Source organism: Rhyacophila brunnea, unplaced genomic scaffold (assembly GCF_057557595.1).
Source record: "Rhyacophila brunnea isolate RB1 unplaced genomic scaffold, BYU_Rbru_1.0 scaffold_19, whole genome shotgun sequence".
Classification (NCBI taxonomy): domain Eukaryota; kingdom Metazoa; phylum Arthropoda; class Insecta; order Trichoptera; family Rhyacophilidae; genus Rhyacophila; species Rhyacophila brunnea.
Window position 1 is genome coordinate 10803245 of NW_028232848.1, and position 127118 is coordinate 10930362.

At 34.6% G+C, this 127118-nt stretch overlaps 3 protein-coding genes across 3 annotated transcripts; 1 reads left to right on the forward strand and 2 right to left on the reverse strand.

Annotated features, from left to right (window-relative positions):
• Positions 1-18691: 18691 nt before the first annotated feature.
• Positions 18692-47174, reverse strand: LOC147072747 (uncharacterized). Its single transcript, XM_085946234.1, has 14 exons — positions 46948-47174; positions 44939-45067; positions 43021-43232; positions 41426-41608; positions 39100-39288; positions 38720-38921; positions 37291-37425; positions 29933-30055; positions 28003-28155; positions 26880-27091; positions 26044-26226; positions 22677-22865; positions 21558-21816; positions 18692-20275 (listed from the first exon to the last, which is right to left on the reverse strand). Exons 1-14 carry the CDS (start codon positions 47060-47062, stop codon positions 20136-20138), a joined length of 2424 nt encoding a protein of 807 aa, XP_085802360.1. The 5' UTR covers positions 47063-47174; the 3' UTR covers positions 18692-20135.
• A 6047-nt stretch (positions 47175-53221) lies between these two features.
• On the forward strand, positions 53222-75788 carry LOC147072748 (arrestin domain-containing protein 17-like). Its single transcript, XM_085946222.1, has 7 exons — positions 53222-53386; positions 55950-56093; positions 57558-57766; positions 60091-60273; positions 61853-62035; positions 65388-65553; positions 66907-75788. The coding sequence occupies exons 1-7, from the start codon at positions 53275-53277 to the stop codon at positions 67038-67040; spliced, it is 1131 nt and encodes a 376-aa protein (XP_085802348.1). The 5' UTR covers positions 53222-53274; the 3' UTR covers positions 67041-75788.
• A 752-nt stretch (positions 75789-76540) lies between these two features.
• On the reverse strand, positions 76541-91551 carry LOC147072749 (arrestin domain-containing protein 17). Its single transcript, XM_085946221.1, has 7 exons — positions 91323-91551; positions 90235-90390; positions 88839-89050; positions 86515-86697; positions 84809-84997; positions 81423-81705; positions 76541-79169 (listed from the first exon to the last, which is right to left on the reverse strand). The coding sequence occupies exons 1-7, from the start codon at positions 91435-91437 to the stop codon at positions 79030-79032; spliced, it is 1278 nt and encodes a 425-aa protein (XP_085802347.1). The 5' UTR covers positions 91438-91551; the 3' UTR covers positions 76541-79029.
• Between the last annotated feature and the right edge of the window lie 35567 nt (positions 91552-127118).

The window sequence follows — 127118 nt, forward strand, 5'->3', positions numbered from 1 at the left end:
CTAGAATTGTCGGACTTGAGCGATAATAAAAAGCATTTCTAATCTACGCATGCGTTTTACTATTTATTATACATGTTTTCCTGATATCGTCGCCTTGGAAGTGAATAGAGCTTCACGGATGTCATTTGTGTATTAGATTGTTTAGCAAATTTGATGGAAATACATGTTCCTGTAAAAAAATCAGTTATTTTTCTTCACCATAATAATAATTATAACCAATAAGTGTTTCAAAAATTGTTTGGTCAAATAAAAACGTTTTTGAATTTTGTGTGGATTACCTCTATTCACTTCCAAGGTGAAGATATTCACCAAGATTTATTTTCAACACGTCTAGTATTCTCAATACTTTCTATAACCTGATTCCTAAACCTAAACAATTTTCACAAACATGTGTTTGGATCCAGCGTGTCTATTCCTTAGACTATGTACGCAAGACGCTTCCCGCTGCTATCTAAGGAAGGTTTGTATCGAATTGTTGTAATTGTTACAATTAACAGCACTTTTCTTGGCAAAGCTAAACTTTCGAGCGAGATGACTGTTTAGACCAAGGGTTCCCAACCTCGGAACGCGACGGGTTTTCTGTGGGGTCGCCAGCTTATAAAGCTAAAAAAAATTCACTATAATGCAATTTTTATTTTGGGCAGAGAGGTGGTGGCGTTCTCATTGCTGTACGCTCCGACCGAGCAGACAGTATATCTGTTGTTGACTGTCACTTTGCTGCAGCTATTGACGTCGTTATTATTCGATTACGTTGAAATGGGTCATTTTTCACTGTTGCGTGTATTTTCCACCGCGATCGTCTCGCGATGCATATAATTCGTTCTTTTCATACTTTGAAAACTTGCCAGTTGATAATAATTGTATAACCATCATTGGTGATTTCAATTTGTATTCATCTCATTTTTTATCATGTATGAATCTCAAGCAGTTTTCAGAGATAAGAAATTGAGATACCCGGGGTTCCAGCGGCTAGCTCAGGTGTCCATCGAACCCCGGATTCCCAAAAATAGATAAAAAAAGGATTTATATATGTTGGTAAAATTAAATAAAACACTAAGTCTTTCTCGTGCGGTCTTAGTGTTATATATTTTAATATTTGGTTGGACAACGTTACTTTATAGTCCATTACATATTTTGTTTTTACAATTAGTTACGCAGGTCCGTACACGGTTTACAAAGGACGCTTACTAACTTTCTTTTTCAAATTCCCCGTACCCACGCCGTCCAGCAAAAAGGACTCTCGTGATTGGCCAAATTTTCTCGCGTGATGCTTTTGATTTGACGAATCACGAGGACCACGTGGACCACGAGGCGCGTGGAGATTTTAACGTTGCTGGCAAGCACGGCAAAATTTATTATATATGAATACTTATATTTAGTCTTAAAATTATCTCTCTCATCCATCATCACTTAAACTTTTTAAATCAAATTAAATTTATCTTAATTACACCTCCGCCCAGTATGTGATTTTCACACATCGAACGAAGGCCTTTACTTATGAATAAAAAAAAATTATCTAGTTGAGCAAGGAATCAGATTAGATGTTTTATGAAGCCGTTTCTAGAGGTCAGGGTTACGTTTCGACTTATGACTACTAAATGATTATTTTACACCGGGAGAAGCCCGCCTGTAACAGGGGTGTATCAAAATGTGAAATCGCGAATTTTAGACTTAGTTATGGCGGATTCAGATTGTTGTGTACCGGTACATGCCTGTGCCGACCCACTCATACCTGAAGATGCATAATATCACCCTGCACTCTCAATAGATTTGCCATTAAATTCTTTACGGTACACAAATAGTCGTATTCAACATCATAATGTTGGAAATGGAGACAGTGAATGTACTGAATCGAAGTTTATTAATAATAATTTGTGGAACTTCTTCAAGGGCGACCTATTGCATATGTATTACGAATTTCAGAATATTGATTGGGAAATTTTATATTCGATTAGTGGCGTCAATGCTGCAGTGAAGGTATTTTACCAATGTATAATGTATTTGACAAGTCATTCTTTATAAAAAAATCATCGGGCTCTTCGCGTCGCTACCCAAAATGATTTAATTTTGATTTAATTAAAAACATACGATTAAAGCACTTGCATCACAAAAAATGGAAGAAAGCGAAGTGTCTTAGCGATTATATTTTATTTTCTTATATCATATCACGTGTATTATATCAAATCTTGTGACATTGTCAATGTTATCAATGGAATCCAGTTTTTACTCTTGGCAGACGATTTAAAATTATATGTGTCAATTCACAGTGAATTAGATTGTCACATATTACAAAATAACTAGTAGAACTTTTTTATATTATAATAAGTGAAGGTAATTCCATAAACAACGTTTTTTGTGTAATTGAATTTGATCAAATTATATACCTACAATATATTATAATATACTATTATACTATCATAAAAATGTCAATACGATATAATAAAATATTGTACTTATTTAAAAAAATTAATAATTATTTGAATAAGTATATATATAATAATATTATAGTAAGTAGAATATATTATATTCTTATAATATGTAAATGAATTTTTGTCTAGCGATTTTTTTCATCTGGCAATTTCATCATACTTGCAACTTATTATGGTAACTTACTGCCATCTGGTTGGAATCGACCAAAGTTTTTAGTAACAGATTTTTAGAAATTCATGGTAGATGCCTTTAAATATAAATAGATGGCGTGAAAGTCACATTATATGTGTAATTTAGGCCAAAGACATCGCCTTAAGGGTAATTTTAGTTACAGTTTTTCCATATTATAATATGTACTTATATATCTTTTCTTTAATATTTTTTTGACTGTTGTGTAATCTGTTTAATTTGTAATAAAAGGTATGTCCGCATATTTTTATTTGTTTTCTGACCGTTTGATTTTGGTGCACCGCTTTTTTTTCTTATGATCAAAAGTACACCGTGACTTCGAATAGGTTAAGAACCACTGCTCTAGACCAAGCGGGTAGCACAGCCGATATTATTTGAGTAATGATTTAGAATGCTAGGCGCACATGTCCAGCATGGTTGCTGTTAGTCACTTCCAATCCGCCAGTCGCTGATGACACGCTCAACGGTTACCACCACTATGCCTGCAATTTAATAAAAGAAACATTTTAGTTCAATAGTTTTTCAATCCTTGCCGATGAAACTTTTGACATTTAGACAACGCAACAATTTTCTTTGCGTATTAGATACATAGACGATGAAAATAACAACAAAATTTGTGAAAAATTCATTAAATTTGTTCCTGTAACAAGCACCGCAGGAGAAAGCTTATCTGACAAAATATTGGAAAGTTTCCATAATTATGGAATCGATTTGTCATATTTACATGGATAAGGTTACGACGGTGCCACACCAATGAGCGGGAAGTTTAATGGTGTCCGATCTCATAAATATCCGCTATATATCCACAAGTTTTATATGTTCATTGTGCATCACACAGTTTGAAATTGGCAATTGCGATGAAGCGTGTGCAAAAGCCAATAACTTTAATGTTGAAATAAAAAAGCCGCGAACTACATCGAAACAAACATTGAGGTGTAATGTTCCAGCTGATTCAGTAGAAGAGTATTTCAGAAGAACTGTCTTTGTTCCATTTATAGCTCAATGAACGTTTCATGCGACATCGCGAAGTACTGAAGCAGTTTATAACTATTCTACCAAACGGAAAAGATGCTCCAACAGAAAGTGCATTCCTGCATTGCAAGAATTTCGTGATTTGCCAGTTTATAACCGTGATATGCCTTCTACAAATCTTGGCAGTTTAAATACCGAATTGAAATTATGGTATAAAAAGTTCGATAAATCAAATGCAGAAATGTTGTTGATGCCATATCAAAATGCGACAAAACGATTTACCCCAACATCTTTTAAAATACTTCCCGTCACAACATGCGTCAGTGAAAGATCATTTTTAACATTATGCCTTTTAAAAACAAACATATAGGTAAGGTGTACATGGTGACATACATAAGGTGACATACCATGACGTAGTCAAGATTAAATTGACTGGCCTTTACTATACACAGAGAGAAACACATTGACTGCTGACTAGATAATTACTTTTTAATTACCACATGTAAATAACATGCCAATTATATCGAATGGCCACCTTAATCGTTACGCGCTGGGCGCGTCTTTAGCGTATGAAACTATATATAACCTTTCTACTTGCCCCCCCAAAAATAAATCCTGGGTGTGCCACTGTACCTACTATACCATTGACAGTTCGAAGGGATTCAAATGATGTCGGCCCACGAACATTTACCAGCAATAACTGCGAGTAGAGGCATTCGTCATTCTTCGGATGAACTATGTAAATGCGACCAAGAGCATCAGTAGAATGCACATCCGGATGATCAGGAACCGCATCGCCTTGCTTCAGACGTTGAAATTTCTTCGATGAAGAGTTCCAAGTGTAATAACGTTGATACCGGGCTTTCTCCGTCGAGGAGAATGGTGAAGGCCGTATCACTAGCAGGCCAGAAGCGTGGTGGAATGAGAGAAACTCACAATATGTATGCTGTTGAGGCTGGTGTTTATTATATTGTCGCAGTTAGGTACAGAGTATTGTCGTTGGCGGTTGTAAACGCGGTTTTTGCTGGCTATTGGCTTCACTGCTTTTCTCGGCTGAAGGCTGAAGATGCTTATGCTTGGGATCCGAGGCAAGAGAGTAAGGGCTTGCGGCTTGCCGATGCCGTCTTTTGGCTGGGCTGGAGATGCTTGTCGCTCGGCGTCCGACTTTGAGGCGAGAGATGCTTGCTGGGCTGGAGAATCTGGAGATGCTGTTCGTTCAGCGTCCGATGCAAGAGAGTCAGGCCTTGCGGCTTGCCGATGCCATCTTTTGGCTGGGCTGGAGGTGCTTGTCGCTCGGCGTCCGACTCCGAGGCGAGAGATGCTTGCTGGGCTGGAGAATCTGGAGATGCTGTTCGTTCGGCGTCCGATGCAAGAGAGAGCTTATCGCGCGCGTTCAACCGTCAGATTCGGCGTCATCGCGCTCTCGGTCGCGAACCTCCCTGTTGTACCGACATATTGACCAGTGGCGGCGCGGCGCTATCGGTAGACTGCGTCTGTTTTGGCGGGAGCGCGGACGAATTTGAATTTTGGATTTCGAGGCGGGCTCCGCTCGGCCGAGGGTTACGAGAACCGCGAAGCGTGGACGTAGGCTGTGGTGTTTTAGGAAAGATGATGGTTCGGTCCGCCCTTTGAGGTGGTCTCCTGTGGGAGACCTTCATCTGGTATCAACGCGGCATCTCAGAGTAGAGCAACGTTCGTGCAAACGGATCGCTTTGGCGAATCGAAAAGAAACTGGTCAATGTTGTCACTGGAGGTGTTTCAGCACGTTGAGTAACATTCGATGCGTTGAAATAAACTCGTTGACCATTCTACAGATGCACCGCCAAATGTACAGCAGTGGGATGACGTTCGTGAATGGGGAATGAGAAAATACGCCAAATCGCTTCATTGCAGCTCACATATCGACCAACTTGATAGTGCGTAATTTCATCGTTGGTGTTAGGAATTTGAACGACAAAAACCACCATATCGCTGCCTTTGGTGACATATTTGTAGATGTATTTGATGGACTTCACTGAATTGTAAAACTCCGCAATGCGCCTTGAATGTTTTGGAAAGAAGTGGTGAATACGGAACAATCCAAGCGTTGTCGACCATGATATCGTTTCCCTTCACTTTCGTTGTGATAGTTCTACCGTTATCATCGGGTGATCGTCGCCGATACAGTGGATAACCATCGTTGTCAGTAATGGTCTCCGCCGTCAAATTTCGTGGATAAAGCTTGGGACACTTGCCGTCGACCATGCACGGTGATTAGGGGTTGATGGCACCACACGGTCCGTGAATCATGTAAGTAATTACAACATCATGCAGGTCTGGATCGGTTTCGGGATCAGGAATCTCGGCACATATGATGTCATCTATTTGGTCTGGTCGAATTCTTTCCACTAACCAAACAAGAATGTGTGCATGCGGCAAGCCTCGTTTTTGCCATTCAATCGAATACATCCAGCATCGAGTATCTCCAGAGACGCGATGTTTAACAATGTAGTTCATCAGCGACAGGATTTTTTGTTTGAAGACACGTGCGGCGATGTCGTGCCGATCACTTGATGTTTGTCCGGGGAGTAGCATTTGAACAATTTCTATCCATTTCGGATTGCACGTAAAGGTGATAAATAGATCTGGACGACCGTAATGACGAACATATTATGTCGTTGGATCTTGCGCATATTCATGTATATGACGCGGGCTGCCAATGTACATCGCCAGGGGCCCGATGTTAGAACTTGCGAGTGCCAGCTGCCCGGTCGACATGACGTCATATGACGTCATTGTGACGTACTACCGGAGTGATAATAGCGCTCGAGAATATAACGCTACTCCGACAGCGGCGCTATTCATTGTCACCATACACATATAGGTGTTTCATCGTAATAATATCTACGGTGGGCACTGCGGGCGGGCGGCATGTTTCGAGCGTGTATTGGCTGACGTCACAATTACGTCATGTCGTCTGGTGCCACACGAGTCGATAGTTAGGAAATCGCGGTGCAGTAGAATAGTCAATCGACCAACATTAGCTGCATCTCCTTCGGTGCTCATTGCATCGCGTAAATGAATATACTGCTCCGAACGCAGTTTATTATTAGCTGTATACGGATATATTTTAGTTGTAGGTATATGGATAATTTTTTTTTGTGATTTTCTTACTTTTCCAATGCGCGAGGACACTTCTTGAGGCCGAGACGAACAAAAAAAAATTCATCGAAATCAGTGAATCGGTTCTCGAGATCTCAAAAAAGCCGTTCCATACAAAATGTATGAGAAAATGAATTTTCTTCATAATTTATATTTTCTGTGATTTATCCAATGTTTTAATAGTTATTCTGCTATTCGGGGCGGAGACAAATCCAACAAATCAAAGATCATAAAAATCGGTCCAGCCGTTCTTGAGTTATAAATGGTGTAACTAACCCGACTTTGTTTTATATATATATACTAGCTGACCCGGCGAACTTCGTACCGCCTCAGAATCAATAATCTTGTGTTAACTTATTAGCTGAATTAAAATACTAAAAATGAATTAAGTTCAATAAATGTGCAAAAATTAAATCAAAATGAAATAGATTACATAGTTTTGGTTGGTTCAGATTTCGAAGCATGATAACAACCAAGTTAATCTTCAGTTGTAAATTGTGCGGTGGCAAGCCAGGCAGATCCAATAAGTTTAAAAATTCAGTTGGATAGTTGGTTGCTCTTCTTCGTTTATTATACGGTCGATAGATTTGAAGGAATGCATTGGACCAACGATTTGATTTTGAATTGTGGAGTTTAAGTGATCCACATCTTTGTTCTTTGCCGCAAAAATTGCTCGTTCACTCAACCAATTGTGATTTTTGTGGTTAGCAATGACGTTCGGGAACACTATGTTGATGAAGTCGTCCTTCGCTGAGACGAAATTTCAAAAATTCGGCGGAAACGAAATCAATCCGTTCGATTCGTCGACAGGAACACGGCAGTTACCGATAGTCAGCAATTGCTTAGAGAAATCGTCGGCAGATGGATCGCTTAGCAATGCAACTCGCATGTTCGTCGTCAGCCAAAGTTTCTTCACATAGCGCCACAGAGTCTATGATTTGAGGCAAGCGTTCATTTCATCGGCAGCGGTCGATCTTGGAATGACTGGTAGTGTTTGGCAGAAATTGCCAGATAGTAGAATCATTGCGCCACCAAAATATCTTGAGTAATTGCGCAGATCTTTCATAGTTCGATTGAGTGCTGCCAATGCGCATTTGTGCGCCATTGTGCATTCATCCCAGGTGATGATTTTACTTGCTAGGTACCAAAACTTTGGCCATTGCTGAGTGTTTCGCAATACTGCTTGTCACTGCATTTGAAGGTTTAACGGCAATTTCAACGCTGAATGAGCCGTTCGGCATCCTTCTAACAACGTGGCCGCTATCCCAGAAGAAGCAACTGCTACAGAAATTTCGGATCTCGCACGAACAGTGGCCAAAATCAATGTCATGAGAAATGTCTTCCCAGTTCCACCAGGCGTATCGAGGAAAAATAAACCACCATTTCCATCATCAATTGCCTTCATTAACGTATCGTACACTTCTTTCTGTTTGGGGTTCAACATTGGTACATTCGATCGGACCGATAGGTTCAATGCATCTTGATCATATTCACGTTCACGTTCCAATTCTCGATTAAAAGCGTCATTCATTCCACGATCAGGCGTTGGTATTCCTAACTTGACTAACAAACTGCCGCACATGAGATAACACATGTCTTCGATCAAAACCATAGCCTGGTTATGTATTATCGGGATTCTCTGAACTGACACGAATTCGATGTAAAATGTCTTCTGACATGTCATCCTTGTACTTGTTCCACAGCTCAGGTGGATTTGATGGGAAGCATGTCGAAATAATGATAGCAAATAATGTGGGTATCTGACTTGGAGATGCAGAAACAAATGCTTTAGCGATTGTCATGTCCCAATGAGTATCATTTTCAAGCAAATTGAGCTTTTGACATGCAGCACGAAATGTTGGGCACACTACACCATTGACAGTTCGAAGTGATTCAAATGATGTCGGCCCACGAACATTTACCAGCAACAACCGCAAGTAGAATCATTCGCCATTCTTCGGATGAACTGTGTAAATGCGACCAAGAGCATCAGTAGAATGCACATCCGGATAATCAGGAACCGCATCGCCTTGCTTCCGACGTTGAAATTTCTTCGATGAAGCGTTCCAAGTGTAATAACGTGGCATCTTAGAGTAGAACAACGTTCGTGCAAACGGATCGTTTTGGCAAATCGAAAAGAAACTGGTCAATGTTGGCGCTGGAGATATTTCAGCACGTTGAGCAACATTCGATGCGTTGAAATAAACTCGTTGACCATTCTCCAGATGCACCGCCAAATATACAGCAGTGGGATGACGTTCATGAATGGGGAATGAGAGAATACGCCAAATTGCTTCATTGCAGCTCACATATCGACCAACTTGATAGTGCGTGATTTCATCGTTGGTATTGGGAGTTTGAACGCCAAAAACTACAATATCGCTGCCTTTGATGACATATTTGCAGACGTATTTGATGGACTTCACTGAATTGCAAAACTCCACGTTGCAATGCGCCTTGAATATTTTGGAAAGAAGTGGCGAATACGGAACAATCCAAGTGTTGTCGACCACGATATCGTTTCACTTCATTTTCGTTGTGATAGTTCTACCGTTATCATTGGGTGATCGACGCCGATACAGTGGATAACCATCATTGGCAGTGATAGTCTCCGCTGTTAAACTTCATGGATAACGCTTGGAACACTTGCCGTCGACCATGCACGGTGATTGGGGGTTGATGGCGCCACACTGTCCATGAATCATGTAAGTAATTACAACATCATGCAGGTCTGGATCGGTTTCGGGATCAGGAATCTCAGCACATATGATGTCATCTTTTTGGTCTGGTCGAATTATTTCGACTCACCAAATAAGAATGTGTGTATGCGGCAAGCTTCGTTTTTGTCATTCAATCGAATACATCCAGCATCGAGTATCCCCAAAGACGCGATGATTAACAATGTAGTTCATCAGCGACAGGATTTTTTGTTTAAACACACGTGCGGTGATGTCGTGCCGATCACTTGATGTTTGTCCGGGGAGTAGCAGTTGAACAATTTCTATTCATTTCGGATTTCATGTAAAGGTGATGAATAGATCTGGACGACCGTAATGACGAACATATGTCATTGCATCTTGCGCATATTCATGCATATGACGTGGGCTGCCAATGTACATCGCCGATAGAATAGTCAATCGACCAACATTAGCTGCATCTCCTACGGTGCTGATTGCATCACGTAAATGAATATACTCTTCCGATCGCAGTTTGGCTTGGTTCAACCGAATGAAAGTGATGCGCTCCGTCTCGATTTTAAGCAATCGACGAAATCGCAGCAAATAGTTGTCAGCATTTTGACGAATCATCAAATGATAAACACTGGAATATTAATCACATAATTCAAAATTACATAATGAAGCAGTTATCGATGCACACACAATCACAAATTTGATAACCTCACAAAGTGAACATCTTCGAAGGCAACTTACCGTTTGAAATTCACGATCGAAATAGCTATTTGCGCACCTAGCTGGTAATCGGCTCGATTATTCACGTAGATCGATTGTCGAATGAAGTTCGAATGATGGTTTTTGAAATTGGTAGGTAAATAATGAGCAATACCAGCAATGAGATCATGTAATTTTATCCTTGGCTTTATTTTTGGACGCTGTCGAAGAAGTAAAAAGATTCAGGCAGGACAACTTCCTCCAAAATTCGCCGGAGTATACAACAAAGTCTTTCGGGATTATCTGAGGTTGAACTGAATCAACTGTCAAAGGAGAGATAATGCACACAACGCCTTTCATTTGTTTGTTTGTTTGTTTCTTGTTTATTCTTTCTGTCATGTATCGTTGTATATGGATTTAAATTTTTTGTGATTTTATTTTATTTTCGATTGCGCGTTCATTGTTCAAAATGTCAAAATGTATGAGAAAATTAATTTTCTTCATATTTTTTTCCCGTAATTTTTTCCGATGTTTTAATAGTTATTCTGCTATTCGGGGATGAGACAAATCCAACAATGCAAAGATCGTAAAAATCGGTCCAGCCGTTCTCGAGTTATAAATGGTGTAACTAACCCGACTTTCTTTTATATATATAGATTTATTAGCAAGTTCAAGTAAGTTACATCATAAAAAATATTTCAGAAATCCACGACGTCGGTTAGTAATTCAAATAATAGGTATCTACTTTGATTAAATAAACAAAAACCTATTGCCAAAGTAGCTTGATTTAGAAGAACGCTGATGAGTGGTTATTAAAAAGGCCAATAATTAAAATTTGTCGCAATTAGTATGTCACCTTGTAGCATAGAGGTAATGCACGGACGGGGCGTAAACCCAGGAGATGTAGGGTTCGATTCCCTGCCGGGGTGGCTTACTTTTTTCAAAAAGATTTTTTCTATTGGTTATAATAAATTTACTCGGAAAGTGTTTTTCAAAATTATGTATGTTTATTAACAATTTATTTACTGATTGGTTTCTGACTATTTTAATTAACAATAGGTATTCGTGATCAGGCTGTTAAGATAAATGAAATATAAGATTTAAAAACTAATGAATGAATATATTTTTTTTTGCTGCGTTAAGGGCCCCCGAAATATTATTTCTTCTATTTTTACCGGTCCGCAGGCGTATAAAGGTTGGGGTTGGACACCACTCATTATCTCATTAAGCAATGCATTTTAATGTTTTGATAGTTTTCTTTATTGTATAAAATACACAACAATATTTTGTTTTCCAATTACCACAAATGTTTTAGGCGATGAAGAAATAGAAAAATAAATTTGAAAAATACATTGTAATGGTGAATTAATATTATCAAAATATCATGTAAGGCAACTCTAAAAGCATATTGTATAATATATGATTTTATTTCAACACTTTTTTTAATTATTGACATTTTATTTATTTTTCAAGTATTTCAAATTCAGGTGTATTATGACATTAATCCTTATAGATACAGTAGAACCTCAATTACCTAAATATCATTATGATTATTAGCTTCATATGGATGTCAGTAGCCGCGCATATATAAAAATGATTTGGGGGGAATAATTTAATTAAATTTTTTAAAGCAGCGTTAACAAAATCAAACAGGTGCCATCGAGTTCCACATTTACCCAGCCATTTACGTATAGCTCCATGTCACTTCAATCGCCCCCACACATAATACCAAACGCACATGATTGACAACTAATTTTTCCAGACTTATACTCAAAGTTTTTGTTTTTATTCCTACATCATGTATGTAGTTGTCCCCCATAGTCACCTGGGAATTGGACTGACTAATTGCAACTCTCGCATTTTTATGCCCAGATTACTAGATATAAATATACTTATTTATATTCTTTCTCAATTAAATTAATAATAATAATATAATTTTTCATATTCACAAATGATTCAAAATTATTGTGTAATTTTGATGACATCCATTTGATGTGTGGTGCAGCCTGGAAAAAAAATCCAAAGCGCTCTGGTCCTAAACACCAATGGATTTATCATTATCTGGGATACTTTCGTCTCCAATTATTACATAATATTATGCGTGTAATATAGAGGTTCTAGTGTATATAAACATTTAAGTAGGTAAATATTAACAATTATCACAGTTACATACAGAGTCTATTGTATCAAATAAGGAATTTTAATTGTTGTCATGTTTTAAGGCAATCAAAGATACAAACAGACACAGGCCAAACATTGAATAGGTAGTCGCTGTAAATTATAATTACCGCAGTAGGTAGAATATAAATATTTGGCTCATGTATATATCTATAACCTAAGATAGTTATTTCTATATTACATGGGAGTCATTGGAATCGATTGATTATTATAATAGTGCCTGTACACATGCATGGATTTACTTGCAGAAATAGTGTGTATTTAAACTACCGCGATAATAACTGTTTACACGTTAAAGTTCTGACTGTGTCGCCAATCTCATTCTTCAAGAGTAAACGAGACACGATGTTGTCATTTTATAGTTGACAGGTTGTGAAAATCGGTTGATCTCAAAATGAGTCTGCATGTAGTTGGTTTTTTTTCCGGCAGGTTCGCCACTATCGTTCTACTGCGCAGGCGTAGATATTGAACAATCCCAACTGTCGTGTGAAAATTCAGAAGCTTCTGAACTTTTTTGATTCATGCATGCAATCTTGCAATTTGCGCGATAATACGTGTTTACACATGCATTTTATTGTTATGGCCGCGATAATACGTACTGTCAGCAGTAAATCTATGCACGTGTAAACGGGGTGTTAAGGCGTAATACATATGAAAATCGTAACAATTAATTCATCGAATATTCCATGAAATCTTAATTTGGTTAAAATTGTGGAGAAAAAGATTTCAAAACATTTAAAACTACAGTAAACTCCTGATTATCCGTGTGTGGATTATCCGGTTTGCGGATTATCCGTGCATGAATTTATTTTTAAAAAGTCACTCGCTTTCGTAAACATAAACCAGGAAAATTCAAACTGATATTAGAAAGATTCCTGCAAACAAACCAAAATCACAGATTTTCTTAATAAATAATGAGTATTAAACATGTTAAAATAACTGTCTGCTTTAGAAATGTATAATGTCGTATTTTAAAAAGATAAAACTGTAGTTCGAATTATCTGTTTTTTTCGTTTATCCGTGCCGCCTCTCCCATACATGTCCGAAAATTTGTACGTATGCAGTTCGCCGTATCACACTTTACCATGAAATGTTGTATTGGAAATATATGGTCGTATATTAAAACACGGTTCTTGTCGGTTTACAGGAAGCCAGCGGAAAACAACTTTTGAAAATATCCGATATACTGGATTATTTGTTAGGTTAGGGTTAGGTCAAGTTAGGGTAGGTTAGGTTAGGTGAGGTTTTAATTCTTGAATTCATGAATTTTGCCAAAATCGGCTATGAAAATTGAATTAAGGTTCATATCGAATCTAATAAAATTGGAGACCGTATAGTGTAGTCATTTCTTTCCGATAGAAAGCTCACGGCGAACTGTGCCTTGGTGAAATGTCCCCATCATTAGCCCGGATAATCAGGAGTCTACTATAAAACAAAATAATGTGAATTTATTTATATAAAGATAAAAAAAATGAGGTTTTTATTTCACTTGTACATAAATCCTTAGTACTACATAGTAAATAAAATTATTGAGGTAGATAATCTTTCTTATAAAATATCCCAAATACCTTTTATGAATAAAAATACAGGTCACATTTTTAAAATAATTGCCAAATTTGTATTTCTTATATTAATAAAGCCACTTATAGTGAGTGTATACCGATAGACATGAAAGGCAAATATGAATATATTACTATCATATAAAGACACAGTATGTTACACAGCGTTACCAACTTTTGCCAGATCTAACAGTTTTACCTTAATAATAAGTCAACTCATGTATATGTATATAGTAATTGTGTATAATATGTACAATAATATGTCGACAAGATGGCAAGCGACCTGATGGTATCACGATCATTCCATCTAGGGCAGGGTTGGCGAACCTTTTTTTGCGTGCCAAAATTTCCAAAATATTATTTTTTGTCTATCTGACGTGCCAAACAGTTTTTCATAGAGAAATTATAATTGAATTCTTGAGTATTACTACATGATTAGGTTGGTTTTTTACGCAAAAATGCTCCGATTGAATGAGGCATTCTCTAGCTACAATTGTCTCAAGCATTGTAATATGATTGTAAATCGATCAAAATCAGAGTTCAGCGGCGTAGCTTCCCCCGCCACCTGATGGGGTCAGTGCGATAATATTATGTGTGACACATAAAACCTAAGGATCGCCCTATGCAATTTAAATTAAACATGTTTTTGAAGAGTGTCTGTCTGCTATTTTTTATACAATGCTATCTGTCATTTATGCGTAAATTTTGTCGTTTCCGTTTGCTCTTTGTAATCGATTGGTAAATTGTATCGGTAAAAATATTATTAAAAACCGAAGAAAATACGCATGGCTATGTCGTCATTATTTGTTCATATTATATAATAGTACTTAAATATTTATTTGTTAAACTCTTTTGTAAAAAAATATTTTTGAAATTAAAGTTTTTTTGTATTTAACATAAAACATTCGCGTGCCATGCAAAATCATCTCATGCTATAGGTACGCCATCACTGACCTAAGGAATAAAAATGTATGGTTTGTGATACCACTGTGGTGGATACACTCGTCAGGTTCAGCAGATCTTTTGGAAGTCTAACAAAACAAAAAAACACGACTGTCTGTCACCTAATTGTGTTGTATGTCCCCTGGGTCTCGAGACATTTGAACCTTCTGCTTTGAAGAATCTGGCTGAGATACGTCGACTGATAAGACAGGTGAGTGCCGTTCAACTGCGTACCTGAGACAGAAAATAAGCATACAAATCCAAAGAGGTAATGCAGTCGCTGTTTTAGGTACTCTTGAGGTATCCAGGGGACTGGAGGAGGTATTTTATATACTTGAGAAAACCTAGTATATCAATAGTTTTATAATTAATTGTCATTTTATATATATAATATATGTACTTATAACGTTTAATTTTACAACTTTTGTCACTTATTTTGTTTTACTCTTTTATCATTATTATTGTTTCTCTATATAATTTTATAATTCTCAATGTAATATAATATTATGTAACTGTTAACAATAAAAAAAAATGTATATATAAATAATCTCATAAATTGGTAAATATAATATCGGATTGCATACTATAAGTACTATTATATACATAGTACATATTATTATGTCTACACTACACAAAGAGATTAGGAATAATTTATTGAATTGCTGAGGATTGAATAAATGCTTAGAGCTTGTCCAGATGACGTTCTAAATTCTATTACTGAGTGCTTGTTCTCAAATGATTCATTATGATATTGATCCAATATCTGGTTTTTTAATAATTTTAATGACTTTCGGCTAATTTTATTTTGCCATTTAATGTTTCTAATTATTTATTATGGTTGCAAAAAGAAAATATTCTATTTGCAGTTCTAATGAATTGTGCTTGACTCTTTTTCACTAATTGGTTATCATAACCGACTTTAAAACCAATAGTCTTATTTACAATATAATAAACATAAAGAAAATAAACTATTAATACTATAAAATAATTATAATAATGTATATAAATTCATTTTCAACTAGCGCTTCTAATTGAATACAATAAATTAGCATACATATTTATATTACATCATTAATAGCACATTTATTATGTATTGTTTTAAGCCCTTTTAATGCTGGGAGGTATTAGAATGGCGGTACCCAGTGGGATGCAAATTTCTATGGAAAAAAAACATCTTTTTTGGAAATATATTAACCCAATGCTTACGGGCCGCACAAAATTGTGTTTTTGCTAATTGCTTTTCAAATGCAAAATAACACGTTAATTACAAAATTAATTAAAAGGGCCCGTAAGCATTGGGTTACAAGTATAGCATTTCGGGTAAGTATTTCACCATGATTCTAAGAGATGGCAGTGTGTATACAATATATTAAATTAAGTAGGTATTTAAAACAATCAACTAGGGCTGGTATAACAGTGGCAAATGGTGGAGGTAGACTGTTAAGATTCGACAATGTATAGTGTGTACTATTTTTGTCGGATCTTAACAGCCTACCTCCGCTTTTCGCCACTGTATAATGAGTGTACTTATAATATAAGTTCAGCGTGTATATACAATTTAAGTTTGAGATACAAAAGTATTTTATTAAAATCTATGGGCAGTGTTGGGCGCACAGAATTGTAGAGTGCATACACACGCTTTTGGCATACATCTGATTATGACATTTTAGATCCAATGGTAACATAATAAAATGAAGTAAGTCCCATTTTTACTCCAAGATAGCGTAATATGGAGCATAAAAGATCTTTTATAGCATTTGGTTGTTAGTTATTTACTCAGCATATCGCCAATTTTACACCGATATCAGTTTGGTCTATCAAGGGTAGATGGGCTAAACACATATCGGTCTAATTCTAAAATATGACAGAAAAAAAAATTACGATAAAACTAAACATTAAAGCTTGAAAATTATAAATATTTCTCACAAATATTGAGTCGTGAACATATCAATATTTGGAGATGGACACATTAAATATTACTTCAGAACAGTTTCGAGTTTTTACAAATTTTACCATGTACTTAATAATTATTTACTTATCTAGAATATTTCTGTAGTCTGACTAGTCATTTCATGACCGTCATACTTCATTCCTGTCTTTACTGGGACAGTGTATCTCGTTATTACTTTTTATTAAATACCATCACTTGGGTCGTGTCCGGAAACTTGTACGTATGCAGTTCACCGTGAAATGTTGTATCGGAAATATATGGCCGTATATTAAAAACCCTCCAACCTCTTTGGGTCGTATAGTACTAACATAAAATTCATGTCTAAATAAAACACGGTTCTTGTCGGTTTACACTTTAGAGGAAGCCAGCAGCAAACAAATTTTAGAAATGGCCGACATACTGGATTATTTGTTAGGTTAGGTTAGGTTTTCATTCTTGAATTTTGCCAAAATCAGCTATGAAAATTGAATTAATGTTCATATTGAATTTAATAAAATTGGAGACCGTATAGTATATGGTCATCTCTTTCCGATAGAAAGCTCACAGCCAACTGTGCCACGGTGAAATGTTTTACGTACAATTTACATGTAACCCACATGAGTACCTAATTTCCTTGTTGCGAGGACACTCCTCGTCCCACCATAAAATTAAAACATAATATAATCTTAGGCACAACTTACAAGTCACAGAGTATGTTGAAGGCACCATATTGTGATGGCCACATAGTTTACTTAGAGAGCAGATAATATGGCAAAAGAAGAAGGAATCTATAAAACATCAGTAAAATCGACAATGATATTAAAAAATATACCAACAAATAATAGTTTTTTAAATGCAACATCATATTATTAATAGTTGCATATTATTAATCCACATAATTTAATGGCCGTCAGGATCGATTTAGTCTGCTTAGAGCAGTGATTTCTAATCTTTTATTTTGGTTAGAGGAGTCCTTGAAATTCATAGTAAAATCTGCCCTGCATGACTTTTTTCGACACAACAGGCCACGAAGGTACCAATTAGCCCAGTTGCACATTGAATATCATCTCGACTGGGATAATAGTCATAAATCAAAACTGAGCGCAACATGCAACTTTCTTATATGCGTATAGGCAAGGCCGTACTAAAACTGTGACGTCACACGGCAAGCCAAAATGAATGCCGAAGTGCGACATTTCGGGATTATACCTGCGTTCCATGTCGGGTGAAAATAGTTGCATGTGTCTCCAGATGTTTTTTTCAACCTTAAAGTTTTATTCCAGCAGTGTGCGAAGGTCCATAAGATAACGTGTGTTTTGTGAATAACGATGATGTCACATCGACGTATTCGACACATTGCAGATGAGACGAGTTTAGATGTGAGAGCCGGCTTACAGTGGTGAAACATATTATAAAAACACTAAGGCTTACAAAAATCACATAATTACATTGATTTACCATATTATAGGATAGGCCTATTAGCTAAATTCACATAGATTTGATGCATATACAATCTGATTATTCCTAAAGCATTCGGAGCCATTTATTGGTTGGCATATTACTATTAAATTGTATTTAGCCAAAGTGGTTTTTAGCCAATGAGATTATATATCAAGTATGCCCAAATTGAAGGTGGGCAATAAGAATTATCGTTTGTAAGAACGTCTATGAGCGTAGCGAAAAAATCAAACCTCATTGATATATTATGATCTCACCAGGATCGAACATGGAACCCCTAGTGTAAGATGCCACTGCCGTAAATATTGGACTACTCGACACAATATATTAATTTCAACAAACACCAGTGCACAGTAAGCAGGAATGCGAGCAACACTCATTACTACCAACTTAATTCCAATCCAATTCCATTTGACCAAAAAGCCACCCATGTCACTCTCTCGGCTTCACAATTATAAATACGCAAATATCTAACTGAGCATAATTTTCAATTTTTTTTTTATTCAATTAATGGATATCGAATTCGTTTATACATGTATGTGTTTTCAAATTACGTATGTACAAAAAAATGTTTGAACAACGTGCTATTTTTGGCTTTTTTTATTTAATTCTCAGGGACCCAAAATAGGAGTTTGCGTAACCTAGTTCAGGATTGCAGGCTTAGAAGGAGAAAACATCCTGTTCAATATAAGATTATGTGGATTAATATTAGTGATTAATTTTTCGGGTTCCTCCTTCTTTCCTTGACGTTTCAGGTTTGTTGCAGAGGCAATAATTATTCTCAAGAGATGATTTATTGAAGTGTACTGTAAGGCATAGCCCCCACCAAGAGGGCCCGGGCTCAGCAAGGGCCCGGCGTGGCGAGTCGACCAGATAAGTAATATAAATACACATCACAAATTCTCTTTAATAGTAAAAAAAAGTCACCTGCGGCGCTAGTTTCCTTAAATAATGTTATTATTTAAAATTATGTGTTCATCGATACACAAATAAAAATTGTATCGTACGAACAATATCGACAACTCCATAATTCAAATGGATGTATTAAAATATAAAAATATACACATTAATTTTACCGCGTACACCATTTGGAAAACGCTACTGTGGAGCGTCACACTGCCTTTATCCTTAGTGATAGTTCGGGGGGGGGGGGGGGGGGGGGCGCTTCATGATGTGGGGGCCATGCTGTAAGGTGTATGAATGCGAACACCACTTTAAGTGTGTCAAGAAGGGAATTGTTTAGCTGAGAGCAAACATTACTCAGAGAAAAAAGGGTGTGCTTCTGTACTGTCAGTTGCGATGACCAGATATAGGTACCGGATCGGATATTAGTTTTTGCTAAAACTGCCAGAAGCCATGACATTTTTTAAGTTGCCCATCATTTCTATTAATATTGTCAGCCTATCATGAATTTCGATAGCCTCTTTCACTTAGTGGGAAAAATATCCTTTATTCCGGCCCAGTGTTTTAGTCTCAAAGCCAAATTTGTGGCCCATGTCCATCGAGTGTTTGCAATCGCTGACATTTTGTAATGTTTTGATCAATATGGCCTCTTGTGTTTATTCACATCCTTTTTTGCCGTTAGTCAAGTTTTGCTAACATACTTTTTTGGACATCTGCAACAGTTTATCTCGCCAAAATAAAAGGCTGCGAGGGTTTTATGGGTCTTAAAATATTGCACATAATCGTTGGTGTTGAAAACACCGTTTCGATCTCGTGTTTCCTTAGTATCTTGGCAATGGCATCAGTAATGGTTCAGTGTTCCCATTCATACACTGAGTATATTTCAATACAATATCTCTTGAGAATGGGTTCTGCAGTAATTCTGAAACATTGAGGAACGAAGGAGAACGGAAGAAAGTCTCAAATACTATAAACTTTGTTTTTTTTTTCGTTTATAAAATGTCTTTTCATCAAGAATCGACAATTGTTATCATTAAACCTAGATTATTTTTGCGGTTTAGTGAATCCATATGTGGGATAACGTGGTGCAAAATCTTTTCTTCCGTAAATCTTCATGTTTTTGTCGTCTTCAGGCCCGAAAATCGATTTGGCAGTGAACTGGCATTCTTGGTATGTCGGTTGAACTGTTGACAAAAACATACATACATCACTTTTGAGATATAGTAACGTAAACGTGGAAGTCTGTGAAGTCCCTGATTTTAACGTTATTTAGATCAGCTCTTGTCAAACAACTGAACACAGAATGTCTGGGACTCATGGCTAAAATTAAATGCCACGGCATCTTACCAAGAATCAGAGCAACCATATGGCAGTGGCGAAGGGTAGAGGTGGGCTGTTAAGATCCGCCATAAATAGTGCACATTAAACTTTGTCAGTCATACGTATTCGTTTTTATTGAAATAAGACTATAATATGCTTACAGATGGTACATATTGAACTAAAATCAATTAAACCGTGCAAAAATCATGCCATAATAGATAATAGTAAAAAAAACTCATCTATTTATAAAATATCTAATATTATGTAATTAAATCACACATAACTTTGGATATTTTATGGATAGAATAATATTTTTTTATCTACATTTATAGTTTGAATTCTAATGGATTCAAGCTCTGTACTATTCCATTTAAGTCGTTTCTCGCGACCCGGGTTTCGCCTTTCAGCATCTTCAGGCGTCGTGTACACTCACCAAAGGCAAACACACACTGACAACGAACACTCTTAACTCTACCTTATATAGTAAATCAATACAATAGAGTAGGTAAAAACTCCATTACCTACTTATCTAGTCAGAGGTTACAAAAAAAGAAAAAATACAACAAACAAATTATGAATAGTTGAATTGTCAGTAAAAACCTAATTAGTAAATCTATAAAATATTCAAACTTATGTATGATTTAATTGCATAATTTTAGATATTTTATAGAGATGAGTATTTTTTTACTATTGTCTATTATGGCTTGGTTTCGCAGGGTTTAATCGAATTTTAAAAACTAACCAACACCATCTGTAAATTGTAGTCTTAGTTCAACGAAAACAAATACGTATGACTGACAATCTTTAGTGTGCATTATTTATGCCGGATCACCCTTCGCCACTGCTGTAGTGTTATCTGTTATCAGTCGATAAACAGTTACATAAATGGTGTGAACTGATTCATGACATTCTATGCATCTCAGCCTAAAAGAACAAACTGTTACTACATTTATTTCTATGAAATGATAGAAGTACTTAAATAATATGATGGGTAAAAACTTCACTGTAAATTTCCTCTGTTTGATGTATTTAGACTTGTGGCAGTTTATCTACAGGTGTGAATTGTCTAATATGGTAAATTTTTCATTAACCAATAGGTACCTACAGAAACTTTTTATTTACTTATCTAAATTCTATGGTTCTTACCGACAGAGCCGTACGGGGGCGGAGGTGCACTTGGATCTGTTCTATCAGGTGAGCCCGTAGGCGTAGGCATGGGCATGGGCATGGATATTGGATAAGGGGTGCCCGGCATTGGCATTGACATCGGCAAAGTGGGGGAGGTTTCCAAAGGTGGGGCATCCCCCGATGAATTGGATTGGAAACCGACGAGAGGGATGGTGCCCAAAAAGACGGGGCAAGTCCTGTCCACGTCCGAGTGGCAACCCGCAGGTGAGCAGGTTACCTGCAATTGAATTAATATGTATGTTTATTTACTAGAAAATATAGGGTCTAGGACGATTTGGCACCGGACAATTGGACGCCACGGAATTCGAAAATAAATAGACGTTAGGTACTTATAGGTACTTTAAAAAAAAATATTCAATATTATTATTTATACTTCAATGATTATATTATGATTTAATAGTTGGTAAGAATGTAAATATGCAGACGTAAACAATGATTTAATCATGCATATGTTTAAGTTCCAACGAAAAAAGAGTTTTTTATTTTATATAAAGCCTTAGGCATGGTAATTCTCAATCCGCGATAAAGAATACATTATGTTAAGAGTAAAATGAATTCAAACTACTAAGTAGTAGATAGAAACTGATTAAAATACCTCGTCTACACGTGTCTACGACAGTGCGGCGTCCAATTGTCCGGAGGCCAGTAGTCCCATTCCCAAAATATACCCTTCCTTCTTTTCAATTTTTACCTTTACAATCAATCTTACAGTGAATAAATATGAATTCACAATGTATAGAAAATAACTAAGCAATTTTTTCAAGATGATTGGCTTTTTAGCCATAAGAAAATAAAATCTAATCGATAAAAGCTTTGTACTATTTATTCCAGAGGAATCGTTTTTACGAACCCAGATTTTGCCATTCAGCATTTTCAGACTTGGATTTATAGGTGTATATTATGGTAAATATACAACTGACAATGATACATACGAGTTTATTACTGTTGTTTGTATGCAAAATATTTAAAGATCATAAAAATTACATTATTCATAAGTAAAAGAATATCTGATCGGTCATTCCAGAATTTGAATTTAAATTAGTATAATGTAAATCAAGTAATTGAGAATATTTGTACCTTTATTTCGTAGCCAACGTCGATAATGCTACAGAACAATAGATTGGACGGGGGGAGTGGTGGAATCGTCAGCATAGGTTGCCAGTTAAGCGACATGTTCGCTCGTACTTTTCCAAGCGATAACTCGCCTATATCCACCGTGCGATATTCTGTGAGCATTCTGGGATGATGAGATCGGAATGTGATAACCTAAAAACATACAATTACATATAAAGTAACAACAGGAACCAACAAGTTTTAGCTGCTAAAAATCAAAACTCCGTGCGCGGATCGTGCATTTCGCTCATTCGCGAGATCACCCGTATGATAGAGTGAGAAAGAAACATGTCAATTACTTTTAACAGCATATGCGGCGCGGGATATCTAATTGCCTCGTTATCTATTCAAAATGATAAATTAATTACGAAAGTAATAATATTCCGATTTCGCTGAATCAATTAGAGTGGTAAGCAATGTTCCCTGTAAGGTGTCCGCACACATGTTTTCATCCCCTGCACAGTCCTCACACAAAAATATTGTAAAAGAAAGTTTCCATTGCCACATTTTATAATAACTACAGGTGTGATCAGTGTACGTAATTATACTTATTAATAAATAACCCTAAAAAAATGTCAAAAAGGAATGGATGTGATATTTCAAATGCGATCATTAAAAAGAAATCCTGCGATAAATTTAAATTGGAATGGCTCTCTGAAATCGTTGAAATAGAAATGCCATCTTCAATGCATTCGCAAAAAGTAAGAATTGGTGATATATTTGTTTATTCGGAAACAGATGATTGTGTCAAATGCATCATATCTAATATGCAAGGAGAATTCACATCTGGAAAGACGTGTATAGAATGGAGGTTGTATCTTTTAAAATGGCATTTAAGTCAAATAGTACACAGGGATGCTATTACGAAATTGAAGAATTAGAAAAGAGGTGGACTTTTGAAAATAACGACAGAAACACCCAGAAAGAATAAGATTGAGATCGCTGAGCGCAAAAAAACTGGTTGCGATCTAGTCAAAGTGTTAATTAATAATGTACTATTGGCTATAAAAATAAATGCGTCTATGCTTTATGTACAAGATATTCATAATCATGTATCTAAATACAGACATTCCCGAAATCTGGCAAAGTAAAAATTATGCGTTCGAATTTGTCGAATGCAGTCATTAAAAAAGAATTTTTTGAAGAATTGCGAAAGTCTCGGTTTCATACATTAATAATTACCGATATATCTGTGCAAAAAATGCTAATTTTGTATGGTAATTACGAAATTAATAAATACCCTATAAATATAAGTTTTAATGAAAAATTGTATGAGTGTTTGTGGGGTAAATTTATCGATACAGATGCGTTGATGATCCGCACACACAAGGGGTAGAGGGAACGTTAGTGGTAAGGTGTCTAAAAATAATACAATATTTTCATTTATCGACAGTAATTGGTAGCAATCCTCGCCCGGATTTCGAAAAACATAGTAGCATCCAAAGGCATATTATTAAACCAGCAAGTCTGATATAAAATATCCAGCTATAATAAGCAATGTGAATGATTGTTGCGAAGACCCATGTCGATAATATGCTTTCACATTCAAATACTTACAAATGAATCAATTTTCCGAAAATTGCGCAAAGTAAATCAACGACCGTTTGATTGCAACAACACAATACATGAACCTCATAATAATAACACATAATACTGTTGCGCAAAATGTTTGATGTTCATCAATATTATTATCAACACTACTTTACAGCTGTTCGATCGTTCGATCAATATTTTAAAACTTTGTATCATATATTGCAGTGGCAAAGGGTTGTTTTCATTAAACTAGAATACAAATTGGAGATGGTTCTGGTTAGTTTTTAAAATTCAATGAAACTCTGCCTAATCATAATAGATAAATAATATTCTTCTATATTATGGTTTGGTTAGGCAGGGATTAATTGAATTTAAAAAAATAACCAATACCATCTGCAATTTGTATTTCAATACAACAAATAAGTATTACTGACAACTACTACTTTTTTTGTCGAATCTCCACAGCCTGCCTCCACACTTTGTGCAATTTGTGGAACACTGAACAATTTGTAAATATTATTGCACAATATAGCAGTAGTTCACGAAACTTTGCGATCATAGCTCTCAGTTTATTGTTGGTAAATATTTTATATTAGTTATTTTTGTTTGTTGACTTGCTGCTGTCCGTCGTCTTGGTCTCTGGGATCGTTCTAGTATCAAACACCCAGCTGTATTTGTGAAGTACCATCTCATGTGATGTACACCCCCAGAAGGCCAATTCTTGAATGAAGCAGTATTACCGGTTGCACAACCTAAGCGCAAACCTGCTACAGCGAAGTATATAAAATGTCGACCGGTGGTGTCGACTACAGTATGCAATTTAACTATACACGCTTTGCCGATAGAGGCGCTAGTAACTCTCCATTTGACTTTGACATATTATTAAACGTCAAAAATTTGTACGTAGTGAGCAGGCCGTTATTCTATTTTTTCTATCTTTTACCCAACTATTACCGCTGAAAGTATTAGTTTGTGTTTAAATTCTCACTTAAATATTTATTGTGATTTTGTAATACAGAAACACACATGTTTGTTTGCAAAATACAACGGAAATTCCGTGTTGTAATATTGTTATATTGGAGACGTAACTGATTAATTGGCTACGTACTTCAACAATACACAAACGGTTCGTTTTGGCATGTTTACTTTCTACCTTACTCTAACGCATGGATATAAGGTATAAGCATGCTGAATGCTTTCTCACTCGCACGAATGCAAGTCGTTCGAAGCTTTATACACACAATATCTTCTGTAAAACTAAAAAATTTACGTGCTTCATTAAAGCTTCATTAAAGCAGTGTTTTTTACTGCTTCATTCAAGAATTGGCCTTCAGGTAGGTACTTAAAGGAATTGATTAACATTCGTGGGGTCGCAAAAGTTGGTAAGTCGATAATTTAGGTATTTAAAGTTAACAACGGTTTACGTGTCTATATAATTATAAATATGTATGCCGGAAAAAAAATCAAGGTTCACATAAAGCACAACGAAATCAGCGTTAGGCACCGACTAGACGCTCATGCTTTACGACAAGCTTACCTGCGCAAACCGGTTTGTATCGGGAAGCTCGTGTGTATGGACGGGAAAACTGAAGGTCCCGCAAACCGAAAAGCACTGTAAAAGTCTATACCGCACAGGCAAGTCGCTGCCGTCTAGCCGGCGCAATATGCCTGATTTTGTCAAACTTCAAATTGCAATTACTCCATAACATGATTTCGAGACTTACCAACTTTTGGCAGTAACCCATGATATAGATACAATATAATTAATACCCCTGAGAAATTGACCAAAGGCAAATACCTTTCTCAAGCGAATCCTGATATTCTTGATGGATGTTCTGCTATTGTTTTCGCAGGTGACATCAAAAGGCATGGACTGACCGGAGCAAAACCCACTGACAGGTAGCCGCACCACCACGGAAGCATTGCCTGATGGACAACAGCAACACCCGAATGACTTGTTCAACTCAAATTGTAGCGGGCACTATTACAAAAAAAAAAAATTAATAATGTTAACGTGAGGTTATATAATGGCGGTTTAGTTCAGAGTATTTTTGGGTCACTTTATGTTATTATTATCAACAACAAAAAAATCAGGGTCACCAGTTTAGAAATAAGATTGTATAACTTGTCTTCTGACTGAAAACACTCCATGCCAACATCTGGCATATCAGTTAAGTTTCAAATGCAAACATTGGACGATTTACATTGGTATATCTAATACATGGAAGGTTTTTCTTCAATATCGTTCATTACTAAGCAGTGACGTCCCGTGGGGGTAGGCAGATTGAGCGTCGCTTGGGGGCCGGAATTACTCGAAGGGCGGCAAATTGAGGAAAAACATTTGGAATATATAGAAATAGCTACCTAAACTTAGTAATAACGAAAATATCTTTCCATTAAAAAATTCAGCTCATTGGTTTTGTCGGGTTTGCGATATCTAGTTTACATTCGTTGCCCTTCGATTATTAGTAATGTATCCATACAACACATTTCTTAGATATTGGATGGATGGAAAGATGATAAAAATAATGTATAAAAAAATGAGGCGGCATATCGGCGCTGCTTAGGGGCGGCATTTTATCTAGGGACGTCATTGTTACTAAGCGTTAGTGATTGATGAGAATGGATACTCACCGCGTACACAGGGTTTGAATTCAAATCCAAATTTGACACGACTGTGAATGCCATTTTCGTGTCCAGATCGAATTTCCACGGCCTGTCCAACGTAACTTTAATTGTGTACCGCACAAATCCTAATTCTCCCTCAAACGATGATGGTAAATTGAGCGGAAGCTGACAGGCAAAGGGGTAAAGATTCTTGCCAATTGGTATATCAATGGGATCCCCTGTAAAGTGAATCTAACTTATAGTTCAGCGGCATAGCTCAAATAATTCGACGAATGGTGCAATTTTGTATAAAACCATAAAATTTGGCATGAGCTACTTTTAAGATATTCAGCCATAAGAAGCCATTTTAAAATTTGCCCCATAAATTCCAAAATGGCGGATAAACCTGATTTAATTGATTTTCAGTTTGGATACATTGTGTATTATGATGTTGAATACTAATTCATAGTTAAACTTGACATTTTGCAACTGGAAGTACATAAAATATCAATTTTTTTATTCACCGTCTGATTTAATTGATCTTCAGTTTAGATATGGTGTTGAATACTAATTTAAAGCTTAGGTAACTTGATTTTTTGTAATTGTAAGCCTATGAATTAAGTCCACGATTGATACAGCCGAACTCGGTTATTACGATCACGGATGTAATGAGGAAACAATCGTTGAAATTTTGATTTTCTCCATACATTTATTCACTGTTATAACGAGCAACTTATAGGATATATCGAGCTAAAATACTGTTAATGTGTCGATCGTTTAAAAACATTTCGACCCTAAGCAATAAAATCCGATCGGACAGGATGCCGCCGGGGACGGATTACGTTTATGACACTAGTTAAGTGTCTAAGTACCTACCTAATTGTTGTTTTTGCTGACAATTTTTATGAATGCCATGCTTGTTTCGGGGATTTCACGATGGTTTTCAGATTTTTTATTTTCGACTTTTTTTGTTATGTGACCGCACATTTAAAAATACCTATTTTCTGATATAACGAGTACCGCTTATAACGAGCAAATTCAGTCGGTCTCATCTTCCTCGTAATAACCAAGTTCGACTGTAGTTTCAAAGTATGCTTTAAAAAAAAGTTCACAAAAACTCTGTTTCAATTAAAAAGAATGATGTAGGTACCACTTTCACTGCCGGCAATGTAATACTTCATATGAAAGTATTGTTCATTTCCTGAGTACTGCACACTTTTGTAGTGCGTTGAGCCACCGGATTGATTGGATTCTGACTTTGAAAATGACGTAGAAGCTTCCCCTTTGAAGGTTATGCAGATTCCTGGAACAAACAATGATCACATTATAATATAGATCATAACGGGTCAGCCATAATGATAACATAGAACATTATATTATCAATGTTCTTCGGGGATAACCTGTTAACTGCAAAATGGAGAGCAATTTTAAGCTTTGAATTGCCCACATAAATCTCGGTTGATTTTTTTGTCAAATATTGTGAAAATTTAAAATAAATAACTGAAGAAGAATATGACAATAATTCTTCTTCTTCTTCTTCTTCTTTAGATTGTCAATTATTCCAATAATTAGGAAAATAATGTCACTTATCAGTAATCAAACTATGATAAGGTCTTTGGTATTGAGCATTCCAAATGAAATCTATATAGGTATCGGGTTATTACCAAATGGAAGATAGTGACCCAATTTTTACTCTTAACATAAAATGACCAAAAAAGCAGTTATCAGGTTATGCCCAAACATCACCAATTTATTTTCAGAAAAATATTTTTTGGTTCTTTCAAGTCACATAATATCAGGTGAAGGCATATATGGACGACTCCTAATGATATCACAAAGGAAATTACAGACCTACAAATTTATCTGAAGACTGGGATGGGGGAGCCACTGTCGAAAACTACCCAATCAAGACTTGTAACTGGACAAAATCTGACATTCGAATGAAATTTTCAAAATGGCGTCCTATGGTAGTTCGTAGTTCCATATTTGGCCATTCTACAGATAATCAGTTTGTAAGTAGGTCTATAACAAGAAAATCTACTTTAAACTTGAGGTACCTACCAAATTCGAAAAAAACCGCCATAGAATGATATAATATGCGGTCACTTAAAATAAAAAATATCAATATTAAGATGAGCAGTTATAAATTTATTACTATAAAAACAATTGATAAAAGTGAAATGTACACACACACAAATAATTATTTTATAGATATTTTTTAACTGTGGTAACACTATATTATTATAATTTTGATCCGTGTATTAAATACGATATTAAAAATGTACGCACAAAATACTATAATTTTGAATATCGGAAGTATATTTTTTTAATAAGGATTTCATTTCTACGTTAAATAATACACCAAAACTACCACAATTTCGGTAGGTATAGCATAATTTGGTGCTAAGTACTACTATAATTATTTTCATAATAGAAGAAAATTTGGCGAGCCGAGAAAACAAAAGTTGTTTGAGAGGTAAAAAAACGAAACGAAATAGATTTTCTCAGATTCGCCGGTGTTTTTTTTTTGATCCTTAGATATAAAGTAATATTCTCTAAATACCCTATTATTTTTTTGTGAGAAACAAAAAACCTATACATTTTCAATTTCATTTCAAGACAGTGCGTATCTATTATAATTTCGGGACCGCGTACTATAATTCAGTGACAAAAAGATGGCAGCACTGCTGTGACCTGTCATAGTGACGTTTAAGCGTACATGCTAAACATAATAATTGATAGTATTATCTGGATTTAATTGCTAATACTAAAAGAAGTCATGACCTCCGACTGGATGTATTGTAATGCAATTTCGTCTGGCAAATAACTTGGAAAGCTGTCAACACGTCGTTAAATGTATATTATAAATTTAAATATGTACACTTTTACATGACCTTGTTTACTTGGTTGTTAATATTATACAAACTTAATGCATAAAAGGAATAACTTGGTGAATTATTTATAGTGTGGTATATATCAATAATTCATTTAATTTGCATTACGCATTGAGTCATGAATCACATGAATATTCATATCGGATTTAGAGCATTAAATGTATACTTTGTATTAGTGGTACATACCTCTGATTTTTTTGGGAGTGTCCACTATGTATTCGATTCTCCCATTGAGATTCTGCCCGGGGTAATATATGCCCCATTGATTGTCAACTATTATATTCACGTCTTTGATGCCCATTTTAAATGCTGTTTAATTTATAAAACCACTGTTATTAAGTTGAGCACCGATTCACTAAAGTTCAACTTTCAACCGGGAGATTGCGGCAGATTGAGGAAGGTGAGGTGAGGACCATAAACTAAAATACATGTTAACAGTGTTGCCATCTTTATGTCACCGAATTTGGACGCGATCCAAGAAAAGTATTATTTTTGCAGAAATATTTTAATTATTATTATCTGTACATTAGAGCAGTGCTCCGCAACCGGTGTGCCGTGAGACGATGCTAGGTGTGCCGCGGTGCAATAGCCAAATTTGCGTACATGGCTGGTAATATATTTGAGCACCTGCATGAACTTAATAAAACAATGCAAGGTCAGAATGAAAATATATTGACGTGCTCTGATAAATTAGCCGAATTCAAAAATAAACTCGAACTTTGGCAGAAGGATCTCTACAAATGTTCCAAAGGAACTACCAGACCACCATTGAAAACAAGCAATCAATTTTGGATCCGTCTCAAAAACATTTAACTTTGTTGCAAAAGAAATTTCATCAGTACTTTCATACAATCAATGCGACTGGATACGAAACCCTTTTACAACCATTGCCGAAAATTCTATAGAAGCGCTTTTCCTATAATTTCGAGAGGAATTTGTTGAATTGATAAAAATATGACGGGACGCTAAAACTGAACTTCGCCGATGTTCCATTGGTTATTTTCTGAATTTCGGTTAATAAAAAATATCCTCGTATTTCCGACAAAACTATCGCAGTTCAGCTCCCATTTTCGAGTCAAAAAAAGTCGCCTGCAACGCTATATTTTAAGGCATCTTATTGTAGGATATAATTTATTATTATTGTGACAATACTCGACAAATAATTATTCCTAACCTGACAACTAACCATAATTATATTAATGTAATATAACCATACGAAAAATTGCTAAACATAAAATCAATACCATTAATTTTACCTCGAACACTATTTTAAAAATGCTATTTTAGAGTATCACGCTGTCTTCAAACTGAGCTATAGATAAGGGGGCCCGCCAAAGATCTTGGCCTGGGGTCCCTCTTCAGGATGTGGGGTTCATGTTTTGGTATATAAATTGTTTTACGTATGGTGTGCCGCGGAATTCTGGGAAGACCTTTGGTGTGCCGTGGGTGAGAAAAGGTTGCGGAGCACTGCATTAGAGGATAAACCACGGAAGTCCAGTTTTTACCGTTTCTGAGTTAAATATGTAGAAAATTTTATTTTATTTCATTACACAGATGAATAAAACATTAGAGTCCATAAGTAGTAAATTAACCGATATAGCTAATTAAAAAATCACTGAAGTCCAATTCACGTTAGTGCATAAACAACGGGTGTCCTTTTTACTATGTTTATGCTCTAAGAAAAATGTTAATAAACCATTATAATAATTCCATAAACACGGAAGTCCAACAAACGTTAGGTAGGTACATTTATTATCTATACTATAATTTTCGTTTTTCTTTGTAAAAATCCACACGCGCAGTCGGATTTCGACAAAATTTGGACAGTAGACGGGGCCGACGAGCCGGAGTGAGTGGTCGGGGTCTAAAATTTCAGATTTAACCCGTTGCAACCCGGGGAAAAAGTCGCCGCGTACAAGGTCTTGAAACGCGGAAGTTAATGCTGCAACCACCATTTTTTATTGAAAATGTCGCTAGAATGTGTACATTTAAAAAATATTGGCGTTTATTTCAGCTTGATCGGAGGTCAAATGGCAAAGTTAGATTAAATTAGATTAGATTAGTTAGAAGAAATTAATAACCTGCAGGTTGGCGCGGGCGACGTGTTACGTGTAGATCGGAATGCTTCACTCACGGACAATAATTATTGTATGTAGTGGCATCAGAGCCAGAGTGCGTGGTCGGGGTCTCGAATTTCAGTTTTAACCTGTTGCACCCCGGGGATAGTTTTTTAATAATCTTACTGTCCAATTAATTCGAGGACTACTTTTTTGTGAAACAGAAACCATGCATTTCCAACGTATGCAAATTTTCTGCTAAAGAAGTTTCAATCTCTTTGGGTAATATTGTACTTCTGTACATGAGCAATAATTATTGTAGATCGTGGATCCCGTATTTTTTCGCAGCTTCATAATCTGTCAATAGATTGTTTTTTACACATTCAACTGTTTCTTGTAATTTTCCATTGTCGTAAGCTCCTGTATCTGTCTTTCGTTTATATTTCAGCAGCGTATTTAGATGTGGAAAAATCAATGACATTATTAATGGACGACGCACTCAATACAGTAGCTAGCAAGTAAATTTGCGCATTCGCATGTATAGGTAGACGTCACGCAATATCATTATGCGATATCACGCATCGGGAATTTATAGCAATATGACCTTTATTGTAATGGCGTTAGAGCAGTGTTTCTAACGTCAATGTTCATTTGAGCGAACCCGTTCGAACCGAACCATTCGGCAGACCCAACAAAAAGCATGAGGAATTTATAGCAATATCACCTTTATTGTAATGGCGTTAGAACAGATTATGCCATTCGGCAGACCCGACAATAAAGTGAGTGTCATTTTCTTTTCCAGATGATTCATCCATAATGTCATTGGGAAAAATACACATTAATATCACGTCATGTCAGAATTTGATAAGCACTTATTTTAAAAACTTATGTATTAAAATGAAACACATGCATTCTTATCTCCTCTTCCGAGTCCCTACTTAGCTAACATAAAACTATAATAATAAAATTACAAACATTTTATTTCAGTTACGAACATTTTTTTCGATCAATATAAATAATGCGTCGTGTCCCATCACTAGTTAAAATAATGACTTTGCAAATTCATAGAAAATATATAGGGGAAGTGTGACACAACACAAAGGTGCTCTTACCCCACGCGTTTATGTTCGTGGGGAAAGTGTGTCTACTTGATTAAAAGTTTAAAATGCGTCGTATTCGTCGTTTATCTTCTACACCCTCACTGACACCGACCCAAGATAGTTTGGTAGTTGTGCCTGTCATAGCTCGCAATTCCTAGCAGCGTCTTGGCAATGTTTGCTCCTATGACAGTTTTTGAACCAAGATCTAAGGGCGCGAGACACAAATGCAAGAGCAATGCGCAAAAAGCAGCATTAGATACCAATAACTATAACTTGATGCGCGGCACTAGTGTCGCGACGTGAGTAGTAGTTTTGTCATATTACCGCACTTCAAGTTATAGTTATCGGCATGATATAACAGTAAGAGACGACATATCATAATAATTTGAATTGCATTAGTTAATGCTTGGATGCTAAGTAGTATATTATCTACACTTTAAAACATAAAAAAGCAATATAAAATGAAATAATTACGTTTGTTTGTACTCGTTTGTCACATATAATGAGTGCATCAGTGATTATCTAAGTTAAATATTATGTAATAATGGAGTAATTTCCTTTCAAAATTCAAAGACAGTACCTAAACATGTTACTATGGTTACCAGTTTTATTGGAATGGGGTCAGTTTCTGTAGAGTTTTTTATTTGTGTGTTCAAAAGATGTCAGTATGTGTCTGCTTTACTACAAAATAAATCATTGGATGAAGATCCGTGATGGCTAATAATATGGCAATAGATTGGACATAACGATCAGTCCAGTGGTGACCTTAAGCCTCGCTGGAATGATGAATTCTTCTCTGGCAGGAAAAAGTACCAAGAGTGGTGGACAGCGGCGGCTGGTCTAACATCATACAAGTGCACTGCACTACTTGTATTGCTATGAAACATCGTTCAACATCGTAAATCATATTTTTTCTTCATAGGTTTTTAATATTATCGCTCACTTATTGTAATGCAAACCATAAACCGATGTGCCCATATTGCCAATTGGCGATAATACAGGCACTATGCACCGTATACGTCATCTTCACTGAAATCGTTTGCGCCCAGGCAATATATTTAGTTTACTTAAAATGATCCCAAAGCTTAGTATTAACTAAAGCCATTATAAAACAACTTAAACCGTGCTAATCGTTTTCGCCATGCGTAAGTTCCAGAATATCGTGCGCCGACTGGGTAAAATGACATCATATTAGGCTGAGTAGAGAGCAATTACAGATTTGAATTATGGTTTGTTATTATAGACGCTGGCAGCTTACTGTTCACGCTCAAATTATGTTTAGTATCATGAATTCTTCTGTCGCAGGAAAAAGTACTGAGAGTGGTAGAAGGGGTCAGAGATCGACCTTGAAAGATAATGATGATTACTCTAGCCATTTTCCATAATTTACTTCATAATAATATTAATAGTCATTATTTCTTCAAATTCTAAATCAACGATGAGCAACCTGCAGTCCGTGGGCCGCATGTGACCAGACTTTTTTTTTAATAGACCAGGTTTTTTTTTAAATAGCATATCGAAGAATGAATAAGATTTTGTCGTTTTGTAAAATATAATTGGTTTAGATAATTATACAAAAATATATAAATAATATACATAATTATGTAAATGTGGCCCTAAAAAGCATTTGGCATATAATTTGGCCCTCGTCAATGTTTTAAATATCTAAATGAATGTTCAAAATATTAGGCACTGATCATTAGAAATATAAGTGAGTGGGTAAGTTACTACATATTTGTACTCCGAAGCACACCATATAGGCCTCCACAGAGTGTGTAAGGTGCTGGCGTTTCATCCGGGAGCTCCAGGTTCGACCCGGTGAGGTCGCAATATATTGTGATTTTCTCAAAGCCTGGGTGTTCGTGATTGCTTCACTTCTATTAATAAATACACTACTGTTTCACTAGACTACTGTCACTGGGCCTCATGGCCTATATAAAAAAACAGTCTTTTGAGCCTGCACTCTCTGGTGTAGACATGTTACTTTTATGGTTCAGATACGTACTCTGGCACTTGTAATCACGTTGTACTATGTTACAATAATAGTGAGATCATAACAATAATTTGGCTTGTATAATGTAATGAAATTTTAAAAATAATCAAAAAACTGGTAAGTGCAGGTACCTAAATGTAATATTATAGCGCCTGTACACGTGCATGGATTTACTTGCACCAATAGCGTGTAGTTTAAACTATCGCGATAATAACTGTTTACACGTAGAAGTGCTGACTGTCTCGCCAATCTCATTCTTCGAGACGCGATGTTGTCATCATATGGTGCTATTTGACAGATTCAGACAATTTCGTAGATAATTCTGTGCGGTGTAGTTCATATTTCTTCCGGCAGGTTCGTCACTATCGTTCTACTGTGCATGCACACCGCTATGCAAGTACCAATTATTGCGTGAAAATTCAGAAGCTTCTGAACTTTTTTGATAAATGCATGCAATCTTGCAACTTGCATGATAACACATGTTTACACGTGCATTTTCTTGTTATGGCCACGATAATACGTACTGTCAGCAGTAAATCCATGCACGTGTAAATGGGGAATTAGTTTAATTTTCTATTTACACACAATATATAGACATAATGTAGAGTACCTATTTACAATAATTTATCCAACAAAATGAATTAGGATTCAATTTCATCTGGTGTACAATACATTCTCATGTTTATAATATTAACAAAGAATTTAACGAATAAGACATAACATATATAATTTATTGTTTTTAATGTCATTTTTTGACTAAATGACAATACCTAGATGTAATCATGTCTGGAAATTTGTACGTATGCAGTTCGCCATATCACACTTCACCTTTTTTGTATCGGAAATATATGGTCGTATATTAAAGACCGTCCAACCTTTTTGGGTCGTATAGTACTGACATAAAATTCATGTCTAAATAGATCACGGTTCTTGTCGGTTTACAGAAAGCCAGCGGCAAACAAATTTTGAAAATAGCCAATATACTGGTTTATTTTATTAGGTTAGGTTAGGTTTTCATTCTTGAATTCATGAATTTTGCCAAAATCTGCTATGAAAATTGAATTAATGTTCATATTGAATCTAATAAAATTGGAGAGCGTATAGTATACGGTCATATCTTTCTGATAGAAAGCTCACGGCAAACTGTGCTATGGTGAAATGCTTTACGTACAATTTATATGTAACAATATTATGTAATATAAAAAAAATCATTAAATTTACCTTCACTAATAATTCTGTTTAATACAATGTCATGTTTATAAAAGCAATAATATGTAAATAGTTTTATGAACAATACGTACATTTTGTTTTTAATGTCATTTCAGACCCAATGGCAATAATAATAATAATAATATCAAAATTCACTTTAATCTAGTTACTAGTAGTACTATGTATAATAATATCAATCAGAACCATATTTTAGGTTTATATAATAAATAAATAAAAAAACAGGTGGCAAAACTGTCCTTAAAGCACCTGTCAATATTCTTGAATGCGGTAAAATGCTAGCACTGCACTGTAACCATCTGTCAAACTATTATGAAAGTATCAGTTAAGTTTTCAAATTTAGAATTTATTTAATTTAATTTTAATTGTAATTAAAACCAAGTTGAAAGTGTAGTTCTTTCACAATATATGGCTTGAAAACTTCATGGATAGATAATATTATTATATAAGAATCTAAACGAGTCATGCATAACCTTCATCAGTTGTGGATAGATTCCCACTACAGGGCATTCCTATACAAGGTGAAATGGAGTATGTTCAGACTGCCTTCCCCATGGCTGGTGCCCTGGTTTGTCAGTCGCCTCAGAGCAAAAATTAACTCAAGCTGATATTGAGACTAAGTCCAGGCCACACCGTGGGCAAGAGATTTAATGTCCTCATAGGGAGAAGAGATTCGCAGCTCTTCGATGAATGTATTGTTCAGGAGGACATTGCACACATGGTACTATGCCCTAAATTTGAATGAAGAGAGTAAAGCCGTGACTTGCAGATGTCAAGGAGCTCAAACGTGCCCTGACATTGGGAAACGGAAGAGCTCGGAAAGATTATAAAGTTTTTTTTAAGAGAATTGGAGACGGCCTGAACAACAAATCCTCACTCAGAGGAGAAGATGCGATATGACAGCGGGTTGCAGTCAAAGCATTGGTAAAATTGTAAAGAAAAGCATCAATTATTTATCCATTTTGTAATTGTTTTCACACGGTACAAGTGTTGCGGATTATATAATATTAATATTATCTTCTAAGTCTAGACATAATATCGTAAGTAACAGGAGCATGCCAGACACTCCAGTCTACATTATATTATACTTTACAATGTTTTGTTTTAATTAACATAATGACTTTGCATCATGAATCAACAGGTAACACCATTTAAATCTTGCTAATTATTGTGTTTGTGCAATTCCATATGTGGGATAACGTGGTGCGAAATCTTTTCTTCCATGGATCCTCATGTTCTTATCGTCTTCAGGTTCGAAAATGGATTTAGCAGTAAACTGACACTCTTCGTATGTCAGTTGCACTGTGAACAAAAACGCATATATTAATGCATCACAAGAATCACAATTTTTAATATAAAGTTAAACACTTTCTTTTGAGACATACTTCAACTGAAAGAATTGGAGAGAGGGTGTAGTCGAATTGGTAGAGAGAGTAAAATTAGTAAACTGTCGCATTGAAACATGGTGGCTTGTTTATAGCTGCCACCTGTCAGATTTTATAACTTTATTTTTGACTAAATATCATGAAATAAAATGCGTAATAAATTGCCGTTGACTTTCACTATTAAGGTTGTTAAAAACAAATAAAACAGTCTCACAAATGAACATCTTGATAACGATGTTCAAATAAGAGAAACAAGGTACTCTAATTTTTAAATTTCATAAAATCTAGATAAAGATGTATGTCGCTTAAGTTGTGATTATATTGAGATGCACGTTGCATATTGTCACGCTGTCACGGCGACAAATTTAGTCTATGGTTTCATCATTTTGCAGAATATTTTGAATGAACATGATCTCTGTACATTTAATAATGGATTAACCTAGTAACGAGTCTCTGTAAATTCGATAATATTTTGAACTGAACCCAACCTGCAGACCATAGATAATAGACAAAATTCTAATAGAAAATACATAGTGCTAACTGCTAAAACAAAAACACGCGATTTTGACATGAATTGAAAATGTGTAGGCATGTAGAAAATGATAAAAAACGTTCATTGAGTCATGCAGGTATCGATGCAGTGCGGTACAACGTGAGGTGACCTCATTGTTGTTCTGATGATTTCGGCAGATTTTACTAACTGACAATGTTCGTTTAAAGGTTCAAAATGTGCTACAGGATGGGAGCATCAGTCTGATAACATTTTAAATATCAATAAAAACGACATTACACACTTTTTTCCCATAGCGGCAGCTTACTGTGACGTCACATGATAGTATGCGACGTGCAGCATAATATAATCACAACTTTAGGAGCGAACATCGTGATTGGAGAACTACAAGGTTATAAGTGTTTGTTTTTGGCAAAACAAAAGTAACAATGAGACAGCTTAGAATACTATTTAATTGTCGGGTTTGTTTTGTCAAGGATGAACACTTAGAACCTTGTAGGCTCGCGACATGGTGATTTACATATGCATAATGCATCTGTATCCACATCAGAATTCTAGCCAACACGTGAAATAATAAAAATGCTTCAAAGAAGTATAATGTCAACATCGTAATAGTCTATCAATATTCGCTATAATGTGTTGTAATACAAGGAGTTCGATAGGCCCCCTCTATATTCATAATCAAAACTATTGCTCTTACCGACAGAAGTATACGGGGGTGGAGGAGCACTCTGGTTTGTCGTACCAGATTTTCCCGTAGGCGTGGGCAACGGTGGGCTGGTTTTCAAAGAAGTGGCGGCCCCTGGGGAAGGAGATTGGAAATCTACGAGAGGGATGGTGCCTAGAAAGACGGGGCAGCTCATGTCCACTCCCGAGTGGCAACCCGCAGGCGAGCAGTTCACCTGCAATATGGTTTAAACAATGTTTAACTGATAACTAAACAAAATAACTATACATAATTCTATGTTCAGGAATTTGGATCCTTAGGCTGATTTTCCAGTCACACTGACCGTCAGCGCTGATCGGCGAATAATTATGTATTATCACAATGTAGCGTTTCTTAATAAAAAAAAATTTTACCTTTATTTCATATCCAATGTCGATAATGGTACAGTGCAACAAATTGGAAGGAGAAAGCGGCGGAATCTTCAGAATTGGTTTCCAATCAAGGGCCGTGTTAGCTTGCACCTTGCCAAGCGATAACTCGCCTACATCCACCGTGCGATGCACTGAATGCATCTTGGGATGTTGAGTTCGATATATGGTAATCTGACAACATACAAAATTATTCGTTTACAGCCGATTTGATCTGTTTACATCGAAATAAACAACTTTTAAAGACAATTTCTGATAGTATGGTAAAAGAAAATGTTCTATTACAGGTGATAAATCGCTAATAGTATGGTTTCACCTCAAATTTTTTGAAAGCTGATATAAAACTTCTTGAAAATAACGCATTTGCAACAATTCATTATTATAGACCAACGGTTAAAACTTGAGGCGTGACCTTGGTGCTAGTATCGCGATGTAAGTATAGTAGTACAGTATAATACTCCATTCTAAGCATTGGTCTACTTTTTACTTCAGGCTAATCATGAATATGATAAATTAAGATTTTAAGATCATCGCATACGTGGTCATGCATAATCAGGACAGTATCGTAGCTACGTACTGTGGATGGTATTTAACCCTGTCCGGAAATTTGTACATATGCAGTTCGCCGTATCACACTTCACCGTGAAATTTTGTATCGGAAATATATGCTCGTATATTAGAGACCATACAACCTCTTTAGGTCGTATAGTACTGAGATAAAATTCATGTCTAAATAAAACACGGTTCTTGTCGGTTTACAGGAAGCCAGCAGCAAACATATTTTGAAAATAGTTGATATACTGGATTATTTGTTAGGTTAGGTTAGGTTTTCATTTTTGAATTCATAAATTTTGCTAAAATTGGCCATGAAAATTGATGCGGTTCCCGCCTGGCTTTCTGTAAACCGACTTGTAACTAAAACACAAATCTATAATATAAAAATCAATATTTGTTTGTTTGTTTGTTAGTATTTTATGCGCCTGGTAAGTGGTTGTATGCACACCCGTGAAGGTTTCTGAAATAGAAAAATCATCATCATCTTTTTTTTCTTCATTCTATTTTCTTTTATTCGTATGGTTCCTATACCATTCATACGATTGCGACGAAATTTTTGTCAGTTATTGTACGCACACCCGCAAAGGTTTCTAAATTAGAAAAACCATCTTCTTCTTCTTCTTCATTATATCTTCTTTTATTCGTATGGTTCCTATACCATTCATCCGATTGCAATGAAACTTTCGTTAGTGGTTGTGCCAACACCCGCGAAGGTTTCTGAATTAGTAGAACCATCTTCTTCTTCATTATATCTTCTTTTATTTGTATGGTTCCTATACCATTCATCCGTTTGCAATGAAACTTTTGTCAGTTGTTGTGCGCACACCTGCGAAGGTTTCTAAATTAGTTTTATATAATATAATACAAAGTTTGTTGTTTGTTTGTTCCATCCAATTTAAATTTTTTTTTTACTACATATTAATAACAACGTTTGCATATTTTGGATTCGATTTTAATTTAGTGGTCTTTTGTTTGACCTTTACTCCTATTAGAATTATTTTCATATTGCCATATTGTATTACACAGATATTTATTAAATTAAATTAAAAAAATAATTACCTCTTATTGTTTTTTAAATATCTAAGATAAATATAACCACGAAGCGACCCTGTGCGAAGCCGGGTACTTCAGGTAGTACGTAATAAAAACTACCGAAATATAAGAGAAAGACAGTAGAAAATACAGAACAATGCATAATTTTCTATCTAATAATCTCGTTGCTATAGAGATGACTGTATCTCTTTCTGATAAGAAAGCTCATGGCGAACTGTGCTACGGTGAAATGTAATACATACAATTTACATGTAACCGTATTTAATAGCCTTCCAAAACACCAGATCTGATTTGCTTGAAGAAGAGACATGTCAGGTTGACACTTTCTTGAGGCTTCATTTTCAATGTTGCATCTACAGATGAGAGACTGCATGCCCCACTACCATCTTTTCATTTCTGTTCTTTTCTGTTGGCATCTGTTCTCAAACCTAACTAGTGGTCGCTATGAGTCTTCGTACCCGGGTACCTGAGTCTGTCAATAAATAAGTAGGTAATTTTGTTTGAATCTAGAGTCTGTCTTCTATAAGCTGGCGTGTGGTTTCCCCCCCGCTTCAGCATCTATCTCGTTCCCTCCCGCTGAAAACTTGCAACAGTTGCGTTGCCAACGCGATGGCACAATACTCTCCGTGTGACGTGTACGCAAGTTTATAGAATACAGACTATACCTGAGTAGATACAAGGATTTCAACAGAAAAATAAATACCTTTCTTAAGCGGATCCTGACATTCCTGATGGATGTTTTACTATTGTTTTGGCACATTACGTCGAAGGGCATGGTTTGACCGGAGCAATATCCGCGGACAGGTAACCGCACCACCACGGTCACATGGCCCGATGGGCAACAACAACATCCGAATGACTTCTCCAATACTAATCGAAGCGGGTTCTGTTACAACAAATATGACAAGTTAATAAGGCCAATGTGATATTTTAATGATTTTCTAACATCAGTTTGAATTTTCCTAAGAGCTATTATATCATTGCACCTATACACCGAAATGTGCACGGATAATCCGCAAACCGGATAATCTGCACACGGATAATCGGGAGTTTAGTGTATTACATAAAAAATCTAGATACTAATTGGATCATCTCAAGGTTTGTGATTGGCTTATAACATATTAATATTTTGTTTATGTTGTTAGTGGTAAATATTTTAAGCGACCAACAAATATCTTTTTGTAGCTTGCTAGCCACACTAAACAGTTTCTCCTTGTATTTTTTTATTTCAAGTGGCAGGAATTTTTTGGAGATCGCGTTTCGACAAGTAACAATTTTAAGATTATAACTATCCACACTATATCTTTTCTATAGACCATGTCCGATCCTAATAGGGTCAAACTCTGTGGGGGCCAACATGGAGTTTGATTTTGTTTTTACGAAAAATGGATGCAACCACTTGCTCAACCTACTAGATCCATACTCTGACTCATACACAAATTGAAAAACAATACGTGTACTTGTCAGACCCTGGATTTGAACCTGGGACCCACGATGTTATAGACCGACGCTTAAGCCGGGCGGTCATACACACTATATACCTACCTACTTCTTAAGAAAATTGGAGTATCTTGTCTGTCCGTTTTCACTTATTTGGTTATAATTAGAAAACTCCTGGCCCATTTTGATGAAACTTGTTGTTGATGAGACTTTCCTCAACTTTTGTTGCTCCGAACAGTTGTCTATACAAAATTCTTCCAAAATTACAAACTTTTTTCGAGACCAAGAACATGTGTATATTATGTCCCATGTTTCCCATCCGTGCCGGGAAACAAAAATCCAAGGTCATTTGTATCAGAACATATTAATAATGATCGTAAATATTTGGATAGATATGTTCGGAAACAAATTTGAAACAGCAATTTGAAACAGGCATCTTGTTCGGTTTCCTGATAGCAATACAAAAAAGTGGGTGTATATTATATACTTTTGGAGGTATTTGACTCTGAATATTTCATTATTTGATACCTCAAAATAAGCTCTTGAACCTCGATATCTCAAAAGAATTTAAAAAAAGAATGTTTGTCATATATTAAACATCATAAATCACACCCGAGTGAAACTGGGTATTTCAGCTTGTTTATAATATTTTTGTTTCATATTATTATTAAGTTAAAATAATAAATAACGTTCAAGCCTATGACAAATCTTGTAAGAATAGACACTTTATTTTGGTGTAGACTGTATAAACAGATTTTTTATTATGACGCCAACGATCAGGCCAGGCATTCAGCAGAGATTACGTTATTTCATGTAATTTGAACAAAGTGTCACTGACTGATGATGACAGTTACTCACTCTGTATAATGGTTCTGAATTCAAATCCAAATTTGACACAATCGTAAAGGCCATTTTCGTGTCCAGATCGAATTTCCACGGCCTGTCCAACGTAACTTTAATTGTGTACCGCACAAATCCCAATTCTCCCTCAAATGATGTTGGTAATTTGAGCGGGAGCTGGCAGGAAAAAGAGTAAAGATTCTTTCCTATGGGTACATCAATTGGATCACCTGTTAATTAAATGTGTTTATATTAATATGCTGTTTTAATTCTGTTAATCTATTGTAAATTAGAACAAGATAACTTTACTGTTAAAAAGAAATATGCAAAAAGTGAATATCTTCCTCATAAACTGGGGTTTTTTCATATACCTTACGGAGAGCTCTAAATCCATGACAACTAACAATGTGACGGGCCCATTAAGTTCTGATTATTACATTGAGATGCACGTCGCGTACTGTCACGCTGTCACGACGACAAATTTAGTCTATGGTTTCATCATTTTGCAGAATCATGATCACCGTCTCTGTAACTTCAATGATGGAGAGTGCCAACTCTAATGTATTCGTATTTTAAATTATTATTCATTATTCATGCTAATTTCAATTAATTTTAACAGTTTCTACATGTACGTACGTTAAAATTACTTGCGATATTATTTTGAACAGAACCCAACCCACAGACTATAGATAATTAATAGACAACGTTTTTATAGAAAATACATAAATGGATACATAGTGCCAACCGCTAAAAACAAAAAACATGTGATTTTGAAATGAGTCGAAAACGTGTAGGCATGTGGAAAATGATAAAAAAATGTTCATCAAGTCATGCAGGTGTCGATGCAGTTTGGTACGCGTGAGGTGACCTCATTCTTGTTCTGGTGATTCCGGTAGATTTTACTAACTGATAATGTTCGTTTTAAGGTTCAAAATGTGCTACGGGATGGGAGCATCAGTCTGATAACATTTTAAGCACAAAGAAAAATGACATTACACACTTTTTTCCGTAGCGGCAGCTTACTATGATGTTACGTGATAGTCCGCGACATGCATCTCAATATAATCACAACTTTAGAGTTTTTAACAATTAAGTTGGATGGAGTCCACAATAGATTTTTTAGATTTCTTTACTTAAGAACATACGGGTTCTTTCCTTATGATAATAAAATGAATTTCCCGACTCGTTTTCTTCTGGGTATGCTATCAATGCAATCCCTGTCTACCCGAAGAGTTATTGGTCTTTTAAAGCATTTCTTTTTACTTCTTCGTGGGTTCATTTACAATCCGTATATACTGGATAATATTAATTTTCATGTTCCCACCAATATCATTCGTAACTCTACGGTCTTCAAGATACCTTGTCGCAGGACAGATATTATGTTTCATGATGCTGTGTATCGTGTAATTAACTTATTTGATGGCACCATAAAGGTTGATTTATTTTTTATTAACTATACAATTTTTGTGGACGTGTTAAATAGGTTAAATTTATAATTGTATATATTATCATGTTTCTTTAATATTTACACATGCTGTCTTTTCTACTTTCTTGTTATATTAGTTGTTATTTGTAATTAAGATATTTTTATATATTTGTATTTATTATGTATTATGGCGCATTGGCCAATCCCTGTAATGCCGTAATACTCTTTTTCTAAGTAAATAAAATAAACTATATTGGGCTTAAATTGTAAATACAAGCCAGACCTGAAATTCGAATCCAAGACACAGAACTTTATATGGAGACGCATTTCTGTTCGGCTATCGCGGACGCTATCCATATTAAAAACATTTAAAAAAAAAACATTTCTTTTCATCCACATCGAGATTGGAATCATAAATAGATAATCGAAAATTCTGTCCAGGATTGGAATCCCTAGATACGAGATACTTGCATAATTTATCTATTTCGGTTAGAAAAAAATATCACATACCCCTGTCACTACCAATAATATAATATTTTGAATTAAAGTACAGTTCATTTCCTTCATAGTGTAGAGTCTTTGTACATGTTGACCTCGAAATTGTTGTTGAAGCTTCTCCTTTGAACTTTACGGAGATTCCTGGAACAAAAACAAATATTGGATATCATGGTCCCCACATCCTACAGTGGGCCCCCAGGCAGCTAGTAGGCCCTTGTACTTACTGTTAACGTTGAAGGCAGCATAATAATGCTCTACAGCAGTGTTTCTCAAAAGGTTTTTCGCTGAACCCCACGGTTTCGGCGTGGTAAAAGTAAGAGTATTCCACTTTAGTTTTCAGCATCATATAAAGCACTGGTTCCCAAACTTCTTCATGTTGCGGGCCCCTTTTTCGTGCCAGGTAACCGTGTTTATTAAAATGAGAAAAGTGAGTTCTCCCCGTATACAAGAGGTAGGAGACGCTAAATTATATTTTGTATATCGTCACCGTTCAGGCAAAAGTCACCAACCCTGAAAATGGCAGTTTTGAGTTGAGTATGTCACCCGAAGCGTAAAATTACGTTCTTTAAGATGCAAAACTCACCACGGTACATAAGTTAGTAAAATTTTGCTTAAATCCGAATTATTTGTTTTTCACTAAATGACTTTCGATAAAATCTTAACAAGCAAAAGTCATTATAGGTGAATAGACATTATTGACTATATAAAAAAAAAAAATCCTTCGTTATAAATATACAAGCAAAAGTCACTATACTATGGATGGTGAGTTTTACTGATCCTTCTTTTGGCTATCATTGTTCAGATTATTAACAAGCAAAAGTCACCAAACCATAATTGAGCTACCTTGCCTCCTTCGAAACCTTCCAGATGTTTTAATTAGCATCAAAAAGTAAAATTACCTTAAAGAAATTATTAAGAAGACATGAGAAAATAATTTAATGTAGATAAAACCTTCAAAACATTAAAATCTGATTTTTCCTGCATTTTCAAACTTTCAAATTGCGATATCTCTAAACTATGTTTTTAGGGTTGGTGACTTTTGCCTGAACGGTGACGATATTATGATCTACTACTATCTATAATAGTTTTTAAATCGGTCCTGTTGTATCGATATGTCTTATTAAGGACTCTCTCCCATTCTTTCTTCTTCCTGCCCAAAGTATTGAATTCAGTTACCAAGTTAAGTATCGAAAGCAAACCAACTATTAAAACATTTAAGATACAAGGTGTAAAGCTAACTTGCCATTAGTGATGTTGATTAATTAGCATTGTTCAACATATTATTGCTATGGATATCGAGATATTCCACTTATGTAGGAGCAAGTTTAGATCAATGATGTTTTATAAATTACTTCAAAATGATATGTTTACCTTACTTAATATACTGATTATTGTATTTTTTAGCAGTATATAATATTATTATGAACGGTGTATTATGTGCCAACTAACATGACGTGACAATGTATGACGCGGTTCACATATTGTATCTGGATCAAATTGTTCAAAAGGTGTTGACGGGACTTCGCGGTTGGTATCTGTATAAATCTGTGCGGTTTATAATCTGTAGAAAATTTACCCTAAAATGCACTTACAAATAAAACTGTTTTTATCAGAAAAATAAATATTTAAGGGAATATTTTGAAACTGTGGTAACACTATCCAAATAATCAACAAACAGCTGTCAAAGTGACTTTTCTAAGAATTCCGTACAAAATGAGTAGGTACCTAATATGAATTTATTCGACACAGGTCAAATAAACAAAATGAACTTATGATTGTAAATGTAAAAATATATAGTGCAATTGCGTGTGTAAACAAATTAAACAGTTATCAACATGCTGTTAAATGAATATTTTGATTATTTAAATACTCTTAAATGACCTTGTTTACAAATAATAAAACATGTTCATTGTGTTATAGGTATGCCGATAGTTTAAAAGCAATCATTATTTTTCATCGAATCGTGTTTTGAATAAATTATGTTATAGATTTTGGAATGTATACTTTTATGAGTTAGATACCTCTGACTTGTTTGGGAGTGTCCAATGTGTATTCAATTCTCCCATTCAGCATCTGTCCCGGGTAATAAACGTTCCATTGGTTGTCAAGTATTATATCCACGTCTTCAATTCCCATTTCAAACTCTGTTAAACTTATAAACCACTATTCTAAAGTTGGCTATTGAAGTTAGCGAATTTCAATTCTCTCAGCCGGGAGATTAGGAGTGCGGAGGGTGGGACCATAGACTATAATTATATTGGGCGCAGTGTTGCCATATCTTTGTCACCGAATTAGTATTTCTGCAAAAAATATAATAGGTTACTAAAAAAGTTAAAATGACAGTATTTTTGTTTTTCACAAAAATAAAATAACGGATAATATGCGAAATTCTAGGCCTTTTTTTACTTAGGTACCTACCTCTTTAATAAATTTCAAAGGCCTTTTTTACGTCTTTTTTTCTTGGTTTGCCAAATTTTCTTCAATTGCAAAATTATAGTAGGTATTTCGTACTAATTTATAGTACGGAAATATCGAAATTTTAGTAAGTACCTGCCTACCTTTTGCGTATTTTTTCAGATTTTAAAAATCATAGTATTTTGGGCGTACTATACCTTTTTAATAATATCGTACCTGCATAGTACGCAGAGCAAAATTATAGTACAGATACTATAATTATGGCAACACTGATAGGGCCGTAAAAAGTATCGATCCTTCGAGACTAATACTTTATCAATATCTGATATTCAATACCTCAACCTATTTGGAATATTTAGGTCGTGGGAAGTAGGTATCGCTGCCTGATTTCCAGGTTGTTCTAAAAAACTGTGTTCTGCATAATATGCATAAATATGCATAAAAAAATAACTTATTGTCGACATTATCGCAACGGTATGTATTTATTGTTCCATGAAATAAACTTTTGTCAAATCAGTGGAATATTCAACGATAACCAGTGGATCGGTTCATTTAACTTGGTTAAAATTATTATTGAATAAAAATCTAATAATATTTTACCAGTTAGTAAGAAAATATTAAATATCTATAAATTTGAATTTCACCATTAAGATGACTGAAACGCCAAAATATGTCTCCAAAACAAGATACACTATCACGGAACATTATTCATTGCATATGTAGGTACATTCTTCATGCATTTCAAGCGACAGTCCAACCTACAACCTATTCAAATTTGCTTGGCAACCATCACTCTTTACCTAACTACATTTTATGTTTTAATCCTCGATTATGATGCTTATTGCAGTAACAGTTTGCACAATAGTGTTTAAAAATGTTAATCACATAATACCTATGTATCTATCTGAAAAAAATTTGCGTCATAGACACAATAGGTACCTCCTGTGAAGAAAAACGTACCTATGTTTGACTTTCGGCTGGTACCAATGATGCCAACCGATGCCAACGTATGCCAAATATACCAAAATACTATAATTTTGAAGGATTCAAGACGAAAAATGTTACTGTACTATAATATATTTTTCAGAAATAATATAATAATCAGCATAGAAAAATATGGCAACACTGGCCGGTACATAAAAATAATATTCCACCCAGTGTGGCCAACCGTACTATAATTATAGTATTTGTACTATAATTTTGGTCCGCGTACTATGTACGATATAAAACAGGTATAGTACAGTACGCCCAAAATACTATAACTTTGAATATCTTAAAAAAATATGTAAAAAGTACTAAAATTTCGATATTTCCGTTCGTTAAATTGGTGCAAAGTATTATAATTTCGCTATATACGACGATTTGGAGAAATTGGAAAAAAAATGTTCGAAAAACGTAAAAAAATCCTTGACTTTGGTTTAAAATGAAATTTCTTGAATTCTTCGGAAAGCATTTTTTTCTGAGAAACAAAAAACCTATACATTTTCAACTGATGACAACGCGTACTATATTTTCCCCAAAATACTATAATTTTGGAGGCTCTGTACTATAATACCACTTTGAAAAGATGGCAACACTGATTCCACCAATAAGGCAGTAGTAGCTCAACTTGCTTCTGTAATACACGACTATTTTTAAATTACGAAAAAATATCATTTCCATGGAACCTACTCGAAAAATCCGCATTAAGTACTTCTTTAATTTACCGCCCTCTTAGCAACGTATGGCCTGCCCACCCACATGGGAAGTCACTGGCAGTGGGGTATAAAAATAATATATTTGAAAAATGAATTTTAAATGAGTACCTACCTATTATATTTAATTAATTGAAAATCTATATACTTTACGGTTACAGCTGTCGTTTTTCTGCATTCAGAAATATTCGTGGATTGATGCGTACGAATACGTATACCGTTGTCATCGCTACGGGCACTCCAACTGTCAGAATTAGTAGCACTAGTAGGGCTAAACATCCGCACGCACACTATTGACCAACCGAATCATTGTTTTGTTTTCACTGTACATTTGTAAGTACATTATTGGCGATATATTTTACACTATGGATCCAATATTGAATACCAATATCTACATGGATCTTCGGTCCAAACACGCGTACACGTCTCAAGTACCTACTCAAGTAGTAGGTTCGTATCGGCGAAGTGAATCTTTAATATTTAATATTATTCAAGTGCTCGAAATTGAAAATTTCACGAACAGGAGCGCCGTATAATTTTTCGAAAAAAAAGTATGCTAATTTTTTCTTCTTTACATATTGATGTACAAATGCAACAATAAACTTTAAACTTCTTACGTGGATGTATATTGGGCAAGTGGGTAAGGATTGTCAGCGCCTCAGGCGAAATAATATCGTTTAATCAAAGTATACCGTCAAAAATTGTATTACCTATTCTTTATTCTTACTTTATCTACCACTATACCAGTGCATGATACCTCTACCACCACTCGTCACTGATTATAACTTATATTACTGTCTCATTTGGGATAGTTCAGTTTGGAATTAATTGGTCATAATAAACAACGTATCCAGATACCTTAAAGATTCAAATTAATAATTTATTTACATACTTATAGAAAATTTTACAAATTACAAATTCAATACGAGCACAGAATATAAAAAAAATCAAAGAAATAGTATTAAAATAGTGTTTAAAAAATAAAGATATAGTATTAGAAAAAACAGTAAGTACCTACCTATACTAAGAATTTATAAAACAACGTTCACATAAACTCGTTCTCACGCAGGTAGAATATACGATTATCTGAAGCGATTTGGTTGAACATAGTTATTTCCTGCCCAATTATCATTAGCAATTAATTGTAGGTTAGTTCTGCATCTTGGCAGAACAAACAACATATTATATTATGTTCCCGATTTTTAAGAAAGTTATAAAGGTAATAAGTAAATTAAGTCAATACTAAGTACCAATAATGACAGAGTCCTCGTTTGTACCTACTGCGTAGATATTTAAGTTGGAAAAAGTATGTAGCCTAAAATACCTAGTTCTCTTTTAACTTTCAGACTACAGTATGTAAGCATACGTCTTAGGAGAAATCAATCGGATAAAACCATGGATTGTACCCACACAGCTTCAAAGGATCCTCAAAGATTTATTTTGAACCTTCTCCCCTATAATCTCTATTATCTCCACAACATATTCTAAAGGTTGTTTTTTTTTATAACTACACTTGTATAATTGAGACTTGAGTTGTTGGCATCATATAAAGCACTGGTTCCAAAACTTTTTCATGTCATGAGCAGTGGCGGCCGGTGGTCTTCAGAATAGCATTTTCTGGTAGTGCACAATGGTTTACCTTCTATAAAGAGAAGATCACCCTGTCACGACCCAGCATTGGGGCATAGGGCAAGCACAAGTTCGCGCCACTTCCCTCGATCCATCGCCAACTCTTGCACCTCCCGCCATGTCAGATCTGCAGCACGTAGATCGCTTTTGTGGCACCGCTGCATGGTGAGGGAGGGCCGGCCATGGCGACGGAACCTTTGAGTCTGTGCCATAAGGGTACGAAGTGTCACACTCTTTGGCGGCATTCGGAACACGTGTCCTAGCCACGTAAGATCATAAAGCGTCTTTTCATGATTACCTCAATCACCGAAGGCTGCCGTGTTCTCTTACCGACTTCTCAGAAGGTAAATTAAATATGTCTTTGTTTATTTATACTATTTCTCAAAAAAGTTTTTGAAAAGCTAGAATGATTTAATATCAATAAAGAAATATAAATGTCACAGTTTATGGCTTTACGCTCCGAGCGAACAATGGGTCAGCCAAATAAATAACCGCTGATGTGTTTTTTTATTATTTTGAATGTATTTGAGTGGTTTAGAAATAAATGCGGCGCGGATTTGTATTTTCGTAACATGTTAGCGATTCATTAAAAATGTTAAAAATTAACTCGCCAACACTGTTATAAAACCATGGCTCGAAATGGACCGGAACGCACCGGAGCGCCGTTCCAATTTGTGACATCGATAAAATTATCGCTCCGTCTCGTGGAAAAAATATTTTGACCGTCTGAGCTAGATAAGCCATGTAATAGAAAATGTAACACATTTATTTTTATGAAGTACACATAAAATTTGATAACTATGTAATATCTTCAGAAAATTGTCGAACGCTCCGGTTCGTGAACTTTTCCATTTCGAGCGCTGTATAAAACAGAAACTGGCGTTTTTGTTTCTAGAGTCCTTCGTGTCGTGCGCCGATCTAAAAGTGTGTAAAAAATTCTACACAAAACGCCATTTCAGGAACATTCGACCACCGTTTAAGTAGTATACAATGACCTCATTGTAATCCTGTGCAAACTGAAAATCTATTTGGACGCAATCGCTTTGCGCTCATGAACGGAGTATTGTTCATAATACTGCTACATGTTCTACTTCGCGAAGTGAGTGATACACGTATGAATAACAATGAAAAGTTGAGGGATGCTGGCAGTGTGTATCACTTGCATGGTATTAGAGGAGCCGCCGCTGGTCGTGACACCATTTTACGTGCGAAATAACCGTATTAATTAAAATGAGAAAAGTGAGTTCTCCCCGTGTACAAGAGGTAGGAGACACTAAATAATTGTATGTTGTATAATATTATAATGGTCTACTATTATGTAAAATAGTATCCAAATCAGTCCTGTTGTATCGGTGTGTATCCTTCCCACTCTTTCTTCTTACTCGCGCAAAGTATTGAATTTTATTTAAGATATGGTATAATAACATGATAATCACGTCAGCAAACCAACTATTAAAACATTTAAGAAACAAGGTGTAGGTAGAGCTAACTTGCCATTAGTGATGTTGATTAATTAGCATTGTTCAACATAATATTGATATCGAGATTTTCCACTTTAGATCAATGATGTTTTAGAAATTACTTAAAAATGATCTTAATATACTTATCATTGTATTTTTTACCAGTATAAAATGCTATTGTGATCGGCGTCTTATGGGCTAACTGATATGTGACAATATCATTTCATATATTGTATTAGGATCAAATTATTCCAAAGGTGTCCTGCGCCACCTCGCGGTTGGTATGAACATGTGGAGGTATCTCTGTGTAAATCTGCATACTGTAGAAAATTTACCTTAAAATACATCTACCTACTTAGGATCCTTCAGCGCTCGAATTGGAAAATTTTACGAACCGGAGCGCGTGATAATTTTACAAAAATATCAGCATAGTTATTTAATTTTATATGTATTTTATAAAAATAAGTTTGTTTGATATTTCGTTATATGGCCTACCTAGCTCAGACGGTCAATTTATTTTTCTCACGAGACGGAGCGATAATTTTGAGGATTTTATTAACCGGAACGGCGCTCCGGTGCGCTCCTGTCCGTTTTGAGCCCTGGGATCCTTATCAAATTTTACAGGAGGCACAAAAACGTTTTTGAATTGGTTTTCGGTCAAAATTAAAACACAAAATAGACATAACCGCAAAGTACATGATAATAATTAAAATTTTATATTCCTAATATGATATTAATTATTGAGTTAATTAATTAATAAAAACCAACAAAAAAATATGGTTAAGTGGTTTTTACCACTACACTTCCTTCTTTTTAAAAAAAAAATGCCAGCTATATTTAGATAATAAATCGGCATTTGCAGCTTACATCGTTTGGACACAACGTGTAGGTATTTAGTCGTGTACAACGTTATTATCCAATAAAACCTATTTTGAAAAAAACTGAGGGTTACGTCCTTTTCCCTTTCGAATGACGATATAGTTTGGAAACCACTATATCATATATTATATAATGTACCATAGCCATGATAAGAAATACATAATTGAGGATAATTAATACAATAATATTATAATGCAAACCAGTTCTCCATGGCCACTCGTGGCAAATAATAGTAAAGTTGTTTTATAAGCTAAACAGAATCTGATTTAAAATGGCAATTGAAGACGTAGATATAATACTTGACAACCAAAGGGCCATATATCCGGGAGAGGTGGTGAATGGGAGAATCGAATATACAGTGCACACTCCCAAAAAAATCACAGGTAGGTACATGCCACTCATAAAAAATATATACTTATGATTCCAAAATCAATTAGAAAATAAATATTAATTTTAATCGTGATTCATGGAATAATTATTATTTCTTAAATATTATCGGCTTAAAACCCTATGTGAATACCTACCCATTTCTTCCAATTTAATAATTTTACAAGTTGGGTTTAAGTATAATAATAATTGGTCCGAGGTTGTACCATAATCTCTGCAAACAAGGTCATTTAAAAAAGAGTAGATTTCCGTGCAATGTCTTTGGTATATTTAAATTTATAATATTTAGGTATTTAACGGCAAGTTGACAGCTATCCAATTTGTTTTAAACGGCAAGTGCATTATAAATAATTATAAAATGTTCAATCGGAATTTGGTTTTATTTCATGTTTGTCAATAAAATTAACAAATCTATAATAATACCGATGACGTTCCTTTTCTACCTAGGTACCTACGTCATTTGACAGCTTGTTTTTTCCATAGTGTTGCCATAGTTACAAAATATGCCCAGTGTTTTTTTTTTTTGATAATACCCAGTGATGTCCCTAAACAAAATGCCGCCCCTAGGCAGCGCCAAATCACCCCATTTTTATAACGTTTTTATTAGGCCGTGTTCTTATTTGTCCGGTGGTTGTTTATCCAGTACAAATCTTGCAATCGATTTTTAACTAACTTCCCCACTAGCTAGACATTTGAAACTTTTAGAATATATCAGAACAAGGTGACAATGCATTTTTTAAATACTTTTATCCATCTTTATGTAGAATTGAATTCATTTTCAGTTAATTCTGTTTTGTATGAGAAGTTATTTCGGAAGAAATCCGTAATCCAATCCACTATTATTGGTTGCTAGAGTCTGGGGTCCTAGCAACTAAATTATTAATACTTATATACGTGCGTTACTATGGAAATCAATATGAAATTGTCAAAATGACATTTCAGTACTTACCTATTATTTCTATCAAGTACAATTTTGATCGTTTAAGCTAGTCAATTCAAGTTTATATGATCCAACAGAAAATTTAAAAACGTTGTATATAAAAAGTTCTTTTTATCTTGTAATTATTTATACAGTATTTTTTATCATCCTTTCACGTATGTCATTGCTTTCACGACTCCAGTATCTAAGAAATGTGTTGTACGGATACATTACTAACAAAATATATATGTACCTACCACTAAAAGTTTTACTAATTATTAAATCGATAATCGATATTATAATGACAGCACGACACTTCGAAAAAGACTAAAATCGTGGACCAGGAGCGGCAGGTGGGACTCTGTGTAACTGGGCGTCTCGTGGGCGAAGTCAGCGGTGCGTTGAGCGGCGGGCGCAACTCAAACGTATAACCAAAAAAAGAATTTGCCTACGAACATTTTCACACACAGTTATACGTTTGAGTTGCGTTTATGCAAGACGGGGCGCGTAAGATGGGGGTGCATCTTTAGTTTCGACGGTCAACACAACTTTCGTGCGCACTATTCGCAAATCTTCACTTGTCTTTTCTGGTCACCAAGGACGTCGAAGGACAAAGAAAGTAAACTAGACATCGCGAATCCGACAAAAAATTACAGACCTGTTAAGCCTTTATGTTATTTTTTCCAACCAGTGAGCTGATTTTTTTAATGGAAAGATATTTTCGTTACTATTAAGTTTAGGTAGGTAGCTATTTCTATATACTTATATCAAATGATTTTCCTCGATTTGCCACCCTTCAAGTAACTGCCGCCCCCAAACGACACTCAATCCGCCTACCCCCACGGGACGTCACTGATAATACCTTTTCGAAGTAACCTGATGATGGCATAATTAAATTTGTGTGTGCATTATTTTGTATCAATCCAAGGTTTCGAAAAATTGTTTCTTGAAAACCTTATCATTTTATCTTTTCCTCTAATTCTTGCCATCCTTAAGCCTAGTAGTCACGCACGTTCTTGCTCGACAGTTTCGCTCGATCGAACATGTTGACTTAGAAGCATGCTCGTCGTTGCGTATACACAGTCAAGCAACTCGACACAAGACGCCAGGCCACACGAGCCTTGCCGGTGCATCCTCACTCCCTCACTCGCAGTCGAAATCACAGCGGTGCAGAACACGCTGAGTCATGCTCAAGCACGTCGGGTATGTCCGCAGACCACAGCATATGCGGCTAAAGCTACAATGCACATATATGCGAGGTAGTTGGGTCTATCACCAAAGAGAAATTCTTTACCCCGGGTGCCTGCTATTCATGGTGCCAAATTTCCCAGTCACTTCGTTCTTTTCAATTAGCTTTTCTCCTGCCATACAGAAAGGTTTTCTGGTATTCATTTAGCGTCAAACAAAATGGTCATAATTACAATTAGTATGCGGTATTAACGCGACACATAATGAGTATTGTTATAGGATGCGACGGTGTTTTGAAAAGATTTGATGAGTGAATGGAATATAACCATCCAGTGATATTCAAGTTGCCGCCAAAATGGAACCGAAGATGGTAATATCTCCCGGTTTTAGTAGGACTAATAATATCGTCATTATGATCAGATTATAATATTTGATATTTGTTTCTTTTCCAGGAATCTGCATAACATTCAAAGGGGAAGCTTCGACAACAATTTTGAGGTGGTCATCTAATAGTACAGACGGTTCCAGTACCGTAACCCACAAAGGAAGTGAACATTATTTTCGTTCGAAGTTTCATATTATAGGCGGTGATTATGGTATGTATACGAAGAGATTATGTATACGTTTTTTTTTTAAATGTAGACAAAACAGATAAACTTTTAAAGTGTGCAAGTATTGTATCTAGGGATTGCTATTGCTGTTCTGAATATAATTTTCAATCTTCCAATCGATAGCGAAATTTCAAATTTTAGGCACTCATGTGGCACATGTCAAAAAAATCTAAAGTAATTTCCAGAATAGTTTTATTTTAATTGTACCTATCTGAAACAATACACTCGCAATATTGTCTATTGAAGCAGAGATGGCATTTAAATTAGATTTAGTGGTATATATATCTTGTTGGTATTGGTAATGTATCCCATTATTCTTAGATATTGGAGTCATGAAAGGATGATAAGAAGTACTGTATAAAAGAATGTGGCAGCATTTTAACATTGCCTAGGGGCGGCATTTTGTCTAGGGACGTCACTGGTAAAAGATTAAGAATATGTTGTACTTTTAGTGCAAGTGCAAATGTATATACTTACCTACAAAACAAACTTGTGGTACCTACAGGAAGCTTTTGTGGTGTGCATCGAACGAATTTATAAGACAACACGAATTATGACGATGGATTAAGCATGGTTCCATTACATTAAATCACCATATTTATATGGGCATTGACAATGTGGAGGTTGTATTATCAGTAAGAAAAATTTCGGAAGCTTCTCAATTTTCACGCAATAATTGGTACTTGCATGGCGGATGCGTATGCGCACGAGAATGATAACGGCGAACCTGTCGGAAGAAAAATGAGCTACACCGCACAGAACATTTTAACGTTTACCGATTATCTACAAACCTGTCCGAACCTATCAAATAGCGCCATACAATGACAACAACGCGTCTTGCTTACACTTGAAATTTAAAATACACACTATTGGTGCCAGTAAATCCATGCACGTGTACAGGCGTTATAACTTTGCGATGCTGATTATCAGGCATTTGGTATTATTAGAACATGGTCCAGAATGACAGTGGATTTATCTGTTATTTCAGTCATCATTTATCTTTTTCTCATCTAGAATAGATTAAAAACTTAAAAACCTTAAGGCTATACCTCAGTTGAGGCATGGTCTAAAAAGATCGTGGCTAGGCGATGCGTGGATTGCGGGTCGCGGGTGCAAATGACGCATGCCGAACGAAATATAATTTGTCATATAAATCTAACATGCGTCCATTTAATGTTCTGTTTATTGTTCTATTACTAACAATAATAATATATTCATTGACATGTTGTCATTTTCAAGTAAATGGGTAACGTATTATAGTCATCTTTACACGATTTAAGAATTAATACCCCCGTCACCATCACGAAACAAATTGACGTGTTCCCAGCTCGACGTTCGCTCTCCGAATGCCAGCGAGTCCAAAATTTTGTCGCGCCTATAGTTGACAATTATTTGCCGTTTCACTGAAGTATCGTCTTAAGGTATACAATATAAACAAATATTTTACAGGTGATCCGATATGTATACCAGCAGCAAAGAATATTTATCCCTTTTCTTGCCAGCTTCCAACTAATTTACCATCATCGTTTGAGGGAGAATTCGGATTTGTGCGGTACACAATCAAAGTCAGGTTGAGCAGACCATGGAAAACTGAAAAAAAGATAATGATATTCACGATTCTGTCAAATTTGGATTTGAATTCAGACCCATTATACAGGGTGAGTATCTGATATTATCAGTCTGACATTATTTTTAAATTTTCAAAACAATGCAACCTCCGCCGACTGTCTGACCTAATCCTTGTGTTATATATTAGTTGTAAAGTTCCTATATACGATAAGTCCACTTTTAGTCAAAAGTCAAAAGTTAGCTTCAAATGCCGATAAGTCCATCACTTTTTTGTCAATTTCTCCTCTACTGCTACGATGATGATTAATTTTATTGTGAATGTTTGTATAAAAACAATAAACCACCATAAAATAAATTCAATCATAGGTTTTCATAAGAAGAAGTAGTATTGAATGAAAATACAGTATAATCTCGTTTTTACGTGCCCGGAATTCACGTTTTCCCTGCAATTGCGTGTATTTTTTTCAGTCCCGATGTATTTCAGTACGTTTAATACCCGCATTTACGTTTTTGTTTCCCGCGATTTACGTCGGAAATATTCAAAATATGCGAGTTACGCGCGCTTGACAATGATTGGGTCGTGACATTCGAACGATTTTTCAATAAAAATTTTAATTGAATGTTGTTTTTTTAATAAAACGTTATTTTTTGAGAAACATAAAATTTAAATATTCTTTTTTCAATTCCCCCCTTTTACATTTTCACTCCAATTAGGTTTTTTTTTTTCAGTCCTTTAAAAAACGTAAAATAGGGGTTATACTGTACCTATTTAGTTTGCCAACATTTCATCAAAGTTGACTTATCATATATAGGAACTATACGACTCAATATTCTATTTGGATAGTCTATAGCAAAATAGAAAAATGTCTATTCTTGCCAATGATGAGTGGCGGTAGGCTTTTAAGATCCAACATAAATAGTGCACACTAAACTTTGTCAGTCATACTTATTTGTTTTTATTGAACTAAAAATACAAATTATTGCAGATTGTGCTAGTTAGTTTTTAAAATTCAATTAAACCCTGCCCAAACTATAATATTTCAGGTGTGCTATGTGCGATTCGATAAAAATAGTACACACTTTTTTAATCATAGGTACTTATTTGTTTTTGTTGAATTAAGGATACAATATATTAGAGATGGTGGTTAGTTTTTTTAAAATTCATTACGACATGTCTAAACCAAACCATATTAGATAAAAAAATCTTCCATCTATTTATAAAATATCTAAAATTATGTATGATTTGATGGTATATTTTCTCCAGACCCGAAGCCCCCTTTGTTTGTGCGTCTGTATTATTTATCATTATTTTACTTAAAACGTATCTTAATTTTCATTTTATATATCCACCAGTAGGTATAAATTTACTGTCTGCTGAGTGAGGGCGCCACATGCTTACATTAATTTGACATATTATATTATCATTCAATACTTTTTATACTGTGATGGGCTTAGTTCTAAATTCTAACACCGGACGATTTATGATGGTGTATCTATACTTATTCTGAGATTAAAATTTTATCTTAAATATCGGTTCAATGACCAAAGATTTCTCTTGAGTTAGAAACTTTCCGATTTCCTATAAAATAATAAAGGTTTTTTTTGATTTAATAGTATATTTTCTATTTTTGTAAACAAAATCAAGGCATGTCCAAATTTGGGTTGAACGAATTCCTTAAGGCTGTACATCAGTTGAGGCACGGTCTAAAAATATCGTGGCTAGGCGATGCGCGGATTACGGGTCGCGGGTGCAAATGACGCATGCCAAACGAAATATAATTTGTCATATAAATCCAACATACATCCGTTTTATGTTCTATTAGTAACAATAATAATATATTCATTGACATGTTTTCTTTTTCAAGTAAATGGGTAACGTTTTTAGTCATCTTTACACGATTTAAGAATTAATACGCCCGTCGCCATCACGAAACAAAGTGACGTGTTTCCAGCTCGACGTTCTCTCTCAGAATGCGAGCGAGTCCAAAATTTCGTCGCGCCTATAGTTGAAAATTATTTTCCGTTTCACTGATGTATCACCTTAACAACACATTCTCATAAAAACAGCCTCTAATTATGCCCCATATTGTCCCGTACTGTGAAGGTGATAACGGCATATACATGCATTTTGGCACATATGATACTTAATATCCAGGAAACTCAGTGCAACTTTTCTGTGTTAATATCATATTTCATTGACTTTGGTGTGTTCAGATTTCATTATTATGTTCTCATAAACATATTTTGTTTCACAATATTATATGTACTATTGTTGACTTGGTTGTTTTGGTACCTACTGTCATTCTCATAGATAAAAGGGTCAGCTGATGGTGGAGTGGTAGTGTCAGAATGCATACAATAACCCAGAGAACATTGTTTAGAAAATAACGCAGTCATATCTGTTTTCTAACAGAAGCCGCTTCGATTAGAATTGAAGAAGTCATTCGGTTGGTGCTGCTGCCCATCAGGCCACGTGTCCGTGGTGGTGCGGTTACCTGTCAGCGGGTTTTGCTTCGGTCAGTCAATGCCTTTTGATGTCACCTGTGAAAATACTAGCAGTACATCCATCAGAAATATCTATATTCGCTTGAGAAAGGTATTTACTTTTGGTCAACTCCGATAAGGATAAATGGTGACAGAAATGATGGGTAATACAATTTCTTAATCATTAATCAGGTATTCGATGGGTGAAGACGAAGATATTGAGAAAGATGGAATATTGATTGTTTATATTATCAGTGCTCTACAACCTTTTCTCATCCATGGCACACCGAAGGTCTTCCCAGAATTCAATGACACACGAGTAAAAATATATATAAAAAGTTTGTACACGAAATTTACATTAATTTATGTTTTTTATTTGATAAAAATAATTAAATATATAGAACATACTACTAAGAATTAAATGCACATATTTATTTACATGCATTTGTATTATAAATATAATATTATTAAGTATGTATTTACTTATGTAATCAATATAAAATAATTATTATACAATAATAACTAATTAATATGATACCTGAGCTTGTTTCAATGAATATAAAAGTTATATATTTGGCTTGATATTTGAAAGAGCAACCCGAAGTTATCGGTCAAGACCCTTCCCTTCAAGCATGACCGCTTATCATTTTTAATTAGAACTAGAGTTGAAAAACTTTGGTCACATAGATTATGTAAACTTTATATAACAGACAAAAGTAATTTTTCATATTATAAAATTAGCCAATACAATTTCATAACAAAATAATTACAACAGACAACTTTATGTATTCATATATTTTTTTTATTGTACTTGATAGAAATACTGAATAAATATAGAATACTGAAATGTCATATTGACTTTTCATATTGATTTCCATAGTAACGCACGTATATATTAATAATTTAGTTGCTAGGACCCCCTTAGCAACCAACAATAATAACTTTCATACAAAACAGAATTAACTGAAAATGAATTCAATTCTGCTTAAAAATGGCTAAAAGTATTAAAAGAATGCATTGTCATCGTGTTCTGATTTATACTAAAAGTTTCAAATGTCTAGTTAGTCGGAAAGTTAGTTAAAAATCTTCAATCGTCCACTACTAATCTTGGACAAACAAGAAAAAGTTTATACTGGACACACAAGAAAAAACCTGTACCGGACAAACAAGAATACGAGCTAATAAAAAACGTGGTAAAAATAATTAGAATTTTGAACTGAGTTGAATTAAGTACCTACACAAAAAAAAATAGGAATTCGAGTTATCGATTTACAAAAACTGATAATTTAAAAAATACGTACAAATCCTATAATAGCAATGGTGAACCTTTTTTTACTTTCGTTACAGAAAATTAAAAAAATACTTGTAATATTGGTGGCATGTCGATCGATAATATTGGAAAAAAATATAAATTTGGAACATCATTATGCACTTACATAATATTAGAACACATATTAAAAAAATGTACCTATATTTTATTTGATAGGTACTGAACATATAAATGATTAAAAAAACAATTGAAAAATGCAATCTGTTATAATATAATGAATTTTTTCGCGCAACATGGTTGACACACCTGCAACTTGGTTGACCACCGCTATTATTGGACCTATAATATGTAATTTCACTTGATGAAAAAAAAACACAATATCAAAATGGCTGGTAAATAAGTGACTTTGGGGTGTTTTCAGGTTACTACATACCGAACTTCCAGCGGGGAGACAGAGTGTTGCATGGAGGACATAGGCGATTTGTTTTTTGGCAAAGTGAAAGCAAACACAACGCTTAGCTGGCAACGTCTTTTGACGATTCCAGCGCTTCCCTCATCCAATATGTTGCATTGTAGCATTATCGACATTGATTATGTGATAAAGGTAAACAAGTTCTCAATTATGTACTAACATCTTCAGAAAATGACAGTTTATAATATTATTATATTCAATATTATATGAAATCATATTTCTCAACCAGGATTTCACCTTTCGGCTTCTTTACACATGACAGATGCAGAGGCTTTCTTTGACTCAGATAACGCAATCGATTCGCCAAAAGATTTATAAAGGGACCTCGAAACAGTTAAAACCTGTCAAAAAATATAATTAATGAAATAATTTTTTTTAATTATTCCAAAATCTTAAACAATATACAGTCGAACTTGGTTATTACGAAGAAGATGGGACCGACTGAATTTGCTCGTTAGAACATAAAAAATCTGAAAACCATCGTAAAAATCCCATTACAAAAGAAGTTGTTTATTGTAATGAAGTGCTGAGCCACCGGCGCTGGTAGGTACCTACTGTTGTCGGTGAAAACACCAATTATATACTTAGACATATTGTCATTAACGTAATCTGATCCCGGCGGCATCGGTCTAATTAACTGCCAAGTCAGATTTTATTGCTTAGGGTCGAAAATGTTGTTTTTAAACGATCGACACGATATTTTTTTGCTCAGTCTGCCCGAGAAGTAGCTCGTTATAAAAGTGAATAAATGTTTGGAGAAAATCATAAACTAAAATGTCATCGAATGTTTCCTCATTACATCCAGGATCTTGCTATTTCTGTGATCGTGATAACAGAGTTCGACTGTATGTCCCTATTTCTCACAAATTTAATAATATAAAATATTACCCAAAGCATAACAAAAACACTCCAATTGACATCAAACGGGACCATAATTAACCACTCAAACATATACCACTAATATTATTGTGTGTCATAGATTAGTGCAGTGGTTTCCAAACTTTATGTTACCATGCCTCCCTTTTAAGCAAATCTAATCTTAGCGCCTCCCCCCTTTATTTCATTAAATAATACAGACACCTTCTTAAATAGCCAAAAATGTACTACTTAATACAACAAAAAAAAAACTTACTTTGTAATTTTATTATTTTCATTTTTAAATTAATTTGTTTTTCATGCGATGGATGTGCTTGTTTCTTAGCACAAAGTGCTCTTTTTCTACTAAACGGGCTCGATTTTTGGATGTCATTGCAGCTAATGCAGAAAATCCCGTTTCGCATAAAAATATGATGTTACGAATGGTATAGCAGTATCTACTTTATTTACGACTTGCATTGCTTTTCTTGACAAAGTATTATATTATTTCTTCACTTCGATTCAATCAAAATTGAACTAGGGTTTTTCTTTCAATGACTTATCGCATGATAATTCTATCAATTTTTTCCTTTTCAATAGTAGTCAATCCAAATTCATCATCTGACAAATGGATTCTATCATGGGCCCCCAGGCCAAAATCTTTGGCGGGCCCACCTACCTATCGCTGAGGTTAAGGGCAGTGTGGTGCTCTAAAGTAATGTTTCCTAAATTATACATGGGACTGGGAGTCATCATTTAAGTACCTATAGCAATCATCATATAGGTATCACATCAAATTGCAATGCACAACTACATATTTAAAATATTTAATAGTCTTTAAACAAAGTAGCGCCGCGCCTTTTTTTAAACTATTGGATTAAATTTGTGATGTCTGTTATGCCTGGGCCCCAGGCTCTTTATAAACTATGCATTTGTAAACTGCAAACCTGTGGCTACATTATTTGTGTTAAACTTTTTGCGCCTCCCTTTGCAACACTCCGCGCCTCCCAGCTTGGAAATCGCTGGATTAGTGTGTGGCAGTCCTTCATAATAATTAATTTTGGTTAAAGGTTGTGATTTGTGGTTTTTATTTTATTTTTTGTCATGTGGGTCAAAATGGGACTTAAAACTCAAAATCAGCGCACTGGGCCTCCACATCTCTAAACTCGCAACTGGAAAGATGACAAAAGGATGTACGTAGCAGCGATGAACTTTACTATGGACTGAGAAGAGTGTACGGAGCTATGTGGAGGCCTTCATCCAGCAGTGGATCGACCCCGGCTGATGATAATGATGATTCCATAAAACACTATTTTATTGAAAGCAAATATTTTAAAACATTTAAACATGAGGTGTCTAATGATAATATCTGATCAGTCACATATACGGTCAAAATATAACAAACAATATGTACCTACACGTCATTTTATGTTCAATTTCACACGAACTTAAAAAACGAGCCATAATCATATTATGAAAAAAATGTTTTAAAAAATAATTTACAGAATGTTCAATAAAAAGAAAGTTACATTCTCAAACCTTGTGAATTATTCGTTGAATAAAACAAATAGTTTATATTAAATTATCGGCAAGTGCAAGTACATTATAACTAAAATTTGAAGAAATCCTGACACCAGTCAGTAGTTCAGGTAACTAGTATTGATACTTACGCTTCAAGGTGTAAAAACTCCTAGTTAAGTTCGTCGTAATTAGATAGGATCCATGTGGCTCAATTGATAAAGCACATTGCCGAGAATCCAGTGGATGCAGAGAGGTTCAAGTTGTTGTATTTTTCTAAAAGATTTTTGAAAGTAGGTATAATATAATATCTAAGGCAGGGTTGGCGAACCTTTTTACGTACGCATGCCAAAATTTCCCAAATATTATTTTTCCGCTGTCTGACGTGCCGAGCAGTTATAACAAAAAAATAGTCAGTAAAAATTCTATTAAAGAAATGACGATGTTCTAGATACCATTCACAGAACATAGCACCCATATAGATCACTTTTTTCAATTACGCCATACATTTTGGTCCACCAATTTTAAAACTATCCGCCAGAATTACTACTAGGTTCTTCACCAAGTTTTTGTTCCTTATTTAGTGCAGTCATTGTAGCTAAAAACGAAATTGTTTGTTAATGTATTACTTAGTTTTGTTATTTACGCACAAATTGACACCAGAATTGCTCCGATCAAATGAGGCATTCTCTCGGTACAGTGGTCTTAAGCATTGTAAATCGATCAAAATTAGAAGTTCGCGGCGCGGCATTCCCCGCCGCCTGATAAGGTTAGTGCGATAATAATATTATCGCACATATAGTATTATTATATGTGACGCATAAAGTCTAAGGACTGACCTTTGCAATTATATTTATTATATATAAATTAAAAAAAATTATATACTTAAGTATAAATTAAACGTAATGGTTAATCTAGAAAAGTATTTGCCTGCTATTTTTTATACAATGCTATCTATCATTTATTATTATTATAGGTATTCTTTTCTCTTTAAACGCGTGCCATAAGTTCGCCACCTCTGATCTAAGGTATTCTCAAATTATGTATGTAATATAATAAAATCTTTTATTTAAGGAAAAGATAATGCCATATTCCTTTAATTCTATTGCAGGTGAAATGCTCGCCTGGGGGATTCTACTTCGACATGGACAAGAGCTGCCCTGTCTTCATAGGCACAATCCCTCTCATCGATTCTCAAACCCCAATCCAGCTGCCGATTACTGCCATTCCTGGTACAACAGATCCGAGTACTCCTCCACCTTCATACGATGCTGTTGGTAAGAACCATAGTTTAGGTAAATAATTAATTAATGATTTCATTGTGTTACAACACGTCTTGATGATAGTGATTCAATAATCTTTTAAGTATGATAGAGTTCAATGATATAATATGAGGGTATTGGTTTCAAAGTGGGTTACCTCCATTTTAAATTTTTTTGGTGATTTTGATTCTCTAAGTATCATCATAATTATGTAAGAATATATTCATATAATGTTGAATCTAGCTTCATTTATTAGTTAAATAGTATTAACCCGGAGGTTGACTGCAATATCAGTTATAGTCACTCACTTGTTACCATTTTATATATTATTTGTCTACATGTTTAAAAATGAGCTCCACGAGCGTGGAGCGATATGATATAATGTTGGTGATGTGATTCCTGGTATTTTACCACGTTTTTATTAGCTCGTATTCTTGTTTGTCCAGTACTAGTTTTTTCTTGTGTGTCCAGTACATATTTTTTCTTGTTTATCCAAGATTTGTATTGGACGATTGAAGATTTTTAACTAACTTCCCGACTAGCTAGACATTTGAAACTTTTAGAATACATCAGCACACGACAACAATGCATTCTTTTAATACTTTTAGCTTAGCCATTTTTAAGCAGAAATGAATTCATTTTCAGTTAATTCTGTTTTGTATGGAAAGTTATTATTGTTGGTTGCTGAGGGGGTCCTAGCAACTAAATTATTAATATATACGTGCGTTACTATGGAAATCAATATGAAATGTCAAAATGACATTTCAATATTCTATATTTATTCAGTATTTCTATCAAGTACAATAAAAAGATTTTGTATTAATACATAGAATTGTCAAGTTTATATGATTCAACAGAAAATTTATAAACGTGGTATATAAAAAGTTCTTTTTATCTTGTAATTATTTATTGTTAAGATGTTCATGCTTCACGCAAAAAACTCAAACAGTTCATGGTGTGCTTGTTGCCCGCTCGTTGTGTTGCATTATCTGTTCAATAATTGGCGCAGTTTGTATGTGTTTACGAGCCATAAGAACGATGTTAACATTTTTGCTTAAGGCAATCGAGACTTCCATTGGTTGTTGTATTGGTACAGCACACTGTGTACACAAGACCAAGTTTACACAATACGATTGTATAAGTTTGTTGTTTAGAGTTAAGAGTTTTTTTTTTGTTGAGACATGGTGAAAGAACACGTTGACATAATATGCTTCAAACCAATTTGTGTCACTTTTGAGATACTCGTATATTATTTGTTTTAAATTTTTCAGTCCTTTCATAATGGTAAAATCGGAGTTTCACTGTATAGGAACTAAAAATCATTATTCTCGGGGTGCATTAATATAATATGTTTGTTTTTGTTCTCAGTTCAATCAACATTGCAAGAAAGTCAGTTTTCTGCCAAATCCACTTCTGGACCCGAAGGCGGCAATAGTATGACGATTCACGCAAGAAAAGATTACGCACCACATTGTCCCACATACAAATTTGGTCAACAATAATAATAAGCAAGTGTATATTTTGTCACTTGATATACACCACATAGTCCACATATAGAAAATGTATTACAATACGTGTTTTGCTCAATATTTAAAAGTATAAATACAGCATATTAATAATTAATCCAGAGTAAATACTGAATCTCTTGAGATATATATTTTATAATCCAGATATTAAAACCATCGAGATATTTGAGATTGTCTCTTAAGTGGACGAAACCGGTCCTTCTCGTTATAAAATTGAATCTCCGTTGATTGGGGATAAATGTAGTATAGACCAGTATTTCTCAACCGGTGGTCCGCGGAATTTTTCTGGTGGTCTGCGAATTTTTGTGCATCTAAATGCCTATCGTAAAAATTCCAATAAAATTTTTAAAACCCGTGCACCTGCAAGACGTGTTCGTCCATTGTTTTTTTGTTCTTAAAATAGATTAATGGTTTTAAGTGATGAAATTAACCGCGATCAACTGTCATTATACGTTACAATATAAATAATATTTTTAATTTCCTTGTTGGCGGTCCGCAAAGCGATTCTCTTATTTTTAGTGGTCCGCAGATATTATACAATGTATAGACAATGATAAATCTAGATTAAAGAAAAACAACATTATTAACTATGCCAAATTAATTTTTGTCCGTACAGAGATATTTATTAAAGAAACTGTATAAAGTTAAGGTTACAAACAAATTAGAATGAGAGGATTTAGTCCGTCCCATAAAGAAAATTAAAGATATAAATGGAGCAACAGAACTAACTGCACATCAATTTAATCTATTCTATTAGTGTAGTATTATACATTTAGGAGTCGTCCATATATGAGTCACTCTCTTGGAAGTAGTAATTGTAGAAATTGTAACATTAAGCAACATATAAACTCTTTTTTCTAATGCAGGCGCTCCCGTTGATGAGCCAAGAGTCCGAGAACATTGAGTCGTCTGATTTGTCTATGCTCTGCTACTGACCAACGGACGATCAACAAAGAAAGTCGAATTTTGACAATTGCAATAGTTAAAAACGTCTTAATGTCTTCCGATAATACCAAAATGTGTTGTTATTTACATGCAGATTTGTATAAAATAATATAGGAGTAAAAACAACACAAATTTTACAAATTCAAATAAAAATATAATTGATAAACATCGAAAGATTAAACATGTTTGAAATCTAACGAGCCTGGTCTGCGAACTGTAAATCGTCTGACTTGCGTGCCAATGGAGCACAGGCATAAGAATAAAATGTTCTGTAAGAATATACTGAAATGGACAAATTTCAATAAACAATTTTTATAATGAATCAGGGTGTGGTTCAAATGTCTGACATTATTTAACGACGACCACTTAGCTGACGATTATAACTAAAGCTGTTAAAATATCTTCTGTAGAGATCGAGCCTAAATGTATGAAAGTGAACAACAAAATAAATATTGAATTCTGGACATATTGGTGCCTTATAATGTTATATTATGAACTTGTATGTAACTGTGATATGTATTTATTTGTGATACCTACTAGGTACTTACCTGAATATTAATTTTGTTAATATATGTATAAAGTTCAGCGCATGATGTACATGCATGAATTTGATACACTTGAATGTCAATTAAAACATGATTTTTTAAATAAATTATAATATAAAATTCTTTTAAAGTTGACTGTCATTTGATTTTAAATTTCGATGTTCAATTCAGTACAGGCCCGCCCCAAAGTACACGGCTGCTCTCGTGCGATATCCCTCCTCAGCGGTGGTACTAACGTCACCATGTGATGATTTCACCATCTGACAGCCTTCTCCATGGCTTGGCTCCATTCCTCTCGACATTCAGCGGCATGCAGGGCCTATGTCAGTTGATAACCTGTAGTATTATTGATTTGATCCGTCCCGTCAGGAGGAAACTCTTCCTCTCTGACCTTCGACTATACCAAATATATATAGATTTTTCAGATTGTCATCTTCCCTGCGGCTGTATGACCACCCTCAGCAACACGTCATATCAAAAGTGTCTAGCATCTGCTTTCCTCTTGTTTTCACTATCCAAGTTTCAGAGGCATATTCGGATCATAAGTACTTGGTAACAGCCTATATTTATTGGAAGAATGAAGAAGAAAAAGATGTCATGTGTACTCATAGGGGTGCTGCCAAAAGTTGTTAAGTCTAGAAATCATGATATGGAGTAATTGAAATTTGAAGTTTGACATGACCTCTAAAATCAAGCATAATGCTAATTTATGTGTTTTATGTGCATGTTCTATATATTGGACGACCTTGAATTTTTTTTCTAGCAAACATATTTATATATAGACACATAATCCATTGTTAATTCTAAATAGATACGTAAATTATCGACTTACCAACTTTTGGCAGCGACCCCACCATATTATAATAGAACAATAACAAATCAAGTATTCAGTAAAAATATGTTTATTATATTATAAAAAGCACACCGTGAGATACACGTGACATTAATTTAGACTTAATATTTTTGGTGGTTATATAAAAAAAAAAACATCAGTTCGGATCACTGTAAAACCAAATAAAAAATTATTTATAATTAACTAATCAGAGAGACATTCCCGAAATGATCAAATGAGAACAAAAAAATGACGATACTGATATAACAAGACAATCTAAAAAAATATTAAGACCAATATTTGAAGATATTTAATTTTACTTTCACTTGCCTTATGTTTGTTCTCTACCTGTCAAAGTCTCTGATTAATTAAAATATGTGTTGAATTGAGCGTTTTGTTGTAAAAATATTTTCAATAAGATACATGGGTTAATAATTAATTAGTTTTCGACAGTACTGGACGATGACAGTGGATTCTTTTGTCAGTCGCTTGAAGGTATTTTGGAAGTGATAAGTATTGATGGGAGATATATTGTTAAAGCTACACATTTACGCAGCGGATTAAATTCATCTTTTAAATAACAGTTAGGTTTTTCAGTTTAACATTATATAATAGATTCTGCACAGCTCTATTTAATTTAAAAGCACCATTTTGTTTAGACACTAACACTAATTCATCAAAAACAAGGGTACCTAATTATAACAAGCTTAGGACCCAATACATAGTACAAGTATGTAGTACTTATTAAATAAATCAGCTTATGCATCAGTCGCCCGATTTCAGAATAAATAAGAAGTAACGCATAACAATAAGCAGGTGGCACTGAAACATTGAAACAAAAGTGACAGACTGTCAAATAATTACATTTCGTAAACAAATATAGTAAATAATTTTGCTTTGGACAAAGCAATATTGAAAGTTTTGAGTATCTATCGATTATCTACTCTAACACCAACCAAAATTGATTGAATAATTAATTTTGTGAATTTAAAGTTCGTATCATTGAACCTGAACTGAACGAATCAAATGGCACCGTTGGATTTATTTGATTTGGAACCGTTTGGTAGAATGTCCACGGAAACGCTTTTCTGACAACTAATTAGTGTTGCCAGTACTTAAAATTAATTCATAATATATTAGTCTCTAAAACAGAAACATATTTGAAACGTCAACTTGTTATGAAATTCTAACCTCCTATCGTGGTCTACAACAATACAAATTTAACAAACTGTCGTATTCATTCATTTTAAATATACAAAATATAAAGAATGCTTCATAAATAGGTAGCCATTTAGTTAATTTATAAGATTTATAGGTATGACGAGTTTTTAAAAATTACTTTTGATTAGAGCTTTTCATAATTGACCACTTGTTCATGTCGACAGTATGATATTGTGACTTAAACGACAATCGAACATATTAAGTTCGTTAGGTAATATAAAGATCATTCCGGGCTGATTTAACACAGTTTGTAGTTTAGAATCCCCGTTACAAAATATAAATAAAATGAAAATAAATTCTTTGTCTGACATAATAATTATAGTAATGATATTAAATCGAACTTGCATAGAAAATAGTGCTGGATTTTGAGATAATAAGACCAAAAGCGGCGTCTTGTTCGCGTTTGGTTACTTATGAATAATAGGTATTGATTATTAATCTATAATACATATAATTCAAGTGAACTCCTATGGTGTAAATATATAACATATTAATATGAACACCTCACGATATATAAATGCCGAATAATGCTTATCAACACTTTGACATATTGCCATTAGTCTATGGATCGTCCGAATTGGTTTGACGTTTCATGTCAAACCATTTCTGATGGTCCGAGAACGGTTGGATTTTCAATGATACACTGAACCAAACGTCAAATCTCAAACCATTTCCGGTCAACTACAATTTGTATGTATATTGTCTATGGTTTAATTTGATTTGTTTCGTTCATGTTGAAAGAAACGAACCTAATATTGTTGAATCCAGAGAAGGTGTTGCCATTTCAATAATAAAAAAAATAAAGGGAATACTTTGTCCACTGTCCATGCATTTATAATAATTAAAACACTAAAGTAACTAGTAAATTATTTACAGTTGCATACTATTCATATTGTGCAGTTTTAATGCCTGTACTATTGTTATCAAATAAAAAATATTTTAATGGTGTGCATATAAAAATAAAAACTTATAATTTTGAGAAGCCACGTTGCCAAGTTATTCCATTTTCATCTATGCATAGTGTTCTTATAGTTAGTTTTACATAATGTCACCATTCTATGCATCAGGACCTTAGTAATAATATAAAGATAATATGGAAAACATTTCGATATTCATATTTAATATAATTTATGATTTGATAATGGCAGCAGATATAAGAAGGATAAAGAGGAATCTCTAATTTTATATGTTGATTTCAACCGCCAGCGCGAGATATTTAATTGTGACCATTTTGCAGTGAGCTGCCAACATTTCAAATGAATAGTATAAATGTCGGTAACAGTAAGCCAGAAAAGTGTTAGTGACGTATTGTAACTACGCTGAAGATAACATTACATTTTGAATAATCTACTCCATAAATAGCTCATAATCGCCATAACATCTTCAACACCCTTTTGGCTTAGCAACCTCATGATAAATGACTAAACATTTAATTAGATTACATTTTATAACATTCAGAAATTATTATAAAGATGTTGAAACTTGTGTATTTATAAAGGTATTATACATCTTTTTAAAAGGATTTAAAATATTGATAAAGGCAATATAAATGATTGTTAATTGTAACTGTCATTTTTAATAATACATTATGTTATAACAACGTGAAGTATAAATTTTTTAAGCATATTACATAATATTTTTGTGCATATAGTTTTATTTAGACATACATACTTAATTTTCATCTTATCTCATATACCAATAAACGTTGTCGTTTCTTTTTTTAATTAAGCACTTTTCTGGTTCATATTAATACTAAAAATTTCAATTGCTGTATGGGATGCACTTCATAATGGAGTTTTTGGCATCTACTACGGAACTTAATAATGGATTTCTGTGCATGTACTCTGATAACTACCTAATAATTGGGACTATGAGAACTACATTAGAGTGGCATAATCCCAAAAAGTTTTAGTGATGAAGCTGTTAATTCACAATATGCTTACCCTTCCATTGTTCTCCACTGAAGCTATTCTATACACACAGCAGCTATCGACGGTAGTTTATCATATTTATGTATTGAGGGAATTAATCGTTTATATAAGTCTAAAATAAGTCTAAGCACTCTGAAACTGAAAAAAACTGCCAAAAAGTGCTATGTTTTAACAGCCTCTCTCTTGGCTGTGTTAACTTTTAGAGCGAGATGATAGTTTTGACTGTTAGAGACGGTTAACTTATTGTAACAATTAACAGCCTCAATACATAAATATGATAGAGTAATAATCACTTTAGCCGTCAATAGCCGCCTTGTGTATATAATAGAAATACAGGCCCGTCAGACGTCATTATACGTTACTATATAAATAATAATTTTTATTTCTGTGTTAGCGGTCCGGAAAACGTTTCTCCTACTGTCAGTGGTCCAAGGGTGTAAAAAAGTTGAGAGACTCTAATGGTCCCCTTTTTGCCACCACTTTCATACATTTAAGCTACATCTCTCTACGAGAACGTTTTGTTCAACATCTTTGGGAGTATCATTTTTTCCTTCCGCTGAAAAAAAAGCAGTATTTATCCCATGGAGCAATGAAAAATTCTAGTACCTAGAAATTTTATTGAAAAATATTACATTATTGAATTCAGCCTTTCAAATATTAAATTACGTTTTTCCAATACTTAGTTAAATTTTATTATTCATTCAATTCATTTCAATTATAAAAATTCACATCACCATACTTATAATTATTAATTATATGCGAATAAAATTGTGGCTGGATAGTGAACAAGCACATTCATTGACTAATAATTAGTTACAAATATAAATAACACAATTAATTTCTATACAATAAAATAGTTAGTAATAATTTAATTATATTTAAAGCCAAGAGTATAAGTTTGCCTCGTTAATAATTTTGGTAATCAAACTGAAATATTATGTTACGAATGAAGATACAAATATTTTACAATTATATACATAGGGCGATCATCGGAATAGGTTAATTAAGACATTAAGAAAATTCTGTAAAATGTTGCCACAGTTAAGCAATTAGAATTCCCTAGTTATACTGAATAAGGGCCGTTTTACTCGATATTTAATTTTTATAAGGCAATGAATTATTCTGATTTAATAAAATATGATGAATATGAATCAAATAGTCAAAAAGGGGTTGTAAAATTCAAATTTAAATACAAAAAAAACTGTTTAATGATTAATAATATATGTGCTGAGGATTCAATTAACTTTGAAGTTAAATATTATGTGACTGAACATTCCACAACAGAACATTAAAAACAAGTTAGCCAAAATATTCAAATTACATTGCTAGGAATAGAATTCTTATAATTTTTCATACAAATCAGTTATAATATTATGTTGGAATTCTTTGCATAAAGGTCCTTTTAAACGTCATTTCTGTTGTCCGTTCAGTCGAGGTTTCTGTTTTGGTCCGTTCAGTTTTGAAACGGCGGTGTATTTAGACAATCAGTTATCCATTCAGTCGAGGTTTCACTTGCCAGGTCAGTTCGGAATTGGCGGTGTATAAAACCTTGTTAGTAAGAACACTGATTATTCGAAATTCGCCGTAATTCGAAATTTTCTCGAAAAAAAGTCCCTTGAACATTATTTTCATATAAAACCATACCTTTAATTCGAATTTCGTAATTCGAAATGATTTCAGAGTCCCTGGCATACAAAAATATTCAATAAATCGTAATAAAGTACACTATTTCATGAGCCAGTCATTAAAAATTGTGACAGACTTTTCTTAAAAAATCAAAAATTACTTATTTTAAGGTAATAAAAATAATCCTGACATTTTATGACCCAATTCGGTAGGCATATCTATGATCGGAAACGAAATTAATGAAAATCAAAATTTTAATATTTTCCCCCCATACATTTCATAATTCGTAATTCAAATTTTTTTTCGATTTTCGGATCTATGGAATTCGTATTAACGAGGTTTTACTGTATTTACGTATTTTTTATCCACTAAAAATGAATATTATTTTCATAATTACTTTCTTAACACATTGGTTGGTGTAATGCAGTATCTATATTTGAAGAATATATAATATTTCAATCCAAATTAGAAAAGTAGTATTAAAAATATGGCAACATACTAATTTACACGTCAATTCAACTGGCAACTCTAAAAACGGATACGATAACTGATAAAAAATCCATCCTGTCTCGTCTCCGTTTTGGTTTCAGTCAGCCGCTTCAGTTATACATTTACGCGTCAGTTTAACGGACAGCTCAACGGAAATGGAGACAGATTGGACAGCAAAACTGGTTCTAATTTGATTCATCATTTATACGTCACTAGTACTCGTTTAATCCTCAGCACATATTAAAATTGATTTACTAGAAAAGTTTTTAATAGAATGTTTAGTCTAACTTAGAATTTATGAAATGTCTTTCTCAAATCTTTCATTACAATAATTATATTATATGTTTTTTTAATGCAATTATAATATTATTATTACTTCAGTTATTTAGTTTATGACAGTTTGAATATCAATTTGGTCACTGACCTGTCAATATTAGGAAAGAATTATAAAACAAAAGAATATGTGTACGTGAAAGTAGAGCTGACATCAATTATAAATTAAATAAGTTTAAATAGATACTAAATAATCCAATCGACATCAGGATTGTTCATATCTTAGAAGACAGATTAAATATTAATATGATAAAAATCCCAGAGACAAACAATTGATATGGAGAGGCCTAGGTGCCTCATGAAAAGAATACCCAAAATAGTAATATGATAAAATCTCACTCATTTAGCATGTCAAATTAACATGAAATAATATGTAAGGAGTAATGAAATCATAATATAATAACAAATATGTAGTTCGTTACAGGAACAACTTATGTGTTAAATATCAGAATATAATTTCGCGGTTATTAAAAGTTAAAACAAAATTACATAACTGACGATGGTTAGCCAAACTGTTAAATTATAATTACTTGCAAAGCTATGTTTCGAATTGACATCTTGCAAGAAATACTTACTACACCATGTTTACAGCAGCATGTTTTTAAGTAATAAATTATGTTAACATGCCAAAAAAAATATATTTAATGTGAAATAAATGCGAAAGTCTTAAAATTATGTGTATATTCTTACATTTATTCAAGCACCACTCCAATTCCAGTATAGCAACTGGCCAATTTCTTATCAGTCGAAAAAAAGGCATGAAGGAAGTAATGATTTTATTTGACTTCTTTTTTAATGTTTATTATAATAACATTTGTATACATAAATATTAAATGGTCAGTATATTATATTATTTCGGCCAGTATTTTTAGAATATTTAAATTACCACCCGGTTGTATTGATTTAATATTTTATTGTGTATAATGTATAACCCAGAAATGAGTTATTAACTCATTTAGTGCTGACAACGCGACTGGCGCGTTTGCATTAGTTGGCCATTAGATATAATTAACATGATATTTAAATGTGGTAATTAATTGTAATTATCTGGTCAGCAGTAAATGTGTAATAATAAATAGTAATTAAATTATTAATGGGATATGGTTACATTCATGGCCCCCACAAGAGGAGGAGGTAACAAAGCTCTGGCCTGGGGGGGGGCAGGCTTAGAAGCGTCGATCAGTTAAGTGAGATAAACGCAGATTAAAAATTTGCTCTAATAGTAAAAAAAACGCCTGCTATTCAAGAAAATAACATTCTAAAATATGCGATTAAGCAATACAATTTTTGATTATTGTGTGTCGATACTCGACAACTCCATAATTCATGTGTCTAGTTGTTTTCAAAAATACAAAAAATCGCTAAAGTTAAACTTAATACCCATAATTTTACCTCGAACACCATGTGGAAAATGCTTGTGTAGCGTCACATTGGCTTTTAGTGGTAAGTAGGGGGACCCGCCCAAGATTCTAGCCTGGGGTGGGGTACCTTTCAGGATGTGGGGGCCATGGTTACTTTCAATATAAAATCAGTAATAAAATATGAAACAAGATATATGACAATTAAATTTAATTAAACATAATTATGCTATGTATAGAGATTTTAAAATACACTTAATTTTTATATGCTTTAAAATAATATAAAGAGTAACAAAATCTACATAAAATATATTATAAAATTACATGAAAGTAAAATATGATGTACATTTTTTATCTCACGAAGCTACACTCTCTGCTGGAAAAATTTGTGCTTGAGTCTGAGATAAAAAAATTAATAGAAAATGAATACAATTAATATATTTTTAAAACATTTCAACCAGACTAGAAGTGACTAGTTGAAACAACTTTGACAAAAGAATTTTTCAATTTAATTTTTTGGCAATATTATTATAGCACAAGAATTAATAATACAATGTAATATTTAGGTTAATTCAATGAAGTCCAGTAGAACCTCGATATAACGACTAATGCAGTCCATTGTATAAAAATACAAACAAAATCCTGTTTATTCGTCTTCGGATGATAAATATCCAGACACACCCGTTGTGAAATGATGTCAATGTTCAGTTTGGGCGTGTTGTTTCTTCCTCCTCGCTATCTTCACTTCCATCCTTAATTTCCAAAATCATACCTAAATCTGCTATTTCACATTCAGCCATGATGTGATACCCAGGGTCTCCTTCATCTACTTCTAACCATTGTAAACTTATTGAATTGAGTAATAAATGCATCCATTCGCTTCAAGTAAACAAATTAAACTGCTATGCAGCTGTGTGTATTAGTGGCCAGCGTTGCAAACGTCAGTGACGTTCTGTCTACGAGCAGGACGACATTATGACTCGAATTCGAGTGCGAGGTATGATATGATTATAATGCGTAGAACATTGTTTACAAGCGGTGACACTTGGATTTAAGCATGCATAATATTAACAGGATTTTTTAACAGTACTTACAATTGACCAGTTATTTTGCCTGTTGTATCGAGGTTCTACTATACCACCATTGTACTTTCTCAGTCCATAACAATTAACAATAACATTTTGCTGTCGTAATAAACTAGAGACAATTTAGAGAAGATATTGTTAACGTTTTATAAAGAAACCAGACGATGATGAAATAAATTTAAATCCAACATGGCTTCAATTAAACAGCTGATTCTGAATTAGAAAATATCTTTGGCTTCCTCATATCTTTTTTAGTACAGTATAATAGCATTCAACTTCAGATATAATAGATAATAAGATTGGGATCAAATAATAATGCGGGGATCCAGCGGTTTCATACCATAGTGCAACGTTTCCCAAATGCGGTTCCACGAAGTTCAACAAAAAATAGAAAACCAATAATTTACACATTGAAAGCTTAAAATATTTTAGCGGGTTGAGTGTAGAAAAATATGGGATAAAATTAAGCACACCTATTGTTATCTTCAATATTTCCATCTGTATCATATTATGCATTTAAGACGTGAATGAAATGTGCATTGAATATCAGTAATATTTGAAGACATTCAGGGGTCATTGTATTTGTGGCGTTTAATGGGCTGACCATCACTAAGTCATAAACCAAAACTGCCTTTAAAGTCTTGGTTTATGGAGACTGGCTTTGTAGGTCTATTCTTATCATCTTAGCACGTTTTCGTTATTATCATTGTTCCAAATTATCACGGAAGGTATTCTATACACTAAACGGTTATAGGCGGCTATCTCTAATTCGTAATATGGTGAAAATTTAGGTTGGTAGACATGTCGGTCAAATTCGGATATGATTGTGCTGCCGAACCCAAGCGGATAAAGTCGAACCAGCGCCATCCGGTCGGTAATGACCCGAACACAAAATTTTTGTATTGACACGTCAGACATATCAATATAACCTCCAATTTTATTGTCATGTCATTGCGAAACAGTCGGTCTTGCATCTCAATTATCAATATGTAAAATTGATGTCTAATTCTCAAAGTTAGCACGGCCAAGAGACGGGCTGTTAAAAGATATAACCTTTAGATAGTTCAGACAGTTAACTTTTTTACTGATTAACCGCCAGAATACGTAAAGGGATAAATGTGATATATTTATCACAATTAGCTCTTTTATGATATTAAGTGATATCTTAGAATAGGCCTGAATTCCTATTTTACGTATCAATTCTGTGACAGCATGCATCTAACTAAATACTTGGAAATTACGTCCAAACGACTGTGATGAAACCCATTAGTACACAGTATCAGCACATGTAGTAGTCGCAACGTGGTTACGCAGTTGTATACACACTTATATAAACCTGTACTATATTTGTTTCTTTATACATGATTTCAATATTATTTGTGTTGTATGTATATATTTAAAAAATCTGCATTATTCCATTATTTATTTCGTCTTTTGTTGTGCATAATATAAAATGGTTCCATGACTAAATTTAATTGGGAAACACTGCTCTAGTGGTGACTGCCGAAGTCACCTGTGAAAATGGTGCCATCTTGGATCATGTTATGAATTATCAATTTAGATTAACGAATTGAATGAGTGAATGTATTTTTAAAAATGTTTATTGCCGTGGTGCGGTGGTTCCATAAGTAGGGTAACGTGGAGCAAAGTCGGATCTTCCGTGGACTGCCATGTTTTGGTGGTCATCATTATCGTGGATGGTCTTCGCTGCAAATTGACCTTCCCGGAACGTCGGAGGGGCTAAAAATGAAAACAATGAGAAATAAAAACTATTTTCCTATTTTGAAAATACATACATAATATTATACACAATTATCAGACATCACACTAAGTAATCAACTCTTCATATTAAACACTAATTGATTTAAGTTTTGTACTGTTCTATTTGAATAATTTTTTATGACCCAGGTTTCGCCTGACGGCATCTTCAGGCACTATGCGCACTCACCAATGGTAAATGCAATATAAGAAATTTGGAGAGTTTGGAAAAACCCATATTACCTAGGTATATTAGATAATCACTATTTGGCAGAGGTGAGGGGTGGAGGTAGGCTGTTAAGATTCAACATAAATAGTGCACACTAAGCTTTGTCAGTCATACTTTTTTGTTTTCATTGAACTAAGAACATAATTTGTGGATTGTGCTGTTTGGTTTTTAAAATTTAATTAAACGCTGTCTAAAATAAACCATAATAGTTTAGGTATACTATGGGCGATTTGACTAAAATAGTGCACACCTTTTCAGTCATACTTATTTGTTTTCGTTGAATTAAAAATTCATATTAAAGATGGTGTTGGTTAGTTTTTTTAAATTTAAAAAAGTCCTGTCTATGCCAAACCATAATCGATAAAAAATATTCTTCTATCTATAAAATAACTAAAATTATATGTGGTTTAATTGCATAATCTTAGATATTTTATAGATAAACGAATATTTTTTGACTACTATCTACTATGGCTCGGATTAGCCCTACCTGAATTTGAAAAACTAACAAACAAACTCAATGAAAACAAATACTTTCGATTGATAAAGTTTAGTGTGCACTATTTATGTCGGATCATAACAGTCAAAATAAAAAACAAATAAATGTCAAGTTATAATCGATATTCGGTAAATTGGATGCATCAACTGTGGTAAAAAATGTCAGGCATACTTACTTTTACACTTCTCCCTTAGAATACCACACATCCGATATATCGGTTTTGCGTACTTTGCTAAAAATACCATGAGGCGATATATACTCTTTCTAATGGACCTTTTTTAATGATGCCATGAAACAAGTTCCTATTGTTTTCATTATTCTAATACTTGAGTCATAGTATAAGTTATGAGTAGAATACGGGGCATTGTTTGATGCATTCTCAATTATTATTGATCATGACATGGATAGTACGCTAATAAAACTGATATTTTTTTATTCTGAAATACTAAAAATTTTATATTCGCGATATTACGATTCGAAAGACAATGGTGATTTTTCTCCAAAATAAAAAATATTCTTAATATTATTAATTATTCTATATATAAAATATTCTTAATACTATTAATAAATTACGTTAAGAGGGCCATGGGGGTCACCGGTGACCGGCAAAGAAGACAACCTTAGAGTTGTTCTACAGCACCGGCGGGCACGCGCGCAGTGAATTTTTCGATACACGGTGGCCGGCATGGCCCTTCTGTATATTACTGCCACTTGGCCTGAAAATATGTCTTCCCAGTCACAAAATATAGACTCACTAATGTAAAGAATGTACATAATGAAAAAAAAAGTTCTCCTTTTAAATTGTAAATGTGTTTTTATTGATATAAAAATAAAAATTTAATAGATTATAAAAATGTAAGTTATAAAAATTATGTAAATAATAAAAATATAGAATTATAAAAATGATTATAATGTATGTATACGTATATTTCCAGTTTATGTGTAACCAGGTATTATACTACCCAGTTTGAAAACTTTTATTCCGTATTTGTGCCTTTTCTGTTTATTATACTATCTAAATCTAAATATAATTCGACCTCAAAATGGCACCATGCTCTCTCTCATATGGACAGGTTACCGGCGAAATGGCCGGCCCGGCGCAATATAATAAATTAACTTGTTGGCGCCGCGACGGACACATGTGACCGGCACATCATAAAAACCAATATTTACGTAAAAAAATCATCAAAAGGAAAAAAAACATTATATTCTTTCATAACCTATCAAATAATACCTTAGAAACAAATAATCATTTTTTAACTATTTTATGTAAAACTAGTTGGCGATCAATGTGTTAAGAAAGATATTATTATTTTTACAAAACTCCAAAGAACAGTATAAAACTGTGGTATTTTACGACAGTACGTACCTTTCAAATTGCCGTGGTAGCAAATGGGCTAATAAAATTCGTTACTATCGTATATTTGTGTATAACTCGGATCGTTTACCAAACGTATTGTTTTGCTCAAGGTTGTCAAAACGTAGAGGAAAAAATGTCAATTATAATTACCGATTGAAGGGTATAAGCTGTCGCCTCCGGGATATGCTGGCGGTGGGGCAACATGAGACGTTTCTTGACCAGGGGCATTAGGATATGACATGGGTTGATCTTGCACCGGGTTTAGACTGGGGTATTTGCCGTAGTCTTCACTGGGGGGCGTTTCGACGGGTGCGTTCACTTGATTGCCATCGGTCGGTGGTGGAGGTTCGAATCCCACCAAAGGGACTGTCCCCAGGAATATAGTGTTCTCTTTTTGAAGATTCATGTGTGCACCGGAAACTTCACAGATTACCTGTCATCGTGGAATAATAAATGTAATGTAGCAAAATACAATAATATATTATAATTTACAGGGTTATCCAACTCGTGGTATGAATTTTACAGTCCTGTCCATCTGTGAAATATTTCACTGGTATTTTTTGATTTATCTTTTTTACACTGAACAATGCTTGCTCTCAGCTAAACAGACCTAGGGATTGCAATACCAATACTGGTATTTTGGGATTTCCAATTGAATACCGGTATTCGTAAAATATATGGAAAAAAATAGAAGTATCTACCCTACACTCTCAGTAATCCGCCGTTCGATTATCCGCAACTACTATAATCCGCTTTTATTTTTACTAGTTGAAAGCACAAAATCAAGCTCTATAATTAGCCATTCAAGAATATCTGCCTCACTGAACAACAACTGGTTGTGTCAAGTGATTTACTGTTTAATATTTAGTTAATAAACTTAGTTTATAAATATGTATAATTTAGTAAATACTTGATTTTGATTATAAATAAAACCGTAATTTGCTAGTACAAATTTCTCAAAAAAAAACTATTTTTACGAAATACTTACCTGTTTTAATTTTTACCATATTTTGTATGTATGCACTATAATCCCCCCCTTCACTAATTGGACACTTGTCTGGTTTTTGGGGTGGCGGATTACTGAGAGAGTTCTGTATATAAATCTCTTTAACCGGATGGCCGCCAATGACGTCTTAAGAGGCGAACTTTTCCGTGAACGGAACGCCGCTCATACAAAAATGACATCTTCGGACGTCCCGCTTTAAACGGGATTTTACTGACGTAAATAAATTATTTTAAACATACAAATTGTTGAACACACGACATATATTGGGAATATCGTCACATACTCAGAATTAAAATAGAAATCGTTTTTACTACTTGAAAACGTTAATTGATTTTAATTTAAATTTTTGCAATAAAATTCGCGACATGCAAGGTACCGACATACATACACCTACCGGCAGTAAAAAGGTTAAAATATTAATATTTTATAGCAAACATATCTAAATAGGTAAGTACATATATGTAAACCTTTATTGTATAAACTACTGTTTAGTAGATAAGCGTCGAAAAATTACACATGCATCATGAAATATTCGCCACTAGGGCTGAAGTAACTACCTATAATGCAAATGTATTTCGCAAATATCGGCATGTGTCATTGCTGTTCTCCAGGGACATTGAAGGGCAACGAAAGTAAACCAGACATTGCATAAGCCGACAAAAAAATCCTGTTTAACCTTTTATGGTAATTAATACATTTTGTTTCAACTTTCAATACTGAATACATCGGTATTTTCTGCTTTTTTTTATACCGGTATTGCAATCCCTAAACAGACCTCCTTTCAACACACTTTGAACTGCATTAGTTCCTTTATTTTTTTTAACCTAAGTTTTATTAATGCTATACCTCAGTTGAGGCATTTTTAAAAAGATCGTGGCTAGGCAATGCGCGGATTGCGGGTCGCGGGTGCAAATGACGTATGCCGAATGAAATATAATTTGTCATATAAATCCAACAATAATAATATATTCATTAGCATGTTTTCTTTTTCAAGTAAATGGGTAACGTTTTTAGTCATCTTTACACGATTTAAGAATTAATACCCCTGTCGCCATCACGAAACAAATTGACGTATTCACACCTCGACGTTCGCTCTCTGATTGCCAGCGAGTCCAAAATTTCATCGTGTTTATAGTTGAAAATTATTTGCCGTTTCACTGAAGTATTGTCTTAACCTAACCTAACCTAACAGTACATTTAAACAGATTTCTCTTCAGAATGGCCTTTGTAAGGAGCCTGAAACATTGAGCAAAGGAGGAATTAGAACACGTAGTGATAACCCAAAAATCTGTTAAGACAACAAAGACATTATTGTTTACATGTAGATTGTATGTATTATATTTTTCCGTAGCACAGTTTACCGTGAGCTATCTTACCGGAAAGAAATTCACGCATACCATAGCGATAAAAAAAACCCGTTGTTTGTGGATCATTGCAGACATTATTATATCCAGTTTTATTAGATTCAATAAGAATAATATTATGATACTGATTGGCATCAAAGGTTTGGTAATAACGCTGTCATTATGATCAGATATTTGATAGGTACCACTTGATACGAGAACCTACCAGAATTTTATATAAATCACAGTTTATACAATATTATGATTGCATTTTTAATTTATTTCTCTTCTTGGTCGTACACTCATGACTGAGGATCGTGACCACATCCTCGAATGGATCTCCACCATGTCGTGATGAGGAGGCTTGCGCGTTCCGAGGATTCGTAAGACTATGCTGGCGGTAGTCTAACTATCGGAAGGGTCTCCCAAGCCAGACAGGTCTATGATGAGGAGCCAGACTAAGAGGGGTCCACTGGAGGAAGGTAGCAATTTCTTCAGTACTGACTAAGGGTGGTGATCAAGGGGATTGGAACAGCCTTAGAGCAGACACTTGAAGGCGATAATGAATATATTATGAACGACTTCAATATTGTGATGTGGAAGGCAACGAGCAACCACCACATTAAAATCCCACAAAAACCACACAATTTACTTATCTACCCATTTATTACCTATATCATTTTTATAACGTATTTTGAAGTGGTTTATTTAGGTGAGAAATTGATTTAAATATTGTATAGGGCCATCTATTTCCGATAGAACATGTCACGAAGAAAACTGTGTTACGGCAAACTGCATACCTTCGTACAATTTTCCGGACACGGAAATTATTAGGAGATAACGATCTAAGAGAAATGAAATCAACACGTAAAATTTAATTCGTTGAGAATTAAACCCATGATTTTCCATGTTCAATTCGAATGTTTTTGTAAACTGTTCATAAAAATTGCAATAACAGAAAAAATATATTGAATATACATAAAGGTTGAATCGGTTGAAATAATCATCACAAGATATTCAAGGATAGGAATAGTTTCAGTTCACGATTGAATCTCCAGATCAACTCAGATGAATGATATGACCATATGGACCAGGTTATTTATTCACGTCATGTCGAGTGGCATTACTGATATTGAAGCAGTAAATTTAAGTAAAAAAAAGTTTTTCAAAACAAAATATGAACTCACCACAATTTGATAATCCAGATCGATGAGGCTGCAGTTGACGAGGTTGGAAGGCGGCAGCGGAGGAATCTCCATAGCCTCTCGCCAATTCTTGGAAGAGTTGCCCAAGGTTGGTCCGAGGGATATTTGAGCAATGTCAATTGTTTGTTCTTTTGTGGCTGATTGGGGAGTCTGGCACCTAAATTTGACTATCTGTAAAAATACCAATACATGTATAAATGTGATGCTTTGAAGCTGATTTTGATGAAAAGTGCAGTGCATAAGACGATGGTTGAGCAGAGAAAGAATGGCATTTATGACAGCCAGGTTCCGGCCATATATCTGAAGGGGTGACCGTTTTGTCAGTGATTAAGTCTTACTTCATGTGAAAATAAGTTACCAGTGAATTCAGTGATGATGGCTGCGCGGCTTAAGCGTCGTAGGTCTCAGGTTCGAGTCCTGGGTCTGGCAAGTACACATTGTTTTTCAATTTGTGTATTTATTTATTTGTGAGTATGGACCTAATAGGTTGAGCAAGTGGCTGACATCCATTTCTCGTAAAAACAAAATCTGTTAATACAATACAATATGATCTTATTAGGATCAGACATGGTCTACAACTTACATTAATTAGTAAAAACAAAAAAAAAACTTAAGTAGCCATTTTTTTATGTATGCATTTTTCAATAAGTAGAAGAAAGAAAGGTATTTTTGACGTTATGTTAGAGGTTATGTATTAAAAAATATTACCATCATTTTATGACAGTTAAGGCTATACCTCAGCTGAGGCATGGTCTAAAAAATTGTAACTATGCGACACGCGGATTGTGCTAATGACACCTCCCGAACGGAACATAATTTGTCATAAAAATTCAACATGCGTCCATTTAGTGTTATGTTTATTGTTATATGCATAATGTTTTTTAGTCATCTTTACACGATATAAGAATATATTCTCACGACGCCATCACAAAAAAAATCGACGTGCTCCCACCTTGAATGCTGCTTGGCGATTGGCGACTAATGCGAAATTTCGTCCCACCTATTGTTGAAAATTATTTGCCGTTTCACTTATGTATGCTCTTAAGTATATTCGTCTGTATTTGCCATTTGTTAATATGGTGCAGTGTACAGTTCAACACCGTACTGAAATAACTAAATATTATTATTCCCATTATAACCCATATTCGCCAATAAAATAGTGTTCATTAAACCATTTTTTTCAATGAAACTAAGTACTTGAAGAGATCCTGACATCGGCTAGGGATGAAAGTGAGTACCTATTATTAATACTTTGTTGAAATTAACACAATTTGTAAAGTGCTTCAGATGAATGAATACTAGCTAATTTCATCGTAATTAAGTAAGAAGCTGGTGGCTCAATTGACAAAGCACATTGACACGAATTCAATGTATGTTGGGTGGAGTCCCCCGCCTGGTGTCGTATTATTTAAAAATTTTTTTCCTGAGGTGACAAATAATTATGTAAAATCTCATTTAGCGATGAGGTATATTTTCAGCTGAACAGCTTCATCAAAAAGTAAAATTATCGAAACTGGGCGAGTGAAAATCCTCAATAGAATCAAGAGCGTTCATTGCATAAGGCGGATTATAATTTATCTTCATCATCACTGCTCTAAGCTCTCCAGGATTGGAAGGTCTTCGTGACAGTAATAATTGTCGATGCCACAGCATACAAAACATGTAGAGTAGATACTGAATATTCTTACCTTTTTGAAGTAGATTTTAATATCTGTGATTCCCACATTGCTGCCGTTTTCACAGCTGACGTCGAATGGAATAGTCTGTCCAGAGCAGTAGGCAGACACAGGCATACCCACGTCTATCACCAGAGGCCCCGACTTGCACCAACAGCAGCAGAACGTCTTCTCCATATGCATGTTGATTGGTGTCTAAAAACAGATACATTCATTTTGTTTACTGTTTATCTTAAATTACTTATATTTGGACCAATATCATTTGGGTTTGCAATCCCCGAATCCATGGATCAGTTGATCCCTAAATTCCATGATTTCTATATTGGTTTTTTTTAGATGTTATCTACATACCTAATATATAATTATCCTAAAATATTTTGGAAAACACACCAATTTCTTATTTAAACGCCAGTTTGTTTATTTTTTAGCATTTTCACTTCCATTTTTGGAGTCCCGAACTTACTTCAATTTGAATTGAGCAAAATCAAATAATATTACACAATGATACACATCACTTTTAAAATTCGTTTCGGTAGTTTTTCCGACATTTGCCAAGCCAAGTAGCATGCAGTTATGATCAAATTGAGGTGCATGTCGCCTACTGTCACGCTATCGCGGCGACAAATTTAGTCTCGTCATTTTGGAGAATATTTTTAACGATCACCATCTCTGTAAATTCACTGAAGAATGACACTGATGAAAAGTGCCAACAATAATGTATTAGTAATTCGAATTATTATTACTTATTCATACTAATTTCAATTATTTTTAACAGTTTCCACGTGTGCGTATATTAAAATTACTTGCGACATGACATCTATAGATAATATTTTGAACAGAACCCAACCTGCAGACCATAGTTAATATACAACTATCTTATAGAAAATACATAGTGCCACCCGATAAAAATAAAAAAACGTGATTTTGACATGAGAGTCAAAAAGTGTAGGCATGTGGAAGATGATCAAAACATTCATTGAGTCATGCAGGTGTCGATGCAGTGCAGTTCAACGTGAGGTGACCTCATTGTTCTGGTGATTTCGGCAGATTTTGCAAACTGGCAATGTTAGTTTAAAGGTTCAAAATGTGCTATGGGATGGCAGCATCAGTCTGATAACATTTTAAACACCAAGAACAACGACATTACACACTTTTTTCCCGTAGCGGCAGCTTACTGTGACGTCACGTGATAGTCAGCGACATGCACCATAATATAATTTGCGCTTAACCCTCATTTTTTTTATGAAAAACATTAATCGTTAAATATCTACTCATACTATCATTGAGACAATTTTAACAGAGCTTTGAAGTCCATTTTCAATCAAATATGATTGATAATTTTGATTAATATTACAATAAATACAATGCCTACAGTTTTTTCACTTTCTGAACAATTTGATGTTTGAGGGTTACGACTAGTGATTCCAATTCAGGGATCCCGAGCTATTTTCAATACCTATGAATCCCAAGATCGATAAACATAATCCCATAACTTTCGGGATTGATTATTATATCAATTTTTATGGAAAATAAAATAAAAACGAAAATATAACAGAAAAAATAATTTTAATAACAAATTAGAACAAAACATTAGAAATAAACTGAGTTTGAATGAAGTTTGATTTATACGCATGTGTAAGTTGCCGATTTTATTCGATTTTATTTTTTCACATAAATTAATAAAATGAGAAAGATTGGAAAAAAACAATGCTTCGCACTATTAAAAAAGTAATTACATGATCTCATACAGTCAGTTTCATATTTGGCTGACTAATTAGATTTATGAAGCGGAAAGGCCATAAGTACACCATGATTGGCTTTGCTATTTTAAATCTCGCTAACCCATTCATTAAATCTTTTCTATCAGAAACAGCAATCTCATATTAAGTTCACATTATTATTTATATTACAATATTATTTACTCCATTAAACTTATGTATTTCCAAGATTGAATGTATGCAATATTAACAATAAATGTCTTAAATAGTATAAATTATACTAGATTTATTTTTGACCGATTTTATCAATGTTTTTTGTAAACATAAAAATTTTATATTAACAATGGAAAAAAATGCCAATCCCGGGATTGTCGAATTGTAATCCCGGGATCAGAATTTTGGCTCGGGATTGGATTCCCTAATTACGACAATTGGCTTCGACATTGACGATATTATATATTATATTATAAGTGATGACCAAATTACGAAAGTTATTAACATTTTTTTTGTCGAGAGTGTGAGTATGAATTAAACATTTCCCGTTCTGTAGGGTATAGAAAATGTTGGAACTAGACAATGACTGTATAATATTTTGAAAAGAAAATTTGATATTCTTACTCTATAACCAGGGTTCATGTTTAAGTCCAGATGTGAGACAACGGTGAATGCCATCTTCAAGTCTAGATCGAACTTCCACGGCCTGTCCAAAGTAATCTTGATGGTGTAACGGACAAAGCCGAATTCTCCTTCAAAAGATGACGGCAGAGTTGGCGGGAGAGCGCATGTAAACGGGTAGATATTTTTTTGTGCCGGGATTTCTATTTCATTTCCTGAAAAATATAATAAACATAAATCAATTTTAATAATCATACAACAGATCCACAAGACTAGATACGACACTACTTGTAGTATCACGACTTTCGAACTTTACGACTTTCTAATGAGGGTGGATGTGTGTGTGTGCACACCAGTGACGAGGGGTCATTCAACTAAAGGCTCGATGACATTGAGCGAGTTTGCAAGCTACTAGCCGGTGAATTTACTATCTGCTAGTAAAATCGCCAAGTGTAATCATCTAATTAGCTAACAAGCAGATTGTAAACAATCTATGAGAAAAATTGAAAGCCGGGCTATTTCACTCGTTACACGCTGGCGTGTGGGCTTGTTAGCTAGTAAACTAGCCATGTGTTAACATAGTTGCTAGTGAACTAGTTGCAAGTACGAGCAAATTAAAGAAACAACACATGGTTTCAACTCTCTAGCTAGTTGGCTACTGAGCGAGTGGAAAGTTATGTGTGTTATCATCACTATCGCACTAGCTGTAAAAAAGGAAGATTGACATTTTTATTTGTATGTCTCTGTATAATTTGATTTATAGAAAAAACATAATTTTGAAGAACCTCAGAAACATACGAATTAGATAAAAATCGATAAAAAAAAGTGGGAAAGACAGTGGGAATCATAGATGGATTGATAGCTTAAGGCCGTACATCAGTTGAGGCAAGGTCTAAAAAGATCGTTGCTAGGCGATGCGCGGATTGCGGGTCGCGGGTGCAAATGACGCCTGTCAAACGAAATATTATTTGTCATATAAATCCAACATACGTCCATTTTATGTTCTGTTTATTGTTCTATTAGTAACAATAATAATATATTCATTGACATGTTTTCTTTTTAAAGTAAATGGGTAACGTTTTTAGTCATCTTTACACGATTTTAGAATTAATTGGCCCGTCGTCATCACGAAGCAAAGTGACGTGTCTCTAGCTCGACGTTCTCTCACTGAATGCGAGCGAGTCCAAAATTTCGTCGCGCCTACAGTTGAAAATTATTTGCCGTTTCACTGATGCGTCACCTTAAAGGCGAAAGCACTCACACGGAAAGTGAAAGACGTGAGATCGAGTCCCACTCGGTTTAACTTTTTATCTAAAATTATTTCTAATAATATGTATGTTTCTGAAGTTTCTCAAAATTATATTTTTTCTGAAGAAAATGTAAATAAAACGATGTTTACCGCTTTTACTGCCAATCAGGTAGTAAGTGATGCTAAAGTATTCTTCTTTCCCCGAATATGTTACCGTGTTTTGTCTTGACTTTCCATCTGAGCCCGTGGTCATCGCATTGTTTTGCCATGTTGTCTCTGCTCCGCCTTTGAACTGTATGGAGATTCCTGAAAGTACATTAAACTATATAACATATTACTGTCTGACAACAAGATCTCATCGATAACCGGAAGTCGCTGTAGTCGCATATAGAAGACTTCTCAGTGACGTACTTGTCACGGCGGCAACTCCAACAAAATATTCTGAAAAATGACGAAACCATAGAGTAAATTTGTCGTCGCGCAGCGTGACAGTAGGCGACATGCATGTCACGGCGACAAATTTAGGTAAGTAGGTATTTATAGATTATTTACAGAAAATGAAGGTAAAGATATAGTAACTATTACATATTGTTTTTGCGGTTGAGGTCTTTTAAGACCAAAACCAAACTAGAATCTACAGCACAACCTACGTACTTATGTATTTTTGGGTTACAGTAACGAAAACCTACCTAGGTTTGTTTTTTGGTCTCAAAAGTACACAATCACAAAAACGACATGGAAAAATAAAACTATCCATAAAATTAGAAACAGTAAAGTAGTAGGAGGCTGATAAATCCTCGCCTGGGATAATCCCGGCCAAACCAAACCGTGAGTCGGGACAGCTGGCAACCCTATCCACACGTCACGATTCACGAAGCACATCGCAGCTGTCATGTCAAATAATGATGTCATCGATAATATTGATAATATCAGGAGGCAACAGTATTTACATTTGTATTTAACCGTTGATTATTTTTCTTATGACTTAATCATAAAAAAGGTAATAACACAATATTATAATATTATACTTTAGTCGTGTCAATTTGACACACCTACACAGTTTTAAAAGTTCGCACACGAAAGTTCTTGTTGTCTGGTTTTAGGAACCTTCAGAGTAATTTGGGATGACAATGGAAACTGTGATTGAGAAAACACGCAGATAACTTGAACAGATATGAAATTTTTCTTAAAATAGCCATGTCACGAATATTGATTAGTAATAAAGGGATTCTATTTACCGCTAACTTTTTTCGGCTCTGTCAAAGTATACTCCACACGCCCATTTATAGTTTGACCTGGGTAATACGTATTCCACTGATTGTCGAGGAGGATTTGGCAATCTTTTATTCCCATCTTTACCAGGTATTGTCACTGTACGGATTGTAAAATCAATTCAACTAAAGTGTGGCACTTTTGCACTGACACGCGAAGGAAGAGCACGTACTCACGAATTCACAGTGTGTGACTATTTACGTCGCGTCAGAATGCCGGCTACAAGCTACAAGGCCCGCCTGTTTTACAAACCATCGGTATTTGATGGCATGCTAAATTTAGCTAAGTTGATGTTTATTTATTTTTAGTAAAACCCAACATGAAGCGAATGCCAAATGGAATTTCAATATTCTTACCGCAAGCAATTAGCGCAAAATCTACAAAAACGTTTTACTTAATCGGATGTAGGTATAGCAGAAAATGTATAAATTACCGTTTGTACATAATGTGAAGGTACCTACAATTAATTATTAAAGCGGTGGTTTTACTTGTGCGATGATCGCAACCGAATTGAATGCGTCAGGGCTCGAAATGAGCCAGGGCGCTTGTCCGGTTCGTGAAATCCACGAGAAAATCTATCTGTCTCGACGTGAAAAAATAAATATTGCTCTCTAGTTCGTGAATTATTAAAAAGTAATTAAGTACGTTCAACTTATTTTATTTACCTACTTATAGTTTGATATGCAACTTGTCGGAATCATGGTAAAAAAAGTAATTATGACGTTTTGTAAACCTACCTATACAATAAAAAAATCTGTACAAGCTGTTTATTGGAAGACAGGCGGGAACAGCGGCAATTTTATAACCGATTTCGACAAAATTCATGAATTCAAGAATGATAACACAACCTAACAAATAATCCAATATATCGCCTATTTTACAACGTTTTTATTAGCTCGTATTCTTGTTTGTCCGGTGTTTGTTTGTCCAGTACAAATCTTGCAATCGATTTTTAACTAGCTCCCCGACTAGCTAGACATTTGAAACTTTTTGAATATATCAGAACACGATGCCAATGCATTCTTTTAATACTTTTAGCCATCTTTAAGCAGAATTGAATTCATTTTCAGTTAATTCTGTTTTGTATGGAAAGTTATTTCAGAAAAATCCGTAAAAAGTAAAAGACTAATATTGGTTGCTAAGGGGGTGGTCCTAGCAAATAAATTATTAATATATACGTGCGTTACTATGGAAATCAAAATGAAATGTCAAAATGACATTTCAGTATTCTATATTTTGTTTGTTTTTTTATTTACTTCATATCAATTACAAGTTTGAGCATATTGAGCATAATAATTTAATAGAAAATTTAAAAACGTTGTAAGTACCTATATAAAAAGTTCTCTTTATCTTGTAATTATTTAAAATTTGTTTGCCGTTGGCTTCCACTAAACAAACAGACAAGAACCAAAAAAATCGAACACATATATTTTTATATGATATGGTGCATAATGTTATATAAATTAATATATATATGTAGTTAAAATCTTAATGTGCCCTCCAGAACGTAAAATTTTCCATTTCGAGCGCTGACGAACCAATTACGTTATCTGAGTAAAAGAAAATCGCCCCTGCATTGTCGGACGCTTTAGTTTGACATGTTGGGAGTCTCTGCATTACGTGAAAAATGTCAAAAATAAAATTGCGGTGTTATAACGGGTTTCTTATTCTAATCCTCAATAAAAAGGTTGGTGTATAATGATTTCTTGAGGACGAATGTACCGGAGCAACGCATGGTGGGGCTACGTCGCTGATTCCACTCAGTGGATAGGTACCTATTATTCATTATGCAGCTATGTCGATGACACAATCGAGTGTAGGGTCATCAGCAGACTAATATACTTTGTCATCACGCTTAAAAACATTCCGTGTAGAGCTTAGGTACCTAACCATTTGATTTATTTTCTGGACGTATTTTTAGAACGAAATTTAAATGGTCGCACCTTAGCGCTATTTTTAACACCGAGTTTACAAAATAAGCCGCCCACATGGCTCCGGGGGAATAGGGCGTGTAATCGTGAGAGAGTGGTGGTGGGATGATTTTATTTTTTAAGACTTGGAGGCCCGAGGCACTGACTAATTTTGAGGTCCCCCACGATAAAAAAAATAAGGGTAAATGTGCCGCAGAGGTGGACATGAGATTTTACAACTTTCTTTTTAGACCAAACCAAACCTAGCCTAACCTAACCTAACCTAATCTAAATTTCCCCAACCTAATATTACCTCATATAATCTTAGTTTGTGATAATAGTGTATCAAAATGTATGAAAATTAAAATTTTTCAATTAACGACTGTTTTCGTAAAAAAAATAATATAAAAGCTCGTGTCCACCTCTGCGGCACAATTACCAAAATAAGTGGTGTTTTTAGGAACGTGGAGGCCCGAGGCACTGACTAATTTTGACGTCCCCCACGATAAAAAATAAGTGGTGGTTTTAAGAACGTGGATGTCTGAGACGCTTACAGGTTTGGAGGTATCCTTGTGAAAATTTTGCTATAAGTACACCGCTTTATGATACTGTGCATTACAATGGGTATTACAGTAAAACAATAGTTTTGTTGTTGATTTTTATGGTTCGATAATGCTTTAAACTAAGATGTCGATAATTTCTAACGTAGCATCCGTATTGTCTGCTTTATAGAAAACCGTCAGTGCTGTAAAAGTTGAAATATATTTGATATTCCTTCCTTTATTCGCCAACGCATGCCCTGCCTACTCCCGATGGGACGTCACTGACAGCGATCCATTCCTTTTATTCTCCTGACAGTACTGCTGTATGGTGCCGAGTCATGATACCTTATGCTTATGCTGACTCTTGTATAACGCTCGTTTCACATCATACGGTTTTGACCGTACGGCAAGCAATCGAACGGCGACATTCTTTTAGTGGCGCGAAGAAGAGCATGGCTATTTTCACATTACACGGCGACGGTTAAAAACCGAAACGGCACCATATAGCAGCAGTCCATTTCCACTGTATGCACGGCGACCGGACGGTCACCGATGACTCAGTGGTGTACGTCGTACAAATCGTACAAACAACACAACACTCACTCACAAACTGAGCTAGTGACTGAAAGAAACCATGCATAAACCGTATAGAAAAGAGCGTGAACTTGTTGCCGATTCGGATTTTTACCGTTCGATTTTTGTTCCGTACGGTCAAAACAAACCGTATAATGTGAAAGGAGTAAGTGTATGGTAAAAAAAATATATGCCCAATAGCAGAACTGGGTATGCTATTATGGGAGAGAGTACTAGATTGTTTAGACTAATTGGGCTTGTAGACAGTGTCACGCGTCTGGTGCTACGACTGTCCACATACCTATATACAGAGCACAAAACAAAGCATGATCATTTTTGTAAACAGTGTTTATAACATATTTTTGTTTACGGGCAGATTTACGATGGCGGACGAGGCTTAAATGTTGAAAAATGTGACAACCCTGTGTTAATATTATAGTGTCTACGTTTTTTATCGTTATCATTAGGTCAGCGTCTGGGCGTAACAGTTAGTACCTATTTTTGTTAAACGTGTTTACGTTAATAATGAACACAATCCATTACAAATATCGGAACCTCTATCAATAGTTAGTTACCTATTGATAGTTTTATTGACTACTTGTAATAGGGTTACCAGATTTTTAAGGTAAGTATATACCAGGGGTGTCTAATTTTTACATAAAATCTATTTTGGAGAAAAAAAATCCTCAAAAAAATAAATATATGTAAGTAGCTACCTATATACTTATATGTATATATAGTATAGTCAGCGTTCGAAATGGAAAAGCTTACGAACCGGAGCGCTCGACAGTTTTCTGAAGATATTTATCAAATTTTATGTGTATTTCATAAAAATAATTGTGCTATATTTTATATTATATGGATTATCTAGCTCAGACTGTCAGATTATTTTTTCCACGAGATAGGACGATAGTCTTACCGATTTCACGAACAAGAACGGCGCTCTGGTGCGCTCCGGTCCATTTCAAGCCCTGAATGGTATTTAATAGATATATTATTTTTAACCCTGTAAAAAGAGTTAGAGATATCTTCTTAGAAACCATTCCTATGAAATGAGTCACTGCCCTAAATATGAATATATTTATATTTGGTAATATGCATATTTGGTAGAATTATTTCCATCTGTTTTATGGTGTTAGGATTAGATAATTGAACATTTGGATAATAGAAACATGTACTTATATAATAAATAAAATCATATTATACTTCTAAATAATTTAAATATTTTTGACAATCGCCCAAAAATCATTTCGCGATCGACCTTATTGACACCCCTGCGCATCTATTCTATACATTGATTTCGGCCGCTATCTAGGGTATCCGAGTATAAGTACTTATTGTAACAATGACAATAAATTAGTTGCAATTGTTACAAAAAGTGCTATGTTTTAACAGCACCTCTCTTGGCTGTGATAAATTTTAGAGTGAGATAGACAGTTTTGACAATTTAGACGGCTAACTTATTGTAATTGTTACAATAAGTGTTTATATAATATTTAATATATTATATTAATTGTTTACAATTCAATTCAATTCAATAAGTGAATTACAATTCAATTCAATTCAATTCAATACAATTCAATTCAATAAGTGTTTATATATATTAATAATACCTATTTCGATACTTTCCTACCCTATTTAGCTGCCGTAGTTATTAGGTTGAGAGCTTCGAACCATTTACTACCGACGCCAAATTAGAAAACAACGATTTTTTTTAATGTTATGTACCTACTACAATAATTTAAATTGCATCATGTCGCCTTTCTACAGTTGCAGTTTCGATGGCCTTCATGCATACCTATCTATATTATTTTATTTTTTGTCTACTTATAATCGTTGTTGTTTAAATTAATCTTCTGAATGGATCTAGTTTGTAATATGTGGGTATTTTAATCTCGGAAGTTTTCTACTAAATCGTGTCCCTGCTCGTGTGTACATTTTGCTGTAGGCCTGTTAGGAAATACCTTCTATAATATAAGTACCTACTGATTGGTACATATACTTTAATTAAATGCTTGCCAAAACAAAAGAAAGCGTGAAAGGACAAAAATAAATGAGAATCAAAAAAATGCACTTACGATATTCAAATTCAAATTTATTTATTTTACATATTGTAATGAACATAACAAATTATAAGTTTTTATTTTTTTTAAATTTAAAAAAAATAAAAGCTTTAGCGTTCACGACATGACATAAAATAAGCGTTAACAATTTTAAAAATAAAAATACAGAGAAATGTTAGTTAATAATACAATAAGTAATAAAATAAGAAATAAAATAAGAAGAAAAAAATAACAAAAATAAAATTAGATGGAAGCAAACAGAGTGAACTTTGATAGACCCTATCTTAAAAACTTATAAAACAACGTCCACCTAAATTCACCCTCACGTAAGTGGAATATATCAATATCCGAAGCGATTTCATTAAACATTGCTCTCATAATTGGCATTACTAGTAGCAGGTTAGTTCTGCATCTTGGGAGAACAAACAACGGATGCCCTCGATTCCTAAGGTAATTATCAAAGACACACACGCCAACACCACCAAGAGTGGCAGAGTTCACACTTACGCCGCGTATAAGTCTGAAAAAATATGTAGCTAAATAAAGATCCCTTCTAAATTTTAAGCTACAGTATGTCAGCATACCTAAAAGAAAGTCAGTCGGATAGAGCCACGGATAATATCCATACAGCCGAAAGTAAAGGAGTCTCAAAAATTTCTTTTGGACTCTCTCCACCATAAGGCCGTACTTCAACTGATGCGGGGCCCAAACGATAGAACCACTCTCAAGTCTGCTTCTAACTAAGGAGTTATAGAGATTTTTTAGTACCGTAACATCCGGAAAGACCCGGGAAGTAGGTATACAAGACAAAGCCCAACATCTTTAGCGCCTTTTTACAAATGGTATCTATATGACCATTTAACGTCAGTTTACTGTCAAACGTAATGCCAAGATCTCTTACAGATGATATTCGCGAGAGAACTCTGCCATGCATCGAATACTGGAAAAACAATACTCGTGAGGCTTTAGTAAACGATAAAACATTACATTTATCAATATTGAAGTCCAGTTTGTTACGCCTGCACCAATCTAATATAATATTATATATATCAAGTTGGAGTTGACGGCAATCGTCCAAGGTGATAACTTCCATGAAGAGTTTCAAGTCATCAGCAAACAACAAAACATAGCATTTTTAATTATCAATGCTATGTCATTTATAAAAATCGTGAACAGCAATGGCCCCAAGTTTGAGCCCTGAGGCACACCAGAAAATGTTTCAAATGTCTGTGACTGATAAAGGCCGTACGATACGTATTGATACGTTGACGGTTCCTAAAGTAACTCCCGAATAACCTGAGAAATCGATCAGACAATCCAATTAGTTGGAGTTTTCCATTAGAATATCGTCATCGACTCTGTCAATAATGCTTTCGAGAAATCATTGTAAGAACAGTCAACCTGGCTGCCCCTATCTATTACTGGTGACATATTATGTCTGATATATATGATTATAATCAGTAAATACCATAAGGTTTGTTTCCGTTGAACGGCCTGCTCTAAATCCATGCTGCTCATTCATAATAAATGACTCTCTGGGTATCTCAAACGGCCAAACCAGGGAACATAGAATTAATGGGAACTGAAATATCTAACGGGTGTGGAGTAACAGGCAATCGATCTCGAGTGTGGAAGAATATGGGATAAACGTAAAACACGTGTCAAAAATAACTTCATTCTAAGCTTGTCCTTCGTTCTGATAACTGCTCTCGGTTTATGCACTGACGCTCATTGAATATTTGTGTATTTGAAGATTGCAACACATCAGTGCTCGAAATGGAAAATTTCACGAACAGGAACACTGTATAATTTTCCGAAACTAAGTACTTATGCTTATCCTTTCTTTACGTACGTACGTACTTTTGAGATAAAAATGCAACAATAAACTTTAAACTTCTTACGTGGATCTATATTGGGCAGGTTGGTAAGAATTGTCAGCGCCGCAGGCGAAATAATCTTGTTTTAACAAAGTATACCGTCAAAAATTGTATTATTCTTTATTCTTACTTTATCTACCACTATAACCAGTGCATGATACCTCTACCACCACCCGTCACTGATTATAACTTATATTACTGTCTCATTTGGGATAGATAAGTTTGTAATTAATTAGTCATAACAAACAACATATCCACATAAGTACCTTATAGATTCAAATTAAAAATTTATTTACGTACTTATAGAAAATTTTACAAATTCCATTTAAATACGAGCACAGAATATCAAACATCAAGAAATAGTATTAAAATAGTGTTTAAAAAAGAAAGAAATAGTATTAGAAAAAACAGTAAGTGCCTACCTATACCAAGAATTTATAAAACAACGTTCACATAAACTCGTTCTCACGCAGGTGGAATATACGATTATCCGAAGCGATTTGGTTTAACATAGTTATTTCCTGCCCAATTATCATTAGCAATTATTGCACCTTGGCAGAACAAACAACTTAGATTATCAAGAAAGTTATAAAATAATATATAATAAAATCAATACTAAGTACCAATAATGGCAGAGTTCTCATTTGTACTGGGTATATATAAGTTGGAAAAAGTAAGTAGCCTAAATACCTAGTTCTCTTTTAACTTTCTGAATACAGTATGTAAGCATACGTCTTGAGAAATCAATCGGATAAAACCATGGATAGTATCCACTATCCACACAGCTTTAAAGGATTCTCAAAGATTTATTTTGCACCTTCTCCACTATAAGGGGCATATGGCCGTACCTACATCTAATAAAAGTTTCAAGTCATCCAAACAACGTAAACATAGCATTATTTGTAATTAAATTACCAATGGTGTATCATTTTCATTTATATAAGATAAAACATGACGGAAGGTGAAACTCAGATTGCTAAGCGCGATTCTTATAGAATAATATAAAATTGTCAAGTACCTACTATATTCAACATTATAAGGACTAATTTTGTATTGTATGCATGGTATGTTACAATGGTGATGCTTTGGTTACCATTATTGTAATATACATCTACCACCGTATTTATTTAATAATCTATGACTAACACCACCTAAAATATATATTTGTCCGCACTGGACACATAGGTACCTAATTTGTTAGTACCTACTTATTCTAAACGATTCAATCTACGTTGTTTGTCCTTCCCTACTCACATTATTATTGCCATGGAAATGATAATAGGTACCTACATACAATACAGATATTATGATAGTCGTACATTTTTATTGAAGGATATTCCTATTAAACAAATTTACAAACAAAAATTAAGTAAAAGTTCTCTACACACTACCTATGTATTATTTATATTATTTTTAAAGTCACAAGCTACAATGCATGTAATAATAATTGTAATACAATAGGAACGTCCCAAATAAATAAACTCTGCAGAAGGCTATTCAATATTTTCTGCCCAAACCATCAATGGCCCAAACACATTTTTGTAGAAAAATTCATTCATTATTCATTGTAAAAATTGGGGCTTACGACTTATCATAAATATTTTTTTAACACGAGTCAAGTTGTTGAGATGATAATAATTATTGAATCACAGAACAGATGTTGCCACTGTATTGTCCACCGGAAAGAATTCCTAATGTTTTAGCAGATTTACACGAAGTACCTACTACGTAAGCCTTCATTATTTTTATAAATATCCACAAAATTATCAAATTGTGCGTGTGGCCAGAATTATCTTAAATCAGTTTGGATACCAGCGACAATAGTATATAGGTATATATCGTCACTGTTCTGGCAGAAGACACTAATTCGAAAAAATTTAATATTGAGTTAGTACCAAAATGTTCCTTATTTCAAACTTTACCGTCTGGAAACCTTCTTAATAAATAAACAGTCTTTATTTGAAAGTCATCCTTTTTACGATTACTTAATAAACTCACAAGATAGACAATTATTTCAATTAATTAATATTATATTAATATTAAATTACTCAAAACTAGTATTCTCCAGTTAGTGTGTTCTGCCAGAACAGAGACGATATGTAATAATATATTTATGTAAAAATGGCGAATTTGTATCCCACAGGAAAGTACTTATTAAAAACGATAATTGTAAGGGTGATTATCCACTTAGTGTTACGAATAAAAAGCGAATTTAACATAATAGACTTTTTAAAATATTATATTATAAAGCCTATTATAAGGACAGTATTCATCCACAGGTAATTAATAAATAAATGTCAAAGGTTAAAAATCCTCCTCCTGTAAAATAGTATTTTGGTTAATTCGCCCTTTTTACAATACACCGACGATATAAAGGTATTCGTATCGCCTGCTGAGAATTTTACCCAACTTTTAAGAGAACAAATTGTTATTAAAAATATGTTCAACACAAAGTTAAAATTAAAACACAAAACTTACCAGAAGCAACAAAATTCACTTACAAAAAAGTATACTCATCATGACCTATGGCAAATAAATGAATGAATGTAGTAGTTATAACACAAGATTTATTGTACTATAGTCGCAATTCAACAATAATGTAAATTACAAAACAAATGTAAACATCGTAAAAATAGGGGTTTACGACATGTCATAAACTTTTTTTAACAAAAGTCAATTGTTGAGATGAATACCATCTGTTGCCACTTCAATGGTTATTGGAGTGAATTCCTAATGTAATGTGGTTTTAGCAGATTTACACGAATTACCTACTACTTTATTATTTTTATAAATAACAACTCAATATCATTTTTTAAATGATCAAATTGTATAGGTATGTGCCAGCGTTACGTTACCTGCGACAAAATATTTTTCAATAGTTTCGGTTAACACGTTTCGCCTGATGACATTTTTGACCAACTTTTAGGAGAACATTTTTTTATTAAAAAATCAAGTTAAACACACAGTTAAAATTAAAACACAAAACTTATTAAAATGTTACAAAAAAAAAAACACCAAACTAATAATATAAACAATTTTGTTTAGAAACGTATTTATATCTTAAATAATACAAAATATTTTAAAAGGCAACTAATAGGAATATTATAGCGGAAAACAAATTATCAAACTTTTTTGTATTAAATTAACCACCGAAAACACAATTCATTCACCCGAAAATAAATGGCGAAGTAATAATTTCTGTCACTCCGAATAAAATAATATAATAAATTAGTAGGTAAGTAAATTAACAATGCGTAATAGTCAAAGGCAAGATTGTATTGTGATTTGAAATGTTTCATCCTTTAGAAATTAATAAACAATGTATACTTTATTTTTTAAGAGTTTTCAAATAGTGTCAGCAAGGCACACTTTTTTGGGTAATAAAGTAATTTACGCTTGCAGCTGGTTGTTTGTTGTTATTTAGACAATGCATTTAGGCATGGACATATCGACACAAAATAAGAAGGTTGAAAGAAATTTAGGGATGTCATAATTTTTATTTTTAACCCTTGCACGCCCGGCATAACATAACTTCGTTAATTTTTAATTTTGAGAAAATCTTTAAAAGATACATTCATATATAATTATCTCAATCTAACGAACCACAACGCAATTTTAAATGAATCCACGAGCCGGAACGGTATATTTTGGAATTCCACGAACCACAACGGCGCTCCGGCGCGTTCTTGTCCATTCCGAGCGCTGCAACACATACTATAGCACGTCTATAATGTGTGTTTCATTTTTGTAAGACACTCAGACATTCAAAACTCTGCTTCAAAATGTAGGGTATTGGGGTATTAGAGTAATGATATAAAGAGAGTGTGTATTGTTCAGCTATATTATGGAGCCGTATTTCTTGCGTATAACACACAGTAGAACCTCAATTTTAACGTTATAGGTATCTACCATCATGTTGCTTCTCAGTACGGCCACCAAATTTAAGCACACCATAGTTAACCATATTTACTACTAAATGAACTAAAAATAATTACCACCAACTTATCCTAAACAAAAACAATAAATTTCAGCAATACGTGTTCGCAGTTTTTGAATGAATGGGTTCTTTCAAACCAATATTTACCGGCAATGTGTACAAAAAGTATTTAATTCAAACGTATAAATTTTATCTTACTTTAACGCATATTACGAAAAATATAAGCGTGCCGAATGCTTTCTCACTAGCATTTTTATGGTTCGTTTTTGTTCAGGCCTTGCTTGGGGGTATTATAGATTATAGCCTATCTGAATTCTATTTTACAACGTTTGTATTAGCTCGTATTCTTGTTTGTCCGGTGGTTGTTTGTCCAGTACAAATCTTGCAATCGATTTTTAACTAACTTCTCGACTAGCTAGACATTTGAAACTTTTAGAATATATCAGAACACGATGCCAATGCATTCTTATAATACTTTTAGCCATCTTTAAGTAGAATTGAATTCATTTTCAGTTAATTCTGTTTTGTATGAAAAATTATTTCGGAAGAAATCCGTAATCCAATCCACTATTATTGGTTGTTAAGTGGGTGGTCCTAGCAACTAAACTATTAATATATACGTGCGTTACTATGGAAATCAAAATGACATTTCAGTATTCTATATTTTTGTTTGTTTGTTTGTTTTTTATTTACTTCATATCAAGTACAAGTTTGAGCATATTGAGCATAATAATTGAACAGAAAATTTAAAAACGTTGTATATAAAAAGTTCTTTTTATCTTGTAATTATTTATTAATCTGTTCTGTGGGCCACATCAGCGTATGCAGTGGCGTTCCTAGGAAAAGTGCCGCCCTTATGCAATCTCATATGGCCGATAGATACCAAACAGAAACAATCAATACTTTTTGACTGACATCCTTACACACAAGATTAGCCGCATATAAGATAAGATATCAAATTTAACAAAGCAATATTTGTTTACACCATTGATTCCCTAAATCTGATTGAACCTGTGAAAGTATATTTAATTAAATTTGGTTACAAAAGTTAATATAGGTACCAACTCAATTAGGTATCCACTGAAGAAACCAGATGGGCCAAATTTACAATCATGATAACAGTAAAATACAGGTAAATCTACTGAAATCTGTGATAAGTCAGAGCAGGTAATGTGCGGTAACTGTGACTAAATTATTACCAGAGAGTTTTATTTATGTTCGCGATGAATTATTTTTTTAATTGGCCATAATAAAATTTATAAATCGGCAGTTACGTCAATTAACTTAGTTAATCCAAAGTCCAAGTTATATCTACATATTTAACTGTTAAGAATTAATAATTATATATAATATTACATATATTATTATCCCGTAATACTAGTAAAATAAAATTATGGATATAGTTCACGAATAGAGTTGGGTTTCGGGAATTTCACGATGGGAATTCTCGAGAAATTTTCGACAAAATATATTTTAGTAGGTAGGTAATCATGTATATACTTTCAATGATATAAACAACACATTTATTGAAGTGAAACTTTTGACGCGCGGACTCAATCATTCCCTGTAGAACCTCGCTGATCTGATTAGGTGCGTTTTCATTATTCGTTTTCAACTCAAAATGTGCTACGGGATGGAAGCATCTATCCCAGGGGGGGCAAACCTTTTGCATACCATGCGCCAATTTATTTCTCAGACGAGTTCAAATGCGCCATACAACTAAAGCACCTTTTCTACCTTCTTACGTTCACGGTTAGGGTTGGAAAATAGGGATAGGGGTAGGATCTGCTTCGCTTAGGGTTGGAAAAGGAATAACTCAATCACGCAATTAATTTAATTAATTTATACCAGTTCAAAAAACACACGTTTATTGGAGCACCAATCTACAATAGTCAGAAATCATCTCTTGGACGAGAGGGTGATCGCTGTCGTGGACCCTACCCCACTGATGGTGTTTGGTGATGATAACTCTGGACCACAGTAGTTGTTGGATGTGATGAGAGAGAAAGAGAGCTCTGAGCGGGATGGAGCACTTTTGAGCATTTGGATTTTGCTAGTCTTTCTATGTTCGATAATGTGCGATAAATTATGTGTGACGCATAAAGCCTTATGCCTGGTCCACACCGGCAACAAGTCGCGCGACAACTCGTTAAATTTTACGATAATTATCATGCTTATCGTAAAATTTAACGAGTTGTCGCGCGACTTGTTTTCGGTGTGGACCCGGCATTAGGACCGACCAACAAAGTTATATATTTAAGTACAATTATTTTACAAAACGTAATGCTTATTCTTGAAATGTGTAGTATTAGCATGATTTTTTATACAAGGCGATCTGTCATTTACGCATTTCGTTGTTTCCGTTTGCGCATCGATAGGTTAACATTATTCGGGAAAATAATATTAAAAATCGAAGAAAATACGCATGGCTATGTCGTCATTATTTTTAAAATTATTTGTATAACTCTTTTGTATTTTTTTAGTAAGTCATTTTTACTCTTCAAAATAAAACATTGGCGTGCTATGCAAAATCATCTCGCGTGCCACTGGTGGCACGCGTGCCATAGGTTCGCCATCCCTGCTAAAGGAGTTTGGTGGAGTGTCAAATGCATGGCCCCCACATCCTGAAGCGGGCCCCCCTACCTATCGCTAAGGTTAAGAGTAGTGTGTTGCTATACACTCTCAAATTCTACACGTAAATAATTATCATTTAAGTATAGGTATCAATTATCATGGCACAATAAATTGTTTTGCACGAACACGTATTTTTAAATTTTAATATTGTACTATTTTTACTGTTAGACAAAATGTGCATTTATTGTGATGTTTATCTCACTTAGCTGGTCGATTCGCCAGGCTGACCCCCAAATGCCCAGCCCCCTATGGCCGCCTATGCCTGGACTCCTAGGCTAAAGCCTTGTTAGCCGTAGGCCCCACAAGGAGAGGCGTGGCCGGTCGACCAGATGAATGAGATAAACATACATAACAATTTTTATAATATAAAAAGTCGCATGCAGGCGCTATTTTACCTCAAGAGTATTAATATTAAAAATTCGTAGTTGTGTTATGTCATTTTTGATTATTGTCTGTCGATATTGACAATCTTTTAGACACGTTTAAATCGTCATAGAAAGCGGCCGTGCATATCCATGGTTGTGCATATATGGCGGGTGATGGTGGGCACTTTAACGTAATTCCATAAGTCAAGTGATTTTATTCAAATATATTAAAAATACATGAAATACCCTTAATATTTTACCTTCTGAAACTCTGGGGCTTGGCGGAATATCATTTGGAAAAAAATGTTGAAGAGTGTTGAGCGTCACACTGGCCTTAACCTTAGCGATAGATAAAGTTGGTTATTTCCAATCTCGAGATCCAGGATTTCCCGAAATGGTGAAAATTTGAATTCTCGAGATTCGGGATTTCCAGAAAAGAATTCTCGAGAATTCTCGAGATATCGGGAAATTTAAAAAAACCTGTAAAAATCCTAAAATTAGTGTAAAAAAAGACAAATTCCGAAAAATATGATTTTTTTTATATATGTAGGATGACAAACAAAATAGAAGTAGGAAAACAAAAATAATTCAAAACATTACTTATTAAAATGGAATATCAAAAAACACAGACGGTCAGTCGCTGCGTCTGACAATCGCGTACGCTTTTTAGACACAAAATTCCCAGATGTTGCAAAAATTGCGAAGTCAAAGTTGGCTTAATTGTGCTAAATGCCCCGACCAGTCTTTGACGGTTTTGTGTTTTCTGTCCACTTTTTTCATATAGAAAATCGTTTTTTCAATTAATATTTGATAATAAAGAAATCCCAAATCCCGAGAAAAGATTCCCGAGATCCGGGATTTCCCGAAATGTTAAAAAATTCATTTCTCGAGATTCGGGATGGAAAATCTCGAAAATTTCTCGAGAATTCCCGAAACCCAACTCTAGCGCTAGATAGGGTGCCCGCCAAAGATCTTAGCATGAGGGCCCGCTTAAGGATGCGGGGGCCATGCTGTTAGCCATCCCCTTGTATGAGTAGTTTTGATTAAATATTTCACTAAATTGTATTTGTGTCCAAGTAAGTATGGTGGATTACAATTTTATTATTATTAATACCCGCCGAAGCACACTATGCAATTTCACAAACACCAAAGATAAGATACATACAATCAACCGATATATTATTTGATGACAAAAGTTCTGTATGGTACTTAGTTGTTCAATCGTTGCCTGGTGTGAGATCGTTTGTAGTTTGTAGTCAAACAAATATTTAAAAATTTTCATAAACTAATATTAAAACAAAAAAATGTTCAACAATTGTAAAGTGGAGTTTTTGGAGCGGCCGCAGGGAGTGTTTATGAGTGGGGAGAAAGTAAATGGAAGGATCACTATAACTTTGGAGCAAACCGAGGAAGTTAAAGGTAAGAGAACACCGGTGATTGCGCGCTTCGGGGTTTGAATCCCATTAGGTTTGTGAAATATATTTGTCTTATTTGTCTACAAATATGTTGAAGAAAACCTTCTTGTATAATATAGGGTGGAAATGATTATCAATTTAACGATTCTTTATCAGCGCTCGAAATAGAATATTTTACGAAGCAGAACGTTCGATAATTTGATATAAATATTAACATAGTTTTCTAATTTTATTGTGTGTGTATTTTATAAAAATAAGTGTGTTAGATTTTTTATTATAGGCATACTTGGCCAGTTCAGACGGTCAAATTAATATTTCCACGAGACGGAGTGATAATTTTAGGGATTTTATGAATAGGAACGGCGCTCCGGTGCGCTCTAGTCCATTTCAAGCCCTGTAAGTTCTGTTCGATCAGTCAATGAATTCAAATGACATAAGCTTATAGTGTATGAGATGAGACTCTTTACTGATAAGAATCCATTGATTTGTTATTTATTTAAATTGATATGAAGTCCGGAGCATAAATCGGTATTTTTAGCAACCATTGTCGTAGGACAGTTTAAACGAAAAAAAAGACACTAGATTATAGTGCGACTTTCATAATATCAAGTCTTCTACGTCACCACGGTGAGTACAGTTGTTTCTGGAACTAAAAAAACTCTCCCCGCTTTTACTTTCATCGCTGCACAATGAAGAAACATAATTATTGTTGAATTGTAATTCATACGGTGGCCGCGCGGCTTAAGCGTTGGACTATAACGCCATGGGTCCCAGGTTCGCATCTTGGGTCTGGAAAGTACACATATTGTTTTTCATTTTGTGTCTGTCAGGGTATGGACCTAATAGGTTGAGCAAGTGGCCGACATCTATTTCTCGTAAAAAACAAAATCTGTCAATACAAACCTCTACTCTGTGGAGGCCCATATATGATCCTATTAGGATCGGACATGGTCGAAAGAAAAGTCATTCACAAACCTCCGCCTACCTAAAACCACTACTTCTTGAGAGTAAGTTTCGTGGAAATGCTCTAATTATCATTAGATGCTGTTTATATCAGTTTAAAAAATGTTTAGTTGTCTGTTTAAGATAAATAACAAAATATGTAGGCAGATATTTCGAAACAAGTAATTAAGGTGGATGACATTCTAAATCAGATATGGGCACACTTTTTGGATGAAGGGTTACATTAGGAATATAAAATGAACGGTGGGCCGTTAGTAAAATACTATTTTTAGACATAAATTATTTATTATCATGAAAAAAGAATTTCAACATAAAATAAAAATGATTCTCTAATAGCCAACAATTTAATGAGAAGAATTAACCTTTTTTTTACATTTTCCAACATTTTTTAAATTGCAGTTGTTGATTTTGTAGTTGAGATTCTTGATCGTTAAGAGTTTTTATTGATATTCATAATTGAAAATGTTTGTTCACATGTAGATTGATCGAAAAATAACCAAGATTTTTCGAGCAGAATCTTTGTTCGAATATGTCCGAATAAAGAGTGTTGTAAAATTTGTAGATCTCTTAGACTTATATTCAAATTTTATTTAATGGCGTTAAAACTGAGAAAAAAGGATACTTTTTTTTAGAAATACGATTTAAGTTCGCGGGGCCCTACAGAGCCCAGGCCATTTTAGACTAACTAAATGAACTTAAAGGGCGGCACTGTCTAGGGCAGCGATTTCCAATCTGGGGTGCAGACTCTCGCTGAGGGAAGCGCGAAAAGTTTAAGAGCATACTTCAGTGAAACGGCAAATAATTTTCAGCAATACGTGGGACGTAATTTCGTCCACGTTGCCATTCGGAGAGCGATAGTCAACCTGTGAGCACGTCAATTTCTTTTGTGATGGCGTCGGAGGAATTAATTCTTGAATCGTGTAAAGATGGCTAAAAAACGTTACGTTTTTACTCAAAAAACAAAACATGTCAATGAATATATTATTATTATTACTTAAATAACAAAAACATAACATTAAATGGACGCATGTTGAATTTTTATGACAAATTCACGTGGCGTTTGCACAATCTGCACGTCGCGTAGTCACGATCGTTTTAGACCATGTCTCAGCTGAAGTATAGCCATAACAAAAGTAGCCACAGTCAAGTTTTCGGTTTGTAAGTGCATAGTTCATAATAACGGCCGCTAGTTATAAACTACATACACAGTCCTATAAAAGTTAGGTTGTTTGCAAACCTGTCTGAAGATAATATATGGAGACTATTTTTTGTCTATTAGGTTAAAACTGAGTGAATAAATCAATGCAGGCCCATTTAGTAGAAAAAGACCACTTTGTCCTAATAAATAAGCACATCAATCGCATGAATGACAAATAAATTAAAAAATGAATATATATTAAAACCTTGTTTATTTTCTTAATTAAGTTTTTTTCATTTTTTCAGTACATTTATAGACGTAAAAATGTTTCTGTATTATTTAATGGAATAAAGGGAGGGGGGAGGCGCCAAGATTAGATATATTTAAAGGTAGTAAGCAATGACATTGTTAATGGACAACGCACTCAGTACAGTAACTAGCAAGTAAATTCGCGCATAGCGATATTCGCACATGTATAGGTAGACATCACGCAATTTCCATTATGCTATATCACGCAGCGGGAATTTATAGCGATATCACCTTTATTGTAATGGCGTTAGAGCAGTGTTTCTATGTCAATGTTAATTTGAACGAACCCGTTCGAACCGAACCATTCGGCAGACCCGACAAAAAGCATCGGGAATTTATAGCAATATCACCTTTATTGTAATGGCGTTAGAAAAGATTATGCCATTCGGCAGACCCGACAAAAAAGTGAGTGACATTTTTTTCCCAGATGCTTTGTCCATATTAATGTCATTGGCAGTAAGGTAGTAAAAGTAGTAAGATTCTTAGATTTTTTACCATAATAATAATATGTTATGTGGACTTTTTGGTTTTTGGAAATACAGGGCTCGAAATGGACCGGAGCGCACCGGAGCGCCGTTCCTGTTCGTGAAATCGGTAAGACTATCGCTCCGTCTTGTGGACAAAATAATTTGACTGTCTGAACTAGATAATCCATATAAATAAAAAATCAAACACACTTATTTTTATGAAATACATATAAAATTTGATAAATATGTAAATATCTTCAGAAAAATATCAAGCACTCCGGTTCGTAAACTTTTCTATTTCGAGCGCTGTAGGAAATATATTGTGTAAGTATAGGTATATCCTTCAATATTAATCATTTCCTATGAAGACTTTGCCACTGTTAATAATATATACCTACACGTTTGTTAATTTTTCTTAATTATTTGTGTAAAATAATTATTTTTCAGAAATAGGAATAACAGTTACGGGCAGCGCAAAGTGTCACTGGATTGGTAGTCGAGGAAACGTTGATGATAATAATAAGACAGTTACCTATAACGGAAATGAAATATATTTCGATAATTATTCAGTTTTATTGACTTCACAAGGTAAGTACCATAGTACTACCCTGACTATTTTGTAACAACAGGCCCGTCCGAACTGACTGGGTCGCCACTGTGCGAAATTAAAAAATATGTCCCCCTTTTTACGACCATTTAAAAATACGCAAATTGTCAAAAACATTATTTCTCCCTGATTAGCGTTATAGTGTTTCTACATATGACTGCGGGAAAATGGTATGATGGATTGAAAGAAATTTAACATGTCGTTGCTATAGGATTGGTTTGTCGAATATCCGTTTTTGTTGAAATCGACCTTTTAATGCAGAATGATTTTTTGTGGATATCTAAATGGACCAGAACCATTTTTTTCTTTAAATTGCTTTGTAATGAAAACAGCATTCATATGCTGTCAAAACAACAATTTAAATACCTTCATGTATTTAAATATAGGATAATCAAATTTGTTTTTCGTCTCCTGAACATTTGAAATTTGGTCTATTCGACAAACCAATCCTACAGCGACGATGTATCACTGACTTGCGCATTTACCCCGTGGGTCCCCCAAACTTTTCCGTACATACCCCATACCCAGACTTTGAGTCTACCTATGAACACCTGGCCTGCAGCTATTGTCGATAATATATATTTATAGACATGTGTATTATTCTTAACACTACAACAGACCATGACAGTAGTGTAGTGAAACAGTAGTGTAATTAGAATACTAATGAAACAATCACATTAGAAACTAAATATGTTGTGACCTCACAGGATCGAACGCGGAGCCCTCGGATGAAAGACCAGCGCTTTACGCACTGGGCTAAGGGACGCTATAACTAATGGGTTATTGCGACCCATGGCATCGCAAGTCGTTATCGAATGCGCGTAGCCTAAATGTTATAATAATTATCATAAGGTTATAAGGTCACGATCCTCAGTCATGAGGTCCTCGCTATGAAGAAGAAGCATTCATATTATTCGATTCATTAAACTATTTTTTTTTATTCAACGTATAATCCACAAGATTTGAGAATGTAACATCGTTTATTGAAACTAGTTAATAATAGTTTAATAAATTATTGGTAAGTGTAAGGACGTCACTACAAAGAATTGGAGCGATCCATACAACTGCCCTATTGAACGACACAGAGTACAGCTGCGAATTGCGGATATCTTTGAGAATGCCGACGAATTGAAAGTTGCCCCGGCGGCAGTGACGTCTCTAGATAAAATGCCGCCCCTAAGCAGAGCCAAAATGCCGCCACATTTTTTTTTATAAATTATTTTTATCATCTTTTCATGAGTCCAATATCTAAAAAATGTGTTGTATGGATATATTACTAACAAAATATCAGACAAATAAAGACGTCGAAGGGCAACAGGAGTAAACTAGGTATCGCGAACCCGACAAAACCATTGAGCTGATTTTATTAATGGAAAGATATTTTCGTTATTACTAAGTTTATGTAGCTATTTCTATATATTCCAAATGATTTTCCTCGATTTGCCGCCTTTCGAGTACCCAAGTGACGCTCAATCTGCCTACCCCCACAGGACGTCATTGCCTGGCGGTGGGTAGAACGGAAGAGCTCGGTAGAATTGTAAAGTTCTTTAACAGAATTGAAGGGAGGGCCTGAAGGGCCTGATTGGCGGATCTTCCTTCAGATGCGAAGTGGCGATATGACAGCGAGTTGCACAAAAACCTCGGTAAAATCTTAAAAAATACAGTTAGAGACAAGTAACTAATACTCTGCTAATAATATAGTGTTTCTTTATTCGTTATATTTCAGATCAATTATCAGTTTTAGCCATTGGAGATAACAGTTACGATTTCAACTTTACCCTTCCCTCGAATATACCGTCGACATATGAAGGGTTGTATGGCAATATTCGTTACATGGCATGTTTCAAGGTAGATTTGCCGAATCGAATTACTGAGTATAAAAAAACATACTTCACAGTTCTAACTAATGTGGACCTCAATATGTTACCGGAACTTCGGGTAAGGAACACAAATACAATCAGCGCTCGAAATGGATAAGTTAACGAACCGGAAAGCTCGACAATTTTCTAAAGATATTAACATACTCGCAGTTATCAAATTGTATGTGTATTTTATAAAAATAAATTTGTTAGATTTTTTGTTAAGTATATGACCTATCTAGATCAGACGGTCAAATTATTTTTTCCACGAGACGGAGCGATAATTTATACAAATATACACTAACCAAAACGGCACTCCGGTGTGCACTGTTCCATTTCGAGCCCTGAATACAATATTATTGATAATTAGCACCAACTTACTGTTAGCTCAGTTGCACATATAATTTCGTCCGACTGCAACACGTCGAATTTGTCGATGTAATTTTGTTGTCATTCACAAAACCCTTGTAACCTAATGTACTGCATAACATGGCGTCGCGTCGGTGCGACATTTTTGGCAGAAAAAAAATTGTTTGTCACGTCATGTAACTAATTTCACTCGACAGTTGATTTATTGAGTTGTCGGCATCATCATAATAATATTATGAAGCACTGATCGCGTACTACTTTTGTAGTAGCCAAGTAACACGCAACCCTTCGCCATATCGGTTTTTTTCCAGCCGTTTTTTAAGTCAGGAAACACATTCAAAATCAATTATAAAATAAAATTCTATACATGAATTATCATTTAATTAAGTACATCAATATTCATTTTATCACATCAAATTTCATCGCAAATCCATGTATTTTAAAATGTAAATATTCCTTGAGGAAAATAGCGCCACAGGTGATATTTTTTTTATTATTCGAGCAATTGTGGTGTGTTTTTCTCACTTAACTGGCTGACCCACCACGCCACCCCCCTAAGCCCGGGCCCCCAGGTTAGAGCCCTGTCAGCCCTCCACTGGGGGCTATGTAGTAGAATAATATTAATATACATTTCAGCAACCGATAGTACGGAGCCTGGAAAAACATTTCTTTTCGATGTGTTTCTCATCACGTGGAAATTTGCTTATGGATGTAAAAATTCCAGCTTCTGGGTTCGTTTCCGGACAAATCATCCCAATTAAATATGTAGTCAACAACCGTAGCAGAGTCAAAGTACGCGAGATTAGATTTGCACTAGAACAGGTGAGTACCAACTAAATTAAGATTATACCTCAGTTGAGGCATGGTCAAAATCATGGGTGGCCAATCTTTTCAGCAGCCGGCCCAGATTCTAAAAATGAGACTTCCTACCTGGCCGCACAACTGATTTTTTTTATTATACAAAACAAAAATATAAACATATAAAAAGTCAAACATATTTATTAGATTAGACTTTTTTTTAAATAATAAAAAATCAACAAAATAATAAAAAAATAATGAGAAGTTTGATTTTGTGCGCCAGAACTAAGTGCATTAATATCGGTATCGAGTGAGGTTATTCCTACACGCAAACAGTTCTCCAAATGCATCAGAGATTCGTGTTCTCACTCAGGATTTGATATGCTTCATCCGACTAAAAAGCTGTTCACACGTGTAACTGTTTCCAAATAGCGAAGTCATCATTAAGCTTGTTTGTAAAATGCAGGATATTTCTCCTTGCCCAAATATGTTTTGTAAAACTCTTCCAAACCAACCTGATGGAATTTCTCCTTTAACTGTTCATCGCAACATATTTCACAATATTCCATTTGTAAATTTCCCGGTAATAAATTCACGTCTACGGAGAATGTCGTTGCAAATCCAGCAAAAAGAACACGGTGCTTTTTAAAATCCTGAGCCAATATCGAATCTCAATTTGCGAAATTAGCACAAATAGCGGCAGCATTTGACACTATTTTTATTTTCTCACTGCTCCACGGGCCACAAGTTGACACCCAGTAGGCCGCATGCGGACCGCGGGCCGCGGGTTGGCCACCCATGGTCTTAATAGATCGTGGCTAGGCGATGCGCGGATTGCGGGTCGTGGGTCGCGGGTGAAAATGACGCATGCCGACCGAAATATAATTTGTCATATAAATCCAGCATGCGTCCATTTAATGTTCTGTATATTGTTCTATTAGTAACAATAATAATATATTCATTGTCACGTTTTCTTTTTAAAGTAAATGGGTAACGTTTTTAGTCATCTTTACAAGATTTAAGAATTAATACCCCCGTCGCCATCACGAAACAAATCGACGTGCAGTCACCTCGACGGTCTGTCTCCGATTGGCGAGTACTGCGAAATTTCGTTCCACACACTGTTCAAAATTATTTGCCGTTTCACTGAAGTATCTATGCCTTAATATTATTTAAATTTTTGTGCCATACCGTTATTGGATGTCGGCAGCGCTCGAAATGGAAAAGTTTTAGAACCGGAGCGCTCGACAATTTTCTGAAGATATTAACACGTTATCAAATTTTATGTGTATTTTATAAAAATAAGTGGTAGATTTTTTGTTTTATGGAATATCTAGCTCAGACGGTCAAATTATTTTTTCTACGAGACTGAGCGATAACTTTACCGATTTCACAAACCGGTACGGTGCTTCGGTCCATTTCGAGCCCTGGATGTCGGTGATGAGTTAGTCCATTTTTCATTATTGGAATCCGCTAGGGTGGAGATCATGAAAGCGACCAGTGACATCCCGTGGGGGTAGGCATGTCATGCGTGGCTTAGGAGCGGTAAACGAAGGAAAGAATATTATAACAAGGAGAAAATGGCAGCGTTTCTCGCAAAGTAATCTCTACGAGACGTCCGCCGTACCTTCAGTAGTTGATTTTGATGATCTGGTGCATTCTGCAATTGGTTGATCAAAATACGCATATTCTTGGTTTTTGTTTCATAAATTTCCAGTCCCATATTTTTTGCAGATGTTTCCAGGGCACTAGAAGCTTATAATACAATTAGAACATGTATATATGAACGCGTGCATGGGTAGGGTAGGGTCGAAATGGACTGGAACGTACCGGAACGCAGCACTGGTTCATGACATCCCCGAGATTATCGTTCCGTCTCGTGGAAACAATAATTTTTCCATTTGAGATATTTAGGCTATATAACAAAAAATCTCATACTTATTTTAATAAAATATACAGAAAATTAAATAAATATGTCAATATTTTTAGAAAATTATCGATTCATAAAATTGTCCATTTCAAGCGATGGGCCCGCATAGGCAATAAATAATCAAGAATGAAATTTATTCCCATTTGCCTCTATATTTGGGTTAAATGTAAATTGTACGTAAAATATTTCACCGTGGCACAGTTCGCTGTGAGCTTTCGTATCAGAAAGAGATGACTGTATAGGTACTAATTTTATTAGATTCAATATGAACATTAATTCAATTTTCATAGCTGATTTTGGCAAAATTCATGAATTTATGAATGAAAACCTAACATAATCTAACCTAACAAATAATCCAGTAAGTATATTGGCTATTTTCAAAAGTTGTTTGCTGCTGGCTTCCTGTAAAGTGTAAACCAACAAGAACCGTGTTTTATTAAGACATGAATTTTATGTCAGTACTATACGACCGAAAGAGCAACGTTGGACACGTACACGTTTCCGGACACGCTACATTTGAATTGCGTATAGCTTATTCCAGGACGATGGTAAATAATAAATAGGAAATGACATTAGCTTGTCGAAGATTATGCATAGTTTCGTAACTTTAAATATGTAAATAAATAAATTATTAATTGCAGGTGATCGAGTTCACCTGTTCTCATCCTCACCTACAGCAGGAGACTGAAACGGTTAAAGTTGCCCAAGGTTTAGGGGCAGGCGTGGGAAAAGGGGAGTCACAAACATGCAGCGTGAATATTAGTATACCTGCCCTTGTACCATTTGATCCATTACCTTCAACCATCATCAACATTAAGTATTATTTAAAGGTAACGGACAAACCATTGCTCTCATGGTATTCTTCTTTTTGGTGCAAAAAAAATGAGTATCCACCTCACAAACAATCTGATGATTTGACCATTTAAAAACACTTACCGGTGACATTGACGTGTGATTTATATTAACATACAAATAGCTTTAACCATACAAAAATCAAAGATACTGTGAAAACCAATATAAATGTGATATTTATGCATTTGCAAGTGACCAAAAACATTTACTGGTGAAAATTGTTTAAGACAAATGCTTATTCACCATAATATTATGATATTGGCGTCCAGTATTGCAAGTGTGATGAAAATTAACTAACATAATATATTATATTTTTTTATAAAAAGTAGAGTAAAAACAAAGCGATGATTCGTTTGGTCGATGGTGTGCGTACGAGTGGGGTACAGAAAGTCCCGAAACGTTAACAGATTTTAGCATGGATACATGCTTTTGTCTTGACGTTACGAAAATCGCACAGGCGTAACGAAAAATAATGTCACAAAAGTTGCGCGGCCGCTAGAGACTCCAGACGGCCGCGAGCGGCGCTTATTTTACAACGGTCAAATAGCGGACGTATGGTCATCATCATCAGTCTGAATCTATCCACTGCTGGGTGAAGGCCTCTCCAAGCTGATTCCACTTCTCCCGGTCATGTGCGCTGCCTTGCTACGTAATTCCGCAGAACTTTATCATTTCATCCAGCGGCCTCTAGCTCTACCTTGCGGACGTTTTGTACCTCTTGGATACCACTGGATGACTAAATTTGTCCAAAGATTGTCCCTTCTCCGAACTATGTGGCCAGCCCATTTGAGGTTTTTTGCGAACTCTATTAGATCGGAAACCCTTGTCTGTCTCCTGATCCACTCATTCCTCTTTTTGTCCTTCGCGTTATGCTCAGGATGCACCTCTCCATACCATGTTGTGCTACTCTAAGTTTCTGGATCTCTCTTTTACTTATGTGATTGGTGATATTCCATGAATCTTGTTCTTACTTATGATATTTTTGTTTGATTGGCAGGTAAACGTTGTCGTTGCCGGCATGCATAGGACTGACGTAAGAAGTGAGATTCCGATAGTTATTGGAGCCGTAGCATTCATACCGCTCAGTGACACTGGCAACACTCGCAACCCTAGTAACACTGGCCATTCTGGGAACCCTAGGAACACTGGTAACCTTGGGAACACTGGTAACCCTAGAAACATTGGTAACCTTGGGAACACTGGCAACAATAATAATCTCGATACCGATTCTCACCCAGATGTTTGCGAGTCTTCATTCAATTGTCAGCCTTCAGTACCGCCGGTGTATTTAGAATTTGGTAATGTTATATTATGAATTTTATAGATGGATTGGTATTGTAAAGTAGGGCGTGTAGTTAAACATGAAAAATCTGTAGACTTTGTGGGACAGATGTTTACCTACATATACAATATTTTCTCATCTTGGAAATCATATGATCACATCAAATAATCATGGCTCCCGCATCTCGAAGCTGGGCGCCAGACCACAATGTTTGTCGCCCCCCCCCCCATTTTATTGCTAATGTTAAGGGCAGTGTAATGTTCTTCAGTAGTGTTCCCCAAATGGTATTTGGCGGAACTCCAATGTTCCAAAAATATAACCATTAAAAAACGAAGCCGTTTCCGAAGTAACACCGAAAGATACTTATATTAATACCGGTTTCGCACCATGAGAAAGTTTGGGTAGCGTTCGGTAAGGTTCGTTTCAGTACTGACTACTGCTTCAATAGAAAAATTCTATACATTCGTATTATATTATGACATGTGACAAGGCCGTGTGCGAATTACAATGGTAAGGTAGTTATTTACTATCTTCGAATCGTGGCCCCAACATCCTCCCTCAAATTGTATTCCGCCGAACACCAGAGTTCCGCGAGGTAGCATTACGGGAATTCCCTGTATTTTTAGCGATTTTTGGCGTCTTTAAATAAATCTACTTGAATTGAACACTGATCGCGACAACCTTTTGTGTTAGCCAAGTAATATGCGACCCTTCGCCGTATTGGACTAAATAGTCATTATTATTAGACGGGAAACACAGTAAAAATAATAATAAAAAATACTCACTAAATAGCGCCTAAGGTGACTTTTTTCTATTAGAGTAAATTTGTGTTATTTTGTTATGTTGTTTGTGGGTTATTTTTTTTTTGGTTTACTTCATATTTTGTGTAAGTTCCTCTATGTAGAAGAAGGTATCGTCAACATCCCTTTCAATACTGAAATTCTACACATTCCTTCATAATCATCAATGGAATACAATTATTTTGTACACTAAATTAATAGAGTTATTTTCTTTCAGGCTCTCCGACTAATCAAGAGGCAGGCGACTTCTATAGACATATAGAAGGCGATAGAGAAGAGGACTCTAGACATAGTCCCAAATATTTACTATATCAGCCAAAGACACAGGTCACCTTTACATAGTCCAATCATTTTGTTTGTGTACATGAGGCGTCTCCATGACTCAAAAAATAATGATAAGCCCACCACCGATTAAAATATATCAAACAATACAGCTGCCAAAAGTAGGTAAGTCTCAAAACCATGTTATGGAGTCATTGCAATATGAAGTTTTGACATGCCTTCTAAAATCAGGCATTATGATAATTTATTTGTGCTTTATGTGCATGTTCTATAATAATATATCGGATGATATTGAATTTTTCCAGTATACATATTTATACATATACACAATATAATCAGTTGTTAACTTCAAATACCTAAGTTATCGAAATACCGACTTTTGGCAGCAACCCCACGTACAATATTATGTGATGATCTATTTCTAAAAACTACGAAAAAAATGAAAAATGCAATTTCAAAATGTTTAACAAGCTTAATGACACACAGAAGCCGATAAATTAAAACGATCCACTAACAACAACCCAACAGAAGTCGATAATATGATAATTATTGTATTTTGGCTAGGCAAAAAGTTGGATTGTATTCATTATTAAATATAATTAATTTATGCAGTCATTAAAATAATAATTAATTAACAACCTTTAACTCCCACGTATAGTTTCATGTTCTATAATTCCTTTCCTGCGATACAGAAGACCGCGTCGACCGTAGGCGGTTAATTGTTACAATAAGTTAACCTTCCAAAAACTGCCAAAAAGTGCTATGTTTTAACAGGCCCTCTCTTGGCTGTGTTAACTTTTAGAGCGAGATAGATAGCTTCAGTGGCGCACCCAGGGGGGGGGGCAGGGGGCCCTGGCACCCCCCAAAATATGAAAAGCATCAGAACGATTTTACCCATTGAAATTTAAAGCCAATAAACTATACATTGGGCTTAGACAAATAACACGGCAAAAAAATGATTTGTAATAATTCTCCAGCATCCTTTTTAGAAAAAGTCTTAGATTTTAATTTCGAAACACTAATATCGGGTTTTTTTTAGAAACCCGTTCCCTAATGAACTGTCCAAAAATTCTCGGTGTCCACCCGAATTCCAGAGTGGTGTAGGTCATGGCTGGGGAGGGCTGACAGGGCTCTAGCCTGGGGGCCCGGGCTGTAGGAAGCCCGGCGTGTCGCCTTGACCAGATAAGTGAGATAAACACACATCATAAAATAGCTTTAATAGTAAAAAAAGTCGCCTATTATATTCATGACCATGAACATTTTAAAGTATATAACTGTCCAATATATTTCCTGATTATTATGTGTCGATACTCGACAGCTCCAGTAGATGCTTAAAATAGATGTATTGAAAATCGCCAATAATTCACTGTATAAGTACCCTCAATTTGAACTAAAACACAATTTGAAAAACGTTAATGTAGTGTTTCTCACTGCCTTTAATCTAAGCGGTGGATAGGGGGCCCGTTAAATACCCTAGCCTGAGGGCCCGTTTCAGGATGTGGGGGCCATGGTGTAGGTACACCGAGTGCAATAGACAAAAGACCGATAAACGAGATATTAGGCTGTGTTGTGTTGAGTAGGTTGTGTAGGTATAAGTTAAATGCAATAATACTTTTTTTTGTCCATTTTCAATTAATATTTTGGAACCTTAATGTTACAAAACAAAAAATCTACGATGAACATTCGGCGAAAAGAACGACTACACCCACTACAGTCGGTGGTGGTGTAAATCAAAAGAACATTTTTTTTCGGTGGAATTTGGCATAAATGTTGTAGCTCTCTAGACTAGTGTTCCCCAAACTTTTGACATCTGTGTACCCCTTCTATAATTCTCGTAACACTGAGTACCCCTCGTCAAAGAAAATGCATATAAGTACTTTAATAACAATGAAAATTTATTTATAGTTTCCTTTTGTAGTACATAAACAAAATAATAATAAACGAATAAAAATTCATTCATAATAAAACATAAATAAAAGTTATATTATAAAAAATAACATTCATTATAATCAATGAGAAGGATGAAATTGTTTATGTTGAAACGACAGATCATCGTAATTTGGTTCCCTGGTTATTAATTTTAATCTGAGATGCGGTTTCACACCATGAAGTTGGAAAAGGCAAGATGTATTTCAGGAATTTATCTGTTAAAACTGGATATACATGTTGCATTTGCAACCTAAATGATGTTAAAGTACACTCCTTATATTTATTTTGCAAGAATCCGTCTGATGCTAATAATTCCAAAAATTGCTCTTCTTCCGCATGCGATAAAACTTCTAGCATGGATGTTGTATTCATGTTTGTTGCACCAGGCGCGGCCATAGCCCGGTGCAGCGCGTACCCCCACCAAACTCTTCCCGTACCCCAGGGGGTACGCGTACCACACTTTGGGAAACACTGCTCTAGACCAAGCGGGTAGCACAGCCGATATTATTTGAGTAATAAATGTTTTAGCATACTAGGTGCACATGTCCAGCATGGTCGCTGTTAGTCACTTCCAATCCGCCAGTCGCTGATGACACGCTCAACGGTTACCGCCACTATGCCTCCAATTTAATAAAAACTAGGAGAAACTGTACAAATATATCGGCATGTATTGTGAAAATATGTAAAAATATTTATATAAAGAAGAAAAAGAGTCTATGGGACTAATTTACATTCTCCTCCTTGGGCCCCCCCAATATTAAATCCTGGGTGCGCCACTGGACAGCTTAGACGGTTAACTTATTGTAACAATTAATCACCTCAATAGCCACCTTGTGAATAGAATAGCTTTGCTGGACACATAATAATTTCGTTAGGTACTTAACGACTTAGATGTCACTCGAACGTAATTTGAGTTTGCTCCGCTGGCTATTAGGAACCTAGTATCATATTGTGATCCATAAACTCATGTGATACTAAGAGCTTGAAACACAAAAATGTCATTTCCCACATATATTGAATTATGGACATGGTACCTATCTATATAGAAAGAGATGTCTCGTAATATATTGTTATAAATACTATAACGGCGTCTCGCAATAGTTTCTTATTGATCAAGTCTGTATAAATCGCTTTCATGGGGAAAAGTAAAAAAGTTATGGAAATACGAGACCCTAATGTCTAAGTAGGTACCTATATTAATTTATACCCCCAGGAGCTAGACACTTTTCAGACATGGGGACCCTCTGCACTAACAACAGTAGTGGAAATTGGTGAGTGCAATTCAGGTGAGTATCTGAAGCAACCGATTAGCACGAAAACGTTGCTGTTTTGGATAAACTAGATGTCGGAAGGCATTATACTTGTTGGGGACAGCGTTCCCAATTTAGCGTTTTTCTTGAACTATCAACAAAAACCGATCTGTCTTGTGACGTTTTTACTAGCGTATTTTGATGCCTCCAACAGCTTTAAATGTGCTGAAAATACGCTAGATATTTAGTTTATTAATTTCATGCGCATACAATTTCTGACTATAAGATACCTACTTACCGCAGGTAGGTTTTTACATGGTTTTTACCCTATTCTAGTAGCGTGAGAAATAAAACAACATAATATTTAACACGATAGGAGAATTCATGGTCTTATGGTGAAATGGTATCATAGTTTAATGTGTGTTTGGGTATGTGACATCAGTTTGACGATTATCGGAATGACATGAAACGAAACTTGAACGCCGTTGACACAATATAGGCATTTTGTTGTCAATTTAAAAATATATTTCTGTTAAAATGTGTGGTTTTTATACGTACAGACATTTTTTCGATTTTTGCACTTTTTTCGATACACGAAAGGAACTGTATTGACTTCGTCCTTGGTAGAATAAGTTAATTGAAATACAATTTTATTTTCACAAAATCTAGCGTTTTTTCTTGCCAAATACCTAGCTTGGTTTCGTACCCAGTCGGGCACGTTTTTGTCAACAACAGGAATACCATTGAGAAGAAAGGTGCAAAGTACCAAAAATACAAAAAACCATATTTTGCGTGGAATGGGTGCCAAGTAGGTACATACTATCGTGCGTTAAATTGCAAAAGGGCTATGGCTCCAGAAGTATAGAAAACATTTTATGATCGATCAACAAATGGCAGTGCCCCGTGTTGTACCTACGTCATTTTTAATTTCATTTTTCAATATTTTTTACAACGTTTTTCTTAGCTCGTATTCTTATTTGTCCGGTGGTTCTTTGTCCAGTACAAATCTTGCAATCGATTTTTAACTAACTTCCCGACTAGCTAGACATTTGAAACATTTAGAATATATCAGAACACGATGCCAATGCATTTTTAATACTTTTAGCCATCTTTAAGTAGAATTGATTTCATTTTCAGCTAATTCTGTTTTGTATGAAAAGTTATTTCGGAAGAAATCCGTAATTTAATCCACTATTATTGGTTGCTAGGGGTCTGGGGCCTAGCAACTAAATTATTAATATATACGTGTGTTACTTTGGAAATCAATATGAACGTCAAAATGACATTTCAGTATTATTTATATCAAGTACAAATATTTTTGATCGTTTAAGCTAGTCAAGTCAAGCTTATATGATTCAACAGAAAATTTAAAAACGTTGTAAGTATATAAAAAGTTCTTTTTATTTTCATATCTATTATTATCATATTGCTTTTTTAAGTTGTAAGATTGTAACCTATGAAGTGTAATGTCGGAGCTGCATTGTAATTTTACTGACAACAATGAAACAATGTTTTTAACAAATAGGTATAAAATGTTTTTCTTAATTTCCCACACTTTTGATTTATGGCACATAGCACCTTTCTTTTCAACGGTATTCAGTTGACGACACTGGTTAGGGATGCCTGGCGTCAGCAGCGCACACGGAAAATGACATGGGGGTCGATCTGTCTAGTTATATAATTTCCTAGTTTTTTTTTAAATATTATAAATGTGATACTGTTTTACTTGTCCTAATATTAAATATTATATTTAAAATCGCATATACCGGTAGTCCCAGAAGTACCCGACCTGACGTATAGATAGCAGTTGTTGTTTGAAAATAATGACCATGATAGAAAGTACTAACCTTATAAAGCCTAAGTTTGAAGTTTGACGACGCTATGTTGTTCAGTAATTATTTGTCAGCCATCAACTAACAGTGAACGCTCTCAGTGAATTTGTAAACATGGAAAAAAATTGGTCATAGTTATGTGATACAATACTTTCATTTGAAAGGCTTCAGTCCAACCAAATATCAAAGCGGCGCTAGATTCTACTCTGGGGGTGTCTACATCAGTAACATATTGGGCGGCTGAGTTTAAACGAGCTCGGACGAACTGCCAAGACGAACATCGCAGTGGTCGACCAAATGAGGTGACCACGCCAGAAATGGTGACGAAAATCCACAAAATGGTATTGGATGAACGTCGACTGATATTGCGCGAGCTAGCAGACATGGTAGGCATTATACAAAGTGCTGTACATCTCATGTTGACTGAAAATTTGGATATGAGAAAGCTGTGCGCAAGGTGGGTGCCGCGATTACTCACAATGGAACAAAAACAGCATCGTGAGGATGTTTCAATCGAGTGTTTGGCGAAGTTTCACAGCAATAAAGCAGAGTTTTTGGGTCTATTCATAACCATGGGTCCATCACTTCACACCTGAGATGAAAGAACAGTCAAAAAAATTGACTGAAAGGGGAGAATTGGCTCCAAAGAAGGCGAAGACAGTTTCATCTGCAGGCAAGGTCATGGCTTCAGTTTTTTGGGATGTGCGTGAGGTTATTTTCATTGGTTATTTTCAGAAAGGAAAATCAATCAACGGCGTGTATTATGCAAACTTATTGCAGCGTTTGAGTGATGAAATCAAGAAAAAACAACCGTATTTGGCGAAAAAGAAAGTTTCGTTTCATCAGGACAATTCATCAGTTCACACATCCGTTATCGCGATGGCCAAAATCAATGAATTAAAGTTCGAATTGCTCCTCACGCACCCTATTCATCAGATTTAACCTCCTCGGATTATTTTATGTTTCCAAACTTGAAAAAATGGGTCGGTGGTTTGCCAATAATGAAGAGGTGGAGTATGCGGTTGATGGCTATTTTGAGGAGCTCGACGATTTTCACTATAAAGAGGGTATCGAAGCTATTGAACATCGCTGGGAAAAGTGTATCGACCTTAAGGGGGGACATGCTCGTCGTAGGTCAAAATTGAGTTTTTATTGTATTTTCAAACCATGATCCTGGACACTCCTTAAACGTTGTAGATAATCTATTTATATAATTTTGAGGCCTTATTATCCCTCATATTTATTTTAAACATTTGATGACTGCATAAAGTGTTTTTGTTACATAAAATAGTATTCTTTTAAACCTCTCGCTCTAATGTTTTAGAATATAGTCATATTTCGGTACATAACTGTGCAGTGGTGTTAAGATTTTTTACATTTATTAATTTTTAAACTCATTTATAAAACCATTAGTATAATTTATGACGAGATAATTTTTGTAAAATATTCACGATAAAAAATTATATAGATAATCTCTGTGATCCCAAATTTGACAAGAATTAGGCGTTTTATTATTAAAAAATCGGCAAGATTAACACATTTGAAGATGATTCTAAAGATACTTATTATAAGCTATGTCTTTAACTTATAACAACGTTTAAGGAGTGTCCAGGATCATGGTTTGAAAATACAATAAAAACTCAATTTTGACCTACGACGAGCATGTGGGCCGTTAAAGGAGACTACGTATAGAAAAAAAATATTTTACCCCAATTTTTTTGTGTTTTCTTTGTTAGGTCGGGTACTTCTGGGACTACCCTCGTACCTCCTGTGTCTATGTCTTTTTTTGATTATGGAGAGTAGATAATAAATTTTCTTTTAGTATAAATAAATTAATCTATTTTTAACATTGTGAATAAGGTTAATTGAATTTTCATCTATTTTTCAATTTTGTATCAAATGTTGCAACAGTTTTTTTAATTAGTTTTATTTAAATGTACTTACATATTGTCTTATAATTGTATTTTAATAATGATAGTCATTTGCGTTTAATCATGTTTGCTCATATATTATAAATAAATGATTTTGAATTTGAAATTTGACAATGTTATATTCAATGCCTCCCGAAAAAAATCACTGCCCCCATCCTTATGTAATAAAAAGTTAAACAAAATTTTCGAATAGTACAATGCAAACAATATTTATAAAAATAAAGCACACTACAACAAATATAAATATTCGACGTATCTAAAACCTAACATACATAGACGCATCCTCGAAAGGCGGCAAATCGAGGAGAATCATTTAGTATAATATATAGAAATAGCTACCCAAACTTAGTAATAAATAAAATATCTTTTCATTAAAACATGTTTAATTTAATTTAATTAATTACAGTTTGCTGGTTGGAAACAAAATGTATTAATAAATATAAAAGGTTTAACAGGAATGTCATTTTTTCGTCGGGTTCGCGATGTATAGTTTACTTCTGTCCTTCGACGTCTTTGGTGACCCGAAACGACACGTGCAGATTTGCGAATAATTACAGTCTGACTTATTAACCAGTGCACAGAGAAGTTGAGTTGGCCGTCAAATCTAAAGATGCATCCCCCTCTTACGGAGCATCCCACCTACCACTTATGGTCCACGAGTATAGCCTATATCGAAGCGTCGCTCCGTCATTGTATCGTTTATCGATTTAATAATGCTTAAACCTTTGCGATCTAAGGCCTAAGGCTAAAAATATCATTACAAATGTTGCCAAGTTATGTGAATAAGAAAAACCCGACATTTGAGGAAAAAAATAATTTTGTATGTTTTAGTGGTTAGTACTTACTATATTTTGTTAATAATGTATCCATATAACACATTTTTAGCTATTGCAGTCTTGAAAGAATGGTAAAAAATACTGTATAAAAAATAGTTCGGCATTTTGGCACTGTCTAGGGGCGGCATTTTGTCTAGGGATGTCACTGCCGACTTGACATCCAATGAACGAGCAACGGTAAGCTTAGCAGAGGACGACGACGCATTTCATGACTAAAGAACCTCAGTGAATGGTAAGAGCGTAGCTCCATCGATCTGTTCCGGGTAGCAGATGGTAAAGCAAAGATCGCCATGATGGTGGCCCATCTCCGTCAGGCGATGGCCCGATATGCAGAGGACAACATAACATCAGTAGGTACATATCAGTGGCGTTCAGTCCATAGATACTGTATACACAAAGCATCCCCAGCAATTATTCATTATAAAATATGTAAGAGGAGAGACAATTTATTTATCAGCGCCACATTTGAAAAAAAATGTGTGTACTGTCAAAAATTAGTGCATGTTGATATACTGGTCACTTAGTTTGAGATTATTTCATCTTTTAAATTTTTAATTCCCATTTGACGGAGCGATAGTCTGGAGAATTCGCTACAACCCTCCGAACCGTTTTACTATCTTTTTCGAGCCCTGTATTTATTTATTTATTTAAGAATACAAAACATTGTGGACATAACAAACCTAAATTCAAGACGTACACAACATGAGCTTTACATTATAAGTCAAATATTACCCTCACAAGAGAGAAGAGAATATAGAAAAAAATAATAACAAAAAATAAAATAAAATCAAAACATTTACGTAAGTACAATTTAATACAGAAAAATTAAAATTTTGAAAACAAAAAACATACAATTTTGATAGGCTTGAGGAAACGGTTCCGATCCAGAATAAATCATAGCTGCTACCACGTAGGTAATTGACGGGTGCATGTAAATTTAAATTCAAGGACACCAGGATTGGAAACCATCCCTCGCGATAACGGGCAAAAGTGTTTCAAGAGCAGAAGAGAC

Bases quoted from the DNA above. Each gene is read 5' to 3' on its own strand.
- LOC147072747 (XM_085946234.1), bottom strand. From the start codon at position 47,062: ATGGGAATTGAAGACGTGGATATAATACTTGACAACCAATGGAACGTT. The intron at 45,068-46,947 runs GTATCTAACTCA...TTTTTGTTCCAG, and splicing joins CACTCCCAAACAAGTCAGAG to GAATCTCCGTAAAGTTCAAA. The intron at 28,156-29,932 runs GTATGTACCACT...TGTTTGTTCCAG, and splicing joins CACTCCCAAAAAAATCAGAG to GAATCTGCATAACCTTCAAA.
- LOC147072748 (XM_085946222.1), top strand. From the start codon at position 53,275: ATGGCAATTGAAGACGTAGATATAATACTTGACAACCAAAGGGCCATA. The intron at 57,767-60,090 runs GTGAGTATCTGA...GTTTTCTAACAG, and splicing joins ATTCAGACCCATTATACAGG to AAGCCGCTTCGATTAGAATT. The intron at 60,274-61,852 runs GTATTTACTTTT...GGGTGTTTTCAG, and splicing joins TCTATATTCGCTTGAGAAAG to GTTACTACATACCGAACTTC.
- LOC147072749 (XM_085946221.1), bottom strand. From the start codon at position 91,437: ATGGGAATAAAAGATTGCCAAATCCTCCTCGACAATCAGTGGAATACG. The intron at 90,391-91,322 runs GTAAATAGAATC...ATGTACTTTCAG, and splicing joins AGAGCCGAAAAAAGTTAGCG to GAATCTCCATACAGTTCAAA. The intron at 86,698-88,838 runs GTAAGAATATCA...ATCTGTTTTTAG, and splicing joins ACATGAACCCTGGTTATAGA to ACACCAATCAACATGCATAT.